Genomic DNA, 144,179 nt, shown 5'->3' with positions numbered 1-144,179 from the left:
CCTGGATGTGAGGGAGGAACGAAAGAGAGGAGTCAAAGATGATTCCACGGTTTTTGGCTTCAGATGAAGGAGAAGGGGGAGAACCCATAGAGGGTGGCCAGAGTAAGGGGAAGAAATAGGAAGCAGGAGTCCCAATGGGAAGGATCTCAGTTTTGCTGGCACTGAGGCAGAGATCATTGGAGGCATACCAGGACTGGATGGCAGAACGGCAGTCAGTAATGATGCAGGAAGTAAGGAGAGGATCAGAGGGAAGTTTGGTGAAGAGTCGTATTTCATCAGCATAACACTGGAACAAGAGGAGAAGGTGGAAATTAGCTGTGCAAGCGGAGCAGGATAGATGTTAAAGAGCCAGGGAGAATGGTCAGAGCCCTGGGGGACACCACAAGTGGTGATAGAGGTGGGAAATTAGAAAGAGTCCAGGATAACCTGGGAGGGACAGTCATTGTGGAAGGAGGTCAGCCAGTCCAGAACCCGGTCTGAGATACCAAGGGTATTGTGGAGAAGTTTTATGAGGATGGAGTGGTTGACCATATCAAATACAGAGAAGAGATCAATTAGAATGAGAATGGCAGTAGAGTTAGAATCAAGATGTGGGAGCAGTTCTTCATGGATGTTCATAGGAGCAGTTTCTGTGCCTCTCTATGCTCGGAATTCACGTTGATTTTTGTGTAGGCAACCAACAAGGTCAGTATGCTGGGTCAGTTGGGGGAAGACCTGCTTATCCAAGAGTTTCCCAAGGAAGGGGGTGAGATCGATGGGGTAGTAGTTAGCCAGACAAGATGGGTCTGCAGAAGGTTTTTTCAGGAGGGGGTGCAAGAGAGTGCTTGAGGAAAGAGGGAATAGACCCAGTAGCAAAGGAGTGATTGCATAAATCTGAAAGCACTGGGGCAAGAAAGCCAATATTATCCTTAATTGTTCTTGAAAAACAGGGGGAGGCCTATTTGGAGGAGACCTTCATAGAGCGGACAACTCTAGTGTCCTCATCAGATGTGATAGCAGAGAAGGAGGAGAGAAATGTAGAGGAGAGGGGGAATGGGATGCCGTAGGTGGCAGGGATTTGGGGGAAGTGGGACGAAAGGCAAGCAAGCGTGCTCAGGATATTGTGAGTTTTTTCAATTAAGTGTGTGGCCAGTACATTGCAGAGGGCTAGGAAGGGAAGAGATGAAGTGGAGGCTGTGGAAGGGATGGCTAGTTCCTTACAGATTTTAAAGAGTTCAGCCATGTTGTTGGATGCACCAGAGATGCAAGCAAAAGTTGGTATTGCCTTTGGAGCAGGTCACAGGCATGTTTGTCAGAGTATGAGACTGAGGTCCCCGGCTCGGCGATTGCATTTCAGGGCTGCAATTTGAGAGTCGTATGTCGTAATGGCATGTGTGAGATGGGTGCATGTGAGCCTGGCACGTGTGTGCTTGGCTCTGTTTGGTCACCAGGGTCCTAGCTGAATGTTGGTAGTTACGGTTGGGAGTGAGAGATCATAGGCGGCTTCAGGGCTGTGGGGAGAACATGTTTCTGCCATCCTGTCTTGGTGTCCCATTTGTCATGCCCTGAAGTATGGAGTTGAACCAAGGACATTAAAGTACGTCTAACTATAACATTGGCACTACAATATTGGCAGCCGGAATCTTATTTACGTCATCGTACAGTGTTACGCTTGGAGGCATGTTTCAGGCTGATTTCAGGACTAGGGCAAGAATGTCAAGAGTATTAGTGATGGTAAGATGGAAGTTGCTGAGAGCGGAATCAAAGGTAGAGTCTGCGGTGGAAGCAGAGGGGGATGAAGGTAGAGGCGAAGGCAGCAGCTGACACTCATTTCATTAGACGGATGTTGGTGAACTAGGTTGGCGGGGCTGTGGGTGGTGGGGTCAGATGGCAGAGAGGACCCAGGTGACAGGAGAGGAGAGAATGGTCTGACCAAGAGAGTGGGGTGATGAGTGGGGAGGAGATCAAAAGATCAGTGTGGATGAAGGCATCTATAGTGTTTCCAGTGAGTTTGTAGGAGAGAGGGAGAGTGAGGTGCAGAGGTCACGGAGTAGAGTGGATGCCTTGATTGAGGAGTCGAGGTGAATGTTGAAGTCACCCAGGATAAGTAGGTGGATGTGAGGAGAGAGGAGGAGAAACCAACCCATTTAGAGAGCAACAGGGTGGTAGAGCAAGGGGGCCTGGAGATAGTGGCAATGGTCAGGTAGGACGTGGAAGAGGTGGCCAGCTTGCAAACCAGACTCTAGTAAGAATAGTAAGATTGCCTCCTCACCTCCCCTGCCCTCTTCTTTTTCCCACAACACATACTGTTTCTATGATGCATTCAAGGATATAGCCACAGCTACAGAAAGCTTTGTGTTGCAAACTCAGTCCTAGACCCCCTCCAACTCACCAATTTCACTTGGTGACCTCTAGCCATCCCCACCTCTAGTCTAAACGCATGTGCATCGTATTCTACCTGCAAATGGCATTTTGACAAAGTTTCATTTTCCCATTACCTCGGCAATATCCTCAAATATCTCTTGCATAGAGAGAAGAAAAAGATGGTGGGCTGTTTCATTTCTAAAACCACTGAGATGTAACTATCTATTTTTGAGAAGGGGCATCTCCTTCTCGGTCAAATATTTTAAAAAGACTGCATGTAACAACCCCAAGCAAAGCATGGATTGTGAGTTAATGCTTTGTGCCTAAGTTGTTTCATACTTGGTCCAAATCTGCCCAGCGAGTTGGGCTGTGATATTTGCCAAACATTTACCATGTTTGTCTATGGGAAAATGAGTGGGTAGTATGCTGCAACATCTTCTTAATAAAATGTTTATTTTTCAACTGATCTTTATGAAACATTGCAGTCTGGTGGGGCCTGCAAGTCCCTAATCACTCCCAAAATGTTGGTCAAATCAAAGTTATTTAAAATTGAATTTTAAGGGGTTCCTACGGGAGTCCTACTCACCTTAACTATGGAGAGAATATCGCCGCACCTTAATATATTTTTCATGACATTTTAAGTGAAGGAAGGCCTCAAGCATCTAAGCCCCAGCTCATAAGTCAGGGCTAATGGAATCATGAGAAAGGAAGAAGAAGCAAGTAAAGTTTCTAACGATGAGTTCCAATGTTGAACTAGCGATGGACAGTTCACAGTGATGGGAATGGTAAGACATGCCAGCCGATTAGGTCAAAGTGAAAGGGATGTAAAAAGTAATTGTCACGTGTCACATCTCACATCTTGTTGAAATGTACTCAGTCACTCCATGCATACTCCTCTGAAAACAGCCAATGAAATGTAAGGCTTAGATGATAAAAACTTAAGAGTACTATCTAATAAGAACCATGAGAAAGGAGATGATCTCAATATGAAGTGATTAGATTAATAAAGTGAAATCTTGATCAGGTAACAGGGATAGAATAGGCCAATAGGGCTAGTTAGCATTTACATTCACCTATGATCTAAATGGCATGGATTGGATTGATTTTCACGATCGAGTGGGGACTTGCCTTACAATGCCTTACAATGCCCGACAGTGAAATTGTTTGATAGCAGTGTGGAACACTGGCGAGCCTTTCTTGAAGATGGGAATTTTAACACTTTTCATGATTCAGGTAATATTTGTTCATGTTCAATGACATTACATACCATGACCAATATAGGTGCACATAATTCCTGAAACCATATAAAAACCTCAAGTCCCAGACCTTCAGGGCCTAAGGACCCCCTTCTTTAACTGATCTCAAAGGTAAACAGACCTCATCCTTGGTGAAGTCCATATGTTCAACTGGCTTATTGGTCTTACCTATGCCAGCAGTATCTTCAAATGACTCATCAAATAGCACCCTTTTGCAATGGGTTTTCCAATTAAAGGATGCCATTGCATCAGAGTCTATCAGAGTCTGCCTTTGAGTTTGTATCAAATGCTTTAGCTACTAGTTTCCAAAATGCCAAAATGCCCAAATGCCCTCATGTCATTTTCTTTCACTGTTTTACTGAGCAGCACCCTCCTCAATAAATGTTTTTCTTCCTTTTGGAAGAGAAATACCCGCTTTTCTAAGAGTGCTTTTGTTAAGGGATTTAAATTTAAATATATAAGGGCATAGAGATTTACTACAATTTTTCTTGTGTTCAAATTCACTGTTGTAATTTTAATTGGTTATTTATAATGCGCCAGAGGTTTAGAAGCACGGAACCGGGGATCCTATGCGTCGTCTTTCTTCCAAGGCGAGCGCGTTACCCCTGAGCTATCCTTCAGAGATGTTGCAAGCAGTAATCAGCAACTGAGATGTCTCAAGCCCCCTTCTATAGTCAGTGTAGTTCTTTATTTGAAATTGGGACGGCATTGTACATCCAGGTCATCTGGTCCTCCGTAGCTTCCTTCGATCCAGCTAAGAGAGGGGAACACATTTAGTCCCATTCTGGCTCAGTTTAAAATCATATTTGGTCAGGGCCCTTCTTCTCTTTTCCAAATTGTTGTATATGTTATGCTGTATGAAAACTAGGTGCCACTCTGGTCATTTGCCGCTAGCATTTTGATCAGATGGACCCAGTGATTGGTTCCTTCATTGTCTTATACGCCAAAAGGCCATTCTTCGGCTTCCAATCTGTGGCATAGGATAAATGTGAAAGCTGCAAACTAACCCCCTACCTTATGAGTAAGGGAATGTTGTGAGCTACAATTTTCATTTTAATATTTGTTAAATAATCCTTCAGCTGTACGCCTCTTAGGTGCTCCTCTCTAGCCTACCCCTGGCTGTATATCTGTTCTATTGTTACCTCTGAAAGCGTTCCATTATGCATGCGTGCTATTGTATACCTCTGCTCCGTTGTGTATCTGTTTTGTTGTATACATATGTAAAGTGGTCTGTTGCTCCTTGAAGCAAGGTCGCTGCTCAATAAAAACTATAATAATAATAATAATAATAATAATAATGACATTCGCATTTGTGAAAATATTATAGCTTCTAAGATATTACGTGCGTCATTCTCATTTTGTGCACAATGGTGTTCTACACATATATGCACTCAATGTATATTTCAATGTATCAGTTTATGTATTTTATGTGCCTCCTCAGCCCGGATTCCCACCAGAATTTTATTTTTCTGTGGGACAAAAGTTTCAAATGTTATAGCTGACAACTTTCTGCTTTCAATAATCATTTGTTTTGTGCACTTATAAATCTGTGTCTGCCTTACATTTAGACATGTTCAAAACGGTTTTAATTATGGAAAAGCTGTTCAGTTTCAGTGCCAGCATCTTTTGTTTAAGAGCGTATTTAACTGAAGAAGAAAATGGTTTACTTGTACGTTTCTATTACCAGAGGGTTAATGGAACATAAACACGTTCTTCCGTAGGGCCTAACGTTTTACAATGTTATAGGTTAATAAACCTCTCCAGGCATGTGTTTATAAATAAATCAATACATTTGCCAACTAGATATGCATTAATCAAAGCAACAGTGGTCTTTAAGATAAGCTTTGAATAAAATACCATATTTTGGCAGACTTTAAGCTACAATATTTTAGGGAATTTTCTAGTTTGAAAATAGGGCATATTAACTTAATCAAACACAGCTATTCTCTTTATCTTCCAGCCATTTGTGAGGAATTCACACTCCAACGTCTATCTCTTCTGCTTGGCTTGTGCTTCTCGGTTAATCCATACACTCAAGGTTGCAGCATAACGTTGATGTTGAAGTCCCGGTACAGCCTCAAAACCTGGTGAGTTGTGCACATTGAGGGTTGTATGAATTTAATTGTGACCTCGAGTTGTCTGTGTTGCGAGAGAGCTTTTGTCTTTTGGGAGACAGCAGGGTAGACCTCTGGGAGGAATGAGCAGGGATCCTGCAACTTGCCCAAACACCCAGACAAACGTCTGACAAATGTCTTGTCCTACCCTCTGACTTGCCCTATGCTGTCTCTGATGGGCAAAGGTCCCAACAGACCACTGGGAGCAGAGGCTAGGCATGTTAGAGAGAGGTTTGGGTCATCTCTCAGTCTGCAAACTAACATTCTAAAGAAGGTGAAATAGTTGACTACGTCCGCAAATTACAAGCAGTACTTTCTCTGAGCCAATCGATTTTTCTTTCCCATTAACCTTTGCATAAACCTTATGGTAATATATTTATTTTTCAGACTGCCCCTTTCCCTCACATCCCAACTCACCTATATGTGTTGTATTGCACACGGGCTACATTGTACCTATTTAAGACAGAGACAGAGAGTGAAAGAGAGAAAGAGAGAGGGAGTGACCGAGAGAGAGCTTGAAGGTGGCAATGTGATCTAGTTAAATGGAATGAATATGCGGCAGGCCAATGATAGAGATTCTGCACTTTATATTGTCTTGTTTTGTAAGGCCTCCCTCACTCTTCCATAAGAGACCAACACTCCTACTACCTCACACTACAAACAAAAACCCACAGACAGCTGCAGAAGGCATAGCCATTAGCACAATAATACTATTCAAACCATGGCTAACCTCTCCTCTTCAGCCCCATCAAATTCTCCCAATTCAGGGTCAAACCAGACCCATAGTGCTGTACTCTATCAGATCATGGGCACTTCCCTTTGATTAACATTCTATGAAGATTTCCCCACCATACACATACAATGCAGATAGAAGCACAGGATAGGGTACTTCCAAACTGCACCCAAAACACCACAGTTGTTGCATCTGCCTCTCCTACCAGCCTACTTTCAGAGCCATGCACAGTTAGGACACCAAAAGTGTTAGAAGACCACATTACAAACCACTTACATCACATATACTGTTGTTGTGAACACGCCATATAGATTTAATTTCTAGAGAAGTTCATAGTTTATAAATTCACATGATTTCAATATTGCACAATGTGTGTTCTGTCACCTCTGTGAAAGATAGTGAGCTAAAAACTCTGGGTAAGTCTCTCGTAACCAGGACTAATGTCTGGCAGAGGGACTCCCAGGTACCCCCTTGTTTTTTGCATAGTTAAATTACTTTGGGTCTCACCCTAAGTTACTAGGGGAATACAGACGTGGATCCCTTACTCACTATTCTTAGAGAGGCACAGCTCCACCCTACTGATGAGGTCCAACCAGACCGAAACACATGTCTGGGGTTGTTGTTGGTACTTTTGTTCAGAGGAGAATTGCTTAGCATTTCGGGGCTGGACTACCCTAGGGCACAACAAAGACTGATATGTTTTAGATAGTTCTCCTCTGTGAAAGATAGTGAGCTACAGAATCTGCGTAAGTCTCTCATAACCAGGACTAATGTCCGGCAGACGGGCTACCAGGACCCCTTTGTTTTTGCATATTTAAGTTACTTTGGGTCTCACCATAAGTTACTAGGGGAATCCAGACATGGACCCCTTGCTCTAGGGCAGGACAAAGACGGATATGTTTTAGATATTTCTCCTCTGTGAAAGATAGTGAGCTAAAGATTCTGGGTATGTCTTGCATAACCGGGACTAATGTCCGGCAGAGGGACTCCCTGGACGGCCCTTATTTTTTGCATATTTAGTAACTTTGGGTCTCACCCTAATGAGCTCGATGATCTCCGAACAGCCCTTTAAGATGAGTAGCAGTACCCTCAAGATAGATGGGGATGCAGATTAATACTCATTCATCAAATAATTAAGACAACTCAATAGTTTGGCAAAGTGAGTCCATTTAATGACAAGTTCATAAAACGGTGAGCACAACAAACATCAGTAATCGCTCAATCTTCTCGCTTGCTTTACTTTTAGAAAAAAACACAATATTTATAGCAAAAACCCATCATTGCTTACGTACAACCTGCGCACGTACTAACGTCATTCTAAGTGGCAACCTTAAAAACCTAACATGCAACGTGATTGGTAATAGGAAAGTAACTTAATATAGGTACTATATCTGTATATGGTAACGGAGAGAGGGGATTGGATAATCACTGTCAGGTGGGGAAACTAAGCCCTGCCTTCAAAACGGCCACTATGAGCGACACTAAAATTACGACATCCCATTGGCTCTACTCACTAAAGAACACTAGATTACATGGTCCACTATGATTGGGTTGACTTCAACCCCACTCATACTTTTCCACCTATGCCTAGCAGCATGCAGAAAGAACATCCAGGTGCAGAGAAGCTCGTCTGCACCTTAGCTTCCCACCAATTATGCTACAATCAATCATCACCTCAGTAGTCATGTGTCAATTACTTCTTTGTAGTTTGGCCTTGAGTCTGCTCTGTGCTCTGATAACTTTTAAGGTGTATGGGCATGGCGTGGATCCATGCGTAGGTGTGAAAGTCTCACACTTCCAGCCTGCCTTTGTCACGTGACTGGACACAGTGAAATCGGCTTTTCTCTGTGTCTTTTAGTATATTTGATTTAATTGTACCAGTTCTCTGACATCTGTGGTGTATCTTGACCTTTCCTAACAGGATCCTCTGTTCTCTTCTCTCCTTAATTGTATCCAAAGTCGGCTTATTCCAGCCAGATAAGATCTTGGCTTCTTGGCATGGTCATCCTTAGCTGAGTTTTGCTCTGTCTCGATTTTGCTCTGTGTCAGTTCAGAGCTGGGGAGAAATCTGCTGAAGCCCTGATTTGGCAGACCCTTAAATCCGGCGGTAACAGCGCTACTGCCGGATTTAAGGGTTACCGCCAAACTCGTAATGAGGCCCTTTGTCTCTTGTCAGTATTCTTAGGTCATTATGATATGATATGATAAGGCATTTGTAACGCGCCTATACACAAGTGTTTCAAGGCGCGACGAGGCAGGGAGGGGGGAACAAGGGGAAGACAGACAACGATCCTACTAGGCCAGGTGTCATTCAGACCGCGCAAGTGCAGGGGTAGGGGGAAGGGAAAAAGTGCAAGGGGAAGAGGGAGGGGTGGGGGGGAGTTCAGTACAAATAGTAGAATAGAAATAAAATAATAAATAAATAGGGCCAGCTTGTGGCAAGTGCAAGGTAAGTGCAGACAAGTGCTGGGGGGGGGCTGTAGTGATACAGAGACAGTCCCGCAGTGCAGGGGTTGCCAGGGAGGCAGTGCAAGTGAAGAGTGACTGGGCCCAGGACCGAGGTCGGTGAGAGTGGCCCAGTTGCAGAATCAGTGCAGTTATGGTGAAGAATTTAGCAGGGGAGAGGGAGAGAGAAAGCAGAAATGAAGAGGAAGGTTTTGAGGTGCTTCCGGAACCGGAGATGGTTCTCCTCAAGTTTCAGGGAGGCAGGAAGGCTGTTCCAGAGGGAGGCTCCTGCCGCGGAGAGAGATCTACCCCCAGCTCGTTGCTTCGAGAAGAGGCTGACCCCGAGGGAGTTGGAGACGGATGAGCGTAGGGCTCGGGAAGGAAGATATTTAGGAAGAGAGAGTTGAAGGTATTTAGGCCCCAGGCCCCAGAAGGCCTTGTGGACAATGCAGAGGGTTTTGAACTTAATCCTCACAGCCACTGGGAGCCAGTGTAGAGATTTCAGTCCTGGAGAGATTCGGTCCCTGGGCTTGAGGCCAAGGACAAGTCTCGCAGTTCTGTTCTGGATGAGTTGCAGAGGGCGGAGAGTGGAGGCAGGCAGATTAAGATAGAGGCTGTTACAGTAGTCCAGCTTCGAGAGAACCAGGGCTCGGGAGACAGTGAGCTTCTGGGGGAAGGAGAGGAAGGGAAGAATACCTCTGAGGAGGTGCAGCTGGTAATGTGACTTCTTAGAGACGTCAGATATATGAGGAGAGAAGGAGAGTGTGGAGTCGAAGATGACCCCGAGGTTTTTCGCCTTGCAGGTAGGAGCAGGAAGAGGGCCAAGAGATGCCGGCCAGAGAGCTGCAGGGAAGGAGGGAGTGGGTGTGCCGATGAGTAGGATCTCAGTCTTACTAGCATTAAGGCAGAGGTCATTGGCAGCACACCATTCCTGGATAGCAGACAGACAGTCAGAGATGAGGGAGGGAGAGGAGGAGGCCCAGGATAGCCTGAAAATGAGCTGGGTATCGTCCGCATAGCACTGAAAGTTGGGGCAGAGGGCGGCGATGCGGTGGGCAAGGAGTGCCAGATACTGGTTGAACAGCCAGGGAGAGAGATTAGATCCCTGGGGAACGCCACAGGTGGAGAAAAAGATGTCAGAGAGGAAGGACCCAAGTTGGACCTGGGAGGGTCGATTGGAAAGGAAAGAGGTCAGCCACGCCAGAGCCTGACCAGTGATACCCAGGTTATCACGGAGACGGTTGAGCAGGATGGCATGGTTGACAGTGTCAAAGGCAGAAGAGAGATCGAGCAGAATGAGAACACACGGAGTGTTGGAGTCGAGGTTCAAGAGCAGGTCCTCACGGATGTTCAGGAGAGCATTTTCCGTGCTTCTGGCCGCTCTGAAGCCAGATTGATGGTCATGGAGACTATCAACAGCTTCAGCATGGAGGTAAAGCTGGGAGATGGCCAGTTTCTCCAGGAGCTTTCCCAGGAAGGGAGTGATGGAGATTGGGCGATAGTTAGCCGGACAGAAGGGGTCGGCAGAGGGTTTCTTAAGGAGAGGGTGCACAAGGGAGTGCTTGAGGGGGGATGGGAAGACTCCAGAGGCTTAGGAGTGGTTGCAAAGGTCAGCCAGGGCAGGAGCCAGGGAGTTGATGTGGTCCTTGATAGTTTTGGAGGAACAGGGATGAATCTGTTTAGACGAGACTTTCATAGATCGGACTTGTCTGGAAACCTCGTCAGCAGAAAAAAGGGGAAAGGCAGAGAAGGAGGGAGGAGGGGTGGCTGCAGAAGGGCCAGAGGAAGAGCAGGGAAGAGAGGGGGGAGGTGATAGGAGGAGAGTGAGGACAGGATGTCCTGAGTTTTAGAGATGAAGTGGGAGGCCAGTGCAGAGGGCCTGGGAGGGGACAGGAGAGGTAGAGACTGCAGCAGGGTTGGCAAGCTCCTTGCAGATTTTAAAGAGTTCAGCAGAGTTGTTAGATGCCGCAGAGATGCGGGCTTGGATAAGGGCTCTCTTCTTGGTGAGAACAGAGAGACGGTATTGCCTTTGGAGCAGGCGGCAGGCCAGTTTGTCAGAGGATGAACATGAAGCACGCCATTTCCTCTCTGCCACCCTGCAATTGCGTTTTAGGGTGACGAGATCCGAATCATACCAGGAGTTACATTTGGCTTTGGGCTTCAGGTGGATTTTCATGACAGGGGCAAGGATATCAAGAGTATCAGATATAGCAGAGTGGAGCAAGGAGAGGGCTGTGTCAGGGTGGGAGTCAGCCGAAGGGGGAGGGGGGCGAGAAGGTGGCAGCGAAAGCCGCAACTGACACGCGCTTCATGGGTCGGATGACCGAGAATGTGGGTGGCAATGATGAGGGTGGCTTTGCCTATGGGGTAGGGAGGGTGAGGTGGGTGGATAGGAGAAAGCGATCACTCCAGGAGAGAGGAGTGGAGAGAGGGAAAGAGAGGGGAAGGTCAGAAGAGATCAGAGCATCAAGAGTGTGCCCTGCAGAATGAGTAGGCCCAGACGGGAGAATAGAGAGTGAGAGAGAGTCGCAGAGGTCACGAAAGAGTCCAGTGGGGGGACAGGAGGCATCTAGGTGGATGTTGAAGTCACCAAGAAAGAGGAGTTGAGTGGTAGAGGACAGGAGTGAGGAGGAGAGGTCAGCCCACTCAGAGAGGAAGGAGGAAATTTGACCAGGTGGCCGATAGATAGTAGCCACAGTAAGGGAATGGCTAGGAGAGAGAGAGAGTCGGCAGACAAGACATTCAAAAGAGGAGTTGGTCTGCGTAGGAGTGACAGTGGCAGGAATCCACTCAGGGAAGATAAGGGCTACCCCCCCTGCACGGTTGGGTCTGGGCAAGGAGAGGATCTTGTAGCCATCAGGTAGGAGTGTGTCAAAGCTGGTGACAGAGCTGGCCGTGAACCATGTCTCAGTAAGACCGAGGACGTCAAGGTCCAGTTCCTCAAGAAGGTGACAGATATCAGAGGAATGCCTGATGGCAGAGTGAGCGTTGAGTGTGGCAATGTGGAGAAGGTTGCCATCCTTGAAGGATTTCCGGGGAGGGGTACAGATCAGAGGTACGCCCTGCGGAGGTGTATAAGAGGGAGGTGAAGAAGGAGCAAGAGAGGGGGCAGGGAGGGAGGGTAGAGGCAAGGTAGCCGAGGACAGATGAGGGGGGACAGCAGGAGAGGAAAGGAAGTTTATGAGGCGTAGGAAGCGTCTATCAAAGAGGTGAAGGTTGGCCTGAGGGCCTTGAACCAGGACAGTCCCATTAGCGTAGACATTAATGATGGCCTTAGAGGAGAGGAAGGAGGCCAAGAGGACATCCCAACGGGTGCCACCATTAATGGGAGAAGAGGAGAAAGGAGAGAGCACAGAGACCATATGAAGGGTCCATAGGTCAGGCGAGGGCACGAAAAAGAGGATGTCAGTAAGAGTTTCCTTGGAGCAGGCACTAGTGTAGGTGTCAGCGATAGGGAGGCCTGGGTTGGAGACCAGGATGTCCTTTTTAAACTTTTTCCTACCAGATTTAGTGAGGAGAGCAGGATAGTCAATAGAGAAGCAGTTAGAGAAGATAGGCGAGATAGAGAGCACCATGGAGTAGGGGGCAAGGGGGGGGGACAGACGAAGCAAGAGCACGAAGGCAGGAAGTGAGCGGCAAGCCCAGGTTTACCACAATTAGACAGTGAGTGTGTATATCTTCTAAATGTGCGTCAGTCCGATTTCTTATAATATCACCATTCATCGTCCATCATTATCTTCTTTGCTTCTTCGGGTATTTTATTCAAACCGTCATATTGTTTAGAATGTAGGTATGGCTTTTTTAATGGATACCTTACAGTGCAGGTTTTCTTAGGTGTCAGTATATTAATAGGTGCTGTTAAACTGATAGGTACTGGGCAGAGCCCATGTGCTGCTCTCTGCTGATTTACCTGTTCTTCATAAGTCACATACTTTGGTGTGACCTCAATAGGCAACGGCAGGGGGCAAATGGAGTGGGGGCAATACTCGACACTTCCTCTTAACTAAGTTACTAGGTGAATCCATATGTGGACCCATTGCTCACTATTCTTAGAGAGGCACAGCTCCACCCTACTGATGAGGTCCAGCCAGACGGAAACATGTGTCTGGGTTGCTGTTGGGACTCTTGATCAGAGGAGAATTGCTTAGCATTTCGGTGCTGTACTTCCCTAGTGCAGGACAAATAATGATATGTTTTAGATATTTCTCCTGTTTGAAGGATAGTGAGCTAAAGACTCTGGGTAAGTCTCTCACATCCGGGACTAATGTCTGGCAGAGGGACTCCCAGGTCCCCCCTTGTTTTTTTACATTTTAAAAGAGAACATTTGAATTCTCAAGCATTATTACTTCTCTGAATAATTAAACAATATGTTGGTCAGAAACCAGTTCCTGTGACATATAGAATGAGAGTTCTGTGTAAGATTTCCCTCAAAGATAATTGAGATTCGAAAGGCACAGCTCTTCAGGTGGTATCTTGAGTGGAATCAAACATGTAATACCTTCTCAAATGATGTCTCTATCCTAATATATTCTGAACATCAATACCCAGCTGGACACACATTTTCTGTTGTTGGATTGTTGCTATGGCTGGTACATGCTGATGTTTTTCACTTTCAAATCTGACAAGCTGTCTTTGAATGGTACTGTACAGAGGTGGAAAGGTGGTGTTGTATTTCCTTCCTATCTCCCATAGCATATTTAGTGGATCCAGACATGTTACTACTCAAATATCAACTTATCCATAGACAAATGAAAATTACACTTGGCTGGACTCTGAGTTACAATTTCTGATAAGATCCCCCGCTGTCTCCTTTCACTGTAATACATGTTCTAACCACCAGTGGTATTATTTCTCACTGCAAATAGAACTGTCAACTGAGTGACAGCCAAAGAAGACTATTGGCCTCATTACGAGTATGCTTGTCCGGTAACAATGGTGCCGGTAAGCTACCGGTACTGTTGTTATCAGATGGGCAAACTCCGAGTTTTGCGAGCAGGTGCCTTTCCGCCCACCAGGTCTAACCTGTCGGGTGGAAAGGCATTGGCTTGCAGGCTTTGACGGTATAACCGGGCACCATTGTGAATGGTGCCGGTGCTACCATCCTACCCATTCCCATTGAGTACTATGGAACTTGAATGAGAAAGGGGAGTAATTTTTCCCGGCGCCTGGCTATGGTCAATTACCGGGACTGCTGGGGCTGTAATGCCCCAGTAATTCCCCATTGCCAGGTGGCGGAAGAAAAACGACTCTGGCGGCAGCCGTGCCATTTTTACTGGCATGGCTACCACCAGGGTTGTAATGAGGCTATATGGCATGTTGAAGTGACCCTTATTTTATAACAAAAAGAAGGCACACTCAGTTACAGAAACAGAAATATAATATTCACCTGTTTCGAAGACATTTCTCTAGTCTTCACTATTGTTGTGTCTCCTCACAAAAAGACTGCACTGAGTGACAGCCACTGAATGTAATCTCCTCTTGCCTCACACAAATTCTGCATTTTATTTTTATTGCTAGTATGTTGTCTCATTGCAAAACACATTGGGCCTCATTACAACCTGCCAGTCCGGGACCGTGCAAAATCCGTGATGGCGGTAAAAACGTTTCCGTGTCCGCAAGGGTGCGGAAAAACCGCACGATTACACGCTGTCGGTCGCGCGCACCACACGGACTCGGAAACGTTGTTACCGCCGTCACGGAATACCCCACGGAAATGGAAATAACGAAGCCACAAGTGGCGCAAAACCCGTTTCCGCCTCCGCCGCCACGGACACGGAACCGGAAATACCATGATCGCCAAAACAGGAAACAGAGAGGCGGCCATCATATAAAAGCACAATCCATTGCCATCCAGAGCCAGCACAAGCACAATCCTGACTCTGAGAAGCCAAAAGGGACCACCAGCATGTCTGCCAGGATTCCTGCTCAGAGGCAGCGCAAACAGCGCTTCAGCGAGGCGGAGCTAACCGTCTTGGTGGAGCACATTGTGGACAATGCTGAGATGCTGTTCAGCGCCGACCAACGGCGTGCCACACAGCAGCGGAGGAAGGAGGTGTGGGCCGAAGCTGCACGCAAGTGCACCGCTGTGGGCGTGGCAGTGAGGAGCGTGAAGGACTGCCACAAGCGTTGGGACGACCTGAGGCTGAGGGTACGCAACCTCATTTCCACGCACCGCCAACGCAGCAGTGGGACAGGCGGAGGACCCCCTTCCCCACTGAGGCTGCAAGCATGGGAGGAGCGTTGCAGCAGCGTCCTCCACCTAGAGGGAATCCATGGGATTGGGCAGGCTGAGGCAGGAGTGAGCCCACCTGCAGATGCCGGTAAGTGCCCAAACATGAATGCCACATGTAAATATGCAGTTGTGAGTACTGGGCCAAAGGACCCATTAACAAACCCCCCCCCCCCAGGCAGTGCATGTGTGGGCCAAAGGACCCATTAACAATCCCCCCCCCAGGCAGTGCATGTGTGGGCCAAAGGACCCATTAACAATCCCCCCCCCCAGGCAGTGCATGTGTGGGCCAAAGGACCCATTAACAATCCCCCCCCCCCCAGGCAGTGCATGTGTGGGCCAAAGGACCCATTAACAACCCCCCCCCCCCCCCAGGCAGTGCATGTGTGGGCCAAAGGACCCATCATGATCCGTATGGCAACCAATATCACTGAATGCAGACACCAGCAATCAGATGCATGTGACTAACACTATTAAATGTACAAACTAAATGACGCATGTGATGCACCCATCTGCCACCACAACAACACTAATTGCATGCCCTTTGTGTCCCCACAGCTGTTTCAAGTGACAGTGATACTGCACAACAGGCCAGCCAATCAGCATCGGCAAGTACACTAGCCACCGCCACCACACAGGAGGATGCTGCCGGCAGTTCTGCACCTCTGGCCACATTACCAGCCACTACAGATGTGCATCACACCACCACCACCACCAACATCCCCACCATCTCCACACTGGCTGAGTCCAGACAGGTGCCACAGGAACCTATCATGGCCACCCAACAAAACACCGAAGGCAGCAGCACTGCAGAGGGGGCGGCCTGCAGTGATAACAATGCCCCGCAAGAGCACTCGGAAACGGGGCCACAGGGGGAGATGCCCACATTGGAAGACCTGGGCTCCTTCCATGAGCTGGGGTTCAGCCCCACTTCACTGGGGAGTCCCATGAGGTCGCCCACCCCATCCATGGCCGAACTGAATGCCCGCATGCAGCGGATGGAGGACCAGCAGGCTACCCTCACCCAGCTGGTGGAGAGGCAGCTAGAGGAATCCAGGCTGCAGAGGGAGAGCTACAGCGCCTCAGTGCGTCGCCTGTCGAGGTCCATTGGACGCTTTGCGAGCACCATAGTGACCCTTGCACGCCATGTGCGGGAGGGCAATGACCACACCTCCAGGCTTGTGGAGGCCATGTTGGTTGGCCAACAGGCAAATCTGGCACGGATGCCCTCAATCCCTGATTCTGGCCAATCAAACACTACCACCCCATCCAGCTCCACTACTGCCAGTCCAAGGAGGCGCTCGAGTAGGCTAACGGGTCCCTTGGGCAAGGTTGCACAGAAGCGCACACGGAAGTGATGGCATGTGTGTGGGGCAGTGCAGGACACATGTGGACTACAAGGGTGTGAGAGGGGTGGTCACGTTTGGGTGGTGGGGTAGGTAGTTTTGGGGGTTTGGACAATGGGCTCTGGGTGGGGGTGGGCACGTTTGGGTGGTGGGTGGTCCCGGGTGTACAGCTTCCCTAACCAATGCACCTTCTTCCCTGTTGTTATTACATCAATACATCACCATTCCAAATCAAGACATACATGTGTGGACATTGATCATTTATTTTGCAGTGCAACTATTAATTCATTGTCGTCACCATGTTTGTGCATTACTGTGAATGTGCTGTGACTCAAAAGTAAATGCGAATCAGGGCATCCCGTGCTCTCTGGCCATCATGTGCACCCCCAGGGGGAGGCGGTGCCATCCCATCCCCATCTCCATCTCCATCCCCATCTCCATCCCCATCCCCATCCCCATCCCCATCCCCATCCCCATCTTCCTCATCTGCGTCTGGTGGCATTGGGATGTTCCTGCGCAGGCATATATTGTGCAGCATGGCACATACCAGCGTGATTTTGCCCGTCTTCACTGGGCTGTACAGCAGTGATCCGCCAGATCTGCTCAGACAGCGGAAACGGGCTTTCAGCAGTCCAAATGTCCTCTCAATCATTCCACGTGTGCGGATATGTGCCCTATTGTATGCCTCTTCATGCCTGTTCCTTGGTCTCCGTACAGGTGTCATCAACCATGGCGTGAGTGCATATCCCGCATCACCTACATGGGATGTAGATGGGGGAACATGTCAGTGTTTGTGGCATCATGTCCTCATCTGCTGCTGTGCATTCTTGTATCATCATTCATTCATGCATATGAACCATGCAGTGTCTGGAGGTATGTTTTGGCCATCACGAGGAATGTCGCTGACTGCATATGGGCCTACACATTAACTTGCATGTTTGCTGTGCCCTGCGGGTGACATTTGATTGTGTGCATGTCATGGTGCAGTGCTGTCCACACATGGCAGAGTGACTTCACTGTACGGAAGTAGTAAATACTCGTCGTATCATTTACACGCCTCTCGTGCTTTTTGGGGCAGTGTTGCAATTGAGGGTTGGTGTCTGCAGTGGCACAGGGTTCATGGGACAGTGACGGGATTGGCTGTGGCAGTGTGTGCACGGGCACATTGTGGTGCCCTGTCATGTCTTCCTTCATGATGTTTGGCATCCGCTGTGTATTTGGTAGATGGAAGGGGGGTGATGCATGTGCGGTCACAGCGGCACACTCACAATGCTCATTGCCTGGACACACACACACCACTCCGACAGGGTTGTAGCATCGTCAGCTGTACTCACCCAATAGCCACGTGCTTTGTCCGGCATAGCGTTCCATGTACCGTGGCAACGTGGAATTCCGCAGTACCATTGAGTCATGTGATGAGCCTGGGAAACGTGCGCAGCAGTGTGTAATCAGTTGCATGGCATCACAAACCATCTGGACATTCAAAGAGTGATACTGTTTCCTATTGCGGAACACCGCCTCAATTGCATGTGGTACTGTCAGCTCGACGTGGGTGCAGTCAACTGCGCCTATGCAATTTGGCATGCCTGCTATGGCATGGAAGGCCAACTTGGTGGCAATGACCCCGGGGAGGGTGCGGGGTAGGGCTATGTGTTCCGACACATGGCGCAACATGGCATCCAGTTCCTGTACCAGGACTTTTGAGAAACACGGTTGTGATATGCCGTGCAGCTCACCAACCGTGTGTTGATAGGTGCCAGTGCCAAGGAAATGCAGAACTGAGACAACCTTCAAGAGGGGGGGATGGCAGTGGGGGTGTCATTTAGGCTGCTGATGTTGTCCTCAATCATGGCGGTGATGTGCAGGATTGTTGCACGGTCCAGCCGGTATAGGGTGTGGATCTGTCCTGGGGTGAGGTTCCAGGGTGAGGCCCTGATGCGTGGTATTGGTGGCTGGCGGCGGGGTCGGGCTGGCTAGGCAATGGGGTTTGCCATAGCTGCAGGGTTGGCTGGTTGCCGCCTGCGCCTCCTCCGCCTACGCCTCCTCCTCTGCGCCATTGCTGCCACCATGTGCAGTACTGCCTGTTGGTTGAGTAGGCCCAGTCCCAGTGCTACTAGCCCTGCTGCCTGCATGGTTCTGTGTTGTGTTGGGCTGGGTGTGGCCCTTTTGTAGGCTCCCAGTGGCCTGCTAGGTCCAGCTGGGCTGATTTGGTGCACCTGTGCCCTGATTCAGTTCAGCCGGCAGTGTATAACGCCATGTTCGCGGTGGCGGCGGTTCCGCCACCGTGATCACGGTATTTCCGCCATTTTTTTCCCGGTATTTCCGTGTCCGCGCTAGTTGTGATGCTCACGGTGTTTCGTGTTGCCGGTAACGGAGGGGTTTCCGTGCAGGCGGAATTAAGGGGAACCCTATTTCCGCGGTGGCGGTTTAGGGTGGTGCTATTACCGGGGCCGCGGGTCATGATTGCGCGGACATGCAAACGGTGCCGGTATGGTTTTACAGGCAGTGTTAATTCCGGACCGGAGTACTTGTAATGAGGCCCACTGTCCCTTAGTGAAAGCCACTGAATATAATCTCATGCTACCTACAAGGAATTCTAAGCCTTTTTGTATAAATATGAGCTACTCAGATGCAGCCACTTGATGTACCCTACTGCCTCCCCAAAAATGTAAGGCCTTCATCAACAGTGTGGCAATGTGTTAAACAACCTGATGGTAATGGAATTACCTCAACTTTCACCAAACTGCTAAACTACTCTTAAACTTGTCTGTTTTTATGGGGATGAAATTTCCTCTGCATAAAACCATTTCATCATTGAACATGGTGTGCTTGACTTCGAATCATGAAGACCCTTCAAATTACTGCATATTTACAACATGCAATAATGGTAGGTTCTTCCTACGTTATTACCAAAGGTAATATTGCCAAACTCTTAATTTTGTCTTATCAAAAAACATTTTACACAGAGTGACAGCCACTGAAAATAATGTCTCCCTGTCTTGAAAAATGTGAAGATTGTTTTGTAGTTATTACTATTTCATTTCAGCTCACTGAAATGGTGCACCAAGTAACTACCACAGAATATAATTTTTATGTGCATCCAAATAATTCTAGCATTTCCACTCATAAAAATGGTGTGCTCCGAGTTACAGCAATGGAATTATCTATCCTACCTCCAAGAGGTTCTAGGGTTTTGTTCCTGCAATCAATGCATATTTCGACTAGCCAAGACATGATGGGTAACTGAGTCAGAGTGATGAATATATTATCCTCTTGTCTTGTCTTTAACAATTGTATGCCTTTTTCTCAGCAACTAGTATTTTCTCTTGCTAGAGAAATATGAAATTCTCACAGTCACTGAATGCCTGGAAGCCTTTGTACGGCCTTGCAGCAGAACAAGTATGGTGTCCCCCGCTCCTCTTTGCCCTGCTGGAGTGGGGAGAAGAACAGAGTGAAGAATTGTGTAGCTCTGTTCCATTTGACAACAAAAAACTCAATCCCTTCCCCTAGGGCTCCACCAATTGTAACAACAAAATCTCTATCTTGAAAAAGATGCCTTGTCTTGATAGGTCACCTATCCACATAATATGCTAAGTGCAAGTCCATGAGAAAGTGTCTCTGGGAATCCACATTCTTGTTTCTTACCCTTTTTGCCCCATCCTCATAACATCTAGGGGAAGATATCCTCATGTTCCCCTACCAGATTGAATAGAAGAAGAGAGTGAGAATCAGTGTGGCTGGATTCCAAGTGACCAATATGTAAGCTCCCAAGACCTGTAGTAACAGCATCCCAACATTTGATAAATAGCTTCATCCTTATAGGTCGGACACCTGTGCATATGACTTAACTGAGTCCTGTAGCATCGGATAAATGTCTGGAACCCACACAAGTTGATCAGGAGCCCTTTCCCCCATTATTTTCTAGCTCCCATAACATTTAGGTGATAGCATCCTCTCTTTGCCCAGTTAGATGGGGAGACAAAGAGCGAAGATCTATGTGGCTCTGCTGTTCAAGACACAAAGCAACACAAACCATTGCCAGACTCAATCACTTCACAAAAACCAAGAAGACCTGTATCAACAACATATCAATCTTGGAAGAGCTGCACGCCCTGGTACGTGGGCCTCCCAACCACATAGCTTGGCATCTGCATCTAGACTAAATAAACAATTGATTCAAAGGTATTCACTCAGGTGAGCCAAAGGGAAATCTTCTTTTCCTCTTTGAGGAGTTCACTCTCTGGCCAAACCCCCAACTCCCTCGTCGTGCTACTCATTGACACTCCTCAAGAGTCATCCGCAGCTTCTCGCAAGTACTAATTTAGCAATTTTTTGTGTGCATGTGTTTTAATGTACATGTTTCTTCAGCAGCCCACAATTTATAGCTTTAGCTTGCCCCTACCCCCAAGTCTACAATGTCACAAATCTCTCAAAATGTAGCATTTTCAACAACACCTGACCAAGTACTAATCCCAGAGCCTGCACAGACTGCAACAGTAATGTGCTACTATCAAAAGATGTCAACTCAAATGCTGGTTATCCACACACACGCATACATTACTCTGCTACCTTCAAGCTAGGTCTGTGCTTTAAACAATAAAAGAAAAATGAGAAAAAAATAAATAAGCCACATAGGCCTGTTTCACTAGCATGCTTTTAGTAAGCTCTCACCTATTTGCTCTCTCACTATGAGTTTGTTCACCTTAGTGTCACTCTCTCCCAGGTGCTCTGAGGTGGTCTTCTCCCCTTCAGCAAGGAGAGCAACAAGTGGCTCAAAGTTAACGCCCCCAGGGAACCTCCTGAACACCACCTTACACATATCTACCACTGTGTTAAAGGAGGTAACACTAATACAGACTTGCTGTCCTACTCTAAGTCCATAACCCAACCTAATCAATACAGTGTTTTTACCAAGATCATTCCTCCAATAATTGAGGTACCAGACTCATAGTAAAGACAATCCATGATAGGCAATCCAATTTTTTGTTACAAAATGTATTTGGTGATGATCTAGGTGGAACATAGATTTTTCCCAGAACTTCAGTGTCCTTAAATCTCACATTGATCCCACCTCATCAATACCGTCTTCAATCCCCCTGTTGAAACCAAACCCCACTAAAGTGCCCTAACTTAACATATCACCAATAAGAGAAACAAGGCACTTGTGTGATTGTGATACCGCCTGGAAAAGAAGAGCATCACACCTTGCACATTCCCCAGACTGTCTTTACCTTTCCAAACCTACCAACAGTTCACTCAAAACGTTTCACTCCCCATCACATATTTACTAGACACTTACCCCATCCAGCTAACACCCTCATTACCATGGATACATTGGTCCACCCAAATTACTCAACTTTCTGGAATTCAAAGCACCCACCTTTCCACCCTAACCCCACCATATTCCCTTGGGGCCATCAACTCTCACTTGTTCAGAAAATATTATGTGCACAGTAGTAATCACATTCTAGAATCAGAAGAACATGCTTTCTTGCCTGTTCAATAAATTGGTTTAAACCCAATTTCAAAACCATCCTAAACAACCTGTTTTATTGTAATGGTTTATACAAATTTTATACACAAAAATACTCCAAAAATACATAATATACATTTAACACACATAATCCATATGCCATTGAAAATTAAATCATTCTCAGATGATGCAGACATTAACATTATACAGTACTATTTAATTGTTTAAAAACAGATTAACTTTGTAATGTACTTAAATGTCAACTAGATTTAGCAAATTTAAATTTAAATATTTAACTATGGCTATCCACTATACAGTCTTCTCCAAAATTAATATGTACATAACCAGTCTTTTTCAAATACATGTTCTGTCACTGCATTTGCTGGGCAGGACATGTTATTATAATGTGATACAGGATATGAATTTCTGTTGCATTTGCATAGAATCTACAGATATTTTCTTTGGTGATGTTCCTGATACACACTATTTCTCTTGTCAAGATGAGATTAAATCTGAATCTCAGAAAAATATTTCTACAGTGTACATCAGGAAACTTCTCTGTGTACTTTGGAATCACAACATGTTTTTTATTTTCTTGTTCAATGTCTTCAAATAGTGTATATTGACCCCTTTTCATCACAGGTGTTACACCAGTCCCACTCATACAATTTTCTCTTAACAGCAGCTGGATTTATGGTTAAATCGGATCTAGATCATTTTTAATTGTCTAATATTTTACAACACTTTGCTTTAAAAGATTTAATGATACCAGGGTTAGGGTTCCAAATTTGTCGTAACAAATCATAATTTAATACATTTTCAGAAGATGTTATAATATTGAGTGAAGAGCCAATGTGTATCTTAAAATTGTAATTGGTACGCAGTTTGGCATTGTGAGTACCTTTCGCCATATTTTCCCCTCTAAAAGAGCAAAATTCATATAATCTGACAAAGAGCAAAGCTCAAGGCCGCACGTAATTGCCGGGATCACTTTTCTACAATGAAATGTTATCAGTGGGGACAGTGAAAATCAACAGCATTTCCTGGCTGGGAGTTTTATCAGGGCCCCAAATGTTTCTGCTTTCATGTATAATCTACAGAACAATACAAATCTATGAGCTCTAAGTATTCAATAAAAATACCATTTTGCCTACTGACTACAAGAGCCAACCAAAAACAAAAAACTTTGCCTGAACAGGAGGTGGATTATCTTGGATCCACCACTCACTCTTTATTTGGACAACATTGGATAGCAGGTTGTACATGTTGTTTGAGCATATGTATGTTAAGTGCAAGTTTGGTCAGGTCATTGCTGACATTGCATACCATTCCTCATGACCAGTCACTAAATTCAAGACTGAATGGATGGACCTGCTGACAGTCATGAGTATTAAGTTGGATAAGAGTATGGTGTTCAGGGAATTGCTGTCATGATGACCGCTCCCGGGGAGCCGGTTCAAGCCCTGCGTCCCCGAAAGCGGACATCCAGTCCCCAAGGAAGGATCCAGCAACCCCATATAGGGGCCCTTTGGACAGTGTCCTGGCGCCTATGGCGCCAGGCTCATAAAAGACATCAGTCCTGGCGCCATAGGCGCCAGGCTCATTATGGGAGTGGTTGGGTGCACTTACCTGATGCAGACCATGCTGCAGGATCCTGGCCTCCTTGAGGCCTGAAAGGAACTACTTTACCTGTGGGACTAATTTACCATCCGGGCATGGTCGGGGAAGGATACTACCTGATTGGAGGAAGGATACATATCTGGAACTTCTTCCAAGGCTATTTAAACCCCACCCGAACAGCCACACATGCTTCGCGTTGTTCTGCATCTAGCAGCTGGATGCTCACCGTGTCTGCTCCTGCATCCTGACTTCTGCCACGCCTGCCAGCATCCTGGATCACTTGCAAAGGAAGAGAAGAAGAGAACAGAAGAAGGAAAAGTCCTTACCTGCTAAATCCGCATCCCGGAGACATCTCGCTGACAATCCTGAAAAGGAAGACTTTTATTTAAAAGCTCATCGCGTCGATCGCTGCAGCGCCGCATTCCACTCACCTTTACAGGGCGCCTCCATGTTCAGCAGCGATCATCAGGATTCGCAGTCACGCCCCAGCGCCTAGGGAGAAAAAGGCAAGAACAAAAGGTGAGAGAGAGAAGGGAATAAGGAAAGCGAAATCTCCATGTTAAGACTTACCTGTTGATTAATTCCCTCTTCATTTCGGGTCCGCGCCGCATCCTGGCATTTCCGGACCCCGGCCCATAAGGGGAAAAAAAGACATCAGCGTTAATGAGCGAATGAAAAGACATTACCAAAAAACGCTCATTAAAGACTTACCTGATTTCTACAAGGATTTCACCTCTCATCTCGGGTCGGTGCCTGTTCCCCGGCATTCCGTACCCCGGCCCCTATGGGGAAAAAGACACTAGCATTAGTACATTAATGCATGGACACAAGGGGAACCTCTTATCAAAAAACTTACCTGGAAGCCAAGCAAGTTTGGTTCTCACCAATCCGAAAATCCAGTGAAGTAACTGGATACCAACGCGCCCCTGCATCAGAAGCAGGATGGAGAGCTCGTCCTTCCAGACCCTAAGGTGAGACGCTACGGGGAATCACAGAAGGGTTTCGAGGAGGGTGAGAGGGGAAAGTGGGAGGCCGATTGCATTACCCCGCAGACAGTTAATCCCCTATTTTCGCCTACAGAAGGATACTTCTGTGAGCCAGACAAGCCAGATTTGGGGGCCCGGTCCAGTCCGTCTTCCGAACCCTGCGCATCACCTTAGAAGAGGTCACAGCAGCGCGAACCAGGCCAGCGCCTCCGTGGGAGTCAGGTGAGCGTTACAATTACCCATTGGGTCGATGACTCTAACAATAAACCTGCAATTGAACTGATAGAAAATATGTCCCACTTAGACTTCATATATTGGCTACTTGTTCCACCCCACCCACATGGCCATATGCTAGATGCCCTTTTCACTTGGGACTGCACTATAAGACCTCCCTCTACAGCCTTGCTGTTCTGGTCGGACAATCACCTTATCTGAGGATCACAGTGATTTCATTGGAGTAATCCCTGGAAAAGCACACCCCTCATCTCTACTGGGCAGCCCTACAGTATGGAAAATAAGTAACTATTCACCCAACATTCCTACCTGCAACAGCGGCTTCTTAGTTGCTGCATGAATCCAAGCACTGCTTGTTCATGATCCAGGAGACATTGAACATCACCACACCAACCACAGTAATAGGACCAAACTGGAAATACAAAATCAGCACCAATTTGCAGCCCTCATGGGATATGGCTTCAATATCAATACAGAAATATTGTGTAGACAAAGCATTACAGAGTGAAGTCCATCCTCAGGGCTAAACACTTCACATGTACAGTCAGCAATATAAACTGGGCTTGTTCTCCAAAACCTGAAATAAAGTTACAATTCCCACTCTTCTTGATGTAAATGTAAACAGGTTCAATTTGAGTAAAAATGTACAACCTTGTGGCTCTGAGTTATTTGTAGGTTTATTGTTAGGTTCATCGACCAAGGGTGATTCCCTGAATACTGTAGTCGTATCCAACTTAATACGCAAGACTGTCAGCAGGTCCATCTACAGAGTCATGAATTTAGTGACTGGTCCTAGGGAATGTTATGCAATGACAACGATGACCTGCCAAAACTTGCAGTTTATATTTCTGAGTAGACACATGCAGTGTTTAGCCCTGAGGACAGACTTAGTTCCGTAATGCATTCACTACACAGTATTTCTGTATTTACACTGCCTCTTATGATGGATTAAATAAGAACTGAGCTAATGAATACTGAACATATTAAATGGTGTTCGAAATATGATGAATATGTTTGAAATAGAATTATATATTCTTTCAATTCAACTGAATACAGAGATTAGTGGGAGTGCATGGTTGTTCTAAGGGCAGCTCTGAAACTTTCCTTTGCATTTAACATTCTTGTCCCAAAGGATTTTTTGCCATTGTTCTGAGGAACAAGGATAACAAGTTTATAATTGATGTTAACCGATAAGGAACAGACTAAGGCATAGGAGTGGTGCCCACCTTTAATCACTTTCCAAATTGGAATAAACAAGGCAGAAATCTAGAAAGCCTGCAGGACAAGGAAGAATGCCATGAGAGAAAATCTAAGTAAAAGTATGCTATTTAAAGACAAAAGAACATCCTCATTCAGAGAATTCAATTAGATAACTTTTAAAAATATAGAACAACACACTAAACCCGCATTGTAATGTGCCTCAAAATCACAAGCACTTGGGACAACCTTTTACCTTTTTTCTGAACTCAATTTTCAGAAATTATAGATTCAATCAATGCTCTCCCGAATCTCAGCCCTCTTCTCCCATAATGCCCAAGCATATCCTGTTTACCTTCTTTTACACAGTCAGTCTTGTGCAGAAAGAAGTAATTCACAATATCTTAGATAAACTGAAAACATTGATATCCATGCATCACCCTGCTCCTCTCAACTTCTCTTATTAACAACATCAACTCCCTCTTGATCTCTTCAAAGCATAAAGCTAACTCCCTGCTGACCCTAAGAGATCTACCACAATCTGTATTTTGAAATAAACAAATTGAGACTCAACTATTCTGGCTGAGGCAAACACACTTGAAAGCACAGCCTGAAACAACTCAAAGACGTCAATTAACAGAACTTTTCCAACATAAACAGCCAGGCCTTCACTCAGGTAAACATGACACATCGGAATGCATTCTTCAGAACAGTATCTCCTCCACTGCACGGCATTTGAATAATTTTCTCAGCCTTGAAGTGCATTGATGTGTTTCTGGATGACAAGAGGATTGGCCAAATATGTGTGTGTTCCACATGCATCGTTCCTTGATCCCAGGCTATTCTAAACATATGTTGATCCACTACCTTGCCTTATTGACAATTTTCCTATCCTATTCAATATTAATTGTAAATCTTGCTAGACAATACATCAATGCTTATACAAAAGATATCAACTTGCCTAGAAGCAACAAACCATTGTGGCCTCATATCAGATTTGCCAAAATCCTACAGAATCTGAACCAAAGGTCAATTATTCTGAGAATGTGATTAGGATCCTTGACAGGCTTACCCACAATTTCAAATGATGTCTGAAACCTAGGTGGGATATATATATATACAGTATTTGTATTCATGTTACATATTGTGGTCCTGATCATTAGCTGCCATCTCCAAATGCAGAAAAATAAAATCTAAAGATTGCCACATAAACCCCTCTGCTCAAAACGCCTTCCACTGAAACATATAACATATCCAGCTTTCACACTATCTTCAATTTCACCTAAATGACAAATCATAAAGAAAATGCAATTGGACAACTGCTACAATACTTAGTAAAATATAATGACATATTAGTCCCACAACAAGATGTGTTCAGACCTCTGACCTTCATCCTGGATCAATTAAGGTGACAGGTGGAGCAAGCCTCTTCTGAGGTCTGAAGCGTTGCTCTTGTTAGATCTCTGCCTTCTTTAACATGGTGTGGAAAAATTTGATGAGTGGGGAGTATGTTCATCCTAAATCACATGTATTGCGACCTGTACCTGGAGTTAGAACATTTGGACAGGTATTTTAGGAGGGAGCCCAGGTCTTATGTTCGTATTGCATAGCGAATTCCAATCTGTATGCATTTTGTTCATTGATTGTCTTCACCCAGTCATCCTGCCACAATTTCCATTTGACTCTGGCTGGGTGGGAATCAGATTTTCTAATTTGACTTCCATATGTGTGAGCAAGGCTAACAGCAGTTTCCCATTCTGATAAGAACATGATTTACTTGGAATTTAACGCTCTTTCTAATATTTAATAAGGTTTCGGTGTGTCGGGTGCCCTGCATTTTCTGTACAAAGAAAGATTCTTCAAGGTCACCTTTTCGTTTAATGAGATTAAGCCCAGTTCAAACCATATCACCGACACTGGGATCAGGTTAGGAAGTTTGAAGATTTTCTGCCAAAAGACTCCTTCCACGGTGGACCATAGTCGCCAAGAGGTCAGCAGGAACCCCTCAGCTCCATAGGTAAGGACGGGACAGACTTTCCCTAAAAGAAGGTCATAATGGGCTTCAAGGAAAATGTCCAGAATTGTCTGTATAGCAATCTCCCTTGGGTGATCAGGGGAGAGATCACTTTTGCTGTTGTTGATTAGTGAGCCCAGGTATGTTACTTGATCAGCTATTGCTAAAGGGCTTTGCTTGATGAACCATTTCTGTATTCTTCTCGAGCCACAACTATGATCACCCAGAATCATAATGATGGTCTTTGCTGGATTCATGTTGAGCCTGTTTTCCATTAAGTAGTCATCCAGCGCATGACTACATCATTGCAGGCAGATAGGGGTAAGATCAAACGTAACAATATCATCTGCATAGAGTAGATTTATCACTGGTTTGGTGGCCACCTTGAGAGGATGCAGTCTATCTTTTGGCCAAATTTCTTTAAGAGCTGACAAGAACAGGCCAAATAAGGTAGGTACTAGTGGGGAGCCCTGTTTCAAACCCCTAATGTATCGATTGCCCGGCACAGTATGCTGTGAGCCCTGAGACGAATCCTGATGTTAGTATGATCATAGAGGGATGTGATAGCTTCCTGTACATCAGCAGGATATTGCCATGACTTCATTTTTATCCAGAGTAGATGCCAGTTAACGCTGTAAAAAGCCTTTTTGATATCTATGAATGATACATAGATTTTTATTTTCTCGTTAAAGCATTCGGCTTTTAGTAGATTGATCACAAAGAAGTTTAGTTCAGTGCCAACCCCTTTCACGAAACTAGTCTGTCTAGGTTTGTCTATATTGCATTCCTTCGTCCAGTGTTGGAGATGTTTTAGGAGGAAGGGAGCAAAAAACTTGCCCATGGAATCCAACAGTGCCATAGGGTTATAATTAGAAGGGTCAGCTCTAGGACCCTTTTTATAGATTGCACTATTATCGATGGTCACCATGAATCCGGAATTATACCCAGCTTCAGGATTTGAGTAAACAAGGTGTGTATAAAAAGAATCCATAATTCCTCAGGTTCTTTCATCGTTAAATTCGAAATCCTGCCTGGTCCCGGGGCTCTTGACTGATTGGCCTTTTTGATTCAAAGTTCCAGGTAATCAAGTTGGAATGCCCAGCCTGGTCTGCCTTCCCTTCTGGCATTTGAAGAGGGATGACTTTTGCTTTAAGTAGCTGTTCGTAAAAGTTCGTTCAGACTTTTTCAGACACTATATGGAACAGTGGGTCTCCACCTATCAACTGAAGACCATTTAATAAACACCAGATTGATTTGTATTCTTTGTTAATGAGGACAATGAGCATCTGCTCAGCATCTACTTGAGTCAGCTCAGCGTTGTATAGCGACAACCAGTTCTTAAACTGCTGTTTCCTTTTTCTTATTTGGATTAAATATTGAAACTCGCGTTTCTTTTCCATCTGTTTGACATCTTTATTTAGGAGTTTTTTTCTCGAGAGCAATTATTTTGTTCAAAGCATGTCTATGAGGGATTTCCAGTGAAAGATTTTCTTTCACAGGCCATTGAAATTATGCCCAGATCACAGAACAGCATATCTATAGCCTTATTTGAGAGCCAAAGTATATCGTGCTCAGTCATACAGATGCAATTTGTCCCTGGGGACGGCTCTAAGTCCACGCCATAAGTTTCTGTCTTGCGCCTGGACCCCCAGTGCATGTACATTTCAATAAAGCATGGTCACTGGCGGTTTTCTCGATTACTTTTAGTGCAACTATGCTCTGGATTAGTTGACTGGAAACAAAGATATAATCTAGTATACTAGATCGAGATCCACTTGTCCATGCTGGTTTAGCTGGATAATCACCAGTTGTTTGGCTGTTGAGGATATGCAAGTCGAAGGTTGTCACCACATTCCATCATTCTGTAGCTCTTGCCTCTCCTTGGCTTCTGCGATCCTGTTGTGGGGGGAGAGACCTGTTTTACTGATGCATTGACAGTCTAGGTCACCACCCACAATGGTGTAGTCCGGCTCAAATAGGAAAGTCCACCGATCGATGGAGGATGCCAAAAGTTATAGAACATCCAGTCCTCCTTCAAATATATCCCTGTCGCTGGAAGGATGGGCCAAACCTCTAGTATTCCAAAATGCGACCCTTCACAAAGAACTTTGTGGCTAATCTTTAGATTGGGTCACTGGACGGCCTGCCATCAGAGGACTGATTTTCTAAGCCATAGATTTGACAGATGTGTTGTTTAGCTTCATTAAGCGTTCATCGGAATCTGAGGTAATTAATGTAATTTTTTCTGATAGTGATGCATACACCTGTTACAATTGAGGTGGGTTGATGTCTTATTAACTCTGCACACATGTAAATCACCAGTAGATTCAACTGGATCTCCAGTCATTGTGATTGTAATTGTAATTGTTTATTTGTAAAGTGCTTATACACAAGTGAAGTGCTTCAAATCACTTCAAGGAGGGAGGGGAACAAGCGGATAATCGTTGTCATTCTTAGGCCTGGATGATTCTGAAGGATCTAAACAGCAATAACTAGCATACTAGGCCAGGGCATTTCTACTAGTATAGGTGCGTGGCAAAGAGTAGGGGGAGAAGTGGGCGGGTGGGGGGGAGAGAGGAACATACAAGACAATAAGATTGGTCATCAATGCACAATGTGCACAGGCACAGCCAGGTAGGGAGGGGGAGATAGAGGAGGACAGGACAGACGCACATGCTAAGCCTAGTACAGTCAAGGCTGTGCAAGAACGCAGACAGAAGTGTGAGAGAGGGGGAGGGGGACAAGTGCACCCAATCCAGCAGGGGCCAGGGTTAAGTGCAGAGTGGGTGTCACTCTCATAGAAAGGAACACAGGGATATGTGGATCACCAGTAGATTCGCCTGGATCTCCAGTCATAGTAATTGTAATTGTCATTTGTAAAGCACTTATACACAAGTGAAGTGCTTGCTTCAAAGCGCTTCAAGGCGGGAGGGGAACAAGGGGATATCGTTGTCATTCTTAGGTCTTGATGATTCTGAATGATCTAAACAGCAATAACTAGCATACTAGGCCAGGGCATTTCTACCAATATAAGTGCGTGGCAAAGAGTGGGGGAAGAAGTGGGAGGTTTTGGGGGGAGAGAGGAACATACAATAACATACGATTGGTCATCAATGCCAATGCGTACAGGCACAGCCAGCTAGTGAGGGGGAGCTAGAGAAGGACAAGACAGACACACATGCTAAGACTAGTACAGTACAGGCTGTGCAAGTACGCAGACAGAAGTGTGAGAGAGGGAGAGGGGGACAAGTGCACCAGCAGGGGCCAGGGTTAAGTGCAGAGTGGGTGTTACTCTCATGGAAAGGAACACAGTGACATGTGGATCACCAGTAGATTCAACTGGATCTCCAGTCATAGTCATTGTAATTGTAATTGTTATTTGTAAGGAATTTATTCACAAGTGAAGTACTTCAAAGCGATAACTAGCATACTAGGCCAGGACATTTCCTCTAGTATAAGTACGTGACAAAGAGTGGGGGGAGAAATTGAGAGGGGGGAGAGAGGAACATACAGGACAAGAAGGTTGGTCATCAATGCGCAATTTGTGCAGGCACAGCCAGTTAGGGATGGGGAGGTAGAGGGGACAGGACAGACAAACATGCTAAGTCTAGTACAGTCAAGGTTGTGCAAGTGCACAGACAGAAGTGCGGGGGAGGGGGAAAAGTGCACCCAGTTCAGCAGGGGCCAGAGTTCAGTGGAGTACTCTCGAATACAAATATGTCGAAAGTCATAATGTCGAAAAAATAAAGTCGAAAACAAAAATGTCGAATTTCTTTTTTTTGTTGATTTTTATTCGAAATGGGGGGGTTCCCCCCAACCCCCCTTTTTTTATGTTTTACCCCTTTTTTTTACCACCGGAACCCCAAAAAAACATGTAAATTAAAAAAAAAGAAATTCAACATTTTTGTTTTCGACATTATTGTTTCGACATTATTGTAATTCGACATTTAGTTTTCGAGATAATGACTGGACACCGGAGAGTACGTGTCATTCTCATGGAACGTATTCTTAGTGCAGTAGGGCAAGGCAGAGTGCAGAGGCCTGGAGGCAAGTGCAGTACTGGAAGGGGAGCATAGGACCTTAGAGGCTCAGGAGGTGCACCAGGCAACCAACTGACTAAACAGGTTGTGGCTGAGAACAAAGGAGGGATGCAGCAGAGAAGAGAAAGGAGGTTAGCAAGGGAGAGGTAGAGAGAAAGAGGAAGAGAAGAGGAATGTCTTCAGAAGTTTCCGGAACTTAAGGAGGTCCAGCTCAAGACGGAGAGAGGCATGTTGTTTGTTCCAGAGGGAGGCACCTGCCGAGGATATGGATATACCCCCAAATCTCTGTTTGAAAAAATCGTTCACCTGCAAAGAGTAGGAGGAGGCTGAGTGGAGGTTTCTGGAAGGAGAGTATTTAGGAAGAGAGCGTTGTAGAGAATAGGGGCCTGGCCCCAGAAAGCCGTGTGGACTATGCAGAGGGACTTGAACTTGATGCTTGCAGCCACACGGAGTCAGTGGACGGATTTCAGCTGTGGAGAGATGCGGTCCCTGAGCTTGAGGCCAAGGATAAGTCTTGCAGTTCTGGAGAGAACCAGGGCTCTGGAGACAGTGAGCCTCTGGGGGAAGGTGAGAAAAGGTAGAATAACTATTGCCCTGAATACAATGTTTACCCCCATGTAGAGCCAGAACAAAAAGGGAGATGTCACTAAAGACCAACATCAAGGAAAACAAAGGTGCCAATGTTAAGCAGCGGGAAGCTGTGGAGGCCCAACAGCCCTCTCAGAGTCGGTGAAAAAGAATGTATGAGAAACTACATGAGATGCTTAAGTTGAAAAGAGCATTGATCTTATATGAGTCTGTTAAGAAAGCAGTTAGGTCAGTCATGGACGACAATGTCAAATGGAATGTGAGAGCTGAAAAAGTTAAGATGTTCATGATTGTAGATGTGCAGATGTCCCTTGAAGCCATGAGAAGTCTTATCTTCATCAGAGTAATACCAGGTGGCAGTCAGGGAGCAGAGGCCACAACATTAAGCTCATTGATACAAAACGTTGTAGAGACGTTCCTGGTCGAATAGCTAGGAAATATCTTGATGCGAAATTGTGATTGAGCCTTTAGACTACGAAATGTGATGGGCACCCACACTCGCCCAAGACAGGTTTTGGTGACATTTATAAAATACTGAAGCAGAATATGTAACACGATGTAATCAGACAACAATATATACAATGGAGAGACATGCATCTTGCTATCTACTGCTATCTACTAGTGTTTCTCAAAATAAGAAGATAGATGTTGTTTCAATGAAGTTCGGTGACTGGCTAGGGATTATGGATTGAAAGCTACCCTGACCTCCAGTTTCCTCAACATAGCCTTTCCCCTGGGGATCCTAGGCACGACCTCCCGTTAAATACAGGGTTGCATCAGGATCAGCAAATGATACATTGAGGCGACTAGTCACTAGACACACCATCGCACCCAGCACCTATCACCAATTGGCTCTCATGGAACTTTCAGTCAGGAATCTACCTTAACATTCTCTTTCTGCAACATTCCCATGTCACCCACATGTATCATCACCCACTCCCAGCATAAGTGCACAGTGTGCTAATTAAGTGTCTCTTTTTTATATATTGTATTTATTGTTACATAAGGATTGATCGAAAGAGTTGCACCAATGACCAGCGTGTAAGATAACAGCAAGTGAAAGAAATAGTAGTGGAAGTAATGTTTTAGGTGTTTTAGTGAACCATTTGCAGGACATTGACTACTCTGAAAAATCTGTGGGTGCAGTTGACGAAATGATAGCCACACACACACACACACACACAGGCTCAAATGCGCGCACCCACACATGCACACACACACACGATTCTCTGCATGAGCGTTATGTGTGCATGCAGAGATTAATGGTTCATTCTTTGCAAATTGGAGATGTCATTTCTAGCATAATAATAGCATTTTATATTGTGTGTAAACCAAGAATGTTGTATCAGTGTAGTGGACAGAGATGAGAACTATTGGAAATCCTGAGAACAAAGTAAGCTGTTACTCAAAATTAGAAATATATGTGCATCACCTCCATTAGAACTCATTTGATTTCTTTATGGAGGAGGAAATGGCTTCCAGCTTTCTTTCACGCAATAAAACTGTTCACTTTTTGGGAACTCATTAAAGGCCGATTGGAGATAATATCCATTGTACAGTGCGCAGTAACAGCAAAGGGAAAAATTAAATAATGCAATGGCAATGAATTAGTTAGATTGCTCTGCATGCTGTTATTATCATTTTAGAGAGAGGAAACAGGATTTCTAAAATGATGCAACCAGGCTAATTCAGTCTGGAAAAGTGGAGGAATAAATTTGATTTACATGCTCTCTACTAGGTTCTTCACAGCCTTTATTTCAGAATGCTATAACATATTGGCTAAAGAATTGTGCTCATAGAAAGGATGTTATAATTTTCAATTCATCTCCAACAGCCAAATATTGCAGTCATCGTTTAACGTCTTGCATGATTTTGGCTTCAACTATAGAGTTTTGCACAATGATGTGCATATTCTGCAGTTCATTTTCACTTTTGAATCATTAGTGGCAAATTATTGCAATCTACTTGTGATTAGAAAGGAATAAAAGATTGACATTTTGAAGGCATATTCAGATACCAGTTGTCCTTTGGCTTTGTTTCAGAGTGCGACAAGGCAAGGGAGGACAACAGGAGAGAACACAACAGCGATCTTACTAGGCCCAGTGACATTGAGAACGTGCAAGTGCATGGGAAAACGGGAAAGTGCATGGAAGGGGGAGAGTGGAAAGTGCAGAGCAGAGGACAACAGATAAATAATAATAAATACAAATAAATAGAAATGGAGGCAATAAACAGTGATAGTGCAGCCAGCAAGTGACAAGAGCTGTGTTTACGGCAGCAGAACTGAGTAAGTCTGATAAGTGCACAAAAAGAAGAAATTCCTGTGGGATCATTGTTGGAATCGCTCACATTGAGCAAAACATTAAAAAAATGTGGTTTTCCATTTCTGAATAAGCCTCAGTGCTGCAATACACCCTGGAAGAATATAAAACATGTTTTTGGACTAGGAGACACCCTATTCTCAGATCTATTTGTCTCACATCTGTCTATCAGTTTTCTCTCCTCATCTGTTTAAAGGAAGCACGTTTTTCTGTATGGGAAAATGATTGGGCTTAGGCCAAGAGTCAGGCAGCGAGTCCACTCTGCTCCTGCTTACTTGCTGGATACTGCGTTTTTAGCTTCCTTGCTGGAGTTCCTGAAGCGTGCTGCACCTTTAGCTGTGAAGGTTTCCCTACTGAACCACCAGGTGCCACGCAGCACGGGCGCGCAGTGTCCAGCAGCGAGTCCAGTCTGCCCCAGCCAGCCCCACGCAGCTGTAGCAGGTGAGCCGAGCTGCATATAATGTTTTCAAAATATGAACTTTGTTTGAAAAGTGACTTCAAGTATGTATACAAGCGGCTATCTGATATTGCAGACATTGACATTCTCAAGTGTGTGAAGTTGAAATGAAGGACATGAAAGACTTGAAAGACATGAAGGAACTGCCTGGTAAAGGTCCTTTTACGTGGCAGAAGCAACTGCGCTGCCGGGCAAAATCAGATACACGAGGGATCGATCTGCAGGCGGCCCCGACAGAGGAGCACATGTTAGAGGCATTGCCTTGCAAATGAGGAGTACGAGGCTACGTTGGTGCCTCCGATAGTGTCTCCCACTTCCTCCCCTGTTCCGCCCACAATGCATGCTGTCACAGTGGCAGAGTGCCTCATATCTTCCCTCACTCAAAAAGCTCTGTGTAAACTTGACACACTTGACGCATACTGCAAGTGGATTACAGCCTGAAAGAAACAAAGTGTCCATCACTATTAACAATGGAGAAATTAACTAGAATATGATGTGACTCATGTAGAAATGTAGCAGGCTGCCAAACTCAATGCTGACAACATTGAAAAACTTGCAGGTGTATTGGAAAACCGAAAAGAGGATGGCGTGGGAGTCGGGGGGGAGATACCAGACATTGTTGTTGCTCCAAGTGTTTGCGATCCTGTTTTAATGAGCAAGGCAACGTCTGATGAAACGGTCCACAGCGCCACTACTACATTGAATGCTGTGCTATCGCTATCGAGACGTAGTGCCATCCGACTGCAGTTCTTTGCACCAACTCAGGAATGAGTCCGGTGGTGCTCAATTAATTTAAATGATTTGATCCATGCTGGATTGACCTTTGGAAATACTGATAATACTGGAGGGATGCAACTTGGTTGACGCTCAAGGTGGGTGCGCAATCGGGTCAGTGGCGCACCCGTGAAAGTCGGCCCCGATAATATCCACCTCCCATTTCACCCCAGGCAATCCTTTAAAACTCCACTGAATAGTGTGAGAGTTGGTGTGTCTTCAACAACCAACTGAATGATCTCGGCTGCTAGGTATCAATATCTGGCATTAAGAGAGGCCTGCGGGGCGTGGCCTGGTGCTCACGGAGTGAGGAAGTACTGACACCGAGCTCCAGCTGAGATCCTGAAATCAGATCCAGAACGAGCGATCGAGTGACATATTAAAGGCAAAAAAAGCACTCCCAGCTCAAGATAAAGCGGTTCCGACACCCACCGTAGCACACCGGGGGAAGCTGAATTAGACTTATTGCACTGCTCCCCCAAGGCTATCCAAGATGGCGGGCACAACTGGGATCTCCAGGGATAGAGGAGGAAAAAGCTGAGAGCAGACGTTACCCTGCTGAATTCAGACTGCGGCATCCACGATTGGAGCCTAAGTAGGTTGCGAGACTGACAAAGTAGAAGACATCGGGAGAAGTGGGTGGAGGTACTTCCGCATCGGGGCGAAACCGCGAGCGACAGCGGCAACTGCAGGCTTGATCGTATTGCTCTGGGTGAGGATGGCTAAGCGGGCAGTAAACAGAACGCCAGCGATCACAGCGAGTAGTGGGCTGAAACGCTACTGTGGTAATGCAACCCCTGGGGGCTGCTGCGCAACCCGGCTGCAGCGCAGGGCTCAGTGAGACTGGTGGAAGCTAAGGTGACTACACCGACACACTGAGAGGCGCCTGAGGCCTGAGACTGGAGCCGGCTGCAAATCCTGGAAGTGGGGCGTGGCTGGCGATGGCACCACTGTGGGACTGACCCAACGGAGAGACACAACGCGGGATACGGAGAACCAGATGGTGGAACGGAGAAGCCTGAGGTGAGTCACAAACTGCGGGGGAATCTGGAAACGCCGGCGATCGTAGTTAAGGGAACACAGATTGGTGCATAGTGCAGACACTGCTATGATAATGAAGGGCTATTGACACCCCGCCTGAGTTGTGGTGGCCACCTAGAACACTACACGCAAGCATAAACTGACACGAGAAGCCCAGGAACACAAGATGAAGACCGAAAAATGAATAACAAATGAACTTACCGATGTGTGTAGCCTGATAATTGAACCAGACGAGTGGCATCAACAAAGGCTAGGCAGTACAGCACACTACTGGATACAAAACCCTCAGGACAGAAAACCACAGCAACAGAACGCACCACACTCGAGGGGACCTGGAAAACCCTACATAAAGCATTGTGACCAGTGCCTGCCTGGAGTAGTCCATACAGGGGGCGAACTGCAGCGACTTTGCACCATACCTGCTGATACTATATATAACACTGCAGAGAACTCTACAAGCGTCACTCTAGGGGACTCAACCTGCACTACAGGCACAGACCTAATAAGCGGCCACGCAAACCTGGTGCCTGCTAATTACATTGAGAGTTACTGATTGATATAGTTCACCACCACCAGGCCGCCACAGTGACTGACACAATTTAGTGGCCCTACCCAGCTTTGAAAGGCGCTAACAAGGGGCGATTGCGCTGACAATGGGAGGCCCTGCTCATGCCACTCACGGAAGGGGGGGAAATAACACTGACTGGAAGGTGGAAAGGAACCCCTGACGCATCGCGAGATCCCCCAACATCTCGAGCAGTAGAAAGGAGGCATCCCATACTCACTCCCAGCAACAGTCCTACATAGCACGCGATGCCCAAATCCAAGATGTCACTGCCCCCAAAAACAAATCGAAACTGACGATAATCGACTCGTTTTCTGCAGCTAAACCCCATATCCCACAACGAGATGGGGCAACCGTAGCAGGTGCTCAGAGCGAACTGGACGGAGGCAAAACGGACGGACAAGTACTGGAAGCGATAGCTGCGCTTAGATCCTTTATCGACACCAACATAGAAGAAGTTAAGTCTGACATGCAGCTGATGCACCAGGATGCCCAAGACCTAGCGGAAAGGGTCACCAAAGCTGAGACAGTGATCCAGGAAACAGCTGGGGACACCTCAGACCTGAAACTCCGAGTTGCAGAGTTGGGAAAAAGAATAACTATGCTGGAAGCGAGATCTGAGGATGCAGAGGGGCGGCCAGACACAGCAATGTCAGGATACTGGGGGTGCCTGAAGGTATGCCGACCGGGAACGTGGAGAACCTTCTACTACAAGAAATTGGAGCAGGCATGCTGTCACAAGTCCCACCATTCCCTCCAGAAATGACCTCAACTGGGCTCATATCCATGCCCAATGATTGCAAAAATTCTAAACTTCCAAGACATGGAGATCATCCTCGGGCACTCCAGGGAGGGTGGTGTAATTGAGCAAGACAACTCCAGAATAACCATCTACCCTGCCTATACCCCAGCAGTGCAAAAGGCGAGAAACTCATTTGTACTGATTAAGAGAAGACTCAGGCTACTGAACGTGAAGTATATATTACTTTACCCGTCCAGACTGAAGGTGATACATAAGGGTCGAGCAGTGTTTTTAGAGACACGTGCAGCATCCACCATGTGGATGGAGCACAACAACTAGCGGACGGGGCCGAAAAGACCAGTTGATCGAACTTAATGCAGTCAAGAGAATGGGCGTGCAGTGCTAAAGACTGTGCTCAAACACTATCGAATGGGCAGCACACTGATAGAGAAGTTCACTGGTACGCCACTACACACTTGAATGGCTGAGTCCCGGGGTCAGTCTCCCCAACCGGGCTCATAGACCTAACCCACGGGTCCCCATGGCAATACTGTTGCTAGATGCTATTAAAGCATTCAACTCGATCTACTGGGAATGGCTGATAGAAGTTCTACAAGAATTCGGATTCAGGGAGAGTTTTGTCAGATGGGTTAAAGTGCTATACAATGCTCCAAAAGCTAGAGTGAAGACCGGTAAAACGGTATCGAAGGTTTGGGCAATGATGAAGGGTACCAGACAGGGGTGCTCGCTGTCGCTGATGTTATATATACTGGGCCTGGAATCACTAGCAATATACCTCAGGAACCCTCATATCCATGCCCCAATAATCCTGGAGATGCTAGACAACTATGCGAAATTCTCGGGGATAAAGTTCAGCAGGCAGAAGTCCTATGCATTTCTGCTGTCAAAATTAAGGGAGACAGGTACACTAGAATTACCGAATGTGGGATTGGGGTGGCAAACTGAAGAGTTCAAGTACCGATGAAGATGTTTCCATCACCTGAGCTCGCCAATCCAAAAAAAAGATCAAGAGTCCACATTAATGATTCAATCAGCAATCATTCAAACATGACTGATGATCTACTAAATCAATCTACATATTCGATTGACGATGACGAATGGAATAGCCCTGGGGTCGATCAACCCCAGGACATTCAACTCAGAGGAATATCCGAAGTTGCAACATGTGGGTGAGTTGAAACGGTAAAGGGATGGAGCATTAAACTGCCTCAAAATGTCATAAATAAACCTGTGAAAACATTGAATGATTTAGCTTCTCCACCAACGCAAAGGAAAGTTGTTGAAGAGGTGGTAAATCGGCCGTTGAGAAAATCAGTGCCAGATTAAAACACAATGGTCCGACTTCTTCAACGTTGCAAAGGAAAGTGAAATGTGATCTTGTTGAAACCGCTGAGAGTAATTCTCCGACGAAGCTAAACCCCAAATTTACCCCGGCACAAGTGGAACATCAAAGTGGGAGACCTGATCAAAATCATAGTCCAAGAGCTACGCAACAGAGGTCATTGAGAAAACTCTGATTGGAGAATATTGCCTGAGAGAAAAATTAAACAAATCTAAACAGGCACAACATAATGAAATTGCTGCACTGTGTTCCGTCATTAAGAACAATAGCATTGGAAGACATCGCAAAAGTGGAGTATGTTTCTGAATGTAGGTCAGACTGCATGTTCCTATATGTTGATTCAACCCTTATTGGGAATACCTTGATGTCTTCAGGCAACAAATGATTGTCTTTGGTCACGAAATAACGACGCACACTGAGACAATTTCCAAATATCCGCAAATTGAAAACAACAAAAGCTGTCAGTCAGAGGAGGCTTAATGCGAAATGAACTCAGACATGCCTCGCTGCGAGAAAAGGTTGAAGGAGACGTGTGCAGAAATGACAAGGCAAATTTTTAAAGAGGACTCCCCCAGAAGGAGACCAGATATGAGTAGGAGTCGTCGAACAAGCGACGAGTAGCAAAACACAGCAAATGGCCAAGTTACTGGTTCCTTAATATCATGGAACACTTGTGGCTTTATGCACTTGTTCTGCGAGACTGGGCTAAGTAAGGAGTGCTATTCCATTATATGCCTACAAGGGACTTGAAAACTTGAACTTCCGATATGTGCTGGCTACATGATCCTTCTAAATGCTGCTGGAAAAAACAAGACAGGTCGTTCATGTTCAGGCCTTTTAACGATGATTAAACATACTGGAGCTTGGAGATATTTGAACCCCAATCAGTTTGTACAAGGAACTGTGCTATGGTCAGCCCACCAAAAACACTTTGGAATGGAACATGTCATCTTCATAAATATTTATTGGAATCTGGCTATGATATCATCTAAGAAGTTCATTGACTCTGTAATGCTGACGATTGGAGTTTCATAATATCCACATTCTAGTGTGCAGGGACTTTAACCTTTCATGGTTTGATTCAAATGGTGAAAGGAAAGTAATAGAATCAATGCAAGGACATAGAGCATATACGCGTGGCAAATGCTGGGAAGAGGAAATAGCTATAAGGCACTGTGAGATGTTAAATGGTCAGGTTTCAGGTGGCATCCCAGCAAATCCTACATGGACTAGGAATGGGTGTTACTAAAAAACGCTTGATTACATATGGGTGTCAAGGAACTCATACACTTGACCACAAATTTGAAGGTTTTGAAGATTAATCATAGTGACCATGATGCTGTGCATGTGACCTGGAGTACAGAAACAATACAACTCGGTCACTGATTTGCATGCGACCTGATAATCAACCAGGGCCTGATTTGTCAAAGGGTGGACAAAAGTGAGATCAAAGAGATGACAGGAAAATGTTCCTCACAAAGTGTACTTAAATCTGGTTGCCTAAACTGTGTGCCCCTTTTAGTACAATACCAAACAAGGCAAAGTGGATTTAAGACAGACCATCATTGTAACAAATATCCATTTAACCTCATAGTGGTGGTAGAAAAAAAGAAAATGAAAAGTGATACCAGAGTACTAAAAGCCAGCAATATGTTAGACTGTCGTTTTGCAATAAAGAAGCACCGACAAAAATATTGGAATTGGCTAATTTTGTTCAAATTGATCCGCAATCAAGACAGAGCAGAGGAAATGTTAAAGTCAATGTATGCACAACACAGCAGAGATACTTACACCATTATTAATGAAGGTTCCCTACCACAGAAATCAATCATGTGCACTTGTGTAAGTGCAGATGTATGGGTCAAGCACTACTCTGCTGTTTTTAAACTCAGCTAATGTTGATGAAGGAGAAGTAAGGAAAGTCCCTTGAAACCTTCAATTCGACAAGGAGGAGATGCTGAATGCAACTACAAAACTCAATACTTCTGGTGCAGCTGGTCCACATTGCCTTAAAGAAGTATAAAGAACATTGGCCAACGTTTATCGAATCACTGTTCGCTGAAATCTCGATGAAGATGATAATTCCAGCATCATGGCAATCTGTGGTAGTAAGTAGTAATTTTCAAAAAAGGAGATCGCACTGATCCGAACAACTACCATCCGATTGCGCTTCTCGATGTAATTGGCAAGTTATTTACCGCTTTTCTACAGCAAAGGATCTCCAAATGGGCAGAAGATGCCGGCATTTTTGACTGCAGACAAACTGCGTTCAATAAATGCATAGGTGTGGAAGTGAATCTTGTGATGCTAAACCTGCTAAAGTTGGAAGCAATAAAAGGGTGGAAAAATCTGTTTCTTGCATTTATTGGCTTGCGTCAGGCATTTGACAGCGTGAATAGAGCCTCTCTATGGAAAAAACTGGAGAAATGGAATTGCCCATCAGAGCTCAGTCAACCAATCAGAGCGCTCCACTCCAATACGTTTTTAAGAATCAGGTTAAATGCACAGGATAATCTTACAGAAAGAATCACAACAGAAAAAGGAGTCAAGCAAGGTTGCCCACTTTCTGCTTTACTAATTAAGCTATGGATGGCACATTACCAACAGCCTTCTGAAAGTGCAATAGCTTTCCGCCGAAATTAAACGGTCCTCAGCTAAATTAGGCAATCTTTGCTGATGACCTGGTATTGCTGGGCACCACACAAATAGGCCTGCAGCGACTATTTAGTGACCTGGTTGTGTACTTGAAAATCAACAACTTGCAGTTAAATGCTAGTAAGTAAAAAATAATGGCATTTGGCACTAATCTCGGGAAAAGAGGGAACCAATTTAAATGTCATGCAGCAGATGAACACCTACAAAAAATGGAGTCTATTCGTTATCTAGGTATAATGTTCAATAAATGTATTAGAGAACAGAAATTGACTCTTGACCTAAAAAACAGAATGAAAAATCTGACTCTACAGTGCATGAAACTAAATGGCGATTATGGGAAATTTACGATCAAACTGGTTTTAGTATTCTATCGACAGAAGGTGATGGCCACAAAACACGTTTGGGAGTGAAGCTGGCCTAAATATCAGCTGGGCAGTAGGGGACGTCTTGGAAGGCCAATTCTTGCACTTACCAAGATGTGTACCAATTGCGGCAATTCGTTACGAACTTGGGCTGCAATCCATTTCGCAACTGTTTTGTGGAAATCAATTGTGATGATGTGAAAAATGTCTTTGAAGATGCCATCCCCTCTGTACAAAATGTTTAGTGTCACAGCCGAGAGGCCACACTCTGGCCTGTTGAAAGATTGGGTCACGAATATACAAGTCCAACTGACCCATGCCAACATTGATATGGAAACATTATTAAACAACCCCTGTGCTGCAAAGAACAAACGGACACATAGTGATTGGATCGCAACCCTGAATAAACCAGCAAAATATACCACTACATTAGAGCTGGGTAGTGAGGTTAGAGGTGCGAACATGACAGTAAAGTGCTTGGAGAGGTTTCCTAGTGGGTACCATTGAGACCAATTTCTGCGGCTGCATCTAAATCTCTATCTGACGAAGGAGATGTTATTTCTGAGACATCATGCTGAGACTCAAAATAATCCATGTCGATTCTGTGAAAATGCTGTGGAATCAGTTAAACATCTGCTCATCGAATGTTTAATGTTGAGATCCCAACGAAGTTTGTTCTTGGAGAAATACGCACCCAAAAATGAGGATTGTGAAATGTGGTGGCTAGAATTCCTGTCTGGACAGAATTTCATCTTAGTCTGTGTGATAATAGACTATCTTGATAAGATTCTGATTAATTAGAGTGGTTTGAAAGATGTTGATGTAAAGGTCATGTTGCTTGGTCTAGATGTTTAAAGAGAGAAAATACATGTACAGTGAAGTTTGTAATAAACTAAGAAATTTACAATAAAAAGAAAGGGGTTTTTTTCTATGCTTAATAACTTTTGAATCGTTTGTTTGAATGTGCCTCTAATTACATACACTTGTTTTTTAAACATTCCAACCAGTTCTGTCAAAAGTTACTAGCAATAGAATGCTCACAAAATACAGAGGTTCATGTCCTCTGGTCATTACTCTTTTGTTGCAATTTGCAGTATTTTGACAGTGTGCAATCTATATGCCTTCTGCAGCACGCCCATTAGTTCTCTGATTTGGATAGAGAACTGCTGCACTATCCTGACTCACTATTTAACCTACGTGGTATTTGGCCCTTCAAGGCAGTACCGGATGATTAGGCATAATGCTAACAATTCTTTCAGTACAAGTACATACGCTGCACTTTCTGGCTAGTTTGCAGTGTTTATGTTGAGAATCTAAAACTGCAACATACCGTGTATGGATGATTGTATTTAGGCAAGAATAACATTATGTTACACTCAGGGTTCTTAGTTTACATCATAATTCTATGTATAATTGTAATTATGTTCTTAATTCATGCATATATATTCATGAATATGTGTTGATTCTCACGTTTCTCTTTTGATTTTTTCTTTTCTTTTCTTCTTGCCAGAGTGACTTTCTATTGATGATTTTAGATGCACTCGGTAATATTGAGCTGCGCTTTGACTCCTTTGAATAATGGCCGCTACGATTTGCACTGGCATACATGTTGGGCTATGGATATGAATGTGGGACTTTTACCATATTAGTTTGGCGTGAGCTCCCGATCGAGCCGTGTGAACAAGCACCAAGCGGTGTGAAACGCTTTGCTGTACGTTCTATGCTGCCTTCCTGAGGCTTTATACTTTCAATAATATTGGGACTACCGAGTATTGTATTGTTCTGGAGATCATTGTCAAGTGCGGTCTTACCATGCTGTTTGGGTCACGGATTGTTTTATAGTTATTTTTATTTTTTGTGAGGAAACGGTTAGTTGCAGGGATGTTAAGGTAAAGCTCTAATGCAACAACACCCCTGAAATTCAGCTAAAGCCACCTTAACGCTATGCCCCCTGTTGAGGAGCCTATGACCACAATGATGACCTCATAGATAACATCCCTGATGAAATCACTGATGACATCACCTGTGACTTCACAAATTATATTATCAATATGATGGCATCAGACATAACATTATTCATTACTTAGCTAATAAAAGCTTTCATTAACTAAATGAGAATTTAGGCTGAAGACAATGGCTAGTGGCTGGATAGTGTTTTACAATATACAGTGGGCATGGCCGAAGGCCGTGCTCATGGTCATGCCTGAAAGTAAAAGATAGCAGCCCCTTAAAATGTTAAAATATACAGTGGGCACTGGCGAAGTCTGTGTATGCTGGCTATGGTTGAAGGCCATGGCTAGTGGCCAGTTAGTGTTGTAAAATTTACAGTGGGCACGGCCGAAAGCCGTGACCACTGACAATGGCTGAAGACCATGGCTAAGGGTCCATTAGTGTTTGAAAATATTCAGTGAGTAGGACCGAAAGCCCTGGCCATGGCTGAAGGCCATGGCTACTGACTCTTAATGTGTTAATGTTAAAGTATACAGGGGGGACAGCCGAAGGGCGTGGCCACTGGTCATGTCAAATTAGTGTTATAATGTAATTAGTGATTCCATCAATGATGCCATAGATGATGTAATTAGTGGTGTCACCAGTCTAATCACCAGTGATGTCATTAGTGCTGTCATCAAGGATGTCATCTGTGTTGTCATCAATGTGGTCATAGGCTATACAACAGGAGGCACAAAGTTATGGTGGCGTTAGCTGAATTTCAGGGGGTTTGTTGCATTAAGCTTTTATTTTAACATCCCTGCAACTAAAGTATGTTCCTTGAATTTTATGGGTTTTGTTATACTATTGTTATACAGTTATGTCTATTTTAATGTCGAGACTGGACTATGCAAACTCCCTATACCTAGGACCCCCGGCTTACCATCTTAATATACTCCAAAGAGTGCAAAACGCTGCTGCTAAACTGCTCCTTGCCCTGGGTCCAAGAGACTACATCTCCCCAGCTATCTGAACCCTCCACTGGCTCCCAGTCAGATAAAGGGCCACTTTCAAGACCCTGTGCATCATCCATCATGCAGTGCACAAGACCGGCCCATTATACCTACAAGAAAAGATAAAACCATACCTCTCATCCCGCACGTTAAGATCAAGCACTGCCGTCCTCTTAGTGATTACAGCTACCAACTCTGTCGGGATCATAGGATCCATCTTCTCAAACTTGGCTCTGAATCAGTGGAACTTGTTTTCCCCACATTTTCGACACACTCAAGACTATATGACATTCTGCAAAGCTTTAAAAATGTGGCTCTTTCTAAAACACCAACCATGACCTTCTGATGTGATTGAATCCTTAGCAACTCGATGACTAATGCTCAATGAAACTCCTAACAATGTCATCAATCAATACGCTCATTAATTTGGCTATTAAGCAACCGCATGCCTGAAAAGCACAATAATGATTGCCTTAAATCCTAACTCCACCCAATTCTCTCTCCTTACTAATATTCACATATCCTTGCCTGTATCCCTACTGCCTGCTCACCGTTCTAGATCAACATAGCTTCTGTCAACTACCTGCCCCCCTGTGATGTCTCTAAGTGCAACCACCCCCCACTGCCTTCTCGTGTTGTGGCTGGGTATCTCCATACCCGCCAGGTTCTCCGTGATGTTGCTATATGCCCCATCCCCTCTGATCCACTGTGTATCACTGTGTGCCCCCAAACCCCTTTGGTCCCCCGTGTTTATGCTGTGTGCCCCCTACCCCCTGTGTAGTCCCCCGTGCTGTCACTGTGTACCCCCTGCCCACTGGTTCTGGTAATGTTGCGGTGTACTCCTCTGGTTCCCTGTGATATCACTGAATGCCCAGCCCCTTTAGTGCCTATGATGTCTCTGTGTGCCCCAGCCCCTTTGGTCCCCTGTGTTGTCACTGTGTACCCCCTGCCCTCTGGCTCCCCGTGTTGTGTACACCTCTGGTCCCCCGTGCTGTCACTGAATGCCCAGCCCCCTCTAGTCCCTGTTTTGTCGCTATGTCCCCTTCTGGTCGCCCGTGCTGTCGCTGTGTATCCCAACCCTCTGGCTCCCCATACTGTCATTGTGTACCCCTTTAGTCCCCCATGCTCACCCCTTCAGTCCATGTGATGCCGCTGTTTGCCCCATTGTGCCCCATATTTCGCTGTGTACCCCTGCCCTCTTGTTCACTGTGATGTTGCTGTGTACCCCTCAGTGTCCCCCTGTCGCTGTACCTCAGCCCCCTCTAGTCCCTGTGATGTCCCTGTGTGCCCCTACCACCTCCGGTTCCCCTTGTTATCGATGCATACCCCAGCCCACTCTGGTCCCCCCCTGTGTACCACTCTGGCCCCCTGTCACTCTATGCCCAGCCCCTCTAGTCCCTGCGATGTCCCTGTGTGCCCCAACCCCTTCCAGTCCCCTGTGTTGTCACTGCGTACCCCTGCCCTTCTGGTCCCCCGTGATGTTGCTGTTTGCCCAAAGCCCCTCATTTCCCCTTGATGTCACTATGCACATGCAATGCCTTAGGTCCCCATGTTTCACTGTGTGCCCAGAGCCCCTGGTTCCCATCTCATCACTGTGCCCCCAAACCCATGGTCCACTGTGATGCCACTGTGTGCTCAGCCCCTTAGCTCTCTGCGATGTCGCTATGCGCCCCCAACTTCCCACCTGGTCCCATACGATATTGCTGTGTACCCCTTACCCCTCTCGTGTCCCATGTTGTCGCTGTGTGCACCCAGCCAACTCTGGTCACCCTTGATGTCACTGTATACCCCCAGCCCCACCGGTCCCATGATGTATCTCTCTACCCTCTGGCCCCTGCATGCTGTTGCTGTTTGCCCCTATCCCGGTTCCCCGTGATGTTGCTGTGTACCCAGCCCCTCCGGTCCCCATGTACCATTCCCTGGCATGCCCTCCTGTATGTGCCTTAGCACTTGCACTGTCTGGATGTCTCTAAACCAAGTACAGTAGCTAGTCTTCACATTCATGCTGTTCATAGCCTGTGGGAGTGTCTTTGCATTCTCCCTCATTCCCTCCCTTGACACCAAACGCTTGTGTGTGGATTAACCATCATATTATATCATGTTACTATGCTTACTCTCTACTCTACACCATCACACAATTAGAGTGCAGCTATACCCCTCGATCAATTCGGCCTTGCTGCTCACATAGGAACACTACCCCACGAACACCTCATCACTCTAACAAAACACAGCTATATCCCATGACAAACCGGCCTAGCTGCACACATAAGCGTCCTACAGGCCTAACACAGCCAGAGCCCAGTATGGATGTCTAACCACCAGACTGAACACATGTGACTGATAACATCACCACCGCACCTAAAGCTAGGATGCAGCTACCATCAGACATTATCTCCTCCACCAGACCGATTAGAACTCCATACACATACATGCTATCAGTACCTAATATCAAAGGAGCCCGAGAAGGAGGCGCAAGCTTCCCATTTCTAGCAACTATGCATTGGAACTCAGGGATGCCACCATCCCTGAGGGGAGAAAACTCTCATCTGGCATTCCGCAAAGTGGTCAAAACACTTATTTTCTCATAATCATGTAACACTCCTCGGCCAGGATCCCCGCAAGTTAAGTATGTTGCAATTGTATGTTATATCTATCACTAAATATGCAAAATGATATTTTTCTGTAACTAAGCCACACACAAGTAGCAGCGCTGCGATGCCCAAGGGCTGTATGAGCACTATACAAGTGTAAAAAAAAATCAGCTGCACACATAACTGGTGAACCCATGTACCCTACGACACCTACTCTCTCAACTGACCTGGCCTGTGGTCCCCGAGGGCGTTCAACCTACCAGCACTTTGAGGTCATGCCAATGATATATAGAGTGCTATATATAAATGCCATATAACATAACATAACATTGTTTAAACCTTTTTTTTGTTAATATCATTAATAGCATTTTGTTTTAAAGCAATGTACAAAGCAAGGTGTGCCAGTCAAATCTAGGGACATGTTTCCCCTCTGAGGGAATCTAACTATATTTGATTTGGTAGGGTTTATGGTAAGTTTGTCTACCTCTGCATAGTGACCAAATGCATCCAGCTGCCTTTGGAGACCAACAGGAGTGTAGTCTCAAAGGACCACATCTTCAGCATATGCCAACCATGATGGTATAGGTTGAAAAGGCAGGGGTGCAACTTGCACCCCTGCCTTACTCCCCTGCCTGTCGGGATGGAGTATGCAAGATCTCCCTCGCCATTCAGGCAAACCTTCATTGTTGAGTTAGTATGTAATTAAATAAAGATGGTTAGTAGGCCATGTGAGATACCCCCATTCTGCAGTTCAGTCCAAAGATGCCCCCAGTTCATCATGTCAAAGGCAAGAGAAAGATCCAACCATGCACCATACAGAGTTGCCCCTCCTCCCCTTCAGCCAGGATCGCCCTATGGCCAAATTCATAATCAAGCCATTCAGAGATGTAGATAGGCCCTTCCTAAAAACAATCTGCTGTCTGTGGAGAATGCAACCACCTTCTGCCAAGGTCTCTAGTTCCATAAGTACTGCTGCTGCAAAGATTTTACTATTTACTTCCAGCAGAGCTATATAACGAAAGTTGAGAGGGAAGTCTGGTCCCCCTTTTTATAGATGGGAATGATTATTGCTGTTCCCCATGGGGCTGGTACCTCCCCAAACTCTAAAATACTCTTAAACAATTCCCACAAAATCCCAGACCATAGGGGAGGATCAGACCTCATGATGGAGTTTGTCAACCCATTGGGCCCCGGGGCTCTGGAGGAGGATGTCTTCCTAATCAGGCCATCAATGATTTCCCTGGAAAGGTTGGCATCCCACGGAAATCAGTTATCCATTTAAACTTGTAACTGCTAGATTTCCTATATAGTTTTAGACAGTGGGACCGCCATACCTCTTCAGGAATCACATTTGCCTGGAGTGAGGTCTGGGAATTTCCTTCCTGAGTTACTAATTCACAAAAGTTCCTTGAGGATTGCCCTCCCAGGCATCTAAGCATCGGCTCAGTATCCCTCTGAAGTCGTAGAAATCTGTGTGACCAAGACCACCTTATGTATGCGTTCATGATATTTTTACGCTCTTGATATAGCTCATGGCAGAAGATGTGGTTTTCTTAAGTGATCAAATCTCCTTCCTCATAGCCCTTCACTGTGTATTTGTGGCCTCATCAAAATCATGTTTATGGCGAATCCTCCGAGCAGCTGACCCTTGATATGGAACATCCAATGACCACACAACTTCTGAAAGAGATTTGGGTTATGGAGAGCATCCAGCTCCCCCACCTTGCCATCTTTCAGAGTAAAATGCAATTTCTTATTTAAGGTTTTCCTATTCCTCTTGAATTCTGAAATGCATTTCATCCAAGTGCCATATGTCAGCCCTCAAAGTGAGGATTAACGATTTATGGTCACTGACAGGCGACGGTTTCACTTTGAAGTGGCTACATTGGTCAAAAGCATATAGAAAAACATAATCGATAATTGACCTTTGCGAGCTTGCTCTCCTAGTAGGGGGCTGGGGGGATATCATGAAGAATAGAACCATTGTCCATTTTCAAAATCCAACCCTGCATAAACGCAGACCAAATCCTTTCATTAGTTATGGGCTTCCTACCTCTTGGGCCGTAGCAGTGGTCTTGGATTAAACAATAAGAGATTACATCTCCTGCAATTATCAATTTGGAACCCTCATCCAATGCTGATATATTAGACAGCAGTGATGGCAAGGAGAACAAGAAATCACCAATGTTGGAAGTTGTGAGGTTCCAGTACAGATTTAGCAGTACTATAGGTTTAGGATTTGCCTGAGCGTGCTCTGATCGACAAAAAGCTACCACAGCTAAGATTCCCGGTTCATCAACAGGGATCTTTGCAAGATCCACAAAGTTGGCATTTCTGGTTGCAATGACCTGCCCTGCCATGGGACAGCCCCCATTAGAGTGCACAGCCAAATTCTCAATGATAGAAAAGTTGTCTCTCACAAAGGATTGAAGGAGCCATGTCCTCTGCGGAAGCACTATGTAGTAAGGACCAAAACTACTGGAACCTTGTGTATTCCAACATACCACCTAAGCCTTCTCCACTGCCTAAAGTGAGTCGTCAGGCAAACCAAGCTGTAAAAAGTTCTGGGAGATTATCTGGGGGAGCAGAGATTTTTCTTTGGGCTGCACATCCTGTTGCCTTCCTCCCCCTACTGTGGTAGATGGCCCTTCCACTTGCTGAATATTATGAGCTCTCAGAGCTCCTATCTCCTCCCCTGCTGTACCTCCCATGATAACACCTCGATGGGCCCCTGCCCCCTCCCGGCATCACTGTGGGGAGAAGATGATAGCATGAATCCCATGTTCTTAAACTCCTCTACAGCAGACAGCAAAGCGTCCAAACTCAACCGAAATTTTAAGCAATCTCTACAGCATCTGTTCTGAATTCAAAAGGGAAACATACATATTCTATGTCCAAGGTAGAACATGGATAAAGTTCTAGAATAGATCTAGTGATGGCCAGAACACTCATTCTGTTTAGTACACAGCCGCTCTTCCCTTCCGGCAGCTGATGAACCCAAACTCTAGGAATTGCAAAAGGTTTCACATCACACAACCTCTCTGCTACCTTCACCTCACCCACCTGACCTTCTTGGGTGATTAAACACACTGGCAATGAGAGATTCCTCACAATATGGACCCCACAGCCCACAACCTCTGACGCTGCTGATGACTCTGCCTCTGTTACCCCAGATGGGGGAGTACACTGCTTCTTTGTTAGGTTAAAGATTGGGGCCAATTTAATAGGTCGAAAAGCAGGTCCATACACAGCCCCCATGGGCATGACTGAAGGTAGAGTAGAGCTTGTACCGGGTTCAGTTTGTGATGAGAAATCCCTAGCTTCCTGGGGCACCTTCACATAAGGTATGTGTTGGGGCATTGCTGGAATCAGGGAAATTGGGGACTCTGAAAGTGGTTCTTTCAAGTTCCTCTCTCAAATTCTTCTCATAAAATTTGGTATCCCCATGCTCTTATTCTTTTTCGCTTTCTAATTTTTTTACTTCGGAACAGCTTACTCCCCCTTATGGTTAGTCCTTGCTTTTATTTCGATTTGGCTTTCGTCAGTGAGGGAATCAAGACAGGCTCATCACTGAGCATCTCCTCATCGGGGCTTTTATTTTTATCAATCGTCCATTCCTTATCCATAAGTTTCAGAAGATTCACCTCTCCCCGATCTTTCTGCAATCTCGATCCCCTGTTCTTTGAAGAACTGGGCCCATCGAGCAATCAAGACCGAGTGTTATGGTCCATGTCCATAATGTTGTTGCATGGGAGTTGCACTAACTAATGAATTCTTCCATAGTGGATTCCGAGAGAGAGGATTATCGTCAAATTCATTGTGAGAGGCCCCCTCATCTATAGCAGTCTCTCGGCACCCCCCTTCTTGTAGACTAATTCTCGTTTTCTGGTCCAGTCAAGTTGTCTTTCATCATACCGAGAATGGAGGCTAAGCTGCTTTCTAAGTGAGCCATGCGATCATTAATGTTGGAAATATTAGACTGCTAAGCTTGCAGTCTCACACCTTTTTCAGTGACAGCACGACTGAGTGTGTTTACATTCTCCACTATGCCCTGATTAATTGAGTTATGTAGGCCCACTAAAGCGCAATCACAATCTTCAACATTCCTTATCAGTTTCAATAAGGATCATGACTTTGAGTGGACTTCCCCTCTGAGATCATCAAAAACATTAACCATTGATTTCAGAACGAGAGAGGGGGAGCACCTTTACAGTGAGATCCAATCTCGGACCCACTTCCGATTCAGTATAGAGCAACGGGCCCTGCTGGGAGTTGTTGGACAACATGGTTCTTGGGATGAAAGACTCTTGACCCCCAATATGTTTGTGGATTCAAGTTGTGCTGGCTGGGAGGCCATTGCCACTTCCAAGTGCTCTTGATTTGGTGGTTATAAATGGGCCAGGAGCCTTTCCTCCAACGGTAAACACAGCCCCATTTGATTATTTTCAGAATGAGCTTGGGCGACGCCTTCCATCTCATTGCTTATAAGAGAACCAGAGCCCATGCCATAAACCCTGCAGGTGTCTCGTACAACACCCTCCCTTCTGTAGGCTTCCAATCCCACATCACTCTTGCCCGATATCTGCGGTGGTGGAAATCATGCCTCTATTGTTCTTTTCATTAAAGAGTCTATCCCTCACCATACATCTCTTGTTCTCAATCATGGTTACTAACCCCCAGGTATCTTGTTGTTGCAGCATTATTGGAATTTCACAGTGGGTTGGTTGTCCACTCGAAAATCCTGGTGGCCCACTGTGGAGCTAGGGGAGTGAGCCTCACTTTCTCCTCACAGAGTCCATTTCACTTGCCCTTATATCGTCCCAATAGATTCCACTTTGCAGATTGTACATTCTGCAGGCACTTAGTCACTCAGTTACACCAGTGCAAATAAAAAGAGTGCAGAAATAGGAGCTTTATGCCCCACAAATAACTGGTTCGATATAGGAGTAAAGGTGAAACAGACTGTTTAAACGTGGGGCTGCACCAGGTGAATGTGTCCATTCTGTTCCACCTGTGAGGTTGAAAGCTAGTTAAATCCCCAGCATCCACTATCTGTGCAGTAGCCAAGTCACAATAATATAAGTTCTCCAATGGCCTGTCAAAGCTTTAATCCTTTTGTTCTTGCTGGCGGTCGGAGCCCTCCAATCAAATGACTCAGACGGAGCTACTCTGAATCAGCAGTTCTAATCGAGTGTGAAACTCAAAGCGCCATTGCATAAAAGCATGAGTGCTTACGAAGCCGTTTTAAAAGAGAAACTCAATACAGGGGAAGCTAATAGTACACCCACGACCCCTCTGGTACAAGCTGATCATAAAATAGTATTAGTGCTCTTCTCACCTAAAGTTAGACGGCATCAGGTTTCTCCTCTGGGCCAGCAGCCAGTTCAAAACCTTGTGCGATCTGGCGTCCAAACATCCACTGGTGGAAAGCAGAGGGCGTACTGGTGTGCAGACCACAGCAGGATCCAAAAGGCTCTCTCTGATGCAGCTAACGGGACCCCTTACAAGCCTGCACCAAACACCACAAAACACTTTTAACCGCTTCTCTGGGGAGGGGTCTTCTTGTAGCAACAGACTGCACTCTGGGAAATCCAATTAAAGAGACAGTCTCTCATAAAGCATAGTGAGTGTAGAAGAGTTGCTGCCACCACAAAACACTTGTCACACTTTAAAATGTTTAATCATACCACTATTTGAAATAATCAGTAGACAGTAAAAAATATTCCTGTATTTAAATACATGAATATGTACTACAAGCTACACTAACCAACTTAGAAATGTCATTTCCACACTTCTTGTACAAACCGAGCATGTCCTTATCTTGGCCACCTACACAGAACAGAAATTAATAACAATGTGTTCCTAACATACATTTCAACTACAAAGTATTTCGTTTAAATTCTATTGTTCTTTAATACATCTATTTGCACATAGGCTTCAATATAACTGCACAATACCGTTCTAAAGTTGTCAACCAAATGGTATAAACTACATTTTTGAAGCTCCACAGGAACTCCGCAAACTGATGTTTAAACCGTGCAGTGTTGCACAAGCGGGGTACCTCAAGGAGTAATCTAAAATTGACATCTTTGCCATCAATCGGAAATACCACTTAGCTTGGTTCTTCAGGTCGGAAGCAGACCTAGAAACAAAATTCAGAAATGTGTTTGTTCAACACTAGGGGCCCATCATGGAGTGTGGGATCCTATTTTTGATTAGCCAGGAGTGTAGTAATCAATATTCCAATTATCTCTAAACTGTCATTAACCCGCTTATTTTCAAATATGTGTACACCCTTTTTTAGCCCCCTACACACATAAGAACTTTATGACAATTCTTTTTCTAATCTATCCTGCAAAAATGTTTTTTTTTAAAATATCTTCTTTTTCATATTTAGTTTTGAACAAAGTCCTGAGTGTAACCGCAGCACAATGCCTGGACTTTTGTAGAAACTATCCAACTTGAAATAGAGATACTTCAGAGAATCCACCAACTAGTATTTAAACTAGGCAGATTTCCTGTCTGAAAGGCAGCTCTAGGACTGTGCAAAATAGTGATATTTCCATGCACTGCTACATGATATTCACATGTACTTTTCACATAGAAGACTACCCAAAGGCAATACCTACATGCATGTTTATTAAATGTGGAGGTGTTAATAGAAAGTTTATATAAATGGTTTAAAGATAACAAACATTTCATAAAAGCGATATGTATTTCCTTTTCATTTTCATACCGCTTGTGAAATGTGTGTGCGTCTTTGTTTTGGCCACCTGCACATATGACAATGTAAATGACAATATGCCTAAGTCTTTACTTAAAAATCAATTTTGTGGTCAGAACTCAATTATTTTTAAATACTCTCATGTTCATTGTTTTACTCTATTGTATACCTGTCTATCAACATCTACATTCCCTACATTCCCTAGCATTCAAAATAAAGTACATGGAATTTATAGAATATTGAAAATCTAATATATACATTTGTTTACTAGTTAGACATTTACTAGGTTGCAATATGAACTATCGTCTATGTCTAGATTCCCTTTTTAAATGTCCATTTTGCATGTTTATATTTACAAATAATATACAACATATTTTAAAATGTAGGTTCTACCAACATTAAGGAAGCATTCGTTAAACCCTTTGGTAATCTAGGTTGGTGTGTGACTATAGAGTAATTGCTGACAAGACAACCTACTTGCACCCATGTCCGCAGTAAATAGATGCTCCCTCATAAAACCGTAGTGCTAATTGTCCTACAATCCACACTTTATCTTTGGAACAGTAATAATAGGCACTTATTACAAAGTTGATTATGCAGTGTTGTATGTAAATTACAACCACATTCACTGCATCTCATATCATGATATACTTTTGTAATGAGATCAGAAAAATGCACACTTTTTCTGATCAGGGAGAGGAAGATATAAAAACCTGTTTGTAAAATCTCCAGTTATTTGCTGTTTATAATATTGTTAACACTTGTGATATCTACTAAAAAGACATTCCTACAGATCTATCTACACTGTTATCTGCACTAGCACCTCAAAATAGTCATTAAACAATCTTGATTATCTTCCTGTGTATTATGAAAGAAATGTTCTCTTTCACTTGCAAAAGCAGCTGCATTTTGGATTGACATTGCCGAATGTGTGTTCTGTGGTCTTTCATCTATAGATACCTCAAGAATTGAAAGTACCACACATAGCTGTTTCTCTACTGTTAAAGCTGTTTCTTGCATCAGTAGTGTCATTCGAAGCAACATGCACAAAGCTCCATTTGAATAGCATTGAATACTGATTGATTACTAAATCTGGAGTGGGAGTATATCATATGTGTTTTACTCATATTTGTTTGACTTTCCAACACTGCTAGATTCACTTGTTTTGCAGAATTAAGAGGAACTGCTTTATTTGAATATAGCTTCACTGGGTGCTTATTTGTTCTTGCTATAACTCTAGCAGGAAGAGGTACAACTTCAAGGTGAGGAGCGTACAGTAAACATAATATATTATTATATTCTATAGTGCATGAAATGTCAGCTGTCACTTTTCAAAATAAACCTTCAATATTTTGTACAAGTGCTACATATAACATTCCTTCTTTGAACGCTGTGTAACCAATGTTAAACATTGCTGCTACTAAAGTAACCGTGTGTGATTTATGAATGTTAATTGCATATGGAGAGCTTACTTACAATCGAAATTGTGCTCTTTTCACAAAGCTATCTGTTAAAAAGCATGAATCGAAAACCTCTCAAGAATTTGTTCAATGCTCGTACTGTGAGGAAAGGTGAGAAATGCAAGCACTCTTCCCATTTTTACACTTACTAGAAACATTTCTAGATTCAAGTTTGCTTTAATATTACTTGTGTATTGATGCACATTTCTAAAACCGATTCTAGACCTGCTGTTTTGGAAATTGAGTTGCCTAATTGAATTAATTACACTTTTGCTCTTTTATCTAACTCTAATGGGATAAGATGGCCATCTAAAACATCACACAATTGTATCTCTACAATATCTTGCTTCTTAGATAGAATTATTGTAGAGAAAAACTTGTCACACTTTCAGAAAGTACAAATAAAAGCAACACAAGAGTTTTTTTTCTTGAAGAATAAACATGACATCAGGTACAGGGCAACCTGCATGAAACATGCTAGGAATCAGTCTCCGTTTTAAGACTGTTTTTGAATTCTCCCCAAGGATATCCATATTTTATTTTATTTTTCATTTATTTGCATTTTTAAAGCGCTCACACAGCCCACAGGCATCGAGGCGCTGTTACAGGAATTGTTTGTTTTTTAGTTGTGTCATTGTTTTTTTGTCTTAGTTGCATATTCATAATGCGCTTAAATACCCAGAGGTTTCTAAGCGCAGACCCGGGGATCAAACCTGTGTTGCTTCGTGTCATCTTGCTTCCAAGGCGGATACGTTGCCACTGAGCTATCCTCCCGTGGATATGAATCTTAATACACTTTTCTGCATACTCTAAGTCTGCAGGATGCTTCATATTAATGGTAACTTCCTATCGTTTTTGACTACCCTTAGATTGCATCCTCTTGAAGATTGGTTGACCTTTCACACGTATTAATGGTAATACATCTCCAAAAACAAGTACATATTTACCTCCAAACAAAACATCATAGTCACTATTCAAGACCTCTTTTATTCACAAATGAATGAAATATTGCATCAATTTAGACACCATACTCAGTTCATCTACAATCAACACATTACATTTTTGTAAGCATTTCTCTGCTTCTTGAGCTGCATGAGATACCAGTTTTCGATACTCAAGTTTATTGTCATGCTCCACTGGTAGCATCAACAATTGATGTAAAGTAACACACCCTATGTTGAATGCTGCAAAACCTGTTGGAGCAGTTACAATACATGACAGAGAACAATTGGTTACATTTTGTATCACTTCTCTCAATTCATGAATTAATAAAGATGTTCTTGTTCCCGCTTGTCCACTAACATACACCAATAAAGGTCTGTATTGGACACAAGAACATTCATGCTTGTCGGTATAAAAATCTATCTTGGATCTTACAGCACACTTCTTTCTGCTCTACATTAAGTTTACCTACTAATGTGCATGTGCAACTTTAGTGTTTTACATTGCACTCTCTACTTATTTGATGGTAAGTTCAACATCAGTTTGAATAATTGGCCCACTTAAGACATTTTGACTTCCTTCAGCACAACCTTGACTGCCCTCAGGGGTCTCTTTTACCAATTGAGCTGGCAACAGTTCTTTCTTTTTCCAGTAACTCTAAGTACTGTTTGAACTTTGGATATGTAATTCATTCTTTTTTTGCAAAAAATGATTGTTCAAAAGTTTAAACATTTCCAAGCAAATTACTATCTGCCCACCATGTGAAGAACAACTGCAAAAGGGAAAAATAAAATTATTCCCTTTTCTGTGCAAATTTGGCAAGCCAGTTTCATGTGGTTGATGAGACTTGGCTTTTCATGTCTCACTAGGCAACCAGTACATCTATGTACTTTAAATTATCCCATTTCGTTGTATACTTCAATATTTCAATAAGAGTAGCGTTCTGCTACTTCATACAAAAAGAGATGAACTTTTTGGATAATAGGTATCAATCAAGTTGGTTTTCAAAATATCTGTACTTTCAGGTACTCTTCCAGCTAACTGCTGAATTTCACTCAAAGGCTTCAGTACCCAATTTCTTGTAGCAGAGGGGCCAAGACTTAACCATACTACATTAATTCTATGTCCATAAAGAGAAAAACTAGTTTGTTGATCTGCAGCTTTCTAGCTTCCACACTCTCTATGAGAGAGTATCTTCAGACCATACCATAGACGCTTCTCACCAAGACTTTTGTCCGCTGATGAGTCTGTCCATAGCTCAGCTGCATTGCTCTTCTCAGATATTGTCATGTATACTGTAACATTACGAGCACCAGCTACTGTGTCATCTTCAATATCCTGTACATCAGTATTTGATTCCAAAACTGAGCAATTACTTGATTGTAATCATTAATGAATTGGCATATATCCTTTTAAATGGTACATATTCCTGGGTGAGTAAATAGTAACATGGTGCTGAACAGATGACATTAAACTATTTGCTCAACCAATTGGTGTGAAATGTTGCAGAAAGCCAAATCTGCACTTAGTGTAGCACTTGTCTCTACTTTTATATTTTCTTTGATAGTACTTTCCACATGAATGCTTTTGAAATCTTTCCACCTTGTTCCATAAATCAGCATTGGCATGCTGAGCAGGGATGGAAACATAACATATTTGTCTATAAACTACATCACACAGCCATCACTTTCTTTACCAAACTGAAGAGCATGTTTAATCCACAACACCCTATCAATATGTGGATCCCTACGTGCCTGATATTCTTTTCTCCAAAAGGAATATTCCATGGTAACTAGTGGACCATTGTCTTTATTACATATACAGTGTGTGTAATATGGCTAAAAATTGGTGATGGAAGAATCACAATACCCTTACAGGGCCAATAGCACACAATTCTGACGGCTTCATGTGCACTATGCCTTCTTTCTGTGGATTGCGTTCATGAATTCACTCTGCAAGATCATCTCATCCATACTCAGACTTAAAGACACAAACCAAATTGGAGGACCCAAGTTTCTGGTCTTGGGCATCATTACGAGGTGGGAGGTAGCCTTGCCGGTATGAAACTCTGCCGGCCACAAATGGGCAATTACCGGGGGGTTCTGATCCCACGTGACCCGGTAATTGACCTTTTGCGGGTGCTGACAGATCTCCATTCTCATTTCATAGGGCTCAATGCGAATGGGGATGCCTGTAGCACCGGCATCATTCATAACCTACATAACGGTGCCGATGCTACAGGCATGCTGTGCTCGCAGGTGCCTTTCATTCCACCAGGGCAGACCTGGCAGAATGAACGGCTCCAGCGGCACAACTCGGAGTTTGACGGTCCTGATACAACAGTACTTGTAGGCTTACCGGTACTGTTGTGTCCTGACCAGCGCACCTTGTAATGAGGCCCATGCATCTAACCTTTGGTTGTCTTCTATACCAATATTCTTTAGTTCCTCTCATTGTGGCAAGGATATTAGGAATGTTACCTTCTAAAATGTCATTATTTTCTTTCACCTGTTGCAGCATCTCACATGCAGAAATGTTTTCAAATCTAGTTCCTGTCTGAAGAATATGAGGAACAGCATAACATGAGGTTGAACATTTCCTTACATATAGTAAGTGAAAAATATATTACATTTTGGTGTGTAATCATGAATCTTCAGAATACATTTGTGTACAAAGATTTTCTGATGAAGAAGTTGGAATTTCTGATCATCCAATCTGCATCCTTTTCCAGTTGGAAAAAACATAGGGAAACAGCAAGCTTCTAAGGTTTTTCCCCCCAGACACTGATTGGTGAAACTTCTTTTGCTTTCATTTGATATCATTCTAGACTGTCACCCATTTCTTCATGTGCGTGTAGAGGATGAATAGTGTAATGTTCATACACACTATTCCTGTCTGTAACAGTAAGAAATTGGAACTGACCTTCACTGATCTTGCTTGTTGACTCAACTTCAAGTATAGATACGTCTGATACAGTCAGACTGTCTGAATACAAATCATTGTGCGTCATGCAAAACTCTAAAGCTTCTTTGACTTTTCTGATGTTTATAAGCTGTTGACAAACTTGCTTATCTTTTAAGGCAACACCATTTACTAAAACAAAGATTCTGCAATGTCACGCTTCACTCCTAGAGAGTTGGCAAATTAGGAGGCAAATACACAACGTTGCTTCTCACACCATGAAATAATGATTTCTTAGGCATTTCTGTCATCTTACTTTGTAATCTAACACTAATCTGTAAAGAGTGAACAGTTTGCAATGTAATCACTTCAAACATGTTAATTTCTGAAGCAGAACAGGAATGTTAGGCACTACTATGTCATTCAAGACACTTCTAGTAGGAATGCATTTTCTTTGCTAAAACCTAATGCAGTGTCTATGAACATACAATTCCTCAGTTCTGTCAAATTGCTTTTCTCCAAACAAATACAGGTAAAGGTCTTTCCAAACATCTTCAAGAGTGTACCTTGCTCCTCAATAGTTGTAATTGTGGTTTATAGAAAGTTTGTTGACAAGACAAACAAAAAATGACAACTCAAACATTGTGATACCTCTTTTGTTCCCTTGAAAAAGTAGAGCCTTGAAAGCATGGAACCATGATTTCCTTTTCCTGTAAGTGTTTAATCTGCATATAAATAATCTTTTAAATGAGTAATGTTTATCATCTGAAGTGTAAAAAGTAAACTTTCTTCAGTTCCAGTCATCAGTGCTTTATTTATAAGTGCAAGGGACAGACATGGTGTTTTGCACTGATGCAATTTAACAAGAAGATATCTCTTTGTGCTATGATGTACAGCCAGCATCTGTATATGATGAAACAGACTCTTTCATCTGCTTTTATCAAGACAATCTAGGAGTAACCCAGAAGTCCTGTATGTTCATGAACCTCATAGTCATTTATTCTCTGCAACATCTTGATTTGTCTTTGAACATTATCAGTTTTGTACAGGACTTACAAAATCTCTTTAATACTTTACAACAAACCTTGTCAATATTGCACAAAGAATTATACTTCTGTACCTGACTTTCTTTTGTTGCTTTTATCTCACCCTGTCCTAAAGTTTCAACTTCACTAGTGACTGTCTTTTGGATTTCTTCTTTTCCAGAAATTACACCATTTTTGTACTTCATAGCTATGTCCACTCTCGTCAATAGCAAAGGTTACATCCCATTGTTGAATGTAACTCTCTTCATTAAAACACCTTTCTCTATGAGAAGTGTGTTTACATTCTCCACCAAATACATCACAAAAGTTGTGTCATGCAAGTAAACAATCTGCGTGTACCTTTGTGTCGAATGTCGTTGTGACCTTAATTAACTTCACTTTGTTCAGCATGAAAATAAACAAAAAAAAGCTTTTCTAATTATTCCTTCTATTTTTTTCTTTTGCAGAAAACTATTCACCACATGCCTAGATTTTAATTTCAAGCTTCTGAAAAGCTTTGTAGAAACTCGAGAGTGGACCATTTTTATATGAATATTTGTATTCCTCTAACACCTAAAGGTTCTCTTTTCTTAGAAAGCTGTTGTTTTTTTACTGCATACTAACAATATTGATACATTTTTCATATTATTAGTGGGTCTTGAAATGTGCTAAGTTCCATTCATGTTATTAGCTTAGATGTCTTTTATCTGAATTTGGACGTTTTCAAACATTTTATCACTAACAGGCATTTGCATATTGCCATCAGAACACAGTTGTACAAAACATGAAACATCAGTATCAGCATTTCTAGATTTAAATACTTTATTTCCCTGAAGACGATCCAGCCTCCTGGCACGTTCCTGTTGATTCTTGGATGGCATTCTGCACCAATGGTGTAAAGAAAGAAACATAAATAGTACGTACAAGTCACCACTAGACCCATAAAATGAAGAATTCTAGAAAAGCGTGGGGGTATAAAGGGTAGGGGTAGTGTTGATGGGTGGGATTCGAGAGTATGGTGGTGTAGGTAGGGATATAGAGCATGAGGGTACAGATCATGGAGGTAAGGTTGGTAGATGGGAAAAGAGAGGTGTGGGGTAGGGTGGGTGTGTGTAAAGATGATTGGGGTAGAGAAGGTGGCGGTAAAGACATTAGAGGTAGTGTGGGTGCATGGGATAAAGATGGTAGGGGTATGGTGTTTGGGTATACAGAGTGTAGAGGTAGAGACAGAGGATGTTGGGTGGGTGGGTGTGTAGTGTAGAGAGAATGAGTGTAGAGTGGGTGAGTAGGGATATAGAGGGGGTAGAGGTCAAGCGAGTGGCGGTAGAGAGGGTGGGAATAGAATGGTGGAGGTATGGTGGCTGGAGTTAGAATGGGTGGGTGGGGGTAACAAAGGTTGGGGTAAGGTGGTTAGGAGTAGAAAGAATGGTAATAGGGTGAATGGATGGAGGTGGGGGTAGGGTGGGTGGATGGGGGTAGATAAGTTGGAGGTTGGGTGGTTTGGAAGGGGTAGAGAGAAAGGAGTTAGAGTGGGCGTAGAAATTATGTGGATATGGAGGGTTGGTAGGGGTAGAGAGGGTGTAAGTAGGGTGGTCAGGGTAAACAGAGTGGTAGTAGAGACAGTGGAGGTAGGGTGGGTGGATAGAGGTAGAGAGAAAGGGGGTAGGATAGATGGGGTAGAGAGTTTGGGGGTAAAGAGGATGAAGGTAGGATGTGTGGCTGGAAATAAATATGGTGTAGGCTGGGTGCATGGTGGTATATGGAGTAGGGGTACAGTGGGTGGGTATAGAAAGGATGGGGTGGGGTGGGTGTGTGATGGTACATGCGTGGGAGTAGAGAGGGTGGGGCTGGGTATAGAGAGGTTGGAGATAAAGACAGTAGAGTAAATTTAAGTGCACATGTAATGTAGAATGTGGTATAATAAACGAACAGGTTTTGAAAAAGGCAGACTACGCATCTGATGCTAAATGGTGCTTTAAAGGCTACATTTATCAGTAATTTCTTTGCCCCGCTACATATGTCCAGGTTTTGAAAACCAAAAACATTATATATATATGATATGACAAGTTATTTATAACGTGCTTAATACCCAGAGGTTTCTAAGCGTGGGCCTGGGGATTCAACCTGCGTTACTCTGTGTCATCTTGCTTCCAAGGGCGAGCACGTTGCCGCTGAGCTATCCACCCGGGACCATATATATGTACATGTTTATATCATAGCAAGTAATTCAGATATGCGGGGTCCAGAAATTGAGGTTCATTTTTGCGCTTGCATTAGCACTTTATTACTATGCCCTTTATGCTTGTCTATTTGCACCTATGATGCACACTTAGCACTTTGCTAAATATTGAATTTATTGCACGAATTTGCCTTTTTGCACATAGTAATGATATTACTGCGTTTTCAACCTCCAAGTGACATTTTGAAATATTTGCATTTTCAACCGCATTCAAACAAAACTTCATTTTACATTTATAATGGGAGTGTTAAAACATTTGTCATCTCATATCACAGTGAACTTGCATCAAACCATCTATGTGTTTTTATATTTAGGGATAGTGTTCAAGGTTCCATGCAATTCACTTGGGTTTTATTTTTATCTCTGGCCCGCTAGTTAAATTTGTATTTATACACACAAGGTGGTCAGACAGTACAATGGACAAGCATCGCATACACTCCTTTAGTGGCCACGTGTAGCTTACACTTTTTTGCCCACTACCGTTTCACAGCCAGGATCAGACAAAATGACCAATGGTATGATACCAGTAGCCTGGCCACATTGATGGCACTTATAGGTCGCTTAGAAGGAAGAATGTGTTTTGTGCAAATGAATAATGCTCTATTTTCGAGCGGTGGTTTATTGGTGAACCATTTCATTTTCACACGTTCGCACTGAAGAAATGTGCAATACATACACATGTTTATTCTGTGCAATATCTTCATTCAGATTCATTTGAAGCGATGTTTGTCCATGTGCTGACTTTTGATGCAAACACCTTGTGGATGTGCTTTAACTTTTAAAACAAATGGTGGCTGTTTTTGTAATAATGCACTACTGCAACATGTCCGCGCCTTTTGCACACTAGTACTGCCCCAATGTTAAAGCCATTTTTGAAGACATTCTGGCAGCCTGACCATAGAGACTTAGACACATTTATAAGTCCATTGTTTGTATTTCAACCATTCAATGTGAACACGCGGTTTGTTACTGCGAAACGCGTTGTTGCCTGCAGTTTTTCGCTTTTTCCACAGCACAATTAATAAAGGATATTTGCTGAAGCAGATGCTTTGGTCATTTGTCTGGAAGTGTTGTGGATTCTTCCATACTGCTGCTCCTAGAATGCTGTCTGTTTTTTGTACTTTGTTCAAGTTTTTTCGAATATTTTACATGCTGAAAGAGAAGGTGTTGGACATTGCACTCGCTCTACAATTGAAGCGTTGATGGTGTCTCTCTCTTCCTTGGAGAACCTTCTTTAGCACTCTGGTAATACCAGGCGTATTCCACGCTAGAAGGCACTAGCGACTTGGCACAAGGTGGGACAAACTGCATGCTGACGGCTTCCAGGCATCGGAAGGCGAAGGAGATTGTCTCTACTGCGGTAAGTCCTGACCCATCAGGTTTCTTTTTTACATATTTAGCCTTCAAATGGTAACCGTCTTTTGTGCACATTCCTCATCCATAATTTATGGAACTTGGACATGTAAGGAGCTAACACAGCTTTAAGCGGACAAGCTTCCTGTCTTCCCATTACCTGTGCTCATTATTAATGACATCACAAGTGGCTCGCAAAAATGCTCACAGGAAGCATGCCATTTCTCTGATCAGCGAAGCACAGTCTATCACCAGTAACCCTAAAGAAAAGGGAACTGTCCAAGAAGTCTTAGTGACTAATGAAGTAAAATTACTGGGAGAACTGGAGAAATTGCAGAAAAAGGAAATTAGCAAGTGGTGGGAAGAACATTCACTTCAGAAATATGTGGATGTGGGCAGGATTCCCAGTCTTATGCATTTTAACAACACCATAATTTGAAGATCAGGATCCGACAATGCTACAGGAGTTGGGTGAATCCAGAAATACCTGTTCTGTTACTTTTTTGAACATTCTAATAAAATATGCACAAACAGACAGAGTTAAAACACTGCAATAGATTGAGGAAACTGAAGAACAATTGCTGTCAATCACCCCGAGTGAGGAAGGTCGACAGATTAGAATCAACATGGAAAAGGGGTACAAAATCTTTGAGGACGACATCAAATTAAGGAAACAGTGGACATTTATCTGCAATAAACATGACTATGAAAAAGTCAGGGTATTTACATTTGCCAAAAGTTTTAATAATCTCTGCCGAAAATTGACCACAAATGACCCGACGCTTGCAAGACCAGCACCGTCAGATCCATCATCCTCTGAAGTGGACACAACCGAAAGTGAACAACCACTCAGAATATTACATTTTTTAGAGGAGATGACGCTGTTAGGGATAGATGGTCGAAACAACAGCAATAAAAAAGTCAGAGGTCAAGGCAAAACATTGGCCCAATGTAGAAGAAAACAAAAAACAGGGCCAATGTCTCAGGCGCATCAGAGATGGAGAAATCTGAGAGGCAACTCACTCTGGGACCAAGAAATAATAAAAACTGATATAGCACTCCCTAAAACATCAATAGTCAATCTTTCATCTCATTCCTTTTCCTTTGATGAACTGACAGTTTTGAACTGGGCCTCAATTTTTGCCCCACTGTATCCTATGACTATGCTGAAACAAGAATCGATCTTGACAAATATATGCAAAAAGTCAGACTGAAAACGTTTTTTGCTCTGACTCCACCCAAGCCTAAACCCAAAGAACCACTACTGGGACACACATTGGTGCCCATTGCTGATATTCAGGCTCTTACAGATCTCATTAATTTAGAACACAAATGCCTCCCCGATCAAGAGGTTAAAGCATTTGTCATCTCATATTTCATTTTCACACATTTGCACTGAAGAAATGTGAAACACATACACATGTTTATTCTGTGCAATGTCAGCATTTGGATTCATTTGAAGCAATGTTTGTCCATGTGCTGACTTTTGATCCAAACACCTTGTGGATGTGCTTTAACTTTTAAAACACATGGTGGCTGTTTTTGTAATATTGCACTACTGCAACATGTCCGCGCCTTTTGCACACCAGTACTGCCCGAATGTTAAAGCCATTTTTGAAGACATTCTGGCAGCCTGACCATAGAGACTTAGACACATTTATAAGTCCAGTTGTATTTCAACCATTCAATGTGAACACGCGGTTTGTTACTGCGATACGTGTCATTAACTGCAGTTTTTCGCATTTTCCAAAGCACAACTTATAAAGGTAATTTGTTGCTTCGGACACTTTGGTAGTTTGTCTGGCAGTGTTGTAGATTCTTCCATACTGCCGCTTCTGGAGTGCTGTCCGTTTTTTGTACTTTGTGCACGTTTTTTCGAATATATATATTCATATATATATATTCATATATATATATTCAGTGAAAAAAACTTTGTTAAAGGGACGTTATGGTTAAGTTGCGCTACTAAAACCTATGAAATTCAGTGAAAAAACATTGTTAGAGGGACGTTATGGTTCCACGAAAAACCCCTGAAATTCGCCAGTTATGGTAAACTAAGCAACCATAACTTGTGCCACCACCGTGCACTGCTAAAACTAACATGCAGGACATCAAAGATGACATCACAACCATAGCACAAGTCCCACATACTAATCCTGAGTTTCTACATACTTTTTGAAACCTTTTGAACCTTTTTTGTGTTCGATCTGTCCGCGGACAGCGCGCATGTCTGCGAACCGCGTACCAGCACCCCTATAAAAGACCACGCCCTAGAGCTTATTCTCATTGTGTTTCTGGCTATTCTTCAGAACACAGCAATTTTTGCTGCCACCTGCAGATTACACCATCATCGAGATGGTATCCATGGCTGAACTACTGCCACCTGGTGCAGCACCTGCTTCAGCAACACCCCCTCCCCCTCCACCAGCATCACCTCCCCAAGGGCCTGAAGAGGGGAACAGGAGTGAGGATGCCAAGGAGGAAGAAGAGGATGACGACAATGAGGTAGTGGAAATCCCTACTACCCGCAATAGGCGTGAGTCTTGGGTGTGGCAGGTTTTTACCATTCATGGGAAAGGTCCTAAGGCTCGTGCAAACTGAATCACCTGCAATGAGTGCAAAATGGTACTCAGTCGCGGGAGGCATGGTTCGTACAGCTTTGGGACCACTACCATGAAGCTACACCTCAAGTCATTTCACTCTGGGGCCGTTCGCAAGTTACGAGGAGGGTAGTAGGTTGATTTACTCTACTTCATCCTCCGTTTCCGATCCTGTCACCACAAGGAACACCTCTGTGGGACAACGTCTTCCTCAAGCTGCCTAACAGGCCGTACATAATGCTGATGACCCTTACCTTTCAAGGGTCACAGTTGTGTGTATGTACTGCGACACAGTACTCTGCAGGGGGGGAGCGACTTCGTAGTGCTTTTGAGACTATCGTCTCAGAGCACGAGAAGACCTGCTCACTACCCAAATAAAACCCACTCTACATCTTCCTCTCTCAGCTCGCCCTTTCTTATCCCTGTGGTTGGTGTCCCCCCTTTACCCTCCTTTCCTCTCCTGTCCTAGTGAGTCATGTATAAAAAACCAAAAATAATATAAAATAACAAAATTAAAAAAAAAATAAGGCCCCTTTCAGAGCCGCCTTTCACAGTTAAAAAATAGAAGTGAAAATAAATGAAGCAGGGCCCTTTGCATTTTTTAGAAGTCCGCAGACAGTCCACGGACATCTAAAATTTTGGGTTGCTACCCTATCATAACCATTGCAGTTTTCTCTGGGAGGAGGTGGTGGCTCTGAAAAGAGCCTTTGGGAGGTGTTTGTGTTTCAAAAATTATAAATACTCAATACCTACTTCAAAATGGATGCTGTAATTCTAAAAAAAAGTTGCAATGCATTTTGTATGTTTCTTAGAAAAATCTGATTGCCAGCATAAGTTAGATGTACTCCATCTCTGCGAAAAATGTATGTGCTATGAAACATCATATTTTCATTGTGAAAAGAGGACAGGCCAAAATCTCTTAGAAAGGCACAAACAGCCTTATTGACATTGCACATTGCTTTGTCCATTTGTAGACCAAATGAAGAAGAACAAAGCCACATTTGTCTCTGCGCAATACGTGAAAAAATTACTTGAGAATTTGGAAACATGTCCATGACCTTCCCAAGTCCTTCTTTCATTGCAAATTGCAAAGAAATTCCAGACACATGTCCTAAACTGTTCCCTCCACAATTAATTATAATTATATCTAGATGTTGCTCTGTCTCCAAAGTAGCAATGAGAGGTAACAAGTCCATCCACTTCATTCCACGTACTCCATGCCAGTGTTGTTCCACATGTGGGTATCCAAGATCTACAGCTACTCCACAGGTTTCTGCATGCACCTTCAACCAATGTATCCACAAGTCTCCCAAAATCCAAACAATCTGTTTTCTGAAACACAGAGCCATAGCTATCTGTTCTTCTCTCAGCAAAAAGAGTATCTGAGAAACTCTCTCCTGGCACAACACACCCACTAAACTTTCCAGACAAATCCCTTTCGCTGCTCATTCTCATTTGCATGACTTCTGAACCCAAAAATCCCCGGATGTAACACCCGATGTCCGCGAACTACCGCCATGTCCACGGACATATCGTAACATGAACAGCCCTTCTACCATTTCCACTTCACTCTCTGTGCCATTCCCTCATTGGATGAAGCTAAGAATTCACATGACCATCCACCAATCACATTCAAGACCTCTACATCTAACTGCATCATCATAGATCAGCACTGCAAATGTACTGTGAATCTCTCTGAATACAAGTGTCATATCATTGGCAAGCACCATCTACAAGAAATACTGTACAAGTCTCCAGGATTTCTACTTGCAGCTCCATGCATATCCATATGCATGAACACAAACTACAGGTATGCATATTTCCTGTACAGTACATGAACACATTTTCGATCTGACTTTTAGCTTGTATAATCTGTAAAATGAATCTACAATCTTTTTTCAATCTCCTAAAATCAACTGTCACTTACAAACCTTTATACTATTTAATTTCTGAATACACACACACACTCAAATCATGTTAAACTAACATTTTTGAAAAATTGCATGCACACTGTATATTCAAATCTCAAATAATAATACTTGTACAATTACATATCTTTTTTTCATTTCTTTATTTATTTAATTACTTACATTTACATAGGACAAACAGCCCATGACATTGAGGCACTATTACCTGGAAGAGCTTAGTTACAGGAATAATGGTATTCAGTGCTACATTATGAATTTCACAAGACATAGTAAAGATATTTTGTTTGCTACTGTTAGTAATTGCAATACAATTTGTTCATTAAGAATATATCATATGTATTCAACTGTTGAGACGTATCTTATGTAAATAAGATAGTTTTAATGGATTTGAGGAAGGCGCTGAGGATGCCAATTAAAAATTAAAAACAGTGCTATATACAAACAAAATTACTAATTTGTTTCTTTTACAATTGCAGTTTAAGTAACCTGCTGTAAGTCGAAATCACCATAATATTTGTATTATTACTCAAACACACTTTAAGGTTAATACATGCTATTTCTGTGCCAAAAAAATTGAGATTCTGCACCATTCTGTCCAAAAATCCCCATGTCTTAAACAGCGATTTCCAGTCAGAATGGCCCACAAATTCCTATTTTTCGATACACAAATTACCCAACTCAACCGCTAGAATTTAGATGTTATAGAACAAACAACTGTTTTAATTGTATAGCATTAGTTATATACTCCAGTTTAGTAACACATTAATTCAATACCCATCCCTACTAGTTGTAGTTCCCAATGCACAATCACACACCATTACATACATCTTTATCATCTTACTCAAACACTCATGCACACACCACACATACATTGCAGAACACCCCAACCCATACCTTCTTTATTTTTTTTAACAGACCCTAAAAAATGCCTACCAAGAATCAAGTCTGTAGAAAGCAACGCAGAAGTAGAGCATATGAAAATAAGTGTCCAACATAAGCATCCATCTCTAGCAGAATTTGTAAAAAAAAGTTGAAACAAAACAGCTAATACAATCATTTATTGAAACAAAAGAAGTTTCAATTACAAAAACTTTGCCTCCTCTATCAAAATGTAAAGCAAACCAAAAAACAATTAACAGAAAATCAGTATCACTACAGATAAAACCGCTTCTTTAAATCTTGATATAGTTCAAAGTAAGCATACCAAGAAAAGTATTTTAGCCAAAATGTTCAGTCACAAAGTCCTTCAAAATCTTATAAAAACAGGAAAGAAACCAGGTTCAACACTTAAAACCTATCATAGGAAATTAATCTTAGAAGCGTTGATAGACAGTGCAATTCTTCTCAAAAGAAAGTTATTTATTTTAGTGTTAAACAAAATGAAACCACTACCAAAACTAATAACTAAATTACAAAAAAGACTTCTCAATAAACGAAATGTCAACAGAAAGAACTTCTTAAGTATCTGCGGAGGTGAATGGAGTCACACTACGAGCACAGAAACATACTTTAATGAAGAATCGTACAAACAAAAGGAAACAAATACAATTGCCCAAATGCCATACATAGCAGTGGTCGAGGTTATGAAAAAATTAATAATACCATAATGGAACAAGAAGTACTTCTTACAAAAATATGCCCTGAAAACTTAGAATTACCCCTCCATTCAACTGAATCAGAACGTCTAGTGTACAAATGGCCATGCACGTCAATGTGTAACATTCCCAAACAATTATTCAAGTTTTTACGCCAATTCCTTAATCAATATGTGAAAAACAAAGACAAAATCAAAATTTAACTACTGCAAAATAAGGATACCTGTCCAGTACGCAAGTACACAGGACTACAAGGACATTAATTGACCTGCATTACAGCACCTACTTGCAAAACCACCTTGCATGATATCAAAAGGATATCCACACATCATTCAAGTATAAGAAATCTAGTTTATAAACTGTACTATGGTAAAAGTCCTGCTTTAGCACTAGCCAATTTAAATAACATGCTTCTACATTGTACAGCAAAACACCTTCTAGAGGAAATCGACTATATCCAGTAAAAATATTTTGGAAGTGAAACTCACTTGCAGAATGAAATTGCTGTAAACCAAATTAGTAAAAATTCTACACATGGCAACCTTTTACTACACACATACAAAAAGAAATACTAAAATTTAAAAGTACATCAGCTGAAGTACCAAACAATGTGTGTGTATGTTATCGCAGAACTTTTTATAAAAGTAACACAAAAACTGTAGACCTATCATACAAAATAGAAGACAATGAAGATTCTAAATGGATGGAATTAGCTCTCTACCTTGTAGCAGAAAACAAATATGAAATAACTGAGCCCTTAATACTTTGCAGTTATTGCACTACAAAACTTGACAACAACCAAACTCCTTCACGTGCTATCACAAATAATTTGGAATTATATCCACTACCAAAACCCATTGAACAACTTAATTTATATGAGAGCATCATAATTCAAACAGTGCATTTCAAGCAATAATACGCCTTAAAAAAAACTGCAAAATTACCTCCCTCTGAATTAGTGAAAGGTATTCGTGGAAAAGTAGTGTATTTAGATCTAAAAGAAAATGTGCACACTCTAAGAGTGCAATATCCAATGCAACAATCTTGAATTATCTTGGTAAATGGAGTACCTACAAAAGACAAAAAAATGTGGCAACAGCTGGTAGATTTACATAAAGTTAGAAAAGCCTTGCAATATCTTAAAGAGAATAATGAATATTACCAAGAAATTAATATTGAAGAAAACTTGAAGGATACAACGGAAATAATTCCAAGAGACACAAGAAGCTGGTCAATTTAAGCTACTAGATCCTGCTACAATATCAAACACTTTAGACCATTATGCAATTCATCCATTGCACTCTAATGACACCATAGAAGATGCACTGGAAAAGTACCAAATGCATCAAACAAAAGGATCACCAATCAGCATATGGGAAAATAGTATAGAAGCACATGCTTTTCCTCTACTCTTTCCTACTGGCAAAGGAGGAAGGTACGATGATAGACCTTTTCAAATATCAGCATCAGAATACCGCTCATTACGGATGTATTCTGAAGATCCCAGATTTAGACAAAATGTGGAATACATATTCCACCTACTCTTTGAAAGTGAACTAGCAACTTTATGTTACAGAGTTGCACACACATTAAAATCAGGATCACACTTTCAAAATATGACAGCTACACAATTATTACAAAAAGTGCAACAAAAAGATGAGGTTTTACAATCAAATATTACAAATCTATTAGCAAATATGCGTGGTACTAAAGAGTACTGGTTTTGACGTCACAGAGATTTATGTTGTATGATCAGAAACATTGGCCCACCCACTTGGTTTGTTACATTAAGTTGTGCAGAATATGCATGGGAAGATTTACATGATTTCCTACGCATATCAAACAAAAACAAAACAAACATAGATATACTAACATCTGGAGAACTTTGTTCTCTGGATCCTGTTAATGTTTCATGATATTTTCACAATCACTTAATTGCTATGCTACATTTTATTTGTAATAAAACTGTTCCTCCCCTTGGAGAAGTGCAACACTTCTTTTGGAGAAAAGAATACCAAGCCAGAGGAGCACCACATATCCACATGCTTTTGTGGATTAAAGATGCTCCTAAATTTGGTCAAGACAGTGATGCCACCATTTTACAGTTTATTGAAAAATATGTCACTTGTGAAATTCCATTGAAATCCAAAAATAGTGATCTTCATGCACAAATTTTACAATTTGAAAGACACAAATGTGGCAAATATTGTCGTCGCAAATACAAAAACAAAGGGAAATACTACATCACATGCCGATTTGGTTTCCCTAGACCAGTTACAAATACAGGTCAATTCAACAACCTCATGTCTTCAGTTAGACATAGTGTTAAAGGTAAGTCACCCAAAAATATATATTACATAAAAAGAAAAGAAGAAGAAAAATATATCAATGATTACAATGCAATCATTGCCCACTTATGGAATGTAAACATAGATGTGCAGTACATTGCAGACAATTCTACTGCAGTTGCACGATATGTCACAGCATACTTAACCAAAGCAGAAAAGACACAGCTGCAAGACCTCTGGAATGACCTGTCATCAGATAAAACAGTATCTCAAAAATATACAGTTTGGGCATAAAAATGCTGTCCCATAGAGATCGTGGATCCTATGAAGCAGCTGATCATTTAACTGGTATTGCACTGTACGGTAAATCTGAAAATATAGTATGGCTAAGTCTTGGTCCAGCTAAATCTAGAAAAAGAGTTCTAAAATCATACGAAGATATAGAAACAATAGCCAAACATGATCCCAACAGCCAAGACATTTTAAAAAACAACTTATGGGACACATACTACCCAAACAGGAGTACCACATTGGAAACCATGTGTCTATACCACATAGCCCAAAACTACACATACAAAAATAATATAAAACCTGATGAAATAAATGGTAAAACAGAGTGACAAACTATGAAGGCAGCTTAGTAAAACTCACCGAAACCAAATTTAATTAAACATATCAAATTGTCATTAAAGACTCCTCAACATAAAGAAGTATATTGCATGTCCCTGCTACAACTCTTTACACCATGGAGAAAAGAACTACTAGATAACTATGACTCATATGGAGACGCCTTCAAAGCAAATGAAAGCACTATAACTGATGTAAACTTTACACAGTACAAAACAATGTTGCACAATGAACAGCAACATGAAGAAGAACTCCAGGCCCAACTAGATAAGGACACTCCTGACAGTAGTCAAACCTCTGTAACAGGAAGCCAGGAACCACTGGGAGAGCCACTAATAACAAATGAGGCAGAATTAGCTATGATAGAAGTAGAAAACACCATGTGACAGTATGAAGATAAAGAAGACTTGACTATACTACAATCAAAACTTAACAATGAGCAACGTAGCATTTTTCAAGAAGTAACAAAAGAAATTGCACATGGTGTACAACATGAAAACAAAGAATTCACCTAGCAAAATTACAAACCTATACTATTGTACGTCAGTGGTGAAGCTGGTTCTGGCAAAACATTCCTAATCAAAATCATCAGTAAGTTCCTTCAACAATTGACAAACAACAAACTGTCAGCTGTTGTGTCACTGCCCCCACAGGTTTAGCTGCCTACAACATAGGTGATGTCACTTTACACCAATTACTACTCCTGCCAGTAGAACACCAAAACAAATTAGAATATTACAAACTTTCTACAGAAGCTGCAATGGAACTACGCAGAGTATTGAAACAAATGAAAATGCTACTAATAGATGAAGTGAGCATGGTGTCCACCCTAATGTTGGCTTTGATTCACCTCAGATTACAAGAAGTACTCAAAACAAACTATGAAGAGCTCTTTGCAGGAAAACACATTATTGTTTTTGGAGATCTTCTTCAATTGACACCAGTAAAAGGTGAATCTATTTTTAAAACATTAGGACACAAACTCTGTTGTAAACTGTTGGCAGCATTGGAAATGTCAACCTTTGGCAACATTTCCAATACAGAGAATTAACTGAATTGAATGAAAACATGCAGCCATCTGCAGATCTCACTTATGCCAACATTTTAAAAAGTATCAGAGTTGGTATACTTTCTAAAGAAGCAGAAGCAATATTGAAAACCTGACACATTCATGCACTTTATGGTGATGATGCATGTGCTACAGATGTTATGGAACAATTAGCCCACAAAAATGTCAATTGTATGGCCTTAATGCCAACTCTTGCAAGCTGTTTAAAATACAATGAAATAATGTTAAGTAAAGAAATGCAACCAATAATGGAAATTAGTACCACAGACAAACTAGATGTACATGGTATGACACTACCCATGGGTGACCAAGCCACAAAAAGACTAAATAGTTTAGAAAAATCAATCTCAAACACAGCAGGCTTGGAAAAGATATTAAAATTATCCTTAAATTGCAGAGTAATGCTTAAACGTAACCTTGATGTGGACCAAGGACTAGTTAATGGAGTGCTGGGTACAGTTGTTGGCTTTCAAACATACCCAAGTGACAACAAAATTCAGTTTGTCAATATTCTCTTTGACAAACTTTCAGAAGTAAAAAGGATAGGATCCTCAACAGCTTGATTCCTTCTCTTCAAAGACATGTATGTACGCAGAGAACAATTTTCTCTAACTCTTGCATACGCAGTCACCATTCATAAATCACAAGGTCTTACCCTAGACAAAGCAGTGATAGACATTGGTAACACAGTCTTTAAAGAAGGCATGAGCTACGTAGCAGTATCATGCTTACGTACACTTGACGGTCTATTTCTAATCAACTTTGTTGCAAGTAAAGTAAACGCTGATATTCCTTGCATTTTAGAATACAATAGACTTCGCTCACTATACACTCCCCCATCTAAACACATATTCTGTACCACAAAAAGTAAAACGTTCTAAAAGAAAACTAAATCAAACAGAAATGCAACAGGATGTCACTGCAAATCCTCCAAAGAAAGTAAAAGAAACTAAAACTTCATCAAGTACCACAAAGAGAAAATAACCCATTAGGGAAAGTAAACCAGGTACTTCATCAAAGAAGGAAGACAAACTAAAAAAAAAATAAATCAGATACAGAACTACCTGGTCCATTTAAACTCTCAAATATAGTTGGAGTAAGTTGCTACGCAAACGTAGCAATGAATATTCTATTTCAATTGCCACCAATTGTTGACAACATTTACTTACACAGTCCAGACCAATTGTGTTTGCAAATGTTAGTACTTCACAGAAATGCAACAAACAAACCTGATAACACGTATAGTGTTTATGGAATAAGACAACAATTGAACTACTGTGCTGGAATGGTTAAATTCACTATAAACTCACAGGAAGATCCACAAGAATTTCTAATGTACTTACTACAAGTACTGGAAAATAAAAACATACCTATAAATGAAATCTTCCAGATTTCATACGTGTGAAAACATACATGTACTCTCTGCAACAATGTGACACAAGAAGAAATCCCCAATGAACACTTCATATATATATCAATACCTAATTGTGAATCCATTCCATTTCAGCAACTTGTACAAAATGCAAACCATGGTAGATTATGTACTACCTGCAATTCGGATAATCGCTCCACGTTAGTAATACAAACAATAGTAAATACGTAATACTAATGCTTCAACGTTACAATGCATATGGTACCAAAAACAACTGCAAGCTGACTGGATTCACACGTGGTCAAATATCACTTGGTAAGAAAACCTTCACAACATTAGGTATAATCTACCACACAGGCCAATTCAGGGCACTACACTGCATATATAAAAAAGAAATGTGGATGGTTTGAATGTAATGATAGTACCATCACTCCCAGGCACCCAAGACTCTAGGCCCTGGTAGCAACCACCGCAGCATATCACACCCATAGATCACACCCATAGAATCAAACATTTTTAAGTATGATCTCACCCATACAATCAAACATTTTTAACTAGGCCTCATGGCATTTTTAATGTCTGCGGACACCTGGATGTCCTTTGAACAGTGTCTACTTGCCTGCAAACAATATGGACAAGTATAGTATCCTCAGGAAACTTCCATTTTCATTTATTTGAGGACATCCCGAACACCACGTGTGTACTTAGAACAGTTTCAACTTGCCTACGAACAGTACGACATCCTGAAAAGCACGTGTGTTCTTAGAACAATTTCAACTTGCCTGGGAACAGTACGGACAGGTATAGTCCTTAGGACACCTCCATTTTGATTAATGGCGGACATCCCGAACACCAGGTGCGTTCTTAGAACAATTTCAACTTGCCTGCGAATAGTAGGACAGGTATAGTGATCTTAGGACACCTCCATTTTGATTAATGGCGGACATCCCGAACACCAGCTGTTTTCTTAGAACAGTTTCAACTTGCCCGTGAACAGTACGGACAGGTATAGTGTCCTCAGAACACCTCCATTTTCATGTATTTGCAGTCATTCCGGACACCACGTGTGTTCTTAGAACAGTGTCAACTTGTCTGCGAACAGTACGGACAGGTATAATGTCCTTAGGACATTCCCATATGGAACTAATACAGACACCAAGGACAGCACTACTGTCCATGGACACCACAAACACAACAGCGGTGCCAACCACCTAAATAGATACAATATTCAAACCATCTCTTACCCCCCCACCATCCCCAAACAGTTTTACAAAACAACACACTTGCCAAAATTGTATTTCCCCACCATTTGGCACTGCGCTGCCCGCAAAGGTCTGCGGATACAAGATGTCGGGCATTTCCAAAAATCTGACGCACTTCAAACTCTTCACCATCCAATCAGCGAACACGTTGCATGTCCGCAGACATGACGTAAGCCGATTAGTCAATCAGCCACTGTCCGCGGATCGAACACGGAAGTGTGTCTGCGGACCGAACATAGATATCACTAATTTTTGATGACCTACTTTTTGGTCATTTAAAAAAAAATACTGGACTGATTTTCACCAAATTTACAAAAGCACGCTTTCGAGACCAAGCCGCTGCTCCTGGTCCAAATTTGGTGAAAATCCGTCCAGCGGTTTGGGCTGTAGGCGTGAGCAAAGTTTTTTCCCCATTCAGTCTATGGGAAAAAAAGGCATTTTGGCCGTAAAGTACCTTATCAGCATGGAGTACATACAGGCATCTAAGAGAAGGAGTAAATAACCCTAAGCAGTGGTACCCAGAGCCACAGGTGCACACAATCAGCACAGGTGGAGGCAATGGAGACAGCCACAGCAGAAAAGGATCACACCCACACACCACACCCCCTCCCACACCAAGATGAGACCAATAGTGTAGCAGTACATGAAGCAGGAGGCCCTGCCAGCAAGGGCCCAACCACAAGAAATACACCAACAACACCAGGCCCCCCCACTGAGGAGACACAGGGGTAGAAGGAGGGGGAGACAGGCCCAGCATGCAGCACCAGTGCAGCCTCTGTCACCACCCCAGCAGCCCTCATTCCCACGCAGCTGGTCCAGACCCTCAAGGAAACCCCTGAGCGATACACACCCCCTACCAGCTTTACTGTGACACCAAAATAACGAGATAAGCAAGCAGCGTACAAATACACACTGCTATCCTGGCACAACTGAATGTGTTGCCTGTGCCCCACACCCATGCCACAGGTACCTACCAGCACAAAGTGGGGCAGAGGCATGGCATGTCACAACCGTCCATTACACGGAAGCAGAAACAAGTGCTGGATCACCTCCTCAAGCACACAAGGGGCTACAAATCCCTAACATGGATTACCCAGGAGATATACGACAAAAGTTGGCCCCCATGCATTGGCAGGCATGCAGAATTACATGGGTGCCCCTGACAGGTGGACCAGTATGGCATGCAGGTGGTGGATCACAACTGCAAGCAATACCACTCTCCCAACGTGCAGACAGAATGCAACGCAAGCAAGAACATCACACATGGGTGGGCCGGACATTAAGGAACAACTCATGACTCAATGGGCCAGCTGAACTCCACGCTACCGTGCCGCCTGGGGCGACATGCAGGATGACGTGCCTGGCTGCATGGTGAGTCGTCTGTCATGCCAGTGCATTGGTGCCATGAGATGGGTGCCTGCGTGAACAAACTGGGTCGGAAAGATGAAGCCAGTGCATGATGTTCACCCCACCAAACACTGTGCCACAGAACCAGTGTAACAGCACATGAGTACAGATTCTCACATCGATGGAGTAAGGCACACACCAAAGACAACATTACCAACGTCTGACAAGGCCAAATCCCACAACACATGCACCACTCATTGGCGGCCCCCACAACCGTAAGGGCATATAGGAAGACACACTGCATATGCATCATGTGGCTGCCTCCAGCATGTCACTGTCATGATGCCTACTCCCGGGAAGCCAGTTCAGGGCCAGCGTCCCCGAAAGCAGACATCAAGATCCCCACGGAGGGACCCAGCAACCCCTTACATTGGCTCTTTGGACATTCTCCTGGCGGCTTTGGCGCCAGGCTCATAGAAGGCATCAGTCCTGGCACCATAGGCGCCAGGCTCATTATGGAAGTGCTTGGATGGACTTACCTGATGCAGACCATGCTGCCGGATCCAGACCTCCTTGAGGTCTGAAAGGGACTATTTTACCTATGGGGCTATTTTACCACTCGGGCATGGCTGAGGAAGAATACTTACCTGGAACTACTTTGGGGGCTATTTAAACCACGCCCAGACAGCAGCTCACGCTTCGCATTGATCTGCATCTAGCAGATGGACGCTCACCGTGTCTGCTCCTGCATCCTGGCTCCAGCCACACCCGCCTGCAACCTGGAACACCTGAAAAGGAAGGAAAGGAGAGAAAGATGAATAATTGAACTTTACCTACCTCCATCCAGAGTCCGGAACCATCACTCCGACGATCCTGAGAAAAGACATTATTTTTAGAAATGCATTGCATCGCTCGCTGCAGCGCTGCGTTCCACTCACCTTCACGAGGCACCCTCGGGCTCTTCAGCCACCATTGGCACCATCCGTTGTCTTTCAGCACCTAAGGAGAAAAAGAGACAAAACAAAGGTGAGCGAAGGAACAGATTGAGGAAGGCCTGATTCTTCCACCTTAAGACTTACCTGATTTGTGTTGGGACAATCTTTCCACACCTCGGGTCGGTGCCGCTTCTTTGGCACTGCCATACCCTGGCCCCTAAGGGGAAAAAGAGACAAAACAAAGGTGAGCGAAGGAACAGATCGAGGAAGGCCTGATTCTTCCACCTTAAGACTTACCTGATTATTTTTGGGACAATCTTTCCTCACCTCGGGTCGGCGCCGCTTCTTTGGCACTTCCGTACCCCGGCCCCTAAGGGGAAAAAGACACACGCATTAGTGGGTGAAAGCAAGATCACTAAGGGAACCATCCATCAAAAAGACTCACCAGAGTTACCTTCGGCGAATCCATTCCTCTCCGCGGATTCTTCATCCTACATCTGAAATAGAGAAAAGGACAACGGACAATTAAGGCTTGAACTTTTGCAACTGAATACTTACGGCCTCATATTGGAAAAGTCAAGCGGAGTTGAATACTCACCAAACCCGAGATCCAGTGAAGTAACTGGAAATCAACGTTCCCCTGCATCGGAAGCAGGATGGAGAGCTTGTCCTTTCAGACTCTAAGGTGAGACTCTACAGGGGAATCGCAGAGGGGGTTCTAGGAGTGTGAGAGGGGGAAGGAGGGGAATCCGACACATTATCCAGCAGACAGTTAATCCCCTTTTCCATCTACAGAAGGATTCTTCTACGGGCCAGACAGGTGAGGTTTGGGGGTCCGGTCCAGTCCGTCTTCCGAGTCCTGCGCATCACCTTAGAAGAGGTCATAGCAGTCCAGAAAAGATCGGCGCCTCCGTGGGAATCAGTTGAGCGTTACAGAACGCGAAGACTACCTACAATTTCCCACCCGGGCGCTACGGAGACTTCCGAGACAGACCAGCTGGCCCAGCTATTGGGGGAATTACGGGCTGAAGTTCATTCCGCTCAACAGGAGACAAATGCCCTCAGGAGAGAATTAATTGTATCTAAAGATTGAACTGATGATCTTGCCAGACAGCTATTACAAGGTCAGGCTGGTCAAACTCATTTACCAGGTTCTGGAGGTAATTCCGCCCCAGTGGTTTCAAATAACACCGTGCAAATTAATCTACCTGGAAATATGCCACTGGTCCCACCGGAACGTTTTGCCAGAGACCCCAAAAGGTTCACCGTATTCATGAATCAATGCCGATTGAACTTCCTCTGCAGACCTGGGGCCTTCCCTAACGACCAAACCAAGGTCGCTTTTGTACTATCATATGTCAGCAGCTGTGCTGCGGATTGGTCAGTTCCACTGGTTACTCAAGATGACCCAATTCTTCGGAACTTTCAAGCCATCCAGACAAGCATGGAAAGACTTTTTGCGTGGCATTCTCAGGGACAGGCTGTGGACAACGAGCTTCTATCCCTACGACAGGGTAACCAGGACCTCTTAGCCTATATCGCGACCTTCAATAGGTTAATTGTGGAGACTGGATGGCCGAAGGATAAAAGAATCACGTTATTCCATCGAGGTCTACGTGGAGAACTTAAGGATGTCCTGGCCCAGGTCGTAAATCCACCCCAAGACTGCTCTGAATATATAGACTTGCTGGTCCAATTAGATCACAGGCTTCAAAACAGAAAGGCAGATCGGTCCAAGTTTGAGACCCGGGTTTTGGTCAAATCCCCATGTTAACCCCAAGGGTGCCGATGTTACTGAACCTATGCAAATTGGAGGGGTTAAAGGACCTTTAACTCAAAAAGAGCGTGAACGAAGACGGCAAATGCAATTATGCCTTTATTGTGGGGCTTCTGGACACTTTTTATGAGATTGCCCTATAAAACCATCTAAGAAGGCAGTAGGAGTCGTTGATAAGAACCTGATGGAATCTGAGTCGGGAAACGACCACGCCCGACAAGCGTAGGGGTCCGCTTGCCGAGCTTAAAAACTAAGTCTCTGACCTTGCATTTCATCATGCCAATGGTCCTCGTAAATCTGAAGCAGCCTGGGCGGTTACATGCCATTAAGGCATACATCGATAGTGGGGCTATAGGAAACTATGTGGATCGTGAATTGGCTTCCAGGATCAATCTTCCTCTTTGCCCTAAAGCCAGTAAGGATGTCATCACCACAGTGGATGGAACCGAAATCGCCTCTGGGCCGGTAACACACTCCACTACTGAAGTGACATTGTTGGGTCAAGACGGACATCGGGAGGCAATTGTGTTTAATGTAATCAAGGCTCCACAATTTCAAGTAATTCTACTCCCCTTGGAGAAGTGCAACACTTCTTTTGGAGAAAAGAATACCAAGCCAGAGGAGCACCACATATCCACATGCTTTTGTGGATTAAAGATGCTCCTAAATTTGGTCAAGACAGTGATGCCACCATTTTACAGTTTATTGAAAAATATGTCACTTGTGAAATTCCATTGAAATCCAAAAATAGTGATCTTCATGCACAAATTTTACAATTTGAAAGACACAAATGTGGCAAATATTGTCGTCGCAAATACAAAAACAAAGGGAAATACTACATCACATGCCGATTTGGTTTCCCTAGACCAGTTACAAATACAGGTCAATTCAACAACCTCATGTCTTCAGTTAGACATAGTGTTAAAGGTAAGTCACCCAAAAATATATATTACATAAAAAGAAAAGAAGAAGAAAAATATATCAATGATTACAATGCAATCATTGCCCACTTATGGAATGCAAACATAGATGTGCAGTACATTGCAGACAATTCTACTGCAGTTGCACGATATGTCACAGCATACTTAACCAAAGCAGAAAAGACACAGCTGCAAGACCTCTGGAATGACCTGTCATCAGATAAAACAGTATCTCAAAAAATATACAGTTTGGGCATAAAAATGCTGTCCAATAGAGATTGTGGATCCTATGAAGCAGCTGATCATTTAACTGGTATTGCACTGTACGGTAAATCTGAAAATATAGTATGGCTAAGTCTTGGTCCAGCTAAATCTAGAAAAAGAGTTCTAAAATCATACGAAGATATAAAAACAATAGCCAAACATGATCCCAACAGCAAAGACATTTTAAAAAACAACTTATGAGACACATACTACCCAAACAGGAGTACCACTTTGGAAACCATGTGTCTATACCACATAGCCCAAAACTACACATACAAAAATAATATAAAACCTGATGAAAAAAATGGTAAAACAGAGTGACAAACTATGAAGGCAGCTTAGTAAAACTCACCAAACCAAATTTAATTAAACATATCAAATTGTCATTAAAGACTCCTCAACATAAAGAAGTATATTGCATGTCCCTGCTACAACTCTTTACACCATGGAGAAAAGAACTACTAGATAACTATGACTCATATGGAGACGCCTTCAAAGCAAATGAAAGCACTATAACTGATGTAAACTTTACACAGTACAAAACAATGTTGCACAATGAACAGCAACATGAAGAAGAACTCCAGGCCCAACTAGATAAGGACACTCCTGACAGTAGTCAAACTTCTGTAACAGGAAGCCAGGAACCACTGGGAGAGCCACTAATAACAAATGCGGCAGAATTAGCTATGATAGAAGTAGAAAACACCATGTGACAGTATGAAGATAAAGAAGACTTGACTATACTACAATCAAAACTTAACAATGAGCAACGTAGCATTTTTCAAGAAGTAACAAAAGAAATTGCACATGGTGTACAACATGAAAACAAAGAATTCACCTAGCAAAATTACAAACCTATACTATTGTACGTCAGTGGTGAAGCTGGTTCTGGCAAAACATTCCTAATCAAAATCATCAGTAAGTTCCTTCAACAATTGACAAACAACAAACTGTCAGCTGTTGTGTCACTGCCCCCACAGGTTTAGCTGCCTACAACATAGATGATGTCACTTTACACCAATTACTACTCCTGCCAGTAGAACACCAAAACAAATTAGACTATTACAAACTTTCTACAGAAGCTGCAATGGAACTACGCAGAGTATTGAAACAAATGAAAATGCTACTAATAGATGAAGTGAGCATGGTGTCCACCCTAATGTTGGCTTTGATTCACCTCAGATTACAAGAAGTACTCAAAACAAACTATGAAGAGCTCTTTGCAGGAAAACACATTATTGTTTTTGGAGATCTTCTTCAATTGACACCAGTAAAAGGTGAATCTATTTTTAAAACATTAGGACACAAACTCTGTTGTAAACTGTTGGCAGCATTGGAAATGTCAACCTTTGGCAACATTTCCAATACAGAGAATTAACTGAAAACATGCAGCCATCTGCAGATCTCACTTATGCCAATATTTTAAAAAGTATCAGAGTTGGTATACTTTCTAAAGAAGCAGAAGCAATATTGAAAACCTGACACATTCATGCACTTTATGGTGATAATGCATGTGCTACAGATGTTATGGAACAATTAGCCCACAAAAATGTCAATTGTATGGCCTTAATGCCAACTCTTGCAAGCTGTTTAAAATTCAATGAAATAATGTTAAGTAAAGAAATGCAACCAATAATGGAAATTAGTACCACAGACAAACTAGATGTACATGGTATGACACTACCCATGGGTGACCAAGCCACAAAAAGACTAAATAGTTTAGAAAAATCAATCTGAAACACAGCAGGCTTGGAAAAGATATTAAAATTATCCTTAAATTGCAGAGTAATGCTTAAACGTAACCTTGATGTGGACCAAGGACTAGTTAATGGAGCACTGGGTACAGTTGTTGGCTTTCAAACATACCCACGTGACAACAAAATTCAGTTTGTCAATATTCTCTTTGACAAACTTTCAGAAGTAAAAAGGATAGGATCCTCAACAGCTTGATTCCTTCTCTTCAAAGACATGTATGTACGCAGAGAACAATTTTCTCTAACTCTTGCATACGCAGTCACCATTCATAAATCACAAGGTCTTACCCTAGACAAAGCAGTGATAGACATTGGTAACACAGTCTTTAAAGAAGGCATGAGCTACGTAGCAGTATCACCCTTACATACACTTGACGGTCTATTTCTAATCAACTTTGTTGCAAGTAAAGTAAACGCTGATATTCCTTGCATTTTAGAATACAATAGACTTCGCTCACTATACACTCCCCCACCTAAACACATATTCTGTACCACAAAAAGTAAAACGTTCTAAAAGTAAAATAAATCAAACAGAAATGCAACAGGATGTCACTGCAAATCCTCCAAAGAAAGTAAAAGAAACTAAAACTTCATCAAGTACCACAAACATAAAATAACCCATTAGGGAAAGTAAACCAGGTACTTCATCAAAGAAGGGAGACAAACTAAAAATAAAATCAATCAGATACAGAACTACCTGGTCCATTTAAACTCTCAAATATATTTGGAGTAAGTTGCTACGCAAACGTAGCAATGAATATTCTATTTCAATTGCCACCAATTGTTGACAACATTTACTTACACAGTCCAGACCAATTGTGTTTGCAAATGTTAGTACTTCACAGAAATGCAACAAACAAACCTGATAACACGTATAGTGTTTATGGAATAAGACAACAATTGGACTACTGTGCTGGAATGGTTAAATTCACTATAAACTCACAGGAAGATCCACAAGAATTTCTAATGTACTTACTACAAGTACTGGAAAATAAAAACATACCTATAAATGAAATCTTCCAGATTTCATACATGTGGAAACATACATGTACTCTCTGCAACAATGTGACACAAGAAGAAATCCCCAATGAACACTTCATATATATATCAATACCTAATTGTGAATCCATTCCATTTCAGCAACTTGTACAACATGCAAACCATGGTAGATTATGTACTACCTGCAATTCGGATAATCGCTCCACGTTAGTAATACAAACACATAGTAAATACGTAATACTAATGCTTCTACGTTACAATGCATATGGTACCAAAAACAACTGCAAGCTGACTGGATTCACACATGGTCAAATATCACTTGGTAAGAAAACCTTCACAACATTAGGTATAATCTACCACACAGGAGCCACAACCAATTCAGGGCACTACACTGCATATATAAAAAAGAAATGTGGATGGTTTGAATGTAATGATAGTACCATTACTCCCAGGCACCCAAGACTCTAGGCCCTGGTAGCAACCACCGCAGCATATCACACCCATAGATCACACAAATAGAATCAAACATTTTTAAGTATGATCTCACCCATACAATCAAACATTTTTAACTAGGCCTCATGGCATTTTTAATGTCTGCGGACACCTGGATGTCCTTGGAACAGTGTCTATTTGCCTGCAAACAATATGGACAAGTATGGTATCCTCAGGAAACTTCCATTTTCATTTATTTGAGGACATCCCGAACACCACGTGTGTACTTAGAACAGTTTCAACTTGCCTACGAACAGTACGACATCCTGAACAGCACGTGTGTTCTTAGAACAATTTCAACTTGCCTGGGAACAGTACGGACAGGTATAGTGATCTTAGGACACCTTCATTTTGATTAATGGCGGACATCCCGAACACCAGGTGCGTTCTTAGAACAATTTCAACTTGCCTGCGAATAGTAGGACAGGTATAGTGATCTTAGGACACCTTCATTTTGATTAATGGCGGACATCCCGAACACCAGCTGTTTTCTTAGAACAGTTTCAACTTGCCCGTGAACAGTACGGACAGGTATAGTGTCCTCAGAACAACTCCATTTTCATTTATTTGCAGTCATTCCGGACACCACGTGTGTTCTTAGAACAGTTTCAACTTGTCTGCGAACAGTACGGACAGGTATAGTGTCCTTAGGACATTCCCATATGGAACTAATACAGACACCAAGGACAGCACTACTGCCAATGGACACCACAAACACAACAGCGGTGCCAACCACCTAAATAGATACAATATTCGAACCATCTCTTACCCCCCCACCATCCCCAAACAGTCTTACAAAACAACACACTTGGCAAAATTGTATTTCCCCACCATTTGGCACTGCGCTGCCCGCGGATGTCTGCGGATACAAGATGGCGGGCATTTCCAAAAATCTGATGCACTTCACGCTCTTCACCATCCAATCAGCGAACACGTTGCATGTCCGCAGACATGACGTAAGCCGATTAGTCAATCAGCCACTGTCCGCGGATCGAACACGGAAGTGTGTCTGCGGACCGAACATAGATATCACTAATTTTTGATGACCTACTTTTTGGTCATTTTAAAAAAAATACTGGACTGATTTTCACCAAATTTACAAAAGCACGCTTTCGAGACCAAGCCGCTGCTCCTGGTCCAAATTTGGTGAAAATCCGTCCAGCGGTTTGGGCTGTAGGCGTGAGCAAAGTTTTTCCCCATTCAGTCTATGGGAAAAAAAGGCATTTTGGCCGTAAAGTACCTTATCAGCATGGAGTACATACAGGCATCTAAGAGAAGGAGTAAATAACCCTAAGCAGTGGTACCCAGAGCCACAGGTGCACACAATCAGCACAGGTGGAGGCAATGGAGACAGCCACAGCAGAAAAGGATCACACCCACACACCACACCCCCTCCCACACCAAGATGAGACCAATAGTGTAGCAGTACATGAAGCAGGAGGCCCTGCCAGCAAGGGCCCAACCACAAGAACTACACCAACAACACCAGGCCCCCCCACTGAGGAGACACAGGGGCAGAAGGAGGGGGAGACAGGCCCAGCATGCAGCACCAGTGCAGCCTCCGTCACCACCCCAGCAGCCCTCATTCCCACGCACCTGGTCCAGACCCTCAAGGAAACCCCTGAGCGATACACACCCCCTACCAGCTTTACTGTGACACCAAAATAACGAGATAAGCAAGCAGCATACAAATACACACTGCTATCCTGGCACAACTGAATGTGTTGCCTGTGCCCCACACCCATGCCACAGGTACCTACCAGCACACAGTGGGGCCCAGGCATGGCATGTCACAACCGTCCATTACACGGACGCAGAAACAAGTGCTGGATCACCTCCTCAAGCACACAAGGGGCTACAAATCCCTAACATGGATTACCCAGGAGATATACGACAAAAGTTGGCCCCCATGCATTGGCAGGCATGCAGAATTACATGGGTGCCCCTGACAGGTGGACCAGTATGGCATGCAGGTGGTGGATCACAACTGCAAGCAATACCACTCTCCCAACGTGCAGACAGAATGCAACGCAAGCAAGAACATCACACATGGGTGGGCCGGACATTAAGGAACAACTCATGACTCAATGGGCCAGCTGAACTCCACGCTACTGTGCCGCATGGGGGGACATGCAGGATGACGTGCCTGGCTGCATGGTGAGTCGTCTGTCATGCCAGTGCATTGGTGCCATGAGATGGGTGCCTGCGTGAACAAACTGGGTCGGAAAGATGAAGCCAGTGCATGATGTTCACCCCACCAAACACCGTGCCACAGAACCAGTGTAACAGCACATGAGTACAGATTCTCACATCGATGGAGTAAGGCACACACCAAAGACAACATTACCAACGTCTGACAAGGCCAAATCCCACAACACATGCACCACTCATTGGCGGCCCCCACAACCGTAAGGGCATATAGGAAGACACACTGCATATGCATCATGTGGCTGCCTCCAGCATGTCACTGTCATGATGCCTACTCCCGGGAAGCCAGTTCAGGGCCAGCGTCCCCGAAAGCAGACATCAAGATCCCCACGGAGGGACCCAGCAACCCCTTACATTGGCTCTTTGGACATTCTCCTGGCCCCTTTGGCGCCAGGCTCATAGAAGGCATCAGTCCTGGCACCATAGGCGCCAGGCTCATTATGGAAGTGCTTGGATGGACTTACCTGATGCAGACCATGCTGCCGGATCCAGACCTCCTTGAGGTCTGAAAGGGACTATTTTACCTATGGGACTATTTTACCACTCGGGCATGGCTGAGGAAGAATACTTACCTGGAACTACTTTGGGGGCTATTTAAACCACGCCCAGACAGCAGCTCACGCTTCGCATTGTTCTGCATCTAGCAGATGGATGCTCACCGTGTCTGCTCCTGCATCCTGGCTCCAGCCACGCCCGCCTAAAACCTGGAACACCTGAAAAGGAAGGAAAGGAGAGAAAGGTGAATAATTGAACTTTACCTACCTCCATCCAGAGTCCGGAACCATCACTCCGACGATCCTGAGAAAAGACATTATTTTTAGAAATGCATTTCATCGCTCGCTGCAGCGCTGCGTTCCACTCACCTTCACGAGGCACCCTGGGCTCTTCAGCCACCATTGGCACCATCCATCACCTTTCAGTGCCTAAGGAGAAAAAGAGACAAAACAAAGGTGAGCGAAGGAACAGATTGAGGAAGGCCTGATTCTTCCACCTTAAGACTTACCTGATTTTTGTTGGGACAATCTTTCCACACCTCGAGTCGGCGCCGCTTCTTTGGCACTGCCGTACCCTGGCCCCTAAGGGGAAAAAGAGACAAAACAAAGTTGAGCGAAGGAACAGATCGAGGAAGGCCTGATTCTTCCACCTTAAGACTTACCTGATTATTTTTGGGACAATCTTTCCTCACCTCGGGTCGGCGCCGCTTCTTTGGCACTTCCGTACCCCGGCCCCTAAGGGGAAAAAGACACACGCATTAGTGGGTGAAAGCAAGATCACTAAGGGAACCATCCATCAAAAAGACTCACCAGAGTTACCTTCGGCGAATCCATTCCTCTCCGCGGATTCTTCATCCTACATCTGAAATAGAGAAAAGGACAACGGACAATTAAGGCTTGAACTTTTGCAACTGAATACTTATGGCCTCATATTGGAAAAGTCAAGCGGAGTTGAATACTCACCAAACCCGAGATCCAGTGAAGTAACTGTAAATCAACGTGCCCCTGCATCGGAAGCAGGATGGAGAGCTCGTCCTTTCAGACTCTAAGGTGAGACTCTACAGGGGAATCGCAGAGGGGGTTCTAGGAGTGTGAGAGGGGGAAGGAGGGGAATCCGACACATTATCCAGCAGACAGTTAATCCCCTTTTCCATCTACAGAAGGATTCTTCTACTGGCCAGACAGGCGAGGTTTGGGGGTCCGGTCCAGTCCGTCTTCCGAGTCCTGTGCATCACCTTAGAAGAGGTCATAGCAGTCCAGAACAGATCGGCGCCTCCGTGGGAATCAGGTGAGCGTTACAGAACGCGAAGACTACCTACAATTTCCCACCCGGGCGCTACGGAGACTTCCGAGACAGACCAGCTGGCCCAGCTATTGGGGGAATTACGTGCTGAAGTTCATTCCGCTCGCCAGGAGACAAATGCCCTCAGGAGAGAATTAATTGTATCTAAAGATTGAACTGATGATCTTGCCAGACAGCTATTACAAGGTCAGGCTGGTCAAACTCCTTTACCAGGTTCTGGAGGTAATTCCGCCCCAGTGGTTTCAAATAACCCCGTGCAAATTAATCTACCTGGAAATATGCCACTGGTCCCACCGGAACGTTTTGCCAGGGACCCCAAAAGGTTCGCCGTATTCATGAATCAATGCCGATTGAACTTCCTCTGCAGACCTGGGGCCTTCCCTAACGACCAAACCAAGGTCGCTTTTGTACTATCATATGTCAGCGGCTGTGCTGCGGATTGGTCAGTTCCACTGGTTACTCAAGATGACCCAATTCTTCGGAACTTTCAAGCCATCCAGACAAGCATGGAAAGACTTTTTGCGTGGCATTCTCAGGGACAGGCCCTGAACAATGAGCTTCTATCCCTACGACAGGGTAACCAGGACCTCTTAGCCTATACCGCGACCTTCAATAGGTTAATTGTGGAGACTGGATGGCCGAAGGATAAAAGAATCACGTTATTCCATCGAGGTCTACGTGGAGAACTTAAGGATGTCCTGGCCCAGGTCGTAAATCCACCCCAAGACTGCTCTGAATATATAGACTTGCTGGTCCAATTAGATCACAGGCTTCAAAACAGAAAGGCAGATCGGTCCAAGTTTGAGACCCGGGTTTTGGTCAAATCCCCATATTAACCCCAAGGGTGCTGATGTTACTGAATCTATGCAAATTGGAGGGGTTAAAGGCCCTTTAACTCAAAAAGAGCGTGAACGAAGACGGCAAATGCAATTATGCCTTTATTGTGGGGCTTCTGGACACTTTTTATGAGATTGCCCTATAAAACCATCTAAGAAGGCAGTAGGAGTCGTTGATAAGAACCTGATGGAATCTGAGTCGGGAAACGACCACGCCCGACAAGCGTAGGGGTCCGCTTGCCGAGCTTAAAAACTAAGTCTCTGACCTTGCATTTCATCATGCCAATGGTCCTCGTAAATCTGAAGCAGCCTGGGCGGTTACATGCCATTAAGGCATACATCGATAGTGGGGCTATAGGAAACTATGTGGATCGTGAATTGGCTTCCAGGATCAACCTCCCTCTTTGCCCTAAAACCAGTAAGGATGTCATCACCACAGTGGATGGAACCGAAATCGCCTCTGGGCCGGTAACACACTCCACTACTGAAGTGACATTGTTGGGTCAAGACGACATCGGGAGGCAATTGTGTTTAATGTAATCAAGGCTCCGCAATTTCAAGTAATTCTAGGAATCCCTTGGTTGGAAACACATAATCCTCGAATTGACTGGCGAGCAAAGAGGATAAACTTTCCAGATTGTGCACAAACCTGTTATCCAAGAAATCCAAATATTGGCTTAGCTACAGTAACCCCTGTCATTTTGCAAATACCGCCAGAATACCAAGAATTTCAAGACGTCTTCCAAAAGGAACACACTCTACCGCCTCACAGGTCGCACGATTGCCAGATCGATCTATTGCCCGGTGCACAACCCCCTTGCAGCAGGATCTATGCCCTTACCGAACCCGAGAATCTTCATTTACGACAATATCTAGATAAGTACCTAGCCAATGGTTTTATTCGCCCGTCTAAGTCTCCTGCATCCTCGGCTTTATTCTTTGTGCCTAAAAAAGAAGGCGACCTCAGAACTGGTATTGACTACCGCGCATCGAACCAGATAACTGTTAAAAACCGATACCCTTTGCCTCTGATCCATGAACTCCTTGACCAGGTGAAGGATGCCTGCATATACACCAAGTTAGATCTCCGGGGGTCCTACCATCTGGTGCGAATAAAGGAAGGCGATGAATGGAAAACTGCCTTCCGCACCAAATATGGGCTATTTGAGTACCAGGTGATGCCTTTCGGATTGTGCAATGCACTAGCTGCCTTCGAATACTACATGAATGATGTCTTTCGGGAACTCATCGACGTTTGTGTTGTCGTATATATCAGTGACATTCTTGTGTACTCCTCTTCGGAATCTGATCATAGAAAACATGTCAGGGCAGTTCTCGAGAAATTGCGCCAACACAAACTATTTGCTAAACTTGAAAAATGTGTTTTCCATGCCACGGAAGTCGAGTTTCTTGGTTTCATCCTGACACCTAAAGGAGTCCCCATGGACTCACGAAAAGTGGATGATATCCTCAAATGGCCATCGCCTAGCTCTGTGAAAGGTGTTCAAGGCATGCTTGGCTTTCCCAATATTTATCGCAGGTTTATCCCGGAATTTTCTCGTGTTGTTCAACCCATCACTGCGCTCTTAAGGAAAAATAAACGTTTTGAATGGTCTGAAGAAGCCGAGCAAGCCTTTCAGGAACTAAAAGCTAAATTTACCTCTGCACCTGTATTGAAGCACCCACGCCCATATCTCCCTTATGATGTCGAAACTGACGCATCCAGCCTAGCCCTGGGAGCTGTCCTGTCTCAAAGAGATCCCAAAACTAACCAACTGCATCCCGTTGCATTTTGGTCCAGAAAATTCTCGGCACCCGAGGTTAACAAAAAATCACTGACAAAGAACTGTTAGCCATTAAATCCGCCTTTAAAGCCTGGTGGCATTATCTACTTGGCGCTAGACATACCATCAGGGTGATCACCACCCACCGGAACTTACAGTATTTAAAGACCGCCAAGGCTCAGTCATCTCGACAGCTCCGTTGGGCTCTGTTTTTTGCGGAATTCGATTTTGTAATCACCTACCGTCCTGGCTGTAAGAATGGCAAAGCGGACGCTCTATCCCGAATAGGAATGGGAGAAACTGATACTAACTCAGAACCTGTACCGATAATTCCCGAACAGAGAATTTTGGGCATGACTTCTCTACAAACGCTTGAAGACATTCAAGCTAGAGTTAAAGAACTCCTGGATCCTACAAACTTACAGGATTGGGTACAAAAGGGATCTGACTTTACTATAAATAATGATTTACCTTATTTCCAAGGGCGCTTATTTCTGCCACACAAGGAATTACAAGAGCTTGTTATTTCTCGTTATCATGATACACTAATAGAGGGGCACCCCGGTATTCCCAAGACGGAAGAAAAGGTGAAACGACAATTCTGGTGGCCTTCTTGGCGAAAAGATGTTATATCGTTTGTGATGTCCTGTGGTGATTGCGCCCAAAATAAAGGCCAAATGAAAAGACCAGCCGGTCTCCTTCAACCATTAGACATTCCGCCAGCACCTTGACACACCCGGTCATTGGATTTTATTACGGACTTACCTCCTTGTTCAGGATATAACACTATTCTTGTTATTTTGGATTTATTTTCCAAAATGGCCCACTTCATTCCATTGAAAGGTTTACATTCAGCTTCAGTTCTAGCCAAAGAATTCCTTGAAAATATTGTTCGTTTACATGGATTCCCGTCTGTACTAATCTCAGACCGGGGAAGCCAATTCATTTCCCACTTTTGGCGTAGATGTTGTCAATTGGCACAAATCGATGTAAGATTAACCAACCAGTCACCAACCTCAGACCGATGGTCAAACAGAGAGGACGAATCAGACCCTTGAGCAATATTTACGGTGTATGTTGCAGCAATCTGAAAGTAACTGGAAAGACATTCTTTGGATAGCCGAATATGCATATAATAATTTGGTACACTCTGGAACTGGGCAAAGTCCTTTTTATACTTTATATGGGCATCACCCTCGAACCTCAGACCTCGACTCGCCTCAAGGCCTCGGAATGTACGCAGTGGACCATCTGCATTCTACAATTACCCAAGCCTTCAAAGAAGCAACTACACATTTACAACAAGCCAAGAGAAAATACAAGAAGAATGCTGACCTGCATCGGAGTGAAGCACCTCAGTACCAGATTGGGGACCAAGTATGGCTGGCTACCAGGCACTTATCGCTCAAGGGACCTCGAACTTTTAATCCAAAATATCTGGGGCCTTACTCCATTATGGCCATAATCAATCCAGCGGCCGGTAAACTTGATTTACCAGCTAACATGCGAATTCACCCTGTTTTTCATGTGTCACTTTTGAAACCAGTGCAACCTGGAACCAGACTAATCAAGCCTCCAGCACCCATTCAAATAGAATGAATTTGAGGTGAATAACATTTTAGATTCAAAGATGTTAAGGTCAAAAGTTTTCTATCTAATTGATTGGAAGGGATACAGGCCTCAGGAGAGGTCGTGGGAACCCAGTGACCATGTACATGCACCTCGATTAATTAAGAAATTCCACCGGATCTTCCCAAACAAACCAAAACCCCCGGAGGGAACAATCTTGGGAGGGGCCTTGGGGGAGAGTGCTGTCATGATGCCTACTCCCAGGAAGCCAGTTCAGGGCCCGCGTCCCCGAAAGCAGACATCATGTCCCCAGGGAGGGACCCAGCAACCCCTTATAGGGGCTCTTTGGACATTGTCCTGGCGCCTTTGGCGCCAGGCTCATTGGAAGGCATCAGTCCTGGCACCAAAGGCGCCAGGCTCATTATGGGAGTGCTTGGATGGACTTACCTGATGCAGACCATGCTGCCGGATCCAAACCTCCTTGAGGTCTGAAAGGGACTATTTTACCTATGGGACTATTTTACCACTCGGGCGTGGCTGAGGAAGAATACTTACCTGGAACTACTTTGGGGGCTATTTAAACCACGCCCAGACAGCAGCTCACGCTTCACGTTGTTCTGCATCTAGCAGCTGGACGCTCACCGTGTCTGCTCCTGCATCCTGGCTCCAGCCACGCCCGCCTGCAACCTGGAACACCTGAAAAGGAAGGAAAGGAGAGAAAGGTGAATAATTGAACTTTACCTACCTCCATCCAGAGTCCGGAACCATCACTCCGACGATCCTGAGAAAAGACATTATTTTTAGAAATGCATTGCATCGCTCGCTGCAGCGCTGCGTTCCACTCACCTTCACGAGGCACCCTCGGGCTCTTCAGCCACCATTGGCACCATCCATCACCTTTCAGTGCCTAAGGAGAAAAAGAGACAAAACAAAGGTGAGCGAAGGAACAGATCGAGGAAGGCCTGATTCTTCCACCTTAAGACTTACCTGATTATTTTTGGGACAATCTTTCCTCACCTCGGGTCGGCGCCGCTTCTTTGGCACTTCCGTACCCCGGCCCCTAAGGGGAAAAAGACACACGCATTAGTGGGTGAAAGCAAGATCACTAAGGGAACCATCCATCAAAAAGACTCACCAGAGTTATCTTCGGCGAATCCATTCCTCTCTGCGGATTCTTCATCCTACATCTGAAATAGAGAAAAGGACAACGGACAATTAAGGCTTGAACTTTTGCAACTGAATACTTACGGCCTCATATCGGAAAAGTCAAGCGGAGTTGAATACTCACCAAACCCGAGATCCAATGAAGTAACTGGAAATCAACGCGCCCCTGCATCGGAAGCAGGATGGAGAGCTTGTCCTTTCAGACTCTAAGGTGAGACTCTACAGGGGAATCGCGGAGGGGGTTCTAGGAGTGTGAGAGGGGGAAGGGGGGGAATCCGACACATTATCCAGCAGACAGTTAATCCCTTTTTCCATCTACAGAAGGATTCTTCTACGGGCCAGACAGGCGCGGTTTGGGGGTCCAGTCCAGTCCGTCTTCCGAGTCCTGCGCATCACCTTAGAAGAGGTCATAGCAGTCCAGAAAAGATCGGCGCCTCCGTGAGAATCAGGTGAGCGTTACAGTCACCACACCGGAGAGTCATCCCTGGGAGTGGATTGAACTGAGGGCAGCAGGGATACCACACCACATCACCGGTTCGGCACACCCATAGGAGTGGTGGAATTCACCATAGTATGGATCAGAGCAGTATGATGAATATGAGCCACTGACTACAGCCAACACACCCAACTACGGATTCACACAGGACACAGCACTTCATGGATATAACATCAAGACTGCTGCATACATCAACAAGATGTGCATGCGATTGTTCATGGACCATCTCGTAGACGCGCCCCCCTACAGCATTCCATTGCACTGGACACATATTGTGGCCATGAATGGGCTGAATGCATCCATGGACATGTGCGTATGGGCATCAATGACCTGCAACCATGTCAGACAAGTTCAGTTCTCCACCATGACAGACCAAACACTTACCTTTATTGGCTAGACATGCAGGTGTTGGTGGCTGTCCCTTGACACCATGGTACGGGACCCCTGTCAGAAACCAGAACAGGCCCAGGGAGCCCAAAAATACTGGCCATACCTGTGCATGCGTGCAGATGAAGCAGTCACCTGGCTTGCATAAGGGTCATATGAGTTGCCGAAGCTGGACTGGTGGGGGACCCATCCACTGCAATTTGGTGTCCAAGACCCCATGTCATGTGTAAAGCTGGACAAAATGTGCATCCCTTGGAATGTGGCTCTGTCCCCTGACATGGGACTGCTAGCACCAGATGAAGAGGGAGTGAAGGAGGAGGAGGAAGGGGCAAGACAGCATCATGGAGGCGGTGGACGGGCGGGACATGTCGTGTGGCAACCATTGGTTGGACTTAATAACCACAACACAAGTCAGCAGAGGGAGGCATCACATGGGCAAACAGGGCACTGGGTGTGTATATACTTGTAGACCATGCACTGTCAGACGTCATTATACACATGCTCAATGATGAATGTCCACACAGGTTAAACTTTGCAACTCCAATGGTGTATTGAAAATATAAATGGATGAGTGTGAACATTCCCTCCATACCCCCACACCAACCTATCCACCAACTATATAACAAACCATCTCCCCCCACCCACCTCCCCCCAACTCCACAATAAACCCTCAGCCCACACCCACCTCCCCCCCAACTCCACAACAGTAGTCCTGTGTTCTCCATTAAGGGCACATGTGGCAGCAACACTGATTGGGGCCCGGGGGAGGCATGTCCCGGTGCCGCATGGAACACAGAGTGCGTTACGGCGGGCTTGCCGGGGAGAATCGGCTGGATGAGGGCATGTCCTCTGCTTAGGCTGCTGATTGGTATTCACAGCCTCAAGGGCATCTGCGATGCGTCCTAGGACGGCACATAATCTGTTGCTATTCTATGTGAACACCTGACGCATTTCCCTGAGCTCATCTGAGCTAGATGAGCTCAGGGAAATGTGTCAGGCCCCGGGAGCATCCACCCTGGCCTGGCGGTTGTCCTCCATGAACCCAGTGACGAGGGCAGTCAGCTGACTTGCACGTAGTGCATCCATTGATGCTTGTTCATCCCTGCAGGTTATTGGGCCTACATGCCTGGCATGTCCTCGACTGGGGAACTGGGCCAGGATCAGCATCTCCCTGTGTATCTGCATGTGCACTACGGACAGGTGTTTCAGCCTCCCCAGAGTCACTGCACGATGCCTGAGGGACATTGCTGGGGTCCGGGGTGTGGACTGTGGGGTAGAACTCCTCCTCAGATGCCCCACAGATGGACAAGGGGCTGTGCACATTCTCCTGGGTTGCCGTAGCTGCCACCTCCCCAGCAATGCTAGACTCCTCCGACCCTGGGGTGGGAATTGTGGCAGGTGCCGATGCAGGGAGGGTTTGGGGTGGTGCATCCTCCACTGACCTTTGGGGAGCCGGGGTGGCTGTTTTTGTCCGGGCTGGTATGCGTCGGACCCTGCCTCTGCCCGTGGAGGTGGTTGGACGGCTTGTCTCGGGCCCCCGCTCTCATGCTCAGTGCCTGTGGGGGTAGAAGAGAGGGACGACATGAGTGATTGTTTGAGACGCTAACTACATTGATGGCTGCATTCACATTTCAGTCATTTGGGGTTTGTGGCCTTTTGGGCATTGCAACAGCACTAGTACATAGTCATGTGTATGACATGGACGCAGGTGTCGGAGTGACTCATCCTGCCCTGGTAATGTGCAGTCTGGCTCGCACACTGCCGAACCTGCTGCACAGTGTGCATAATGGGATGTGCAAGTTAGTGCACTATGGTTGATGTACGTTATGTACTTGAACTTGTCCCTTGATTGTGTGGCAGTTGGCTCTGCATTATTTGGATGGGGGAAGGCAGCATGACAAGTTGCCTTTGACGGCCCTTGGGGGAGTATACATCATGTAAATGCCATTGCCAGTGTTGTCTTTGGACACTCACCTCTATCAGCAGACAACGTTGCCCCGTACTCCATATCGCCGACGCCCTCTATCGATTCAGTCCCGATCAATGAGGCGCATGTCTGCTCCCATGGCTCCAGTCTCATTGGGGAACTTGGACCCCCTCCAGTCTGCAGTGCCAGTTGGTGGAGAGGAGGCTCCGCACCCGCACCCGCAAGTCATCCCACTGCTTGCGGCAGTCCTTGGGGGTGCGGGGTTGGTGCCTACAGTGCTCACCCTTTGGGCGGTTTGTGCCCAGATGTTTTTCTTCCGGATTATTGCCTCTCGACGCATGTTGGTGCTGAACATGACGTCAGCGTGCTCCGCCATGTTGTCCACCATTCCCTGAAGCTCTTCAGGGCTGAATCTCTTCTTGTGGAGCCAGCCTCAGACTTCTTTGGGGCTTTAGGCATTGTTCCTGGGTGTGTGGTCCTTTCCCAGACTTCAGATTGCTGCCAAGGGTGCTGCCTGATGAGTATGGCAATGGATTGTGTTTTAAAGATGGCCGCCGTGCTCCTTCCCATTCCTGTGCAATGGCGTTATTTCTTCTTCTGTTGTTTTGCGGTGACCATAATTTACTGGATCCGTAAATTACGTTCACCGTTATTTACAGATGCTGCTGCTTCCGTGGCAGTGTTGTCAAGTACGTCTTACAGCATGCCGGTAGGGGGTTTTATGGGTCATTTTGCAGCATGCCGCTCAGTAATTTTCCAGCATGGCGAAAAGTGCGTGCCCGCGACGTCGTAATGCGCCGCAATTAGTGGTCTGTCACTAGGCCGGACTCGTAGTTTCCGTCATGCCGGAAAGTACCTGTACTTACCTCCAAGCTCGGAATGAGGGCCTAATACTTTTTAAAATGTTGGCATAGGTGAGGTCTGTTGATTGGTGCATGTTCTCTGTTAATTCTCTGTATTGGAAATGTTGCCAAAGGTTGACATTTCCTATGCTGCCAATAGTTTTACTGCAGAGTTTTTGTCCTAAGGTTTTAAAAATAGATTCACTTTTCACTGGTGTCAATTGAAGAAGATCTCCAAAAACAATAATGTGTTTTCCTCCAAAGAGTTCTTCGTAGTTTATTTTAAGTACGTCTTGCAATCTGAGATGAATCAAAGCCAACATTAGGTTGGAGACCATGCTCACTTCATCTATTAGTAGCATTTTCATTTGTTTCAAAACTCTGCGTAGTTCCATTGCAGCTTCTGTAGAAAGTTTGTAATAATCTAATTTGTTTTGGTGTTCTACTGGAAGCAGTAGTAATCGGTGTAAAGTGACGCCGCCTATGTTGTGGGCAGCTGAACCTGTGGGGGCAGTTACAACAGCTGACAGTTTGTTTGTCAATTGTTGAAGGAACTTGATGATGTTTTTTTTAAAGAATGTTTTACCTGAACCAGCTTCACCACTGACGTATAGTAGTATAGGTTTATAATTTTGGCAGGTACATTCTTTATGTTCATGTTGTACACCATGTGCAATTTGTTTTGTTACTTCTTCGAAAATGGTGCGCTGCTCTTTGTTTAGTTTTGATTGTAGTGCAGTTAAGTCTTCTGTATCTTCTTCAAAGTGAAACATTGTGTTTTCTACTTATGTCATAGCTAATTCTGCCTCATTTGCTATTAGTGGTTGTCCCAGTGGTTCTTGGCTTCCTGTTATAGAAGGTCAACTACGGTCGGGAGTGTCCTTATTTAGGTGGGACTGGAGGTCTTCATGTTGCTGTTCATTTTGCAACATTGTTTTGTACTGCATAAAGTTCAAATCGGTGATAGTGCTTTCATTTGATTTGAAAACATCTTCGTAGCAGTCATAGTTATCTAGTAACTCTTCTTCTTTTCTACATGGTTTAAAAAATTTTGTAGGAGGGACATGTAACATAGTTCTTTCTGATGAGGAGTTTTTAATGACAATTTGATATGATTAATTAAACTTGGTTTAGTAAGTTTTACTAAGCTGCCTTCTCAATCTGTCACTGTATATCTACCTTTGCTTTCATCAGGTTTTATATTATTTTTGTATGCAAAGTTTTGGGCTATGTAGTATAGAAACATGTTTTCCAAAGTGGTACTCCTGTTTGGGTAATATGTGTCTAGTAAATTGTTTTTTCAAAATGTCGTGGCTGTTTGGATCATTTTTGACTATTGTTTCTATGTGGTCATATGATTTGAAAACTCTTTTTCTAGATTTAGCAGGACCAAGACTTACTATATTTTCAGATTTTCCATACAAAGCCGTACCGGTTAAACGATCTGCAGCTTCGTAGGCGCCACATTCTCTATGAGAAAGCATTTTTATTCCTAAGCTGTACAATTTCTGAGATAGTGTTTTGTCTGATGATAGGTCATTTCAGAGGTCTTGAAGCTCTGTTTTTTCTGCTTTTGTTAAGTATGCTGTAACATATCGTGCAACTGCAGTGGAATTGTCTGCAATGTACTGCACATCTATGTTTGCATTCCATAAGTGGGAAATGATTGCATTGTAATCATTGATATAGTTTGATTCTTCTTTTCTTTTTATGCAATATGTGTTCTTAGGTCATTTACCTTTAACATTATGTCTAACTGAAGACATGAAGTTGTTTACTTCACCTGTTTCTGTAACTGCTCTAGGGAAACCAAACCAGCATTTGGTGTAGTATTTCCCTTTCTTTTTGTATTTGCGATGACAATATTGGCCACATTTGTGTCTTTGAAATTGTACAAGTTGTGCATGAAGGTCACTATTTCTCATTTGTGAAGGGATTTCACAAGTGACATATTTTTGGAAGATCTGCAAAACAGTGGCATCACTGTCTTGACCAAATATAGGAGCATCTTTAATCCATAAAAGCATGTGGATATGTGGTGCTCCTCTGGCTTGATATTCTTTCTCCAAAAGAAGTTTTGCACTTCTCCAAGTGGAGGAACAGTTTTATTACAAATGAGGTGTAGCAAAGCAATGAAGCGATGATGGAAATATCTTGAAACATTAACAGGATCTAGAGAGCAAAGTTCTCCAGGTGTTAGTATATCTATGTTTGTTTTGTTTTTGTTTGATATGCTTAGGAAATCATGTATATCTTCCAATGCATATTCTGCACAACTTAATGTAACAAACCAAGTGGGTGGTCCAAGGTTTCTTATCATACAACGTAAATCTCTGTGACGTCGGAACCAGCATTCTTTGGTACCACGCATGTTTGCAAACAGATTTGTAATACTTGATTGTAAAACCTCATCTTCTTCTTGCACTTTTTGTATTAATTGTGCAGCCGACATATTTTGAAACTGTGTTCCTGATTTCAATATGTGTGCAACTCCATAACATAGAGTTGCTAGTTCACTTTCAAAGAGTAGGTGGAATATGTATTCCATATTTTGTCTAAATCTGGGATCTTCAGATGCTGTTATTTGAGTGGCTCTGTCATCGTATCTTCCTCCTTTGCCAGTAGGAAATAGTAGAGGAAAAGCACATGCTTCTATACCTTTTTCCCATATTCTCATTGGTGATCCTTTAGTTTGTCGCATTTGGTACGTTTCTAGTGTATCATCTATGCTGTCTTTAGAGTGCAATGGATGAATTGTATAATGGTCTAAAATATTGGATACTGCATCGGTATCCAGAAGTTCAAATCAGTTTCTCATGGCTCTTGAATTATTTCAGTTGTTCCACTTAGGTTTTCTTCAATATTTATTTCTTTGTAGTACTCAATAATGTCTTTTAAATATTGCAAGGCTTGTCTAACTTTATGTAAGTTGACAAGTTGTTGCCAAATTGTTTTGTCTTTTGTTGGTACACCATTTACTAAGATAATTAAAGAATGTTCTATTGGACGTTGCACTCCTAGAGTGTGTACATTTTCTGTCAGATTTAATGGTAAATAAACTACTTTGCCATGAATACCGTTTACCAATTCTGAGGGAGGTAATTTTTCTGTTTTTGGTTGAAGACGTATTATTGCTTGAAATGGGTGTACTGTTTGAATTATGATGCTCTCATATAAATTGAGATGTTGCAGGGATTTTGGCAGTGGAAATAATTCCAAATTATTTGTGATAGCATATGAAGGAGTTTGGTTGTTGTCAAGTTTTGTAGTGCAGTAACTGCAAAGTATTAAAGGGTCAGTTATTTCATATTTGTTTTCTGCTATAAGATAGCGAGGTAATTCAAACCATTTAGAATCTTCATTGTCGTCTCTTTCGTATGTTATGTCTATAGTTTTTGTGTTAGTTTTATAAAAAGTTCTGCGGCAACACACACACACACATGGTTTGGTATTTCAGCGGATGTACTTTTAAATTTTAGTATTTCTTTTTTGTATGTGTATAGTAGAAGTTTGCCATGTGTACAATTGTTGCTAGTTTGTTGTAAAGTAGTTCTTTGGCTGTACCATGTAGAAGATTGTTATTTAAATTGGCTAGTGCTAATGCAGGACTTTTGGCATAGTACAGTTCATAGACTAGATTTCGTACAGTTGGATGATGAGTTGATATCATTTTGATATGATGGAAGGTGCCTTTGCAAATTGGTCCTGAAATGTAGGCTAACGAATGTCCTTGTAGCCCTGTGTATTTACATACTGGACAGGTATCCATATTTTGCAGCAGTTTCATTTTGATTTTGTCTTTGTCTTTCACATATTGATTGAGAAATTGGCATAAAGATTTGAAATATTTTTTTGGAATGTTATACATTGACGTGCATGACTATTTGTATACTGGATGTTTTCGTCCAGTCAAATGGAGTGGTAATTCTGAATTTTCAGGGGATATTTTTGTAAGCAGTATTTCTTGTTCTATTATGGTATTATTAATTTTTTCATAACCTCGTCCACTGCTATGTATGGCAATCGTATTTGTTTGCTTTTGTTTGTATGCTTCTTCATTAAAATATGGTTCTGTGTTTGTGGTGTGACTCCATTCACCTCCACAGATATTTAAGAAGTTATTTTTGTTGACATTCCATTTATTGAGAAGTCTTTTTTGTAATTTACTAATTAGTTTTGGTAGTGGTTTCAGTCCTTTTAACACTAAAATAAATAATGTTCTTTTGAGTAGGATTGCACTGTCTATCAAGGATTCTAATATTAATTTTCTACGGTAGGTTTTAAGGATTGTGTATGATTTCTCTCCTGTTTTTATAAGATTATGAAGGACTCTGTGGCAAAACATTTTAGCTAAAATATCTTTTTTGGTATTTTTGCTTGCCATTATATCAAGATTTATAGGAGTAGTTTTAGCAGTAGTGGTAGCTGAATTCTTGAAAATCGTTTTCTGTTTCCTTTTACATTTTGATAGTGGAGGCAAAGTTTCTGCACTGGAAACCTGTTTAGTTTTACTAAATTACTGTATTAGCTGTTTTGTTTGAACTTTCTGTACAAATTCTGCTAGAGATGGATGCTTATTTTGGATATTCTTTTTTTCATTTGCTCTACTTCTACGTTGTTTTCTACGGACTTGCTTTTTGGTAGGCATTCTTTGGGGTCTGTTGAAAAAAATAAAGAAGGTATGGGTTGGGTTGTTCTGCAATGCTTGTGTTCTGTGTGCGTGAGTGTCTGAGTATGATGGTAGAGATGTATGAGATGGTATGTGGAGGTGATTCTTCTATTTGTGTGTTACTATACTGGGGTTCAGATGACAGTAGAAAGTAAGCTAGTGGTGAGGAGAAGCACACATACTAAATCTAACAGTACAGGATTAAAACAGTACTTTGTTCTGCAATAATAACATTCTAGAGGCTGAGTTACGTCATTTGTGCGCCAAAAAAACAGGGATTTGTATAAAATGGTGCTCTTATCTTTTTTTTGGTGCACAAATATCATGAATCAACCACACAGTGTGTTTGAGGAGTAACAGTAAGCATATTATGGCAGTATTGAGTATTGTACTTACTTTCTTTGTGTGGAAAGATTAGGTTTCATCTGAGTTGTTGTTTGTACTTTGGAATCTGCTGCTTTTCAGGAGTGTGATCTTCACTGTAATTGTAAAGCAAAGAGGTTAGTAATTTTGTGTGTATATAATTTGTAGTTTCCTTTGACTATGTGCAGCCTTCATATTTTATTTACATTATGTTAGTTGAACATGCTATGCAAATAAATAGAATAGAAAGTGTATGAAATATGCTTGATTTTTTTAAGACTTTGTTATTGGATGTTAGGAGATAGAAGAAATAATGATGTACTTATTTTGCAATTTTTATAAGGTAAATGACGGATAGTTTATAGAAAAGCATGGAATGTATGCATTTGTGAAGGTGTGGGTAATAAATCAGAAGGATATTATGTACATGTACAGGTAGTGGTGTTATTGCAGTTGGGAGTTTTTCAATGTTACTGTTTATGTTTGTGAGTGTTTGAAGGCGCTTGACCTTATACTGACTGTGTGTAATTTTTTCGATAGCTGTGTATGTAAAAAAAAAAAAAAATAGATAGCAGACAGGTTTGGAAGTGACAGTTGATTATAGTAGATGGGAAAAATGACAATAACTTTATTTTGTAGGTTATACAGATTAAGTAACAGTTACTCTGTTTATATGCATTCATAAGATTTGTATTTGTACTGGGCAGAAAAAATGCATACCTGTTGTTTGTATTCACGTATGTGGATATGCATACAGCTGCAAGTAGAAATCTTGGAGACTTGTGCAGTAGTTTTTGTAGTAGGTGCTTTCCAGTGATATGAAACTTGTACTCAGAGTAATCTACAGTACATTTAAAGTGCTGAACGCTGATGATGCAGTTAGATGTAGAGGTCTTGAATGTGATTGGTGGATGGCTGTGTGACTGTTTATCTGTATCCAAAGAGGGAATGGCACAGAGAGTGTAGTGGAAATGGTAGAAGGACTGTATAGGTTACAATATGTCCGCGGACATAACAGAAGTCTGCGGATACCGTGAATTACATACAGGGATTTTGGGGTGGAGAGGCATGCAAATGAGAATGAGCAGAGGAATTGATTGGTCAGTAAAGTTTGGTGGGTGTGTTGTGTAAGAAGACAGTTTGTCAGAAGGTCTTTTTCCTGAGAGAAGAACAGTTAGCTATGACTGTGTGTTTTCAGAAAACAGATTGTCTGGATTTTGGGAGACTCATGTATACATTGGTTGGAGGTACATGCACAACGCTGTGGAGTAGCTGCAGATCTTGGATTCCCTCATATGGAAGTGCACTGGCATGGAGTACGCAGAATGAAGTGGCTAGACTTGCATCCAGACATAATTATAATTCATTGTAGTGGGATATGTGTCAGGAATTTCTTTGCAATTTGTGATGAAAGAAGGACTTCGGAAGGTGTTGGATATGTTTCCAAATTCCCAAGTGATTTATTCTCGTATTGCGCAAAGACAAATGTGGCTGCGTTCTTCTTCATTTGGTCCACAAATGGAGAAAGCGAGGCATAATGTCAATAAGGCTGTTTGTGCCTTTCTAAGAAATGTTGGCATGACCTCTTTTCACAATGAAAATATTATGTTTCGTAGCACACATTTTTGGTAGAGATGGAGTCCATCTTACTTATGCTGGTAATCAGATTTTCGGAGAAATGTACAAGATGCATTGCGTGCTTTTGTGAAATTACAGTCAGCTTTTTTGCAGTAGGTGTTAATTTTTTAAAGTTTTTTAAATACAAAAAATACCACAAAAGGCTCTTTTCAGAGCCACCACTTCCTCCCAAATAAAAGTGCAATAATTTTGATAGGGCAATACTCTAATTTTTTTTGATGTTCGCGAACTGTCCGCGGACCTTTAAAAAAAAAAACAGTAGCCTGCTCAGTTTATTTCCCACTTCTATTTTTTGACTGTGAAAGGCAGCTCTGAAAAGAGCCTTTTTTGTTGATTGTTTTTTTGTTTTGTATTTTTTTGTTTTTTACACATGACACACTAGGAGAGGAGGGGAAAGGAGGGTAAGGGGGACATAAACCACAGAGATAAGAAAGGGCGGGTAAAGAGAGGAAGATGTATGGCGGGCCTTATTTAGGTAGGGAGCAAGTCTTTTTGTGCTCTGAGACCAGAGTCTCAAAAGCACTTCGAAGTCTCTCTCCCCTGCAGAGTACTGCATCGCAGTACATACACAAAACTGTGACCCTCGAAAGGTAAGGGTCATCAGCATTGTGAATGGCCTGTGAGGCAGCAGGAGTGTCTCTTGTGGTAAGAGGAGCAGAAACAGAGAATGAAGTAGAGGAAGTCAACTTACTACGCTTGTTGTAAGGTACAACCTTACGAACGGCCCTACCGTGGAATGACTTTAGGTGACGCTTCATATAAGTCGTACCAAAGCTGTACGAAGCAGGCCTGCCGTGACTCAGTACCATTTTGCACTTGTTGCAGGTGACTTGGTTCGCACGCACCTTGGGTACGTTACCATGAATGGTAAATAACTGCCACACCCAAGACTCACGGTGAGTGCTGGTAGTAGGGACTTCTACTACCTCATCCTCTTCATCCTCCTCATCCTGCTCTGCATCCTCACGCCTGTTCCCCTCTTCAGGCCCTTGGGGAAGTGGTGGTGGTGGAGGGGGCGGACGTGGTGCTGAGGCAGATGTAGCACCAGGTGGCAGTAAGGGAGCCATGGATGCCATCAGGATTCAAAAGAAAATCTTCAAAAATTGGCAGCAAAATGCACTGTGTTCTGTAAGGTAGCCAGAAACACAATGAGGATGAGCTCTGCAGTGTGGCCTTTTATAGGGGTGCTGGTGCTCGGTTTGCAGACAGCCGCGCTGTCCACAGACAGAAGGAACACCCCAAAAGGGCTAAAAAAAGTTCAAAAAATATGTGGAAAGTCAGGGTTATTGTCTGGGACATGTGCTGTGGTGCATTTTTAGTATAGAATACTGTGGATTGCCCGAAAAAGTTACTTTAAAAATGTTTGGGGACCCGGACAGTGTCCCCAATTCAGGACACATGCTCAGCGTGGGTGCGGTCCCATGATGGCCCAGCTAAGATTTCTTCGAACGGAAGAGTTGTTCGCAGGACATCAGCTGCACGGGAACGGTTGTGGACATGCGCGCGAGTGTTCTACAGACAATGTTCGGGTCCTGAAATTAATTAAAAGTGCGACACAAGCGACGCGAACAGTAACGGACAGGCCCAATGTTCGCAGCACTTACGGTTGTGGTGCGCATGTGCATAGATGTTCTTTAGGCAGTACGGACAGGAATAGTGTTCTTAAAACATCTACATTTTGGTTAATTGGACATCCCGAACACCGAGTGTGTTCTCAGAACAGTTTCAACTTGCCCGCGAACAGTACAGACAGGTGTAGTGTCCTTATGACACCTCCCTTTTGATTAATTGCAGATATCCCGGACATCTCGTGTGTTCTTAGAACAGTTTCTACTTGCCAGCGAACAGTACGGACAGGTATAGTGTACTTAGGACACCTCTATTTTGATGAATTACGGATATCGCGAACACCAGTTGTGTTCTGAGAACAGTTTCTACTTGCTTGCGAACATCACGGACAGGTATAGTGTCCTAGGAACACCTCCATTTCGGTTAATTGCGGACATCCCGGACACCTCTTGTGTTCTTAGAACAATTTCAACTTGCTTACGAACAGTACGGACAGGTATAGTGTCCTTAGGACACTGCCATTTTAGTTTGATTGTGGACATCCCGGACACCGAATGTTTTCTCAGAACAGTTTGGACTTGCTTGCGAACATTATGGACAGGCATAATGTTCTTAGAACATCTCCATTTTGGTTAATTGCGGACATCCTGGACATCTCTTTTGTTTTTAGAACAGTTTCAACTTGCACACATCGCGGACACCTCTTCTGTTCTTAGAACAGTTTCAGTTTGCCTGCGAACAATGCGGACAGGCATAGTGTCCTTAGGACACCTCCATTTTGAATAATTAAGGACATACCGAACACCAGGTTTATTCTTAGAACAGTTACAACTTGCCTGCGAACAGTACGGACAGGTAGAGTGTCCATAGGATGTCACCATTTTAATTTGCTTATTAACATTCTGGACACCCGCACTGTCCGCGGACACCTCAACTGCTTTAAAAAAAAAAAGAAATGAATTAGGACACAATATAATGATTTTACTTTGTTATATATGGATGTTAAATTTATGACAGAGAAGGTGAAGCAGAAACTGAGACAAACAGAATTGGGGGTTTCAAGAGGATTCACATGAGGTGAAGAATGGATGGAAGTCTCATCAAAACGTTTTTGTTCGTGGAGAGGGTTTGGGGATAATTGACTGGGATATGGTGAGGGGGGACAGGTACATGTGGGGCAATGGTATCTAGTTTTTTCTTTCAAGTGATCCTCCACAAAGTTTTTCAAATTGTTGAAATTTGCCATGAGTATGTCAATTTTTTCTTCCATGCGCTGGAGGGTCTTATCCAAAATTTCTTTTTGTGTACTATTTTCAATGTGTGTATGGTCTGTACAAAAAACAAATGTGTATGTTAAATGTATATACAATAATATTTATTAATTGGTTTATATAGAAAAGTGTCTACCATTAGGTTCACTATCTTATGTGAGAAAAAACTATATTTAACTTTTTTTGTATCTATTACAGAAATTTTAGAAATATATGAGTAAAATGAAGTACACTTAGTAGCTTCTGGTAAGGTGTGTTCTTACTGGTTTGTAGCTCTGCAGTTGTTCCTAGTTTTGCAGTTTCTGTGAGGTGATCATGTTGGAAGCCTATCTTTCTTCTTTTGGTATGTTCCATTTTAGAACATATTGTATTTAAATGAATGGTATATTTTATGATATAACAATTTAAGATACCCCCCAGACTTTTTGAGTAGCGCTGCTGTTGTCCGCGCCTGTCCGTGGACATAGGAAAAGTTTGCGGACATCAAATTCAGTAGCAGGGGTTCAGTATGTTCTATGTTACATGTACATAGAGTCAGGAATATTATTGTTAAGCTGTGCTACTAAAAACCTATGAAATTCAGTAAAAAAACATTGTTAAACAGACGTTATGGTTAAGTTGCGCTACTAAAACCCTATGAAATTCAGTAAAAAAAATTGTTAAAGGGACGTTATGGTTAAGTTGCGCTATTAAAAACCTATGAAATTCAGTGAAAAAACTTTGTTAAAAGGGACGTTATGGTTCCAAGTAAAACCGAAAAACACCTGAAATTCGCCAGTTATGGTAATCTAAGCAACCATAACCTGCCCCACCATGGTGCACTGCTAAGACTAACACCCAGGACATCAAAGATGACATCACAAATGTCATTGATGACATCACTGACGTCTTGGGAGCATAACACACCCATGCAAGCAAACATTTTGACTGTGGTATGTGGGCTGCATAGGTGGTATGTTTTTTAAACTTTTTGTACTGGTTTGCCTGTAGTGTAATAATATTTATAGGACAGTGGACATGGTGTGTGGTAGTTGGATTGCGTTCAGAATGTTGGTATCTAAGAGTCTAAGCATTTTGGGTTGTAGTTAGTGGTCAGGTGTTTGCTTGCAAGGGTGTGTTATGTTTCGGAAGTTGTGACTCCAATCATTGTATAGTTATTGTTTGCTTTGTTGAGGCTGAATGCAGTGTTTTGGCCAGGCCATGCACCCAAGACTGTAGGCCCTGGCCACAACCACCGCAGCATAAGACACCCATGGAAGCAAACATTTTGGGTTGTGGTCAGTGGTCAGGTGTTTGCTTGCATAGGTGTGTTATGTTGCAGTGTTTGTGACTCCAATCATTGTATACTTACAGTTTGCTTTGTTGAGGCTGTATACAGTTTTTTCATGGTATGGGAAATTGGAGTAGAAATTGTTTTTTCATTCTCGGTGATAAAAGAAAAGATCACATGTTAGTGTAGGTAGTTTGTAATGAGTTATTGCATTGCATAGTAGACATTTATGTACTTTGTCAGTACTATGCTTCAAACTAGTGTACTGTGCAATTTGCTCAGTTCCTGTGTTTGTTCATAAAATCATTGGGTCTGTGGAAAAGAAAATCCATGCAGGATTTTTAAAAAACCTATGTTATGGTACAATATTTTTCGGTGGTTGATTTCAGTCAGAGGAATTGAATAGGTGTATGATTTTTGTTTTGGAAGTGGTGGTACTATTGTTGTAATTAGATACCAGTTGGCGTATTTTAATTGTTTATTTGTTGTTGCATTTTAGTAGTATTAATTTATCTGTTTGGTTGTTGTAGAACTTTGGGGAAGTTAGATACCAGTTGGCGTATTCTAACTGTTTATTTCTTGTTGCATTTCAGCAGTATTCATTTATCTGTTTATTTGTTGTAGAATTTTGGGGCAGTTAGATACCTGTTGGCGTATTCTAATTGTTGATATTTTTTAAGTTGTTCAGTGTATTTTTATACATAATAAGTGTTGCAGGGTTTCCTTAGAAAAATTTATATTGCAGTTTTCTGGTTGTAGTTAGTTACCAATTGGCATATTCTAACTGTTTATAGTGTGTCACTGTTAGATAGCTGTTGTCTCATTGTATTAGTTTATGGATTTAAAGGTTATTGAGGTCATTTTGCAGATGTGTATACTCACATTAGTGAATACATGTTGTTTTTAAGAATATTAAGTGTTTACAAGATTTGCTGGTAATCTCTGTTTTAGAGCAATGGAAGTATCATTACATTCGAACCATACACATTTCTTTTTTATGTATGCAGTGTAGTGACCTGCATTGGTTGCGGCTCCTGTGTGGTAGATTATGCCTACTGTTGTGAAGGTTTTCTTACCAAGTGATACTTGTCCATGTATGAATCCAGTCAGCTTGCAGTTGTTCTTGGTACCATCGCCATTGGAACGCAAAAGCATTGCTATTACGTTTGTTTGTTTGTTTTATTATTTCTAGTGTGCACCAGACCCAAAGTTATCAGGCCGCAAGGGCATCAAGAGGGTTGTTAAGCTTAGGTTACATTACAGTGCAAAGTTGTAGTACAGCTTCGGTTACAGTGCTGTGCACATCATCATCATTAAACAAAACAGCTATAGAAATATACAAAAAGTGGGTGTACACTATATACAAAGAGCAAGCAGTAGATGGGTAAATTATGCATTATGAAGCAATAGGCACTATAAAGCATACTAAATACAAAATGTTGTGTTATGGAGCAGTAAGAAAGGTATGTATATGAAGAAAGGTCTAGTAGTTAGCGTGTAGTATGATGTCAGATGTCATGTTGCTTAATCCAATGGATAAAGTTGGATCTGAATTGTAGGTATGGTAAGGTTTTCCCTTAAGGTAGGCGGGAGGGAGTTGCAGTATTGTGATGCTTTAACTGGAAAGCTGCTTCCACCAGACTAGTGTGTTTAAATCTAGGCACTAGTAGGGGGTTGGCATTCACCTTTCTCGAAGGACAGATGAATGTTTGTCTCGTAAATCTAGCTGTAAGGTAGTGTGGGGCAGACTGGTGAAGACATTTATGAGTCAAGGAGGCTGTTTTGAGGAAAATGTTATTTTTCGTAGATAGCCAATTGACAGATCTTCTGTGGTCATGAATGTAGGCTTTCTTTGGAAGACTTAGGGCTGCACTTAGGGCGTTATTTTTGTAGGATCTGAATCTTGTCCGTAATGTATTTGTTGCTACCTACGTATAGGGCATTACAATAGTCCAGCTTTAACAGGACCAAGGCTCTTGCTAGTGTAATACAGTTGTTGGATGAGAAGAAGGGCTTGGCTGCTCTGATTAATTTGCAAGTGTAGGAGGTAGCTGAAGCCATAGCATTTACTTGTTTTGCGAAAGTTAATGGGGAGTCTAGATAGAAACCAAGGGTTTTGACCTCCTTAGCCACATTAATGTTATTATTGTCAATTTTGAGGATGGAATAGTTCTGGCCTAATTTGTTAAGGTTAGAGGTGGTGCCAAGAATGAGGAGTTCTGTTTTGTCATCATTCAGGCATAGACCGTGAGATGCCATCCATGCCTGGATGATGAGGTACACTCTATTCACAAAGGCCAAATCCTTGCTATAATCTCCCGTCAACGGGATGAGGATCTGTGTATCATCAGCATAATTAGTGTAGGTGATACCCAGGCCATCTAGATCATCAAAAAGGGGCTTTGTAAAAATGTTGTACAGAGTGGGAGATGCACAGGAGCGCTGGGGCATGCCACAAGAAATGGCCATGGGGTCGGCGGCTGCTAGAGAGGAGAAGACATGCATTGTTCATTGTCAAGGAAGCACTGGATTCAGCCTGCTGCCTCTTGAGAGTAATGGGCTGCAGAGTCTAAGTGGTTACAGAGAATCATATGGTCCACCAAATCGAATGCTGCTGCGAGATCGAGGAGCAACAATAATGCAGTCTTACCCTCGTCTCTTAGAGCGTCTATTTGTGCCTTAAGGTCTATGTGCCGAGTCTCAGGTCCATGTTGGGGTCTGACGCCTGACTGACGTACCCCTAAAAGGTGGTTTTGTTCCAGATAATCTTGGATTTGAAGATATGCTATTTTATCTAAAATTTTAAGTAAAAATGGCACTGTGGTAATGGGACGGTAGTTAGTAGGTATGGATGGGTCTAAGGTTTTTTTTTTGAGAAGTGGGAGGACCCAAGATTGTTTTAGGTTGTTATGGATGGTACCTGAAGTGAAGGAAGCGTTTATGAGTTTGGTGATAAAAGGGGAGAGTATGCGAGCTGCATCTTTTATGATTTGCGCTGGGCATAGGTCGCCATGGCAGTTGGAAGGTTTAAGGGTAAGGATAACTTTTTCAACTTCTTTGATAGATACTTTGTGAAAGATAAAGCAGGGTGTGAGTGATGGTGGTGGAGGCAGGATGGTCTGAGGCACTGACGCAGCGGTTTTGCTAATATTCATCGCATGGTGGAGGGTGTCTTTTTTGTTGTTAATCTTGGCCTGAAGGGTTGTTATTCTGTTGGCCAGGGCGTTCTGTATGCTTGTGCAACAGTTTTTATCCATGAGGCGGGAGTCTGGGGCTTGAATAAGAGATTCTATCTCTTTGAGGATAGCAAATAACTCTTTGGTATTTGACTTGGCTTGAGAAATACGGAGGTTGTAGGAGGTTTGTTTGGTTAAGATGATTTATTTTTTGTAGAGGGAGGGTAATTTGCTCAGGTTGTTCTTGTTGGATTCGGAAGTATCTAGTCTCCAGATTTTTTTGCACTTTGATGTTTCTCTTTTTTAATGGCTTTCAGATGAGAAGAAACCCACGTGTTTACATGTTTTAGAGGTTTGCTCTATCTGATTTTCAGTGGTGCTATGGTATCAAGAGATGTTAGAATCACTTTGTTGTACATGTCTACCATAGTAAATGGATTTGTATGGTCAGGAATGGAATTCAGAGTAGGTAGTATCAAGGGAATAGACTTTCCGAAGTAATGTTTCTTTTATTCATGGTGGGAACAGCTGGAGCTATGCTATCGACATGCTAAGGGAGGTGTGGCCTCAAAGGAGATAGAGATCAAGTGATGGTCGGACCATGGCTGTGGCATTATAGAGGTGACAGTAGTTGTGACTGTATTTGTAATGTGCAACGATTATCAGAATTGTAAGTAGTGCATAATCTGCAATGGTTTGCATTTTGGACAAGTTGCTGAAATGGAATGGATTCACAGTTAGGTATGGATACATACATGAAGCGTTCTTTAGGAACTTGTTCCTGTGCCACATGGCTGCAGAGAGTGCATGTATGTTTCCATATGCATGAAATCTGGAAGATTTCATTTATAGGTATGTTTTTGTTTTCCAGTACTTGTAGTAAGTACATTATACATTCTTGTGGATCTTTTTGTGTGTTTGTAGTGAATCTGACCATTCCAGCACAGTAGTCCAATTCCTGCCTTATTCCAGAAACACTGTAAGTGTTGTCAGGATTGTTGGTTGCATTTCTGTGAAGGACTAACATTTGCAAACATAATTGGTCTGTCCCGTTTAAGTAAATGTTTTCAACAATTGGTGGCAATTGGAATAGAATATTGATTGCTACATTTGAATTGCAATTTACACCAGTTGTATTTGAACATTTGAATGGACCAGACAGTTTTGTGTCTAAGTCATTTGTTGAAAGTGTGCATTATTTTTTTGAAGAGGTAGTTGGTTCTGTGTGTGCAGTACATCCTTCTTTGGTTGTGGTCATTGATGAAGTATTAGCTTCTTTTAATTTCTTTGGGGGTATTGTTGTGAGATCATGTATAATTTGAGTCTGAAATAGTTTTCTTTTACAAACTTTTGCTTTTTGAGGAACAGGATAGGTTTTGAGATGGGATGTGTAGAGTGCACGTAGTCTATTGTATTCTACAAAGCAAGGAATATCAGCGTTTACTTTACTTGCATCAAAGTTGACTAGAAATAGTCCTTCAAGTGTACGCAAGTGTGATAGTGCTACATTGTGCTGCCAATATCTGTCAGTGCTTGATCTAGGGTAAGACCTTGTGATTTATGAATGGTGACTGTGTATGCTAGAGATAGAGAAATATTTTCTCTGCATACATACATGCCTTTGAAAAGAGGGAATCAAGCTGTTGAGCTTCCTATCCTTTTAACTTCTGACAATTTGTCAAAGTGAATATTGACAAACTGAATGTTGTTGTCACGTGGGTATGTTTGAAAGCCAACAAATTTACCAAGTACTCCATTAACTAGTCCTTGCTCCACATCAAGGTCACGTTTAAGCATTACTCTACAGTTTAAGGATAATTTTAATATTTTCTCTAAACCAGCTGAGTTTTCTATGGTATTTAGTTGTGCTGTGGCTTGTTCACACATGGGTAGTGTCATACTGTGCACGTCCAGTTTGTCTGTGGAGCTAATTTGAACTATTGGTTTCATTTCATTTTTCAACATTGTTTCATTGAATTGTGCACAAGAGTTAGCATCTATGACATACAGTTTACATTTGTGTGTGCTAATTGTTCCATGAAATCAGTAGCAAATGTGTCACGGCCGTAGAGTGCATGGATGTGCCTGGTATTTAATCTAGATTGTGCTTCCTTAGATAGTACACCAACTCTAATACTTTTAAAAATGATGGCGTAGGTGAGGTCTGCAGACTGACACATGTTTTCAGTTAATTCTTTGTATTGGAATTGTTGCCAAAGATTGACATTTCCTATGCTGCCAAGAGTTTTACGGCATAGTTTGTGCCCTAAGGTTTTAAAAATAGGTCACCTTTAACTGGTGTTAATTGAAGATCTCTGAAAACAATGTGTTTTCCTCCAAAGAGTTCTTTGTAGTCTGTTTTGAGGACCACTTGTAATCTGAGGGGAATCAATGCCAACATTAGGTTGGAGATCATGCTTACCTCATCTATTAGCAGCATTTTCATTTGTTTCTAAACTCTGCGTAGTTCCATTACAGCTTCTGGAGAAAGTTTGTAGTTGTCTAATTTGGTAAGGAGTACTAATCAGTGTAAAGTGACACTGCCTATGTTGTAGGTGGCTAAACCTGTTGGGGCAGTTACAACAGCTGACAGTTTGCTGTTTGTCAATTGTTGGAGGAAGTTGATGATGATGTTTATTAAGAATGTTTTCCCTGAACCAGCTTGACCATTCACATACAGCAGTATAAGTTTGTAGTCTTGACAGGTATAAGTTTTCGTTTCGTGCTGCATACCATTTTCAATTTCTTTTGTTATTTCTAGGAAAATTATACGTTGTGCATTGTTTAATTGTGATTTGCGTATAGCAAAGTCTTCTGTAGACCCTTCATACTGGTACATGGTGTTTTCTACTTCAGTCAAGGCTAATTCAGCCTCATTTGCTATGAGTGGTTTTCCAAGTGGTTCTTGGCTTCCTGTTAGAGAAGGTTGACTGCTGTCAGGAGTGTCTATATTTAGTTGTGCCTGGAGTTCTTCTTCTTGTTGCTGTTCATTGTGCAACATTGTTTTGTACTGCATAAGGTGTATGTCTGTTATAGTGCTTTCATTTGCTTTGAAAGCATTTTCATAGGAGTCATGGGTATCTAATAAATATTCTTCTTTTCTCCATGGTTTAAAAAGTTGCAGTAGGGACATGTAATACAGTTCTTTATGTTGAGGAGGTTTTAATGAACATTTCATATGATTAATAAAGCTGTGTTTGGTAAGTTTCGCTAAGCTACCTTTACAATGTTCACCTCTCTGTATCAACCTTTCTGCTCATCTGGTTTAATAATATTTGTGCATGTGAAGTTTTGGGCTACGTGGTATAGACACATGGTTTCCAAAGCGGTACTCCTGTGTTTGGGTAGTATATGTCCAGTAAGTTGTTTTTCAAAATGCTTTGGCTGTTGGGATCATTTTTGGCTATTGTTTCTATGTCTTCACATGCTTTTAGAACTCTCTTTTTCTGGATTTAGCAGGACCAAGGCTTAGCCATACTATGTTTTCAGATTTTCCATACAAGGTAGTACCAGTTAAACAGTCTGCAGCTTCGTAGCAGCCACATTCTTTATGGGTCATCATTTTTATGCCTAAGCTGTACAATTTCTGTGACAGTGTTTTGTCAGATCATATGTCGTACCAGAGGTCTTTGAGCTCTGTTCTTTCTGCCTTGGGAAAGTAGGCTGTGACATATCGTGAAACTGCAGTGGAATTGTCTGCAATGCATTGCACATCTATATTTGCATTCCATAGGAGGACAATGATTGCATTGTAATCATTGATGTACTTTGATTCTTCTGTTCTTTTTATGCAGTATGTGTTCTTAGGTGATTTACCTTTGACAATCTGTCTAACTGAAGACATGAAGTTGTTCACTTGATCTGTTGTTGAAACTGCTCTAGTGAAACCAAAACAGCATTTGGTGTAGTATTTCCCTTTGTTTTTATATTTGTGCTGACAGACTTCCCACACTTATGTCTTTGAAATTGTAAAATGTGTGCATGTAGGCCACTATGTGTAATTTGTGAAGGGATTGCACAAGTGACATATTTTTGAATGAACTGCAAAACAGTGGCATCACTGTCCTGACCAAATTTAGGAGCATCTTTAATCCACAAAAGCATGTGGATGTGTGGTGCTCCTCTGGCTTGGTATTCTTTTCTCCAAAAGAATTGTTGCACTTCTCTGAGGGGAGGCACTGTTTTATTACAAATGAAGTGTAACATGTCAATAAAGCGATGATGGAAATATCTTGATACATTTATAGGATTAGAGAGCTGAATTCTGGTGTTTTTATATCTATATCTATATTTGTTTTGTTTTTATTTGCTATGCGTAGGAAATCGTGCAAATGTTCCCATGCATATTCTATACAACTTAATGTCACAAACCATGTGGGTGGGCCAATGTTTCTTATCATACAGTGTACTTCTGCGTGTCATTGGAACCAGTATTATTTTGTACTACACATGTTTGCTAAAAGATTTGTAATGCTTGACTGTAAAACATCATCTTTTTCTTGCACTTTTTGTAGTAATTGCATAGCAGACATATTTTGAAAATTGGTACCTGATTTCAATGTGTGTGCAACTACAAAGCATAGAGTTGCTAGTTCACCTTCAAAGAGTTGGTGGATTATATATTCCACGTTTTGTCTGAATCGGGGGTCTTCAGAATACATTTGTAAAGAGCGGTATTCTGATGCTTTTATTTGTGTGGGTCTTTCATCGTACCTTCTTCCTTTTCCAGTAGAAAAGAGTAGTGGAAAGGCTTGTGCTTCTACACTTTTTTCCCATATGCTGATTGGAGATCCTTTGGCTTGCCGCATTTGGTAAGTTTCCAGTGCATCATCTACTGTGTCTTTAGAGTGCAATGGGTAAATTGTATAATGGTCTAACATATTGGATTATGTAGTAAGATCTAGAAATAGAAATTGGCCAGTTCCTGCCGAGTCTTTAATTATTTCGGTGGTTTCCCTCAGGTTTTCCTCAATGTCTATTTCTTTGTAGTATTCATTGTTGTTTTTTAGTAATTGCAGGGCTTCTCAAACTTTATGTAAGTCCACTAGTTGCTACCATATTTTTTTGTCTTTTGTAGGTACGCCATTTACTAGGATAATCAAAGATTGATCTATTGGCCGTTGTACTTCCAGAGTGTGTACAATTTCTTTGAGATCTAATGGAAAATAAACTACTTTGCCACTAATGCCTTTCAGCAATGCAGCGGGAGGGAGTTTTGCTGTTTTTAGTTAAAGGCATATTATTGCTTGAAATGGGTGCACAGTTTGAATTATAATGCTTTCATACAAGTTAAGTTGTTGCAGTGGTTTTGGTAATGGGAATAATTCCAAGTTATTAGTGATAGCACGTGAAGGTATTTGGTTGTTGTCAAGTTTTGCAGTGCCTTAAACCTCAAAGTATTGAGGGGTTAGTCATTTCATATTTGTTTTCTGCTTTAAGATAGAGAAATAATTGAAACCACTTGGAATCTTCATTGTCTTCTATTTTGTACATTATGTCTACAGTTTTTGTGCTATTGTTATAAAAAGTCCTGTGGAAACAAACGCACTTGGTTTGGTACTTCAGCAGATGTGCTTTTAAATTTTAGTATCTCTTTCTTGTATTTGTTTAGTAGAAGGTTGCCATCTGTAAAGTTGTTGCTACTCTGTTCTAAAGATATTGAATTTTGTAAGTGGGTTTCACTTCCAAAATATTTTCTCTGGAATGCTCTTTCTTCGAGTAGTTCTTTGGCTGTACCATGTAGAAGAATCTTATTTAAATTAGCCAGTGCTAGAGCAGGACGTTTGGCATAGTACAGTTTATGAACAAGATTTCTTACAGTTGAATGGTGTGTTCCTAACATTTTGATATGGTGGAAGTCGCTTTTGCAAATAGGTCCAGAAATGGAGGCTAATGAATGTCCTTGTAGTCCTGTGTATTTTTGCACTGGACAGGAGTCATAGTTTGTAATCGTTTTATTCTCAATTTTTTCTTTGCCTTTCACATGCTAATTGAGCAACCGGCGTAAATATGTGAAACATGTTTTGCCTGTTACACATTGATGTGAATGGCCAATTGTAGACTAGACGCATTGGTTCAGTGGACTGGAGAGTTGATGTTAAGTTTGCAGGAGATATTTGTGTGAGCAGCATTTCTTGTGCCATGATGGTATTATTATCCTTTTCATACCCTCATCCACTGCTATGTATGGCAATTGGGTTTGTTTGCTTTTGTTTGTATGCCTCTTTAATGAAATATGGTTCTGTGCGGGTGGTGTGACTCCACCCACCGGTACAGATGTTTGTGAAGCTATCTTTGTTTATATTCCATTTGTTGAGAAATCCTTGTTGTAGTTTAGCAGTTAGTTTTGCTAGTGGTTTCATTCTGTTTAAAACTAATATAAATATTTTTTATAGAAGGATTGCACTGTCTATGAGAGATTCCAGGATTAGTTTTCTGCAGTGGGTTTTAAGGGTTGAGCATGATGTCTCTCCTGTTTTTATAAGGTTCTGATGGACTCTGTTGCAGATCATTTTTTGTAAAATCATTTTTTTTGGTATGCTTACTTGTGACTACATCAAGATTTATAGGTGCAGTGTTAGAACTAGTGGTAGCTGCAGTCTGTTTAATAACGTTCTGTTTAGTTTTACATTTTGATAGAGGAGTCAAAGTTACTTTACTGCAAGCTGCTTTAGTTTCGATTAGTGACTGTATTAGCTGTTTTGTTTGATTTTTTTGTATACATTCTGCTAGAGGCGGATGCCTACTTTGTACACTTTTATTTTTGATTTTCTCTATTTATGCTTTGCTTTCTACTGAGTTGTTTTTTGGTAGGCATTCTTTGGTGTCTTTTGGAGAAAAAAAGAAAGTGTGGGTTGGGACATTGTGCAATGTATGTGTGCATTGTGCATGACTGTCTGAGTATGATGGTAGGCATGTATGTAGAGGTGTGTGATTATGGAATGGCTGTTACTTCAGGTTGGGAAGGCTATTCTCATATTTGTGTGTTGCTATACTGGTGTTCAGATGACACTACAAAGGGCCTCATTATGACCCTGGCGGTCCGGGAACTACGGTGCCGGTAAGCATGCCTTATGACCTGGCGGGCAGACCGGCACCCATGAGCACAGCACATCGGATGCACTGGCAGCACTCTGAATGCGTCGGGCCATCCAATGTCCCATCCCCATTCAGTGCTATGGGGCTGAATGAGGATGGGGAGGCGCTTGTTGCCGGCACCTGCAAATGGACAATTACGGGGTCCGTCGATCTAGGCATGACTCGGTTCATGCCCATTCGCGGGTGCCAGAAAAAATGTAACTCTGATGGCAGCCATGCCAGTTTTACTGGCACAGCTACCGCCAGGGTTGTAATGAGGCCCAAAGTGTGCACCTGCTGAGGTGCAATCAGTAATACTGAATCTAATTCTGTACGGTTTATATAATTGTTTGTTCTACAATACTAGAATACTTCAGTGTTTGAGTAATAGTTAGAACATTATGACAGTATTGGACTTACTTTGTTGGATGCAAATAGTCGGTTTCTTCTGGGTTCTGTCTTGTACTTTAGATGCTACTGGTTTTCAGGAGTGTGGTTTTCACTGCAATTGTGAAAGAAAGAAGTTAGTACATATGTGTGTTAATGGCACAGTAATTTCACTTGAAGAATAGATTAGTTACATTTGCAAAATAAATTATTTCTAGGAAGAGGTACTTTATGTGTTAAATTGCGTAGCTTTGTATATGAATGGGGATTTTGGAGCATCATCTCCATTGGTAAGGGGGTTAGTGGATTATGTATAGTTGTGTCCTATGAGGTGCACTTTTGGAAGTATGTGTTGCTGTTGCACTGTTTAGTGTGGTAATAGATTAGTGGAAGTTGTAGTCGGGTGAGAAATAAAGCTTGGAAAAATGTACAGATTGAAAAGGAGAATGTTTTTGTGTGTGTAATTCTATACATTTTATGTGCATAGATGTTTCCTACATGAGTGCTGGAAACCTTTCTGTTATTTGACTTTGTTATCCACATTCATATTAGCACTGTTCTGAATGTACACTTGTATTTGTTTGGTTTTGCAAGTATGGCAAGTGTCAGGCATTCAGTTTAAATAAATGCATTTTATGTACTTGCAATGCTTTTGTAAGATGCAAGCTCGTCTCCTGTTTTGTGTGCATTCTAGGAATGTATTATAGTGTGTTAAGGGGTAAGTGGTTGTGGAAATGACAGAAGGAAATAAGGGAATTATAGGTTGGACATTGCAATGAGTAATATGGGTAAATTAAAATTTGGAAAGCAGACAGATTTGTAATTGAACTTGATTATAAGAGATGGGAGAAATTAGAGTATGCTTTTTTTGCAGATTATGCAGGGTGAGAGGCAGGTACCCTGTTCACATGCATCTATAAAAGAGTTGCAAATTTACTGTAAATAAATATTCATACCTGTAGTTTGTATTGAAGTATCTAGATGTAGTTGAATCTGGAAGGAGAAATCTTGTAGAGCTTTACAGTAGTTTTAGCTCTAAGTGCTTTGCAATCACAGGACACTTGTACGCAAGTGATGAACAGTCCATCTAAAGTGCTGAATTGTGATGACAGAGTTAGATATAGAGTTATTGGATGTGATTGGTGGATGTTTGTGTGACTGCTTATGTGTATCCAATGAGCGAGTGGTGCAGACAGTGATGCGGAAAGGGAAAAAGGGTTTCTCTGGTGTTGTGGGGTCAGTGGAGAGCACGGCTGTTCGCGGACAGGGCGTGCAACATCTGGGTTTTTCAGCCTATCTAGCATGGAAAGGGGGCTGTGGAGATTAGACAATCAGGTGTTGAAGTTGTTCTTTGCAGGAAGAGAGGGTGTGTGTGTAGTGAAGATGGCAGAGGTGAAGAAAGTGAGGGTGTTGGTAGTTGGAGATCTTTTTGTAAATGTTTTAGAGAGGTATGCTATGTCTAAACATTTGGCTGCCAGTTTTGGTTATGAAGGAGTGGAGGTTTTGTGGTCAACTGTGCCTGGCTCCAATATGCAGGCAGTGGTTGGAGTTTGTAAGAGTTTCTCCATGTGGAACAGTCCAGATGTAGTGGTACTGCCTTGGGGTGTTGTCCGTTTGGGATACATCAGTGATCCTAGTTTGTTGGGTGCTCTTGAAAACTTGGTTTAGGCAGTGATGGTGGTTCTTCCAAATGCCAGGGTGATTTTTTCTGAAATGTTGCCTAGCGTATTATGGGACAATTGTAATGATTTTTATCTTCAGCAAAATGGTGCAAGGGGTTTGGTGACCAGAGGAATGTCTGCTTTCTTGTTTAAAGCTTTGATGTTGTCTTGTAGCAATGACAATAACTATTTTGTTAATGGTGACTATTTCAAAGCAGATGGCATTTCTTTATCCATATTGGGAAATGCTATGTTATTTCAAAATATATGAATGCTTTACAGAGGATAATGGGAAGTCATCAGTAAGAAAATAAGTGAAAAAAAATAAATTGGAAGGGTTTTTTTAGAAGCAATTTCAAAAAAACAAAAAAACAAAAAAAACACTAGTTTCAGAGCAGCCATCAAACGTGGAGTACACTATTTACATTTTCATTCCCCACTCAGATTTCGCGATTTGTCCGCAGACACTGCGACTGTCTGCAGATCATGCGTGCTACATGTGGGAATTTTGAGGCTGAAAGGCATGCAAAGGAGACTGTGCGGTCCAAGGGATTGGTCTGTAAGGTTTACTGGGTGTGATGTGTAAGGAGAGACTTTGACAGAAAGTCAGTTTCTTGAGAAGAGAGCAAATAGCCATGGCTGTGTCTTTCACAAGGCAGAGTGTCTGGATTTTGGGTGACTCGTGGATAAATTGGTTGAAGGTGCCTGCAGAGTGCTCTGGAGTGGCTGCACATCTTGGATTCCCTCATGTGCATGTGCACTGGCATGGAGTGCGTGGAATGAAGTGGCTGGATTTGATTCCTTTTTGTGCCTCTTTTATGACACACCGTCATCCAGGCATTGGGGGTAATTCATGGATTGAAGCGCAAAGGTGGCGCATGCGACTGGCACACAGAGGGAGCACGAAAACCCATTTTGACGCACCACGTATTCATGGATTCAAACATCCCTGACCAGCTGTCGTGCAGCATGGCGCAGCGACCCTGCAGCATCGCCAGTTATGCCCCCAACCCCGCCCCGTGCACCAAAAACATCTGCACAAATCCCCTACATGGCGCAAAGGCCAGTGGACCAGCCCCGCTCGCACCAGCCCAATCGCATGTAAAACTCCCTGTGCACCCCTCGGAATACGCATACCACGCTCGCACCAGGCAAATAGCATTGAAAAAGTCCCCCCTGGGGTGTGGGCTGGCTGCGGGGCATGTCCAGGGGGATGGACTGCCTTCGGGGCATGGGGAGGATAGATGGGCTGCCTGCGGGCATGGGGATGGTGGATGGGCTGCCTGCAGGGCATAGGGAGGGTGGATGGGCTGCATGTGGGGCATGGGGGATGGATAGACTGCCGGGGGGGCATGTCCAGGGGTGATGGGCTGGCTGCGGGCATGGGGAGGGTGGATGGTCTGCCTGCTGGGGATGGGGAGGGTGGATGGGCTGCCTGCGGGGCATGTCCAGGGGGGATGGTGTGCCTGCAGGGCATGGGGAGGGTGGATGGGCTGCTTGTGGGGCATGGGGAGGGTGGATGGGCTGCATGCAGGGCATGGGGAAGGTGGATGGGCTGCCTGCAGGGCATGGGGAGGGTGGATGGGCTGCATGTAGGGCAAGAGGGGGTAGATGGGCTGCCTGGGGGACATGTCCAGGGGTGATGGGCTGCCTGCGGGGCATGAGGAGGGTGGATGGGCTGCATGCAGGGCATGGGGAGGGTGGATGGGCTGCCTGCGGGGCATGTCAAGGGGGGATGGTGTGCCTGCAGGGCATGGGGAGGGTGGATGGGCTGCTTGTGGGGCATGGGGAGGGTGGATGGGCTGCATGCAGGGCATGGAGAGGGTGGATGGGCTGCCTGATGGGCATGGGGAGGGTGGATGGGCTGCATGTGGGGCATGGCGAGGGTGGATGGGCTGCCTGCGGGGCATGTGGAGGGTGAATGGGCTGCAAGTGGGGCATGTGGAGGGTGGGTGACCTGCACGTCGGGCATGCGGAGGGTGGGTTATCTGCACGTGGGGCATGGGGAGGGTGGGTGCGCTGCCTGTGGGGCATATCCAGGGAGAATGGTCTGCCTGCAGTGTTTGGGGAGGGTGGATGGGCTGCCTGCGGGGCATTTGGAGTGTGGATGGGCTGCCTGCGGGGAATGTCCAGGGGTGATGGGCTGCCTGCAGGTCATGGGGAGGGTTGATGGGCTGGCTCCGGGGCATGGACGGGTGTAGGGTGGATCCCTGTGGTGTGGGCTGGCTGCAGGGGTGCATGTGGATCCTCACCACACTGCTGTGTGAATTTGGGGGTACGCAAGTGAGAATTACACACGATTCCGCTGGTGCGAGCGGGGCAAGTGTATTCCGGGGTACACGAGTGAGAATTACATGCGATTTCACTGGTGCGAGCAGGGTATGTGTATTCTGGGGTACATGAGTGAGAATTACAAGCGATTTCGCTGGCGCGAGTGGGGGTACGTGTATTCCGGGGTATACGAGTGAGAATAACATGTGATTTTGCTGGTGTGAGCAGGGTCCATGTATTCCGGGGAACACAAGTGAGAATTACACGCGATGTCGCTGGCGCAAGCAGGGTACGTGTATTCCGGGGTACGCGAGTGAGAATAACACACAATTTCACTGGCGAGAGCGTGGTACGGGCATTCCGGGGTACGCAAGTGAGAATAACATGCGATTTTGCTTGTGGCACTGGGTATGTGTATTCTGGGGTACGCATGTGAGAATTACACGCGATTTCGCTGGCGCGAGTGGGGTACGTGTATTCCGGGGTATGCAAGTGAGAATCACACGCAAATTGGCAGTGTGTGACCTCCTGGGTGTGCCCTCCCCATGCCCGACAGGTAGCCCATCCACCCTCCACATGCGCTGCAGGCAGCCCATCCCCCTCCCCATGCCTTGCAGGGAGCCCACACCACAAGGGACCACCCTACACCCCTGGGCATGCCCCGCAGGCAGCCCACATGGCACCATGGACTTGTGAGCCCCAACACAAGTCCCCCCCACCAGTGATGGTCACCTGCCAGCAGACCCCAACACATGTCCCCCCCCACCAGTGACGGGCACCTGCCAGCAGGCCCTGATACATGCCCCTCCACCAGTGACAGCCACCTGACAGCAGGCCCCGACACATGTCCCCTCCACGTCATAACAATACAGACCCAAGGCCCTAATGTCAACCCAATTCCCACCCCCTGACACCCCAAGTACAAACACACAACCACCCACTGCACCCACTCCCTAGTAAATTACCCATGCCATGAGAGTCTGAAAATAACCTGCATGCCCATGAATAAATGTCCTACAGAGCCACACAGTGACAATACATGACTGACCCAATGCTCATTGAGACATGCACAAAACCCATGAGAGTACACTACACCAATAATGAAGAATCAGGAAATGTATTGAAAATAAAACAAAATGACTAAATGAAAACCACTCATGCAAATGAAGAAATAATGAATGCAATATGAAAAAGAAAGTCAAATCCAAGGAAAAATGAAAATCCAAGACATGAAAAATGAAAAGTGGTCCATTGCCAAAGTCCATATAAAAAAATCCTACATTTAAAAGCATAAAAAACCATTATTCCATGGGATGACATAAAACAGAATGTACGTACACGTGCAGAACTATTTACAATGAAAGTCTGAAGGGTCCATGATCCAAAAACAAAATGAAACCTACAAAAAAACCCTATGTAAAACACAACTATATACAAAAAGTGGAGCAACGTCTGTACTCCAAATCATTAAAAAAACGAAATGAAACCTACACCTAAATAACTATATAAACTTTTCAATGTCCTGGGCCATAGCATTATCGAACTCCATGTCGATGTTCTGGAGGCGGGCCTGTTCCCTGGTCTGAAGGTCTTGCAGGGATGCAGCCTTGGCATCCTCCACGACCCGCCTCAAAGCCTGGTGCATGGAGTTCTCCGCCCTGACCATTGTGAGCCTTGCCATCTCTGCCCGTTGCCGCTCCATATCTATTTGCTGGCCCAACCGCTGCCACACGGAAGACGCTCCTCCTGCCCGCCGGTCGATGCCTGCCCCTGAGTTGTTGATGGCCCCGAGCCATGATGGTTCCCACGCTGAGCCTGCTGCTGCCTCCAATGCAACTGCCTCTGGCACCACAACAGCATCCAGGCTGATGGAATCCTCTGGTGCCTCCGTGCACGTGCCCTGCTTGTTGATGCCTGCACGTCCTCCATTTGCTGGGGTCCAGTTGGTGGGGTGGCCAACCCTGCTGGACCACCGACTCCTGACTGTGGCAGGGATGTGTCCTCTACCAACCTGGCCGCTGGCTCAGGGGCAGCTCTACAGGGGGCCCAGGTGATACTTGTGCGGGAAGATGGCACGGAGGATGACTGGCGTATATGGGTTTCAGTTGAGGAGGGGGTTGCACGGAGCAACCCAGTGCTAACGACCTGTCCTAGAAGTGCGACGCGGCCAAACATGTATTCAAAATATGTGCATTGTCCTCACGAGAACCCTGAACGTCATCCCGAATACAACGTTGGCGCAATGCCACACCAGCTAGGACAGGCTCAATCCGGTCACGGATTGCCACGTCCGCAGGGAGAGGAAGGCCAGTTTTTGTCTGTGCATCCCCTCCCTGAAAACAGGCCACGACGAAGGCATGCCTGCTGGTGCCGGATGGTGCAGTCACAGGATCAGGGACAGGATTACACACAGGCACCTCCCCGGCAGCCTGTGCTGCCTCCTGTCCCTGCCCCTGGACTGCACCACTAGCACCAGTGGAATTCCCCCTTCCAGGCACCGTGTGTGGGGCTTCCACAGCTTCCTCCTCAGCCAAACCCCCCACCAACCTGGATTACTCCGTGCCATCTTCCTCCGTAGGCCCCTGTGGGGGCTCAGATGCCCCTACTGCTGCTGAGGAATCCACCTCCAACCTCTGCCTCTTGGACCTTCCCTCGGCAGCTGCATCGATGGATGCGGCACCAGACTCCTCACTCCTGGAAGATATCAGTACCTGGGAGGGGAGCTGGCGCTTGCATCTCCGGCTGGTGGTGGGATCCCTGCCGCTGTGCTCCACATCACCGTCTCTGCCCTCCTCATCAGTTGACGCTGGAGATAGGGAGAGATAGAACACAGGCATCAGGGCACTGTACAATGGTCTGATACACACATGACAGTTGCACATGAGTGGCAGTGTCAAACTTCACAGATGGCATCACACTCCCCAACACTCATATCATTTGAACCCACACACATGCACACATTAACAGGAATCGTGCAGCAGGCAGCAGCATCCATACACACACAACTGCATGAACATCCGAAGATTGGCATGATGTCACAAGTAACATGGGGAGTGCCGAACACATGCACACACGCCACCAGACAGACATGCATCTGTACATCTCCACCACCTGTCACAGCGCAGCCATTGGCAACTATGTTACATCTGCCAATTGGGTACCTACATGTCTGTGTCACATGCATCCATGGCGTAGGACAGTCGCACACACATGTCAAACACACACACGCCCATGTACACAGTGCACATACATGAAGGTGGAACCAGCATCCATGTGTCACACCCCAACCATGGCATAGTACATACACAGAAATGCTAACGTGTGTATCTCCACATGTAGTTGTGTGTCATGCTTTAGAACACATACACTATTGATGTGCATCACACATGACTGGACTCACATGCAGCATGGTCATTTACCTGCACATACACACCTATACATGGGCCATGTCAGATATATGTCCAAGCTGAACACTCCTGGCACACCTCAACATGCACTGCGTCCAGTGAGTATGCATGGACACTGCTCGACTCCAGACGGGTCTGCCTCTCCAGGACCTGGTGGTGAAGCACTGGGTCGATGCATTCCAGGAACCTCATCTGGTCGATTTAAAGTTGGACCCGGCGCCCCCCTGCATCCGCTGCACGCAAGAGGCACCAGGCCTTCATGAGGGTCCTGGATCTGAAGTCCTCCCAGCCCTTCTGGACGTGTTTCAAGTCACGGGTTGCCACCCCCTCCACATTGATGGCAACCATGATGTCTGACCAGGTCCTCTTCCGTCCTTCCTTGTCGGCACAGGGTCATCTGAAGAGGGCGTCATACTGCCCCAGGATTTGCTCCACCCGGATGCCAACTTCTCTGGCTGAGAATCTGACAGCCCTCTGCCTCTCTGGCTGGGGGTTGCCTGTGGTCTCAGATAGTGTTTTCTCCGACATAGCAACCCCCGAGGTAGGTATGGGTGGGCAACTGGGTCCTGGGGCTGGGCTGTGGAGCGACGGAACACCAGTCGGGAGTCTTCTGTTCCAGCAGGGGTGGTCGCAGCAACTGGACCCTTGCAGATGGCTGATCTTCAGGTACCAAATAGCAGGGCACGTAGCCAGCAGGAAGCAGCAGATGGCTTGTGGGAGGCAGCTTGGAGCTCTGGGGGGCAGGAAAATCTGCACGTGAAAAAACAGAACGTCAGTGTGTAATTCGAGGAAAGGGCTTAGCACGTAAGAACTGACGTGAGAAGTGACGTGACACGCGCAGGCGTTTCCCTCGGCACAGGTGCATAGTGAATCCTCATGTGTAAAAACAGCACGTCTGCATGTGAATGCGTGTAATTTGAGGAAAGGCCTTTAGTGCGTAAGTGCGCCAGTGACGTGACGCACTAAAAAGGTCCAGCAGGGAAGCAGTTCGCTGTACGTGCTTTTCGTGGAGAACGACGCGTCTGTTTACTCTTCTGGATTCACACGCGATTACTCCACAGCCTTTGAAGATTGTACCTCTTCTTATGACAGGGTGTTGCCTACGTGCACAAGCATGTGTGTTTTCTTTTTCTTTTCCACGCAAGGCAGACGGTGAGTCGCAGAGGCTATTTTTCCCACTGTGGTTCCCCCTGTGCATCGCAGACAGTTTTCAAGGTCATAGTAACCTGCGTGTTCCACGTGTATGTGTTTTGTGTCTGGGTGCCACAACGTACTGCGGGAGGTTTATTCCACGCAGGTGGGCTACCAGGGTCACGTGCACTTTTTTCTTTAAAAAAATGTCAATTATTTTTATTATTGTTAAATTTGTATTTTATTTTTCATCTTTTATAATTTCTTTTTTATTTTTGGGGTGCCTGAGCGTTGCATGACCCTTCATTTTTTGCCAGGGGTTACAGACAGCCTTGTAGGACTACAGGGGTACCTATTCCATCCAGTACCCTGCCTCCTTCAACCCAATTGCCCAGGACAATTGTTGAGTGCACCTCCCATCGGCTATTTACCATCTGTGCCATGGTTGGATGCCACCAAAAGGTAATGGTGGCAAAGTTGGGCATCCTCCCAGGGGTGTTCATGGTCGGGCACAAGGGCGCGGGGACCAAGGGGGACAGGGAGTGCAGGGTGGCCACGGTGGCTACAGAGGGGGAAGAGGCAGAGGGGCCCCACTGGTGCAGAATGCCCAGCCACGTGCTGGTGCAGCCATGCCACCACCCTCTGTGGCTCCTGGAGATTGAGCTGTTGCAACAAAAGCTGGCGCCCATATGACCCAACAGCAACTTTCATCTGCTGTCACGGGTCCACCCAGGCTCGGGGTCGGGCACTGCATGTTGCGTTGCATGATGACTCCCAGGACGATTTCCATCTTGTCAGGAGGTGCGGGTCACATGTGTCCAGTGTAGCTGTGACCGGGGCACACTTATCTGGGGCAGTTATGACATCTGCTGCCCCAAGCAGTGGGGTGGTGGTAATTGCATGGGCAGATGCAGCCAACACCACCCCGGCAGTGAGTCAGACCCAAGCCAGACCTTCGTCCTCATTCCAACATCCATTCCTTTGGTCCAGTCCACCAGCGCCACTGCTCCCACTGATCAGGACCACATTGGCCACTCAGGGTCATTACCACAGCCCAAAAGGAGGAAGCATGCTCCTGCGCAAGAGGCTGAGACCCCAGACACAGCTCTGGCCACCTGCACGTTGAGGAAGAAGCCTTTCGGCAAGCAGGAACTGGACTTCCTTGTGGACTACATGTCGGCACACAAACGCGATATGCTTGTGGGCCCACAGTGCCATACAATACCTTCCCAGCGTTGGGTCCACTGGCAGCATATTGCGGATGGTGTGACAGCCATGGGATTCTAGGTGCGCACGGCTCATGTTACTGGTGATGGGCCAGCACCAGAGGAGGATGAACTCACTCAGCACAAGGAGATTGCTGCAGAGTTCATCCAGGCAGCACAAATCCATGGAGTGGGAGAGAGGATGGATTATGATGCATCTTCCGGTGAGTATTGATGTGTGTTACTCAATGCCATGTGTGTTTGCTGTGTGTGACCCTCCCAGCTACAACTTGGGTCCTTCCTTTCATCAATATCCCTCTCTACCTGTGGTGTTCACCAGGGGTCTGACCTCTCGGCCTGGCTTTTCAAACAGCACCTGGCAGCTCTCGTCTACTGCATTTACATTTCCTGCTACAACTTCCAATGCTATGCTGATGACACAACTCATTTTCAGGCTGCCCTCGGCCACCTCTTCTCCCTCCCTCATTTCTGATTGCCTCATTGCCATTTGAAGTTGGTGTACTGCCAACAATCTTTGTCTAAATGCCAGCAAGACTGACATCCTCCTAATCAGTACACCTTCACCATCCTTTCCCCTCACTCTCTGGCTGGCCTCCCTTATCCCTCCTCCTACCCCCACCTGCAAGACCAACAACCTAGGGGTCACCTTTGACTCCACACATTCCTTCTCTGCACACATTTCTGACAACTCCTGAGTTTTTAACTTCTTGCTTAACCTACTCAGGGGTACTCTGCCTTTCCTTTTGTTCACCTACAAGCCCACTGTCTCTCAAGCTCTAGTTGTCTCAAGGACTATTGGACTACTGTGACAGCCTCTTTAAAAATTCTACCTGCCTCCACTCTCCGCCCTCTACCACTAATCCAGCACAGGACTGCAAGCCTTGTCCTTGGCCTCAAGCCCTGGGATCCTATCTCTCCAGCTCTGAAATCCGTTAATTGGCTACCAGTGGATGCAAGGATTACATGTTAGACCCTCTGCATTGTGCGCAAGGATTTCTGGGGCCTGGGTCCAAAATAGCTTCAACTATCCCTCTGCCAATACCTCCCCTCTCATGTCCTTTGCTCCTCTACCTCACACTCCCTCTGGGTCAGTCATTTATCGAAGAAACAAGATGGGGGCAGATCTGTGTCTACAGCTGGGACCTCCCTTTGGAACAGCCTACCTGCCACTTGAGGAGAAACATCTCTGCTTCCGGAAGCACCTCAAGACCTTCCTATTTGCTCCTGTATTAGCCCCTCTTCTCCCCAGCTGAACTGTTTTCTCTCTTGGCACTGTGCACCTGGACACCCTCTGTCCTTTGGGCCAAGGTACCTGCTCACTCTGCCTACCTGCTGCACTGCTTCCATGCCTCCCATTGCAATAGGTCCTGTTCGTGTACCCATACAGTCCCCCACTCTTCTTCTGCACTTATCAGATTTGCCCTATCCAAATGATCTTGCACTTGCCACTTGCTGGATGCACTACCACCTTTTGAATGCCTATTCTGTCAGAAGACTTAATTTTCATTCTTTAGTTTCCTCTGTTTGGCACTTTCCACTTCTCCCCATTCAAGGAACTTTACCCCTTTTCCCCTTCTCCATGCACTTGCATACTCTCAATGTTACTGTGCCCAGTAAGATAGTTGTTTTCATTTTCTTTTCTCCCTTGTTCCCCTCCCTTTGCTTGATTGTGCTCTGAGCCACTTGTCTACGAGGGCAATCTTGATGAGATGTCATATCATGTCATATACATCCTTTTTCCTTGGTGCAGTGTGTCTCACTCTGACTGTGCTGATGGCAGAGGCTCCCCGTGCACATGTGTGCACAATCATGCTCCATGTGCATTTCATGTATGCCCTAGGTGTCCTTGACCGCCTGCATTGCAGTAAGTCTCCAGGATGATCCAAGTGTCATGTTATTTGGACAGCCATTTCATGCTCACTGTGGGTCTGTGTGTCATCACGCACAACTTTAGGGTGTCCACATCTGTGTCGTGCACATGGCTTCCCTTGTTACAGGCCCCCTGCCTCTGTTCAACTGGTGTTGTGTCTTCTGCATGCATGGGTGTACTACTGATGGTTCCTCATCTGCCCTGCATCATGTCCACTTCTCATTGGCTGTAGTGACATTTGACTGACGAGATGCAACAGACGCATGCCAACAATGTTTGCCAATGCACAGTTCTGTGGTGAACCTGTCATTGCCATGCAGCGCCTCCCTGCTATTGCCTAGAGGGTGGGTGTTTCACTGTATCCATGCTACATAGTGCATGCTTTTTGCACATGATGGCTGCAATTGCCCTTACACTGCCGTCATGTTTGGAGATTGACATCACTATGTACGTGTTGATGTTGGAAGTTGAGGGGGTGCACATGCACTGCACTGCACACACCCACTCCTGTGCCAAGTTCAGCCCTTCAACATGCCAACACAATCCTGCTGTGTGATAGTGACCTGCCATGTATGTACCCATGTCCCTCCTTTCACCGTATAGAAACGCACTAGTGTAGGTACCTCCTGTGACACATGTACTCTGCATAGACGATGGTCGTTGAGTGCTGTACCTGAACATGCATGTTACATGCGTCATGGTGTGTTTGGTGTGATTGCCAGCTGTGGATATTCGTGTGTTTCCACATGTTTATGCTAAATGCCATCTCTTTGTTGCCATCTCTCATTTCTGCCTTGGATATGTGCCTGCTAGAGGTTGTGTGGCTGCAGGTGATGGGCAACATGCAATACATGTGTTGGCTTCACATTTTGCACACATCCTTTTTTTCTTTTGGGATACACTTGCATTCCAATGCCACTGGATGGATGTTGGGGTTTGAGTTGCGTGTGACATGTCTGCTTCAGTTGTTGGCTATCAATGTTGTGATCTGTATGTGTGTGGTATGTGCTACTGACATGCGTGTTCATGTTTCTTTTGTTTATGTTGCAGGTGATGACGCACTGGAGTCAGAGGATGAAGATATCATCCCAGACACGATGGTCAGTTCACATCACCAACCAGGCACCAGTTGTTGTTGTGGGGTGGCAGCCCACAAGAACTCACTAGTGCTCCAGGCCTTCGTGTCCAGAGCAGACTCTGAGTCTGGCTCTGATGGATCCTCTGACCACCATGTTGAGCCGGATCTGCATCATGATGTGTCGTTGCCGGTAAGTAATCCTGCATTGGATGATCTTCTGTCCGCGACACCTGCAGTAGGGGGCCAGGTGGGCTTGAAAGGTCCACCTATGGTGGTTATGGGTGCAGGGTCACACTCCACACCAGTTGGCCATGTTCCTGGGGCATCAGGTCGGAGGGATGCAGTCCTGCAGCTGAGAGGCGGCACCAACCCAGCAAGCACCACGGCTCCTTGAGCCAAGCAGGTGTAGTGTCCGGCAAGTGAGTGGGAGCATGCCATTATTGCCATAGCACAGCAAGAGGGGGGAGCAGTTGAGATGTTTGCTCAAGGTATGGAAAGTGTGGCCCGTTCCATCCTCCTCCCTGAAAGGCAGGTGGAGCTCCAGCAGCAGGCTACGCGGTCCATGTGCCGCTCACTCAGGCTGGGCATTGTGGGCTCTGACAGGGCGTGCTGGGCTGAAATGGTGGCTCTGCGTCAAGCACTTGCTGCTCAAGCAAAGGCACACCATGAGGCCCTGAGGGTCGAACACCGATCCCTCTGATCTACTCTGGGTGCGCTCATGATGGACAAGAATAGGCAGGCAGAAGACAGGTTGGAGCGGCTTGAATGAACCTCTCAGCTGAACTCCATGCAAGCCGGGAGGTGCTCCATTTGTCATGCAAGGCCATGCAGGCAGAACTCCGTCTTACACATGAGTCCTTGCAGGAGGAAGCACGTGTGACACGTAAGGTAATGCATGGAGACCTACGTGTCATTGCAATGCAGGACCTGGCTTACCAGGCCCGCATGCTTGCTGTGGCTCCTGGAGATCGAGCTGTTGCAACAAAAGCTGGCGCCCATATGACCCAACAGCAACTTTCATCTGCTGTCACGGGTCCACCCAGGCTCAGGGTCGGGCACTGCATGTTGCGTTGCATGATGACTCCCAGGACGATTTCCATCTTGTCAGGAGGTGCGGGTCACATGTGTCCAGTGTAGCTGTGACCGGGGCACACTTATCTGGGACAGTTATGACATCTGCTGCCCCAAGCAGTGGGGTGGTGGTAATTGCATGGGCAGATGCAGCCAACACCACCCCGGCAGTGAGTCAGACCCAAGCCATACCTTCCGTCCTCATTCCAACATCCATTCCTTTGGTCCAGTCCACCAGCGCCACTGCTCCCACTGATCAGGACCACATTGGCCACTCAGGGTCATTACCACAGCCCAAAAGGAGGAAGTGTGCTCCTGCGCAAGAGGCTGAGACCCCAGACACAGCTCTGGCCACCTGCAAATTGAGGAAGAAGCCTTTCGGCAAGCAGGAACTGGACTTCCTTGTGGACTACTTTTTTTTTTTTTTATTATTTGATTGGCTGATTAAATCAACCTTTCAAAAGAAAAACTTTTATATTACAATACATTTCTTACAATACATTTCTTAACATGTGACAAATACAAATACAAAATGGAATCATCATAGTCATAAAGGAATTTAGGAACAAGAAATCGACCGAAATAAAAAGAATAAATAAAGAAGAAAGAATCCACATTTAACAACAGGCCACTTATGCTACATGGTTGTGTGGCAAGATTGTTTTTATAAACTGTGTAAGTGCAATGTGGATTGCAGTTCGATTACTCGTGATTAAAATGGTCCAGATTTCAGATTCAGAGCGATCACAAGTAAGTTGCAATAAATTACTAAAAAAGCGTTCACGCAATCCATTTAAAACAGGACAGTTTACTACTAAATGTGTCAGGGTTTCTGTTTGTTTTTTGTTTTGGCAAAAACGACAAAATCGGTGTTCTTTAGAGATTATACCTCGTCTAGCAAGGATTTGATTTGTTAAATGCAAATTTAGACGTGTTCTCAACATTGCAGCGCGGACAAAATTTGATGGGCACTTTAGCAGGTAACTAGCCATTTGCTTATACTTTTTTGGTGGAAACAAATTCGAGTCATAGTCCGCATAGGTGGAGCATAATTGATAAGTTGTAATCCAATCATGCCAATACATTTTTTTCTTTGCTTTATCAGGGTTACTTAACAGCAACTCAATTGAAACGTCAGCTTCCACCAACCATCCCAAAATGCTCTTTACCCACTCCTTGGGGAAGGCATCATGCGAAGAGCACATATAAGTTGCTAACGTTCTCAAAATATTTGGCTTTTCAAAACCAAGAAGACATTTCCGGTAAAAATTACACATTTTCCACGCCACTACCGCAGACAATGAGATTAGTCCCAACTCGTACCTTAAAAGGCACATCGGAGTGCACTTAGGTAAGGAGAAGATTGCCTTCCAGAATTTACCCTCCAGTAAATCCCAAACGTCCCTTCGCCGTGGCTGGAAGGTTTCTGCTCCATAGGAAACAATCGGGACAACTTTCTGATTATAAAATGTAACTATGTGAGTAGTAGTGAATTTACCAAATCTGAACAAAATTATTCTTGCCTGTGATGTTAACATCAAAATTTTTGCTCTTAATGTGTCAAGATAAATTTGATTTTTCACAGTACCGGAAAAAGGTAGACCCAGATATTTATAACTGGGGACAAGTTTTAAGGGCGAGTTCTTCAAAACCCATTGATAATTGCCCATTTTTTTGTCTTTTCTCTTTTGGCATATCACTATTTGTGTTTTGCTGACATTAATTGTGAGATTATTCTTGTCAACATACGTCTCCAGTTTAGTCAACAAGTTCTGAAGCCCTCGCGGTGTTTGCGATATTAAAACCAGGTCGTCGGCATAAAGCAGCCATATGATTTTTTGCATGCCTAGTTTAGGAGCGTCTGAGACTGCCTCTTCAAAGGAACTACCGATGTCTAGCAAGAAGAGATTAAATAGAGTAGATGCTAAGATGCACCCTTGCTTAAGGCCCCTTAGAGTGTCAATGTTTGCCGAGAGAATACCTTCAATGGACGACCTAACTTGCATGGATGTATTGGAGTGTAACATCTTAATTATTGTTAACACTGAGGATGGGCAGCCATAGTTTTCCAACTTTTGGAATAATAGTGCTCTGTCTACCGAATCAAAAGCAGACCGAAAGTCCACAAAAGCCATGTATAATGGTTGATTTAGGTGGGCATATTTAGATTTAATCATGTTCAGCATTATCAAGTTTACAGAGGTTCCTAGTCCCGCCACAAACCCAGTTTGAAAAGGATCTCTTTTAAAGGAGACCGCTGACCATCTGGTTAGTTCTTGCAAAATGATGCGGCTGTATAGTTTACCAGGCGCATCTAATAATGCAATCGGTCTATAATTCTCCGGAAGAGAGCGGTCACCTTTTTTATGGATCGGTACAATGAGAGAGTGTTTCCATGACAGAGGGATTTCCTGAGTGATGTTGATGTTACCAAATATCTGATATAAGATCGATGTCCACAAGACTGGATGTTGCTTGAAAGTTTTGTTCGACAAACCATCAGGTCCAGGAGCTCTAGAAGGGCTAATTTTATTGATAAAATGAAGTATGTCGGCTTTGGAAATAGTAATATGAAACGATTTTTGAGGCAATGTGTTGTCTAATTTCACGGTGTTAGGCGGAAGCGCATACATTTTAGAAAAATGGCTAAGCCAGGTTGCCTCCGGCACACCCTGCGTTTGTGATAATATTTGGATCGGAGATAGGGTGTTAGTAATTACTTTCCAAATTTGTGTCACATTGCTGTTACGAGTCAACATCAGCATTTGCTCACCATCACGCTGAAACAGTTTACTCCGATGCTGTCGCCGCCAGTTTCTATATGTGATCTTAACTTTCTTAAGTACTTCAAACCTCCTGCACAAAGGTAATTTTAATGCCTCCCTTTTCAGAAGTCGATACTCAGTTTTTTTGTTTCTGATTTCCAGATCGAACATATGTATATGCTTAGACGCCCTGGGCTTGCACATTGTAGTATTGGAGAAGTGTTGCATAAGGTCATAGTAAGGAACTAAGTTGACTTGGGAACTGTGTCGTGAATGACAAAAGGCTGTACGCAAAGAATCATCAAATTTTCCAAGGCTGGTTTCATCCCAATTTAGGCGGTTTAAGGAATTGGATACCGTCATATGCCCCCGGTCAGTTATAGAAGGAGTCTTTAAAAGGGAACCACCAACTGCCCATTCCATAGAGAGAGTACAATGGACACTATTCGAATTATGCTCAATTTTGAAGGATTTGATTTTAGAGAACAGCCTATCGTCAACATAAATATAGTCAATTGAGGCTTTTTTCCATCCCTGCTGCCACGTATAGGCCATTCCACCAATATCGAATTTACTTCCATTCAGCATACAAAACCCTCTGGAGAGCATTAAGTTCTCCCACAACCTTTGCCTGATGTTTCCTTGCAATGTATTGCCCTGTAGACAGTGTAAATTTAGATCTCCAGCAACAATAGTGTGCTTGATATTAGGAGCTAATATGATGAAATCTAACATGGTGGATATATCAAGTAAGAAATTTCGCATCTCAATGCCTTTGGGATTCCAGTACAAGTTAATAATCGCATACAAGGTCATTGCTAACGATATAATTGTCAATTGTGAGAAGGGATTTGGAGCAAATGAGAAAATGATTCTTATTTGTGAGGATAGTTTCGCGGCAGTCAGAAGGCCAGACATCGGCCGACCCGTCATACCTTTAATTGCTGGTAGAAAATGTAAACCATGGTTATTCCATAAAGGGGCAGATAAAAGCCAGGTTTCTTGCAAAAGGATCACATCATACTTTGAGAAAGGGTCTTGTATATTATTAATTAAATGACGAAAGCCGCGAGTGTTCCAAGACACTAGAGTTATAATCCGCGCTTTATTGACCTTGCATGGAAGTTAGCTTCTGGAGTCACAATTACAACAGCATTGGTTCGAAGTGACTACAGCGGTCTTATTCTCAATGTATCTTTGTGCCTTGTTGAGTTCATTAGACGTTGAATTTATCCAGGATTCTACACAAAGAGGGCCACTAGTAGGAGTCACAGGTCCCAATAACAATATGAATCCAAGCTCTAGTAATTGAGCTTTGGCGTCCCATATCAGATTCCTAATAACACGGGACGTCAGCCAAATACAAGCTGTACTCACAACATTATCATTGAGAAACTCCACCTGAGCAATGTCAGCCGATCCGATATCTTGTAGCATAGGAATATCAGAAAACACCTGTAGGATGCTGTGTCTATTAAGTACATACTGCGGAAATGGTGCAGGTCGACAGCCCAACACTGGAGCAATATTGAATTCTTTATCTGTTTTTGTTTTCAATATAGATTTTAACAGAGGTTTATTAGGGTCTAGAATTGAATCAGTAGGACCAGGTTGTTTTGTTTTAGATCTTAAGGAATTTATTAGCAGAGCAGTTTCTGTTTCCTGACTTGGAAGCGGTAAATCCAATGACGATGTCGTTTTATCATCCGCACATTTAAACGTAACAATACGTTTAGGTACCTGAGGGGTGGAAGTTGTTGATACTACAGATTCAAGTATGGGAGCTTTGAGAGTCGGTAAAGATGTAAAAGCACTCATGTAGGCATCAACTTCATTTCGAATTTCCAATCGTCTTCTTGCTAGCATCTGTTGCTCACAGCTAGCAGAAGAAGGCAATGAAGGTGTGAGAGGATGCGTCAAGGTGCAACTATTACTGATTTCCCTGATAGCGCCCTGAGGTTTCACACCTGCTGTATTTGTTGTATTAGAGGAGGACTCGAATTTTGACCCAACTGGCTGTTCAGATTGTAACTGTTGGATTTCAGCATGAGCTTGCTGCTTTCCAGCAAGTTCGTAATTCTGAACAGCCTGCACTAGGTGATCTAATGGCACATAGGGTTCAGCAGCTACGAGATTTTTATCAGCATAATCGAGCTTGAGTTTACGCAGCTGATTCAGATGCGCATATTTTTTGGTAATAACACAGGAAGTTTTCTGGGCCTGTTTTTTCGGTAAAGTAAGCCTACTAAAAAATGATTTAGAGCTTGCTGAGGTAGGTATTTCAGTATTTTTAATGTTCTTAGCTTTTTTAGATAGAGCAGACTGTTTAGTTTTCGTTGTTATGGTTGGTTCCTTATTGGTCAGACAAGTCTTAGAGCCCAAGATGGAGGATTTTTTACAAAATATTTTGAATGGGGCTTGAGGGGGTTCAGTTGACGTCAGATCTTCAACATCCTCAATAACTTCTATAGTTACCTCTCTAATGATTTGACCAATATAAGGAAGTGAGCACAGAATTCCAGAATTGTCCACAGTAATTGGGGACAAAGGATCAGCTCATTGTTGATTCAAGCTCACATTTGCCCCCAGGCTATGTGACCTTATTAGCGGTGCAGAGTTAGGAACAGAGGTTAAATCAACCACAAGATTAGGAGCTGACGTTAAATCCACCACCGGTGGACCAACCACAGTGTTAGGAGCTGAGGTTAGATCCACCACCGGCGAAGACATGATGGGCGATAAACACTGATCAACTGTCGGCCCTGGGTTCCAAGGGTTGGCCTTTAAATTCAAGCCTTGACTAGCCCAGATTATTTCCTGTTTGGCCTGCCAATCCAGCACTGATAGTAATTGCGAGCTTTGTACATCTAGTTTGGAATTCAATGTATTAAATAAAGTCGTCAAGGTTTGCATTGTTAAGTTCATAGCACCCAGAGTCAGTTCCAACACTTTAGAGATGTTTGAGCAGGGCGGAATTTGATTCACTGGGGAAAATTTCCGTGGAGTGGGATAAACAAAGGAGGAGGTTAAATTTGATCTAGTACAACCCCCAGCCGAAAATAGTTTAGGTGAAAAGGACAGACCTCCCATTGTTTGATTTAGCAAAAGGTCAGACTCCGGGGGAGACAGATCGATACACGCCATTCCCTCTGGGCATTCCGTGACCTCAAAGCTATGTTTCGAGGGAGGGTAGTAAGCCACAGAATCATTTCTTAACACTGTGCTGTCAGAGAGTGAGACATGCACAGTAGAGCCACACACTTCTTGTGTTTGATTGGAGATTTTGGGGCCCTCTTGTTTGGCAATTTGAGAGGACTGAGAGGTGGATTTAGAAATTACGCGGTCCGGGTAAAAAAATCTAATATCTTTCAGATTTGAAACATTTTTTTGTCCAAAAGTGGTGGTGTCACGAGAGGTTACTCGTTTTTTGGTTTTGGAAACAAGGGGAGTCACATGCCCGGCCCCTGCAGCTCGCGGAGTCGAGACACAGGGGACGGCCTGAACCTGTAAATCACTCACTTGCAATGGAACAGAGACCATTTGGGGTTTTTTCACGCCCGAGTCATTCGCACGCGTGGTAATAACACCTGTAGTTATATTCACACCACTTGTTTTGGCGAATAGTTTAGGCAAGGGCGGCATCCCAGTGCGCAAGTTATAAATGTTACGTTTCATGCCAAAGCTTCAGTACAAAGTGATCGGTGTTGTAATAAACCACAAAAATTTCAAGATTTTTGTGGTCTTGAAAAATATAAAGTGCTAGGTGCAACCACCTGAGAATATTGTCACAAATAAATCACTCACTTCTCAGAGAGGCCCCTCGTCTTGCTCGCGCCGCCGCGGCGAAGCGGCAAAGCGGGACTTCACGGGGCTTCACCGGTGCGCGCGCGCGGTGCGCGCGAGAGTTCTATTTTATAGGCACGCCCACACTAGTTAGACAGAATGCCTATAGGTAAATGAAATCAACAGTTAACACACGTAACACACGTAAAATAAAATAAGTGGATATATGTATATCCCCAAGTCCATATGCAGCAAGTCAATGTGACCACAGTCTTCACCTTGTGGTCAAAGGAGTCCAAGAAGCAAATCCGGATCCAAATGGAGAATGCAGCAGAGCAGCAGAGCAGCGGGCAAAGCGGGACTTCACGGGGCTTCACCGGTGCGCGCGCGCGGTGCGCGCGAGAGTTCTATTTTATAGGCACGCCCACACTAGTTAGACAGAATGCCTATAGGTAAATGAAATCAACAGTTAACACACGTAACACACGTAAAATAAAATAAGTGGATATATGTATATCCCCAAGTCCATATGCAGCAAGTCAATGTGACCACAGTCTTCACCTTGTGGTCAAAGGAGTCCAAGAAGCAAATCCGGATCCAAATGGAGAATGCAGCAGAGCAGCAGAGCAGCGGGCAAAGCGGGACTTCACGGGGCTTCACCGGTGCGCGCGCGCGGTGCGCGCGAGAGTTCTATTTTATAGGCACGCCCACACTAGTTAGACAGAATGCCTTGTGGTCAAAGGAGTCCAAGAAGCAAATCCGGATCCAAATGGAGAATGCAGCAGAGCAGCAGAGCAGCGGGCAAAGCGGGACTTCACGGGGCTTCACCTTGTGGACTACATGTCGGCACACAAACGCGATATGCTTGTGGGCCCACAGTGCCATACAAAGCCTTCCCAGCGTTGGGTCCACTGGCAGCATATTGCGGATGGTGTGACAGCCATGGGATTCCAGGTGCGCACGGCTCATGTTACTGGTGATGGGCCAGCACCAGAGGAGGATGAACTCACTCAGCACAAGGACATTGCTGCAGAGTTCATCCAGGCAGCACAAATCCATGGAGTGGGAGAGAGGATGGATTATGATGCATCTTCCGGTGAGTATTGATGTGTGTTACTCAATGACATGTGTGTTTGCTGTGTGTGACCCTCCCAGCTACAACTTGGGTCCTTCCTTACACCAATATCCCTCTCTACCTGTGGTGTTCACCAGGGGTCTGACCTCTCGGCCTGGCTTTTCAAACAGCACCTGGCAGCTCTCGTCTACTGCATTTACATTTCCTGCTACAACTTCCAATGCTATGCTGATGACACAACTCATTTTCAGGCTGCCCTCGGCCACCTCTTCTCCCTCCCTCATTTCTGATTGCCTCATTGCCATTTGAAGTTGGTGTACTGCCAACAATCTTTGTCTAAATGCCAGCAAGACTGACATCCTCCTAATCAGTACACCTTCACCATCCTTTCCCCTCACTCTCTGGCTGGCCTCCCTTATCCCTCCTCCTACCCCCACCTGCAAGACCAACAACCTCGGGGTCACCTTTGACTCCACACATTCCTTCTCTGCACAAATTTCTGACAACTCCTGAGTTTTTAACTAGGGAAACTAGGAGGCTGAAGCCAGCCACCACTACCAAAGGCCTACAACTGAGGCCCTGTCTACCCCTGTCCACCACGGTACACCACCCTTCTGGGTCCCTTGATTGTCTCCCCCGCCCCTCGCCTGTCTCCACCTGCCCCTTGCCAGTCTCCCCCTGTCTCCCTTGCCCCCACCTGTCTCCACCTGTCCCTGCCAGTCTCCCCGTCTCCCTTGCCCCACCAGTCTCCACCTGCCTCCGCCAGTCTCCCTCTGTCTCCCCCCTTCACCATGAAACCCCTCCCCTTCTGCACCCTCTTCTTTCCCTCTGCCCCCTGTGTGTGCATTCTTTCCTCCTCTCCCCCTTCTTGCCTTTACACCTTGGCCCCCATCCTCCCTTCTCTCATCCCTCTCCCTTTCCACCACCCTTTCCCCTCCTCCTTGTCCTCTTGTCTGTCTTTTCCGGTACTACCCCAATTGCCGTCAATCATGGTGATACGCAGCCACTTGTTCTTTGCAGACACTTCCCCCTCTGCCCCATCCATCCACCCCTACCTTCACCTTTTTATTTTAGCACTTTTATCATCAGTCCCTCCACCACTGATTACAACGTGTCTGTTCCCGCTTTCCCTCCTGTGTTTCTTCTCCCCTCCCCAGCACTATCTTGATTATTCATCGAGCTTCCATTGTTTGTCACCTGTTTTGTTACTCTCCTCACCTCTTCTTCCCTCACCCCCCTCCTTATATGACTCTTGCACTGCAGCTATTGCTGTCAAGCATTGCAGTGTTGATGCTAGTCTTGTTTTCCAACATTCCCTCCCTAGACTCTCCCTTATTGTTATAAGCACTTGTACTATCTACTTGGATGTGATTGTTATTTTTCACATGCTGGACTGTTTGAAGGACTTGTAGGAATGTACTGTTAATCGCCATTGTTCCCTTCCTTCTTGAGGCGCGTTAATGCATATTGTGTGTAGGCCGTGCACAGATTTACAATCAATCAATCAATGATTGCTCACTGTCTGCCATTGTCGATGAGTGTGGTGTCAGGGGATTGGTGTGGTTTAACACAGAGGGGGGTCCTTGAGTGCAATGTTCACACAGGCTGTGTATAGGACACTGAGGCTCATTTCACTTCACATGCATGTATTTGATGCATGTCCTTACTGACACAAACACTTAGCCAACGCCCCCCCACACCAACTACGGTGACACCATGCACACACATGCAACCAGATTGCATTCTCAGGCATGCTGTGTCCCTATAATCCATATTCACTTACAATTCATTGATCGTGTACATGCATCACAGGGTATGATTTTGTTGATTGTACTTAATTTTCATGATGCTTAAGGGGTTTCCCCAATGCAATACACAATCACTTTGCTGTCCGGTGAGCGGTGTGTTGCAGGGGATACACACACAGCACACTGTGTTTGTAATGCCAATTTGTTATTGTCCAATGTGCATGGCAACAGGTATTCTGACGTTTGTTGCTTGTACCACTGGCGGCATGCATTTGTGCCACAGTTTTCAGGGTTTGAGGTTTTGGTCAGTCATTTCTTCAGATTCCATGTCTGGTGTGATTGTCTGGTGCCTATTTACA

The sequence above is a fragment of the Ambystoma mexicanum genome, chromosome 2p, assembly GCF_040938575.1.
Source record: "Ambystoma mexicanum isolate Mex_15411 chromosome 2p, UKY_AmexF1_1, whole genome shotgun sequence".
Lineage (NCBI taxonomy): Eukaryota > Metazoa > Chordata > Amphibia > Caudata > Ambystomatidae > Ambystoma > Ambystoma mexicanum.
This window is presented reverse-complemented; position numbering follows the sequence as displayed.